This window comes from Rhamphochromis sp. 'chilingali' (assembly GCF_963969265.1).
Source record: "Rhamphochromis sp. 'chilingali' genome assembly, chromosome: 2".
Taxonomy (NCBI): domain Eukaryota; kingdom Metazoa; phylum Chordata; class Actinopteri; order Cichliformes; family Cichlidae; genus Rhamphochromis; species Rhamphochromis sp. 'chilingali'.
Window position 1 is genome coordinate 66,895,381 of NC_137930.1, and position 114,994 is coordinate 67,010,374.

At 41.2% G+C, this 114,994-nt stretch overlaps 1 protein-coding gene across 1 annotated transcript; it reads left to right on the plus strand.

The window, feature by feature from the left end:
- The first annotated feature begins 824 nt into the window (after window positions 1-824).
- On the plus strand, window positions 825-84,167 carry tmtc2b (transmembrane O-mannosyltransferase targeting cadherins 2b). The gene is made up of 12 exons (XM_080871115.1): window positions 825-1,291; window positions 38,954-39,530; window positions 57,727-58,573; window positions 60,079-60,193; window positions 60,664-60,749; window positions 62,318-62,502; window positions 63,533-63,611; window positions 66,296-66,417; window positions 71,502-71,583; window positions 73,870-73,984; window positions 77,415-77,478; window positions 81,805-84,167. The coding sequence occupies exons 1-12, from the start codon at window positions 1,209-1,211 to the stop codon at window positions 81,982-81,984; spliced, it is 2,535 nt and encodes an 844-aa protein (XP_080727241.1). The 5' UTR covers window positions 825-1,208; the 3' UTR covers window positions 81,985-84,167.
- The last annotated feature ends 30,827 nt before the right edge of the window (window positions 84,168-114,994 follow it).

Below are 114,994 nucleotides of genomic sequence, written 5' to 3' on the forward strand. Positions count from 1 at the left end.
AGAGGGAAATATTTCTTACAGCCAAGCAAGCCTGTGTTTCTTTAATTATTAATTCTCCTACGTAAGCAATAATAGCTGTAGCCAGCAAATATATTATATGTTATTGTCTTTTGTAGATATTAGATGAGCGCCACAGATTACAGTGACAGGTTTTATGAAATTTAATATGATATTCGTTCATGAAGCATACCCTCGAACTCCACTCTAAGGACCACCTTGACATTATGGACTACTCTTAGCGGTATTAAGTGACCCCTACCAGCGGTTCTCAGCCCCACCTAGTGTGATTTATCCCCTTTCTAGAGGAGGGGAGGTGCGCATGCGCTCGGGTTCTCTCAAACCACATGTGTTAGGAGCATAGCTGCGTCAAGTTTGCAGAAATGCGAAGGTTTGGAGCGGAAGGAAAGTAGATTAATCGTCCATATTAAATCTTAAGGTTTGACAGAAATGAAGTTATATTAGAAAACTAAATATTAATTATTAAAAGAGTAGGCTATATATAAAAATCCTATATGGGGGAGCTCACTGAATAATATAAAGCTTTGTTAAAATGAACCTCATGTGTGGTCAAAAAGCAGTTATGTGTCTTTTACGCCTTGTTTTATCTGCTCATCTACATCCTCACACTACATCGCAGGACTTTCATTAAATAAGGCTACCGTGTTCTTTTGTCAACCTTTAGATGCACTTGGACACCTGTTTTTGTTCGCGCTGCTCACTGGAAAGTTTATTTTGAAAGTCTACTCGGATGTTGGACAATTCCAGACTGTCTGACTTGACCTCTGTCTCAATCGCGACGTTTAGCCAGCAGCGGCCGCTGAGCATCAGAGGCTGATCCTCCTCTGTGTCAGGGAGGCGTGCTGCGTGTGTTGTCACAGATCCACGAAACGCTGCTCGTGTTTTATTTCCTGCCCAACTCTCAGCGGGATAAAAAGCTCTCGGGCTCAGACCCAACATGGGTTAGAAAGAAAGCCACCTATGGATTATCCACTTTGCGCACTTCAGCGAGGATGATGGGGGGGAGAGAATGGACTTGTTTTCGCAGAGACATCCTGACAAAGACGGGGACTGAGAGGGACTAGAAACCGGGACTCGCTGCTTCTCTGTGTCTCGCTTTGCAGCTTTTTAATTTTCTTTATTTTTTCTCATTTCCCAGTTTGTTTAGTTTTGTTTTTGTTAGTATTTCCCCGCGCGCGTGCGAGGCAGAAATGTTTGCAGAATTGCTGTGCGGCGCCGTGGCTCTGGTCCTGTATGTCAACACTCTGGGCGCCGATTTCTGCTACGATGACAGGTACTTGAGTGAATGAATGACATCCAAACGCACGGTGCTGTATCCACTAGCAGGAAACCTCATCAGTTCTGTAGAGAAGCGATGATTTACAACTTGGAGGAAGGAGGCATTTCATTGCGTCAGCATCAAAACAGAGCGTTGTGTCTATCACTACAAACAGTCCGCTTGAAGGCAGGTATCACGTATCGGTAGTTTGTGCTCTGAGGAGAAGCTGAGTGATGGAAATGTCTCACTGCTTTGAAAGTCACTGTCAGAGTCCACAGTCCAGACACGTGCTTGTTTGTGACATGTGTGGCAGCTGCCTTGAAAGATAATTCCTTTGGGCGAATATTTCAACATTCCCGTGTTACAGCTGATCTGTCTTGGATCACAGCTTGTTGTTTTTCCGTAAGTTGAAAAGTGTAGTCAGGCAGCGCGCCCGTACGCCTCAGAAATAACTTCTTCAAAGTCTCAAAGTCTTGAGATGTGCTGGGGAATCAATTGATCCCAACAGGAAAAAAAAACGTGCCTCATATCTCTGCAGCAGTTCCACACATGCACGAGTGTGCAGAGCGTTTTCTTATTCATTTACTTAAAAGAGGCAACGTTGTAACCCATTTCATTGGTTTGTGGGCTCAGTCGCTGTTATGCAGGGAAATGCATTACTCATAGCTGGCCTTTTGATATTTGATGGCTGAATGGTTGTCAGTGCCTTCGGCTCCTTACTCTCCATCCATTGCCTTGATGTAGGTCAGCTGCATGCACATTTTATGCTCCTATCACTGTATCAACATCCTATCAATATTACTACAGCCAGTATTCATAGTTGTCAGTCTGGGATGCTTTTTCTCTGAACAGAATATTGTGCAGTGCTGTGCATTTATTATATGTGTCTTAAAGAGTAAAGCACGCACAGAGAATACAGCTTAGTGTACAAACACTGAACGTGGTGTATTTCCTGCACATCTCTGCTCACTGCTCTGGATATAGAACATTTCCTGCTGAGCACATCCCCCCTGGTCTTTTTCTTTCTTTCTTTTTTTGCTGAAAGTGTGACACTTTTTCTTTTACAGTTGTGTGTTGCTGTGCGTTTTGCACTTGGTGCTTAGGTCGGGTGATTCACACACTTACATGATAGGAAGGTGGAGAGGTGAGAGCCGGCTGTTGGATAGCCCCTCCAAGTTTGAATGTAATACAGACGCCAAACCTTGATAATTCTATGAGGAGATGTTAACATAATTGTAAAATAATTATTTATTACCGCAGGAGTTTGGCTCCAAATTTTTTCTGGCTTTTTTGGTGAAACAGATGAGTGACCGAATTCGCCCATCCCAGCCGGGGTTTTGCTCTGACGTACAGTATTCTGTCTCTGACATCTTGTTCTATTGCAGGCTATCTGTCACATCCAGCGTTATCTGTTTTTAACACCGTGTGTTCCAGGCTTGCAATTAGCAGCCGTCTCCTGTCCCCCCCTGGGCTCCACCGAGAGCGAGGAGGGAGGAGAGAGGAAGGGTGTGTGCGGCGGTGCTGTATCATTTTAAGTACAACAGTCCTGGGCATACAAACTGATCTGACTTGCTAATGCTGGGTTAGGTTTGAAAAAAGATGATGTCTTTATGCTGTCATTATGGAAAATACTAAATTTGTAATGGCAATAAATCAGACTTCGAGCTTGCCATTACTAAACACCCTGCAGCCTTTAGAGTGGATTTATTTAAACTGTGACACTAATTTATGCATCATTCAGATATTGTTTTTCATAAACTAAAAGGACACCAGAGTTACAGAATATAACGACGGCATGCCCCAAAATAAAGATTTATAGCTTCGATTGAACTTTTTATGGTAAACAGCTGAGGAGAAAAAAATAAATATAGCTGTTTTTCACAAGGCGGCATTGATTCCTGTCGGTGAAAAGATAGATTGTGTTTCTCCTTTGCTGCTGGCTGTGAAACTAATGCCCAGACTTAAATCAGTTTGTGATTTTAAATCAAAATTCAAGATTGCAGTGTGCATAAAATGCCTGGGAGGCACAAAGATGCCATAGAAGAGACACCTGAGGATTCATAGTCGCTTTGTAGCAGTGCTTTTTTTTTTTTCTTCAAATTCATTCTTCTCATGGTATCAGGAGTGCCTCGGTCACATGCGTCTTATCATATGTGTGTTCAGTGGTTACACATTAATAACTTTATGCCTGGTAACCAAGGCGGTAACCAAGGAAGTTCACATTTAAAAGGAGAGGGGAAAATTTTGTTTACACATGTTTAATTATTTTTGTCCAGAGTCTAAATAAAATAATTCCATGCAAGTCAGTTTTCTGACCCTGCAGCCGGTAATGCCCCTCATTTGATACGAATGACAGCGTGGAGAAGCGACCTGCTCGCCACGGCCAAATTCCCGCGGGGAGGGGGCTTTTCCTTTCCCTCCCTGGGACACAGTCATCATTAGCACATACACAGCTTTGACACCTGCACTGGAAAATGGGAATCATACGTCATGTAGTTCATATCAGCACTGCTGCAATCTACAGTTAGGGCTGAGCGAAGGAATGGGAGAGCTCAGATAAACGTCAGACGAGAAATACTGGTGCAATATTCTGCGGCTCCCTGTAAGCCGTGTGCACCAGGAACTCGCGTGATAATGAAAAGACCTCCGTGGTTTGATTGCAGGATTCTTTTATTCGGTTATAAAAACCTGTTGAGCGCAGGTTAATCAAGGTGACGGTGTTTTTAATGAAGCTTAAAAAGCTGCCAACTTCTCCATTTAGTAGCTGTAAACACTGGACTGTTTTTAAGATATATTTCACCCCCCAAACACACACACACACACACTGGCTTTATGGATTATTGTTCACTGTCAGGAGTTTGATGGATGTGATGAACTGCACCCACCTCATTTTTCCAGCCTCGTGTTATGGTGTACAATTTGACTGTGTGAGGATGTGTGAAGGTTGTGGGTCACGCTGAAGGACGCAGCCTCCCTGGGCATGGCCAGTGATTTATAATGGTCAGACAGTTGGTAACGGCGAGTCATCGTACAGCTCCACGCACTGAAAGTTTTATTAGAGAAGTTGGGATTGAGGGCAGAACCAAAAGCTGCTTTGCTGAGGCAGTTTATGTGAGGTTTGGGTGGTGACTTATGTTGACACCACCCAAATGTTATAGTAAATATGGTGAAGGAAAAAGAAACTATTAAATATTTGTTTTTAGTTCAGATTAATTCAAGTTTTCTTCAAGTTTAACTTCAGAGACGTGTAGACAACCTTAATCTGGCCTCTGAGGTGGAGACCAGAATACTTTGACCTACCTGCCCCAGTATAGGCTTGTCCATAGCTGTCTCTTCTTTGGCACAGTGTCACTGCAGTGATCTTGAACCCTACTCTCATAGCCTATACTGTAGGATTGCTGCTTAGCATTGTGGTTATCTTGAGGGCCCAAGGGCGGCAACCCAGCAGCCTGAATATCTCTTCTTTTTTTCCCAGTCAGGGTTTCTTAGCCTGCGCCCTGTAATTATCGTCCTGCCTGCAGAGAGGGACTCACGACATGGTTTCGTAGATGTAGCTACGCTGCTGTTTCTCTCTGCATCTTTTTTTCCCTCCGTCTCTCTTCCTTTCAGCTACCCCCCCCAAAAACCTTTAGGCCCCCGGCTTCTATCATCCAGCGTCTCCAGATGGTCTCGTTCGATAAGCAGTTTAGGGTTTTTCTCCCATCACCAGTTTCAGGGGGAGCATTTGAAGTGGATTCAAATGTAGGTTGTTTGTTGCTTGTAGTTGCCAGGATGGAGACATCAGAGTTCATGCTGACAGTCAGTGAAGATAGACAAAATAATATAATGCATTAAAACTCATGTATTTAGTTTTTCAAAGGGGCCATAATCACTGTTTAGAATAGATCGAATCTGTGTAATGCAACCAAAATGACAAACGTGCACATAATTATCACCTGACTCTGTGATACACAGAGCTTTCCAGCATTTTTCAACTCATCATTTATGTTACGGCCTTCAGATTAGCTGCTTTGATTCATTCTCACCGCTCTTATATGGTTTTCCATCACAACAGATTCATATTCCTCGATTGCTTTTCCCAGCACCAAGTATCAGACTGAAAAAGTGAGGCAGAAATAATATTGGAGTCAGGTTTCCTCTATTCCCGAACAATTCAGTTGAAGAAAATTAAAGCTCTTCTGTGTAAATGTGAAGAACTCTTTAATCTGTTAGTTTTAGGTTGCAGTGCTGTTCTGTTAAATTCAGTTAAATAAAACTTTACATATTAAGTCTTTTTAACTTAATGTCCTTTAACGGGAAAGAGTTCTCCACTCAGCCAGGGCTTTTCTAACATGTGGTAAACATTTACACGTGTTAGAAAGCATTAAAATAGACCCAAAAAATCATAGGTCTGTTTTTACCAAAGCTGTGATCTTTTCCTAAAACTAACCTAATCCTAACCCAGCAGTCATAGATGCAAACAAACATGAACCCCAATCTCCTGGGTCAAAGTCCTTCACGTTTGACTTGAAAGACTCTGTGATCTTGAAATTTTATGGACATTAACATATGTAATGATTCTTATCTTCAAAGTTATCGCAAATATATTAGAACAAAAATTTAAAAAAGGTATATTGCAAATTTAAATCAAGTTAAGAATGCAAAGAATTCGTTTTAAAAAAGCACAGATGAAAGAGCTGTAATGGTTTTCTTCAGTGCGACTCTGTTGTCAACGGTAAGAACCTTGGGTCCTGCATTTCCTTCCTTCGACTGCCAGACTGTATAATCTGCTGGCAGGATAGGAAGGAGACATGTGGGAGGTATCCTACTCACTCCTGGTGGCTCCACACTTTCTCTAATAAATATTCTAGCAGGAATGTTTCTGATTATCAGTTACAGATTTTTAGCTCCAGTGTGAGTCTGTTGACATTCCACGTGTGAGCGCTGCCAGTGTGCGGTGAATGTGACAACTTTTTGAAATCTTCATTACAGTATCTCTCAGATTTCCCTTCAAATGTACCAGAAAGAGAAAAGGAAGAAAGAAGATTCTTCTTTTAAAACATGACTCCTTTACACCAGCGCGGAAAGATCGGCTCACTTTCAACCACAGAAAGATTGGATCTCAATTTTCCCAAGTTCTCGTTTTCCAACAGATAGCCAGTGAGGGTAGAAATTGTTATTTTCTCTCTCACCACAATTGCAAGATAAGCTAGCCTGGCAGAAATTCGTTTGTTTCTAAAAATACCATTAATGAGGGGTTCTGATATGTTTCTTTTCTTTCCAACAAAACCCCACAGAATTGCTCGAAGCATGCGTCTTGGATGGAGTGAGTTCATATTCAGGGTAATAGGAATCAGCTGAGTAGAAACGATGCTACTCTCACTCCTACACACTGTCATTGGGCCCAGAATATGGCCACGCTGCATCTTTGTTACTGCACCGAAACTCCTGAAGTTCATTTAAAAAATGTTGGCTCTTATGTTGCATTCACTGTGGTGAGGACAGAAAGGGGGGAATAAGACAGAAAGACCTGCATATCTGTAAACATGCAATGGAGACTAAACTTGAGAAAGCGTTTCATTGGTGGATGTCCTAACATGTAAAAATGCACACAAAGAATATTCTGGTGGTTGAACCAGTAAAAAACATTCAGCAAACGGTCGTGTGGTTGTGGCACGGCAGGACCTGCTGATGCACTGAATGCTTCAGCCACAACTTCCTGTACAGCGTTTGCGGTCTGAGGAAGTTTGGGATTTTTTGGAAACTTTTTTTTCCCCACAATGCTTTGTGTGACTTCTTGTAAACCACTAACTGTTAATTAAATACAAAGCAGATTTCAGCAAGATGGATTAAGAATCAATTTGAATTTAATGCTGTGAAATTTGGTTTTCGTATTCATGGTCTTTAGAGGATAAATTCTCAATTTTGCCAAGACTTGTGTATTCTCCCCGTACCTGCACGGGCGCTCTCTTGGTACTCTGCCTTCCTCCCACAGTCCAAAGATGTGCATGTTAGGTTAATTGTTTATCCTAAATTGGTCACGGGTGTGAATGAGAGCATGAAAGGTTTTCTGTCTCTCGCTGACAGACTGGTGACCTGTCCAGGGTGGACCCTGCCAGCTGGGATAAACTCCAGCCCAGCATTTAGTTCATAGCATTGTTGTTCTGTGAGTATAGCCTCAGAAAACAATGACAACAAAGTGGCCTTGAATTTCTCTTACAACTATTAAAATATCCAGTAGAGCAGGGCGATATGACCAAAAATATTTATCACGATATACATTTGAAAATTGGCGATAACGATATAACTGACGATATAATTGATACGAAATACTTTACAACTCCACAACTTTATTAGTGCAAAAAAACCCCATCAATGTATTTTCACTTAAACAAGCAAATTCCTCGCTGACAGTTTAACCAAAAGGCATTTCCAGTGGAAACTGGCCGACATATCCTCAGCATAACCATGTATAATATCCACAAAACCTAAAAAGAGGTTATACACACACAATACGGTAATATTATGTTGAAGCACAGTGCGTATCACTCCGCGAGGCTCCTGACTACGACAGCCGTAACGCTCCGACAATCCATCAAGCGGTGCGGCTTCGTAGCTTAGCAAAGTCGTACTAAAACATTTGACAGATTTTCGAGCGCCGTGCACATAAAATCGTTTCGAGGTCAGTAAACACAACCAGAGTTCATACATAAGGCACACGGGATTATAAGGGGCTCTGTCGACTTTCAGAAAAATCAAAGGATTGATTTTAAGTGTGCCGTATTTTCCAAACAACACGGTAATAACGACGGCCCGCTAGCATGCGCTACCAAAAATAGTGCTTTGTTGTGTATCTGACGCACGAAAGCCAAACCAGTTCCACACCACTGAAGCTGCAGCATTTTTACAAACCAATTCTGGTTCATCCATTTCATTCAACGATCCTCTTTCGCTCTTCTCATTCTGCGTCGCCGTCATGTGTGTATGAAAACAAAGGCACTGCGCATGTGCGGCAAGTTTATCGCCGCTCGTCATCCACGCCTCCCGCTGAACGCGTAGCGCTACTTTGAAGTTTGTTTTTCGCGCTACTTGTACGGCACTATTGCCTGGCGGATGGACATGTGACCAACATACCACTCTTCAACCCCGATACTGTGTGTCTGATCACATGCCCTTCCGCCAGGCAACGTAGTGCCGTACAACAGCGGAACAAACAAAACAAATCGTCTTACGATATGACAAAAATCATGCACAATCCATAGAAAAGCCGCACCTGACTAAAAGCCGCAGGGTTCAAAGCTTGTGCAAAAAGTAGCGGCTTATAGCCCGACAATTACGGTAAATGCACTTAAAAAAGCTGCTTGTTTAAGTGGAAATACATTGATGTTTTGGGGGGGGGGGTTGCACTAATAAAGTTGTGGAGGTGTAAAGTATTTTGTCTCGTGTCAATTATATCACCAGTTATATCGTTATTAGGGCTGAACGATTATGGAAAATAATCTAATTGCGATTTTTTGCCCCAATATTGCGATTGCGATGCGATATGCGATTATTTTTTAAGGTCTTTGTCTTCTGTATTATTAAACAAAGACAAGCAATACATCATATAGTATGGCCAATACTATATTACATTAATTTTAAACTGTTCTTTCCTGGAAGACAGACCTCTGTTATGATGACATGAGGTGATGCATGAATTGATGACTGACATTTTTATTTAACTTCTTCAATCACAACAGTATATTTGAACATACACAATAGTTTATTTTTAGCTTACAAACATCTGAGCATAAAGTGCTGACAAGGAACCCTGGTGTAAACATTAAAATGAAAGTCAGTACAATGTGCAGATTGCAGAAATATACATAAACAAAATCAGTGGCTTTACCACACTCAGTTTTTCGACATCTGTGAACTACTAGACAGTCATTCAATTAAAAAATAATATTAAATAAATAAAACTAATAAATAAAAAATACACACATCTTACTGATCTCTGCAGTCAGTAACATTACACATAAAGTGCAAACATAATAGCAATTGTATAAACACACACACAAACACGCCTTTAAAATTTAAAGGCGTGAAATTGGACGGTCTAGTTCTGATTAGCGTCACCGCTGTCTCGGTGGAGTTTAATAAACTCGGCCGTCTGCTTCTTGCTATCTAAAATATAACCAGACACTGGTGTAAATTCTCGACTGTCTCATACTTCTGTTTAATAAGTTTTCTGTTTGACGTTTAGTCAGCTGTGTGAAAACCAAGGAGGAACCCACCCGGGGGATTAATAAAGTTTTATTTTATCTAATCTAATAACTTTAATCTCAGCCAAACCGATTTACTCACGAACAAACAAAACACTGAAAAAAGCCCAACAATAACATTTTTAGGTTGTCTAAGTGACTTATATATTACGTTTAACCCGAGCAGCGAAACTCCGCGGTGATCTGAAAATGATGTGCCGGGAGTTGTGCCGTTCTCGGCCGCATCAGTAACCCTCGAGCTCCCGGCTAGCTGTCGAGCTGGTGGGTAGCAGATGCCTCTGAAAACGTCGAAGCACTTTTGCAAATATGGGATATCTTGATAAACCGAGCAGATATTTGATGTTTACACAACTACTTTCTCGCCTGAAAATATGTTAAAAGTTTATTTTGTGACCCAGAAAGATTAGTATGAGTAATTTTAAAACTTAGTAGCGGCCGCCATTGCTGGAAACTGGAGTTTGGCTGGGCCGCGCTATGAATTCTGGGATATGGTAGTAATTTGGACAGCCTTCGGCGCGTCGCTGTGACATAATCGGTCTACAAATGCGGCCTCAGGAGGATGCAGCCCATGAATTTGGACATGTCCAGAGTATAATCGCAGCCTTTGCGGTTAGAAAATTGCACTTGATCATGTCGCGATATTATCGCAAATGCGATATATCGATCAGCCCTAATCGTTATCGCAAATTTTCAAATGTATATCATGATAAATATTTTTGGTCATATCGCCCTGCTCTAATTGTTACTAAATCTGATTAGGTTGTGCACACCAACAAGGCTGTAATGCTAAACCAGGTTTTTTTAAACCTAATATGTAATCCATCTTACACAGGGAGCATGCTCCTTCCTCGCTTCTGGACACACACAGGTCCAGATGGTGTCTAGACGTTGGAGAAACACGATACATACATGAGTCTTAAATACCTCTAATAGTTGATATGCTCCTAATCAAATGGCACGCTGTGATATCTGCATGCTAAAATGAAGGGAATACATTGTCTCATTGTAAGATTGAAGCTGATAATGAATATATAGCATGCCCACGAGTCCTTGAAAGCCACCTCTGTGCTCTCACCAGGCCAGATCGAGATACTTTATAGCTACTTTAAAATAATCAGGCTCTGAAGCAGGGTAATCACCCAACTGCCATGCAGTGGGATAAAAAATGGTCCATATGTAGCTGTCGGGTGTGCTGCCTGGTGGTGGATTGAGGCATTAGAGATCAGTTTTTAGAATACAACACAAGATGATGACCATAGTCCACTTTGAGTATTCTCATTGTCTCGGCTGGCTGTTTAATTAAAGTTGACAGACTGTCTTGCTTAATAGATCTTGCACGCACAGTGTACTGCAGACAGAACCACACACACACACACACACACACACACACACACACACACTAATTGCCTTAAACAATGTGTAATACCAGTCTAAATCCCACCCACGGTCAGTTTTGTGTGGCAGACATTCACGACCACAGTTCAGTGATGTGAGAAAGGCATTAACGCTGCCAAGAATCAGCGCATCGATTGGTAAAGGGCAGCTATAGGTTTTGCTGCCGTCGTTGTAAATATGTCTCAGATGATTAAACTCTGTTGGGCTAAGTTGGCAATGGGTCTAGACAAGGGTTTGGATTTCCAGGGCTAATGCTGGCTGATGGCTCTTAAGCCACGGCCACTCTCAGGCTCTTGGCTCTCTTCATATTAATGGGATTAACAGCACTATGGATGAGGGCGTGTAAGCAGAGAACCCCGAGCTATTAGAAACAAAAACTTCCCTGTCCCCCATATCCAACAGGGATGCTATAGTTTGGCCTTTTCATCAATGAAGAGGAAAAGGCTTCTTTTCACTGTGCCTCACCATCTCTGTGGCAAGAAGCACTGGCTCATTTCGATAAGGTTATGACACAAGTTGGCCGGTTCAGAGCCAGCACCTTTGTTCGTTGTAAAAAGAAAGCTTTGTGTGCTCCCTCTGTTCTCCCTGGACCCAGTGAAGGCGACCATTTGTCGCCAAATAGAGGGGAATTAATCCCCGTTTGTGTTGTCCTGTTGTTTATGAAGGACAAAGAATCAAGACCCCAGAGGTCACTGTTTGAACAGAGCAGAAAACTGCTGCAGCATTGTGCACCAAACCTGTCAGAACCAATTGGGCAATCCCATTACGGCTGTACGTGCTCTGTTACATGCTCTCAAAGTTCTGGCTGTTCTCAAGTGGTAAGAAGACAGAGGAATGAGGTCAGAGGATTCACGGTTGGTGATCCCAAAGAAGCCCGACTGTTATGAATATGCCAGCTAAATTATCCAGTGTCTTGGTTGTATTGCTGGAAAATCACGTCTGTCAGTGCACTCGTGACTTCCAAACTGAATACGAGTCACCTGCTTAAACAAAGCTGCCAGATACAGTAGGTTCATTTATTTGTTTAAATTGATCATCATAGCAGTTACAGTGTTTGTCATTTTCGAACCATGTTTTAATAATGAACAAAGTTCATTAGTTCAAAGTAAGAAAAGTTCATAGTCTAAGGGTTTTTTCACACCTATAGTTCTTTTCAGTTGATGAGTTAGTAAACTTGTAGCTTTTCTCTGTGGTTTGTTTTCACACAGAGAAAAATCCAAGTGAATTCCACTAAAAATTACAGTGTGTGAGAATATTTAGAAAACACAGAATTTATGTTCATTTCATGGCTGCTAGCCTGTACAGAGCGTGACACATCTATAGTACTTGTAATGTACACCTGGTAGTCGCTTCACATCGAGGTCGGATCACGTTCAAACGAAGCGCACCGGAGTTCGAGCTGAGCCGTACCATCACCACGTCCTGTAAAGGGTCTGGGGCAGTTGTTTTGGTCCACACCTGAGTGCTCAGGGACGAAAACCAACCCGAGTTCAATTTAAATGCACTAAACACGGGTAATGTAGATGCCAGTGCTCTAACTACATTATTGCTAAAAAAGCAACATGGTATTAAGCATTGTTTTCAATAAATTGCATGCTCAAAAAAGTCTTTTGTCTCACTCCCCTTCCTTCTTGGTGCGTGTTGAAGCTCAACTTGGAACCTTGTTAAGATCCAACCATGCGAAATATGATGATTTTTTTTGCCATTTTTCAAGTTGTCTTAAACCTTTGATCGGGACTGTATTTTGGTTCCGATGTTTGTGAATCAACCTTTGCTGCATTTAGATGGTGTGTTCGAGCAATGCTCCGTTGCTTCAGTTATTTTAACATTGCAGGGTTGAGGATTTCTGTCTGCTTTTCGTCAGGTTCAGGTTCATTCCTTTAAGGGAAACAAGTGTTAGAAATCCTCTGACTTCTGTTATTATTGTGGTTTAAGTGGTTTTCACATATGATTACAGTATCTGGTGTTTCCTAAGTGTAGTGAGTGAGTCAGATGCAGTGCAGTAGAGCCTGTGGTCTGGCCGGTTGAGCTACTGTGGGTAACCTGCTGCAGCTGCTGTTCCCCCTGGACCTTTAACACTGGGACTTAACAGAAGCCTTTTGTGGCACATATTCTGAAGTTGTGTGCTGTTTGCCATTGAGCTGAGGTTGTACGGAGGGCAGATTATTGCACAGTTCAGATGAGAAAAAGGAAAATGAGAAGGACTGCTTGTTTATGAGTTGTTGCACTCCTTTTCTATATATGTGGATGGAGAAGCTGACAGAGCAAATTGGAGACTGAATTCTTGCGGACCCGGACAGTCCCAGCAGTACGAGTTGCCTCCTCCCTCTCTCTTCCCTCACTTCCTACCTCTTACCAGACCACAGCAACGGAGGAAGCACATCTTTTCACAAGCTGCCTCTAATTGATACTGTTGAGCCCTGGGAACCCAGAGTGTGGTTTTAGCGCTCTGAAAAAATGCGTGCAAAGCACAACAGCCTGCAGCATGCCACCCTCTGGGACACCACAGGTTATTTACAACCACACGACCAGTCTGGTCCAGGACCTCATATAATTTAAGTGAATTAAAAAAGGGGGGAAGAAAACTCCACCACACTTGGATGTGGCCTTTGCCAAGCCTTTCATCAAATAGCTTCACTGGGAGAGGGCAAGAGTTGAATCCAATCCAGAGCTGTAATCTTAGCCTTGGGGGGCTGCGCTCTAAATAGTTGTGTGCGATACGAAACTCCATACAAGATAAAGAAGTAGGTTCCTACTTTTTTTCCTGTTGGTACATGTGCTTTCCCCGGCAGCTACACCTGCAAAGTATTCAGGTTATTTTCTTTATTTTTTTAAATAAATGATTTTCTGTATTTTGAATACAGAAATATGATGAATTAGAAGTAAAGTTAGATGAGTTAGAAGTATGATGAATACATCAGGGGCATTTTTTTTTTTAATTTTCTTTTTTGTGTTTGGACATGTAAAGGTGGAATTACCAAATCCAATCGAATGTGGTGTGAAATGACTGCTTCTAATGTAGCTTGTCATGGCTCGGTGAGGCAGACGAGTCTGACATCTCTCCAGATGGAGAACAGCTTGTGTTGTATAGTATTTCACACGCGGGGCCAAGTCTGTAGTTCACTGTTTCTCTGTCGTTGTGAACACAATCAACCCGGTGACTGATTGATGGGATCGTGATTGTTTACAGGGTTGATTTTGGCGGTTTATTTTGGCTCGCGGCGCTGACCCTCGGCATTTGCGGCTGAGGTGTTTCTCTTCAACTTTGACCTTTTACGTGTGCGACTTTCGTTTTTCAGCCGTTCTGCCGAGTAAGGTCTTCATCTTCACCACGAGGTGGACTCGCACAGTTGGCACAGGTTTATTCCTGGTCAGCAGAGAAACATTTAGTTTAGCAAAGGTGTCCAAGACAGCTTTTCCCCCCTTTCTCCAACCACAGAGAAAGAAAACCACCATATCAAGCTCTCAATACTAAGGCAGTAAATTGAAGTCTGACTCTGGATTGTGAAAGTGTGGTGGTAAGTCTACATTTTTTTGCTGTGTGCAGGTCTTTTTCTGATTTAACTATGCAGTGCCTTATAATACTTACCTGATGAAATGTCAAGTGTGCCCCAAACCAAACCCCTTAGTGGCTTCTCCAAAAGAGTCCAGCATTTACAGAAGACCCACTTCTTGCCACCACATGAAGCTTACTGCGCCGTCTCGCAAAAAGACAAATGAGAAGAATGACAATTTTAATAAGAAATGTCTTGAGGCAAGTCAATAAGTGAGAAATCTTATCCTTTTGGCAGATTTCCTTCACTTGTGTAAAGAAAAATGCATTATCAGAACTGAACATGAGCACTTTCACTGCTTCCACCGTTTATTTGATGTAACGCCTAAACATTTCCTAATTAATTATACCCGTCGCTCTACTTTAACTGATAAGATTGGTGACTCTTAAACAATGCGAGTAAAGTAGAGCGAAAGTAAAGCAGGCAGGTAACCTACCTTCCTGTGCGCTCCATTGAGACGTGGCCCCTTTTCTTTGAGGAGAATAGACCTTGATTGGTGCTTCTGTTTTCTAATTGGCTAAACAACACATTCTGAAGTGCTGATTGTCCACAGGAACCCACCAGTTCATTGAGAGGTTATTGATTCTTAGCGAAGAGAAAAAGAAAAATCCTCCCATAGTTTCCCTGCGAGTGCCACAGACGGATGGTGCTTATTACATGAATAAGGATGTCGTTTGTTTCTTCCTCCAGCCGGTGCAAATCGTATTCATTCATTCAGCGAAGTGTAACCCTGCAAGGTAAAAATTACCTACTTATATTTCTGTTGCCTGCAGCGTCACAGTAGCCTACGTCTCCATTTAACACGTGTGGTCATTCCCCCTGTTTTTTTATGGCTTGATCCAAATAGATGCACTAACATGAGAATGTAAAATAATCTCTTTTGTGTTTTGCGTGTGATCTGTTGCATGTAGCCAACAATTATAGGTCAGATTTATAAAGGGGATTACTGTGTATCTGATACTTTACTGTTGGAGACGTTTGGCGGTAAATCCTGTGGATGAATGATGGATGCCAGTTGTCACTATGAACAGATGAGTTGGCAGGAACACACGCTGGCATGTTTTCCTGCTCAATGAGTTTTTAATTTGCGGTAACGACTTGACATCGGCAAATTATGGGTATTTGGAAATCAGAAAATCAGACCTCTGTGAAGGAGCGAAACAACTGTTTCATATACCTGATAGAAGAGTGCCGATAAATTGCTTGTTTTACTTTCATGCAGCTTTGTTTTTCTTCTTCATCTTTTTTGGGGCTTATTAAAATATATTATTTAGGTCCAGCTTTCCTTAAACAGGCCGACTTTTATAAGTACACAAAATACATAAAAGAAGGTGTCAGGGTAAGAAAAAGAGACATGAAGCATTAGTCAGTACAGCTTCCACTTTTTCTACTGAGCCGCAGTTATTAGACACAATTTGCCTTCATGGCTAGTTTATAGTATTTATTTGTTTAACACATATAATTATCCCTGATTCTCAGTTTGGCTATTGTTGCACATTTGTATTGTTTTCAGTGTAATTGGCTGTTGTTTTCATAGGCACTTTGTGTTTTACACTAAATTACAAACTTGGCTCTCACTCAGTGCAATTATAATTTCCCCTTTGAGAGCCGTGATTAAGCTATGCTTGGGCTCCAGACAAGGCAAGCTTTCTTATTGCAATAATCCAAAAAAAATCTAGATTTTACATGGAAATAGAAATTATTTAGAGTAGAAATATGAATGAAAAAAAAAGCACTTTCTGAACAAATTACTCAAATTCCTGTCATCTCATGCTCAGTGTTGCCAAAGTCTAATAGTTTTTAAATATGCTGTCTGAGTATTGTTGGAAGGGACGCATGGTTAGCCCTGCCATCATCACATAATTATCATTATGAATGATCTCATGGCATTTAATAAGAAGACCTCTGGTTTTCTTCAAAAAGTAGCCTGTTTAACATAACATCCACGGTGTGATTGATAGAGAAAATGACAATTCAAAAAAATATTGCCTTTTTATTCAAGCAAGCCATCAGAACCTATTTTTAATCTCAACGTTGTCTTTTAAAAGTAAACAAACAACTGAAGGAACAATGGGCTGGGAGGTCGGTTCCTTCATCATTAATATGCAGATTCTCATGACCATTGACCAACAACCGCTGCAATGTACTGGTCATAAGATGAACCTGGAGTCAGCTGAGACTGAAGAAGTCACCTGGATGAGTGAAAACGCTACGTCCAGATGAACAGAATCAACTTTTGGGGATATTTAAACATGATCACAGGCGGGTCATTAGCTTCTCCTGAAAGGACACTAAAAGTGGATCAAATCAAATACAAAAACCAACTAATAGGAAACGTAAATGTAGAAATAAGATGATTCTAAATTTGAAATAACAGTATTTCACAAGAAAAAAAAATACAAGAAAAACGTGCTCCATGGTCTACTAGGTAAAGTGTCGCACCATCACCACACAGTCCCAGCTCCTGAGTATGGACTGTCTCCCTAAGAAGCTTGGCTTTCTCTTGTAATAAAACAGACCAGTGCAGAAAAGAAATCAATATCTAAGCGTTTCACAATTTTACATCTTTTGTGGTAGAAAGAATTGTTATATATGTGTGTGTGTGTGTGTGTGTATATAAAAATGTTATTTTTACAAAGGAGCCCATTCTCAGACTTTGGTTTACTGTAAGGATGATTCAGCTGCAGCCACAGTGTAAAGTGGATTATTGTTTAATCTTTCAGTCTGTGGTTAATTGCCTGCTTTACTTCTCTTACTTTATTAAATCCATATCCTTTTGCGAGGGATTTCTTATGCCGGTGCATGTGCTATAGTCTGAATAGTTCTCCCATACAAATAAAAAAATAAAATCAACATCAGGCTTTTCTATATTCATGATTCTTAGAGTTGAAACAGAAAGCCTTGAAGGTAAGGTGCATTTGATCTCCAACACAGGTTTCATCACAGCATTGATGAGTGAGATGAAAGAATATCAGAACTGGTCAAACATCGTGTTCTTATTTAAAACATTGATCAAAGCATCGACGTGTTCCGTCCCAGTACGGGATGAAAACCCAGTTCTCCTCTGTGGGCATGCACAGCGTTATGGCCACAGCACAGTTACTCCCTCTGACAGCTCTAAACCTTCAAGCAGAGGTCACTCGCATATTCATAAACCTCAGCACAGATGACGTGGATGCCGAGTTCTAAATATTTTCACATGTGCATAGATATTGTGGTTTGTTGAGAATAAACAGCAACACAAATGATTTCAGAGTCAGCTGTTTCCTATATAAATAGCTCGTGGCAGATTTTGTATGATCCCAACGCAGAACTCGCTGCAGCATGACAAGACGATGTAAAATCTGGAGCAGCTGAGAGCGTTCACCTTGTCAACGTAATAAAAACCACAATGATGCAAGTTTAGCCGTGTGTGGTGCAACCGCTGTCTGATCTGAATCCGTCTCCTGCCATCTTTGTGCAGTAGCCAGCATTAGTTTTACTGGAAAATTCGCCTTAAGTCTCCTCGGGATAAACTGTGTTCCTAATATGCTACAGTTTTCTGCTTTTTCCCCTTTTTTAAAGAAATAGAGGATATTCTAAACTCCCCTCATTCACTAATGCTTAACAGGTCAGCCACACTTTCTAAGTAGAGAAGATCGTGTTGCATGTTTGGAAAAATGTGAAATAACAGGCGATGCCTCGTGGTGATTGTTAAGCTGATGCAGGTGAATAAGTCGTTCCAGCAATGCAGAAACACTTGCCTCAATCTTTCAGCAAAGATGACTAAATCTCATTTACGTCGTTCATAACTAGATGCACTGCTGTGGAAACATTTCCTGGCATAGCACCAGCATCAGTATTTTCTCTGGTATGCCTGCAGTGTTTGAGCTCATATTTACTGCGTTGTTTTCAGCAGCGCTGGTCTGTATTATGGGCTCAGGGCGATGTGTTTATGGCTGTTGGGACTGTGTTTATTTGTTCAGGATTTAGAGTTGTTTATTTGGGACCAGCAGCTTACAGTACGTCTATTCAGGCAATTTAGACATTTATGAGCTGGATATATATAAAAAAGAGCTTCATGTTCAGCAGACTTTACCTCGAGAGTTTTGGTATAGCTAAAACTTCTTTTGGTTTTAAGAAACTCGTGAAATTTCTGAGTTTGACTCAGAAGCAAGTAAAGGCATCCATTTTTGCTTCTAAATTAGAGTTCAGTGATTTGCTTAAAAATGTTACTAATCCAGGGTTAGTTTTAATTCACTAATTTGCTGCTCTAATGGGTACGTTTGCAGATATACTATCACTAAAGCACTTCTGGATGGATGCAAACTGCATTTCGTTGCCCTGTACCTGTGCATGTGCAATGACAATAAAGTTGAATTCTATTCTATTCTATTCTATTCTATTCTATACTGTATATTAGGGGTGGGGGAAAAAATCGATACTGTGTAGTATCGTGATATTTTGTTTGCTAATAATGTATCGATACAGGGACAGCAGAAATTGATATTTTGTTACAAAAAAAGTTTTTGTGCTCTGACTTCAAAGCATGTTGATCCTTTTTCTGAGCAAGAATCCTGACATTCCTTCACTGTCCAAATGTGTTTAACTTGTTTTTGGCAGCAATAAACATGACAGTTTACTTATTTTAATTTAAGACATGTTTTATTTTAATTAAGTTTAAAACTTTTTTATTTAAAGTAAAATTATATTTTGTTTTAATTTACTTTCAAATTCTTCAGTTGCTGAATGGGCTGCATAGTTTTCATATTGCATAGTTCAGAATAGCTATAATTGTACCAGATGGTTGCATTCAGTTAAGTTGGACTAGACTGTAATACAAACCGTTCAGTTTGTCAACAATAAAACTGACTGAAATGAGAGAAAGACTGAGTGCGAGACTTTGATATTAGATAAAATCAATATTGATAAAGTTTACCTTTATGTACAGAATCTGAATATCGCAAAATATTTTTAAAAATTGCAATAATATCGTATCGTGCGTTAAGTATTGTGATAATATCGTATCGTGGGATGTTTGGTGATTCCCACCTCTACTGTATATTGTGTATTTGGGATTACTTAACAATTTTAACTCTGCAGATTTCAACTGAAAGAATGCTTTGTGCTACTTGTGGTTATTTGCATTCAGCACATGGTTAATTAACGTACCATTAAACATGCAGGTTACCAAGTTCTGTCTCAGCTTTCATAGAATTTAATTAATCGAAGCAAAATGATCTTAAAATGGGCTGGTTAATCAGACATTGTAAGTCATTGTGTTGGCTCCCTACATCAAGGATAACTGGTTGCCTATAACCAGCTATCCAGTACGGCTGGTACTACATGTGGCAGGATCCCTCCTGGCTTTGTGAAATGAAATGCCAACTACAGCCCTGAGGCATAGCTGACTGGAAGAGGGGAAAAGGAAAACCCATGACCCAACAGGAAGATCAATACTACACGATAAAGCTGTGGAAATGTTGCTGCAGCCCTTTGTTCTCATTCAGCCTTTGCTATCAACCAGCCTTTTTACCACATTACAGCTGGAATCTAATTGCCAAAAAAGACAAACTTATATCAGTGACATAGGCCATTTGTTTTCACTGGCCATGTGGTTTTTCCATTCCAAGGCCGAGAATAATTCTTTTAACTGCTCACCATTGTAAGTGATATCAAGGATATAAAATACAACGTGGATGCCCAAAATAGCCTTTTAATATCCAGCACCATGACATGGAATCACCACAAATAAAGGGAGACATCACACAGAAATCCCACATTAAAAGTTGCTGAAAAGATTCAAACTCAAGCCCGTCTTTACTATTAGAGATCGTTGAGCTCACATGTTTGGATCGTAGACTCATGTGGAGCAACGTGGTGTCCGTCCATTTTCCACCGTATACTGACATTTGCCTTCAGGCAAAGTCTGAATAATTTGTTGGTATAACATGAATAATACAAACAAAGGACACTGAGGCAGCGATGTTGTGGGCATGTTTTTTAAGTTTGGGTTCACCTTCATTTTGTCTTTGATCTATTTGTGGGTGCAGTGCACAGTCGAACCATGCAGTGTGGAATTTGGCATCATCTTCACAGTCAGCATTTCTCAGCCAAGAGAGGGGATAGGTCAATTGCAAGTGCACTTTTCAAGTCATAAAAATCCATATACAAGTATTTTTCTTTGGGGTTTTGAGAGAATTTTTCAGCCTCTGGAATGGCAGCTGAAGGTTTGGAGGGATAATAGCTCACTTTGCACCTCATAAAGTCCGTGAGCACACCTCAAGTGCTGCTGCTGAAGACCTTATGCTGAAGGTCTCTCAACTGACAGCCTCAGAGCAATCCTTGTAAGCTTTCAGAGGTGGAGAGGAGTGGTGTGCATCCTGTCTGCCTCCACACAACTGATACATGTGTTTAACGTACTTCACCTTAAAACACACTTATAAGAATGATGAGACACTTCCATAAATTTAGAAAGTCATAGTTTAGCAGTCTTTTCCTTCTGGATGTCCACAGCTGCCAGTTGACTCTAAAAAGTCCCAGAAGGGTATTTCTTTGCCACAAATGCAGAAGTCTGGCTTAAACCCTCGGCTACTGAGCTGAACAAAATGTGTGTGCTGTGTGGCATTTTAACCCAGTTTGCATGACTTGAATTTTTAATATCTGCTGAGCTCCAGGAATGTACTCTGTTTCACTGAAATAACAGGGTTGGGAGACTGCAGAGTCTCATTGCATTTACTGCACTTGATTTTGTGGTTTGCAGAGCTTCGCTAACACCCACCAACATGTTTAGCACCGAGCTGGAATTGAACTTCGCTGAATGAATTATGACGAGATACACGGGCAAATGACCATTTGTTTGGTGCTTACTCTCACAGATGTGTACAGATTGGTGCTGTGTGAGTCTTTTGTTAAACTGCTCAAACGATTGGCAATACTGATTGATCATCTAAGCTGTAGGAAACACCAGAGACCAGCATTGGCTCTGATTAATGACCTTGATGTCACTTGCTTTGGTTTCATTGTTGCAAAGAACCGAGCTTTTCATCACAAAACGTGAAAATCATACTTAACAAGAATAAGAGTTTCTCGCCACGCTAGCAACTCTACGACAGTGCATGATTTAAAGCTAATCGAGTTCTTAACACACCCTTAGTTCATAATGAACCTCTGCTGAATACATTTCACGTTTGCCATTTGCAGTGTAAATGCCCATATTAAAAAATGCTTGTAGTAACACAGCAACCACAGGACACTTAGATCCATTTATAAATTCACACTTGCATTCACAAAGTTCATATAGTTGGCTAGCATAATTCAGCCCTCACCCCACTGAAAGCAGCTGTAAGCATCCCAGTTTACCCAACTGGGAGAGGAATTTTTGGAAGCAGAACATGAACAACTTGTTAGCCACCGACTCCGCCCTTGGTGGAAAAGGGGAAAAGTTGAAACTGGCACAAGCTACCACAGAACTAGCATTGGTGGAAAGGTGGGACGGAGGGTGTGAACTTTTGCCCAGTGGTGCTTTGGACAAGAACCAATATAAAGAAGCTAATATGCTCATGAATAGCAGGTACAATGCAGATAGATTAAGAAAGTGAAAACATGTAGGGCAGGGGTGTCCATCTCTGGGCCTCGAGGGCCGGTGTCCTGCAGGTTTTAGATGTGTCCTTGATCCAACACAGCTGATTTAAATGGCTAAATGACCTCCTCAACATGAGGCCTGGTAATGAACCAATCATTTGATTCAAGTGTTTTGACGCAGGGTGAGATCTAAAACCTGCAGGGCACCGGCCCTCGAGGCCTGGACCCCTGATGTAGGGAGACGTGCTCCAAACTTTGTGTTATGTTCTAGTTTTTGTTGCATTTCAATCTAAAGTGAATTTGCTAAAGAGGCTCCCGAGAAACATTTCATAGATTTTTTTTTTTTATGTTTGGACGAAATGTTGTGCAGGTTGATTAAAACATCACGCACCATGACAACACCTGTAACATTATTCTAAAAAGAAAAATGTATTTGTCTGCTCTTGGGTCATAAGTTAAGATATAAAAGGGAGGTGATATAGAGAATGTAGTATGCAGCCAAAAATGTTTGACTTAATCATAATTCTGGATTATATATGACTTACTAGGTAGGAGGCTGAAATGAATCCATCCTCCCATTTTTAATTCACTGACTTGTTTTAGGTCAAAACGGGCATAAAACCCTGCAGGTTCATATAACTGAATCCCACTGTTTTGTTTACATCTTCTTACCATTTTCCAGACCCTGAGGCAGCTTTTGGGTGGTTTGGGACACTTTGTTTGGACGACTAAAGCTCTCTAACTTAAAATATCTTAAAGTCAGTCACTTCACAACTTAAAAAAACACAATAGCTTGTGAGTATGGATACATGTTAGTCATACAATAGGCTTGAATATTTCATCACTACTTGCTCTTGTGAGAGCATCACAAACAGAGCCAGTGCAATTTCTCAGCACCTCGCCGTTTTGGTCAATACCACGCGTTAAACGCGCACTTTCTGTCAACATGGTATTTTTGAGATTCCGGCTTTCCCGCTCCTTCACAAGGAAATTGAGTTGACACAGTGAATTTCTTTCCATTTAAGCAACCTTAATACTTAATGCTGTTTTGTCTGCCCCTGGGGCCCGCTGAGTGCGCTTTGCACTTTTTCCGAGCTGGCACAGATTCTCATTACCTCTGGAAAAACTTCCCGTGCTCATGTAAAACAGTGTAACCTGAAGCTTGAAATATTTTGTGGGAGACTTAACATCGTCCGCAATCTGGTGTAGGTGCTCCCGCTTCCCAAGGCGAGTTGGATAGAAACAGTCCAGCAGAGGACGTAAAAAGAAACGGCATCTGTTACCTTTTAACACCTTTAAAATCTGGACAGATTAGCATCTTTGTTTTCTCAAAATACCTTTTGTTAAAATAAACATTGCAGTTACTTTGGCCTCTATCGCCTCACATGTAGCAGATATCAGGAAATGTGTAACTACTGTAAGCACTCTTTGCAGAGGTGAGGTTACCTGGGGAGGGCACAGGACTATCAGCTGCGCTGTTCTCGCCCATTCCACAGATTTTCTACTTCGACGCTTTATTTATGAACATCTTTAAGGATCGAGTCGTCTCCAAATAAACGCTGATGACACGGACCCATCAAAAGAACGGAATCGCAATATGTTTACAAGAAATCATCTGTTGTGTGCTGAAGGAAGTTATTTCTTACTCCCTGGTGAGAGAATCTATTTCCACCAGCAACTTGTCACGCCGGAGCCACCCGAACAGAAAATCTAATCCCAGCCTGCTGGATAATGGGCCTTTGAATCCTCGAGGACCAGCGATAGCAATTGCCTCTGAGTTCATTGGAAAGCAGTTAGAATTTAAAAATGTGTGTTTGTTTGGGTGTACTGTTGCTGTGTGTGTGTGTGTGAGAGAGAAATGGAGCTTATGTGAGTAGATGCTTGTGTGTGTGGTTTTTTTTTATGAGCTCTTTTGAGTGATTTCCCAGCGAGGGTGCGTTTTACAGCTGGATTCCTCCAGGATGAGTCTGACTTTTTGATTGAACAGCCCCACGGCGGCCTCTCAGTCCCCAGTCTAATGAGGATCACGTCTAACAGGTGGTCCCTCAGAGCACGGCGAAAAGAGGAATTAGCGGGTAATGCTTGTTTGCTGTGTGTGCGTAGAGACGGTTATTTATGTTCCAGTAGCAAAACGTTTTTTCTGCATCCAGTACGAAAATGAAATCATCAATACGATATTTCTTGGACCGTCTGTCTGTCCAAGTTCTATACTATAAACGCTCAAGAAAACCTGAAAGGTGCTCTGTGTGTTGGCTGATGCTATTGACCACTGTGTGAGCAGGGCCGTGAAAACGCTGCCTTTTTCCCCGCCTCCAATTTGGTCGCATTACAAACAGCAAATTTTATACAGGCGCAATTAAAAGTGTTGCTGGAAATGTGGTACAAGTGTTAATTGTTTGCAGTTGCAATTCCAGTTTATTCGCTTGTACACAACGTTCGTTTGACTTCACAATAAGTGTAAAGTGTTTGCGTGATATTAAGCAGTAATTGTGTCACACTAAGCAGCTACAAATTACTAACATACAGTACATAAAGCTGTTTCTATAAATTTCACAGTAGAGAGTACAAATGTTGTTGTTTCTCCACATTAATGCGATAGAAAAAGAAAAATGCCACACACGTAGCTCGCTGTTGTTTTTTAGGCGTTTGCTTTTACAGATTCATGTAGTCACCGACCGCAGCCGTTTAATCATGACTCGAGTATGCAGGGAATCAGAAACAAAAGCATATGTTTAGCAGGCCTTTTGTGAGATCATGAAATGATGGTGTGTTAGAATGCGCTCGGGGTGGGGTAGAGTTACATGCCCCCCTCTCTCTGGTGTTGCTGCTGCAGAGGACTTTTAATGCTATCTGATTTGAAAGCTTGTGCATAATTCCCATGGGGTTGTGGTTTGTAGGTCATTGTGCCATTATGGTTTGTTCCTGGTCTGTCTGAGGCAGGATGTATGCATGCGCCTGACTGTGTGTCTGGATGTGTGCGGGTGGGGGGAGGGGGAATGGGCACGGATGCTTCATCTCCTTGTCTGGTTAAAGCATCGTAGCTTCTCCATACGTGGAAACATCCAACCCACCCACCCGCCGCCGCCACGGGCTTGACCCACAAATCCCTCCTTCTAGGCAACAAAGGGATTATGGGGGGAATGGACTAATCTACTTCTGCGAATTTACGTATTTTGATGTTTACCGCACAAACCTGGCATAGGCTTAATGTTAGAGTGGGAATAAATTGTTGCAAAAGTTGTTTGTATTTACAGTTTTTATTCTTTTTATTACCCAAACCTACAATTTCTGTGTTTTGTGCTTCCTGTGCAGGCGAAGGTAAAAAGCCCACTGCAGTTCTAATCTGAGAGCCTTTGTTTTCTTTATTTGGGATACTTGAGAAGGAACACTGGGCTTGTAAGGGGCCACCTGCAATAACAAATTACTCCCCAGTGTCTAAGAAACATCCAAAAGCAGCACTCTGGATGATTTTTGTCTTGATTTATTAATATTCTGCATATGCCCGAGTGTACTCCATGAATTATAGCTAGAGGTGCTGCAAGATGAAAATATACTTTTGCGAACAGCTTCCCAGCCAATTATATTCAGTAGCACATACCAGAAATGACAGTTTGTTACTCGGACGTATACTTGGAGAGCACCTTTCACCTCAGAATGGTATTTCTGGCCTGCTAACCTCAAGCATCTTTGATCTCCTCTTTCGGTTTATATCTGGATGTCGTGCCTTTATCTGACGGCGAGGTGGGAGTGAAATGATAGCGAGTGAGGGAGGCTGAATAAGGATGAACGTGTCACCTCGTCTTAGGCCAGACAGATTGCGCAGAGGCTTTCGAGGTAGCTGGCTCTGCAGTGTTGTTTAAATGTTCCTGTCTTGATGGTGTGATACAGCATCTCCCAGGCTAATTCAGACAGTCCAGAGAGAAATAAGCCATGCAGCAAAGGTTAGCACGCTGGAGTGACTGGAAGCAGATACAGTGAAGTCTTCTTGGCTGGGGTGACTTTATTGTTCTTCCCCAGAAATTCCCAGACGGTTGGAAATTAGCCTGTATGTTGTTTGCACAAACTCTAAAATGATTGTTTCCCCTCCACATTTGGCCTTGTGATGAAAGATGTGTGTGATACTCTGCTGGATGATATTAATCTTGGAGGGAAGAGCTTTGATTCTGCACCACAGGAAGAACATGTGGGCAGTTTTTCTTTTTATGTTGCACACAGCCGGATAGCGTTTGACTCATTTCCAAACTTAATCCCAGATGCCGGACATGGGTGGTCACACCCTTGGTAATGTTTCACAATGGCCATTTAATGCCTGTTTTTTGTAAACCAGATATTGTTTTTGTGTTTGTTTATTTAACTGGCTGCCCACAGAAGTTAGCACTAAACTCTCATATAGGTGTTTCCTTTCCAAAGGATGCGACCCCAGAGATGCTCCCGTCCTTTATGCCTTCCATGATGAAAGCCAGACGGTGGGGGTGGAGCAAAACAATGTGGATCATGATCACATACTGTAAATACATGAAGACAATCCATTTGACCAAATCTGTTGTTTAAAATAGGCATTACTCTTCGTTACTTTTAGTTAAAGAAGATGATCTCTGTAAGATCAGAGCCTTCTTCTGTAGATGTGGGCGACTTTCTTAAGCTGACCGCCTTTTTGAGGTCTTCATCATAATATTCTGTAACAATATTTCTTGCCCACTTCATGATAAAATCACCTCATGGAGATCTTCGTGTCCATGAACCTGGGACTTTTACAAAACACTGGAAAAACAGACAGAAAATAGCTTTAAAGATAAAATGAACAAATTTACTCCTGTGTTGTTTTTCTGTTTAAAAAACTGTCTCAAAATATCCAGTTGAGTCGTTTTTTCATTAAAAAAGTATCTTAACAGAATTTCCAGTTTTTGTTTTGTCTGACTTAAACGTCAGTTCTGACATATCTGCAGATATCATCTGACACACAGCCGTGGCCTGTTCGTGAGCCGATGGCCCTGAAAGATGCAGATATGGTGGCCTTTTAATAACTCCGAGGCCTCTCGCACAAGCGTGAGCCTCCCTGCTCCCTCAGCTCCTCTTTGCGCTCCGTATGAAATGAAAGGCCCTCTGGTGACTTGTTGATCTTGTTACTCAGAGTGTGAACGCACGGTTAGAATGACTTGTTCACTTCTTTTTTTCACTCAAATGCAATTATGAGTAGCACAGACTTTAAAACTGGAGCTTTTACAGCTGCGTAACATTAAATATCATATTTTACAGCACTGAGACACACGACCTTATCTGAGTTGAATTCAGATGGCTGGCTGCATGGAAACAGGAGTACTGCTGAGCTTCCTGAGCACATCCAGGCTACACTGAGGCATCCATCACTCTGTGTAATAAGCCGTTGAGTGCTGCTTGAAGTGTGCGTGTGTATTTGCAACACAGTGCTCAGTGCTGATGGATACCCAGTGACACTTGTAAGATACGGCCTAAGCATCCAGGACGAGGACTGCGGGATCTCATGAGCAGCATCACCAGCCCTCTGCTCTGTGAACTGTTAGCAGCGGATAATGCGGCTCTAAAGCCTCTTGTGTAAGTGACCTGATCACCAAAGGCAGGGCAGGAGGGGACAGCGAATGACGTAAGTGTCCTCCCATTCTTCCTTCCAATTCTGCTCCGTTTTCTGATCCCGAGCACTCGAGAGGTCAGCTGCTCCTTGCCGTTGACCCTAATTCCTTAAGGAAAGGTTTCCTGGGAAGAGACACTTCTTGCTCCCTTCCCCCTTTTTGGCAGATGACCTGGAAACGGTACGAAGAGCAGCTGACGCAGACGGAGACTGCAGACGAGGCACTTAAGTGCCTGAACTGCGTCGCTGGTTTTATGGTGTGATGAGGGACATTGTTCCATCTGTTTCCTGCTCCTGAAGGCTGCAGCATTTGCAGGCAGATCAGGATGAAGACAAATGAATAAACGGAAGGATGAGTCATCGCTTTATTGTCATGTTATGACAAGTGTTTCTGCTTGAGCGTGTGAGGCTGGAAATATTGACAAGGCCGTTAAATAACGTTGAACATGTTTGTTTGTCAAGGATTTCTATAAACGAATGGGACAAACAATGGGCAGCGTCGCTGACGACGTGTCTTCCTATAACTCGGTTTCCGTTGTTGGCTTCATGCTAATTGTTGTTCTCCCTTCCGAAAGCCATTTGCTTATTAGGTAGGTCTTCTTCTTTCAGCTCGTCGTCTACCTCTGCACTCAAACCCATCTGTCTCTTTCTCTCACCGCGTTCTCTCGTCTTTCTTCCTCCAGCACCTGTCAAATCTATTGTCCTCCTCGGGAGAAGAGTAAACCCAGAGAGGTATGCTCCTGCGACCTGTTGAATGGCCCTCTCCCAACAGGGCAGGTTCCTTTGTTCCTTGAGCCTTTCTTACCAGGTCTTGAAGCAATCAGGAAGGGGGCATCCGTCTTTCCATTGAGGGAGGCGTGGTCCTTGCTGCTTGCTGGGTGTGATTACGGACCACACATGGTCGTGCTCCAGTAACTCACCAAGACCGGGGGCCTCGGTTTGTGGGCACAGACCCCGACTCTGCCTCCTCTCCTTCCAGCCAGCTTCATAAAGCACTCTTCTTCTCAGCCTTTTGTTAGGACCCTTTCACATAGCTGGAGCTATGCGGGATCCTTTGTCCTCCTATCTGGGGGCCCGGTGCCCCAGCGTCCACTCCCTCAGCTTTGTTCGATCCACCTACAATATGTCACCAACAAGTATTTCAGAAATGCAGTGAATACATGTCTTTCTGTCACAGTGAACAGAGCCTAAGTAAAGAAGAGGGGAAAAAGGTTTTTAGTTTCATGTTGCTCTGCTGATGATTGGGGCTGTTTATTGAGATGAGCTGATAGCATTGATGTAATAAAAGGACTAAACTACCATCTCCTTCGTTGTTTTTATGATGCTAGTGAATAAGGAAATTCAAATCTCATGTACAATTGCACTTCAGACAACGTCGCAGCCCGCATCAGTACGTAACTCCCATCACAGCTTTTTTGATCAAACCTGTAGACATATTTATCGTACTTGGGTGAATTAAAAAGCCAAAAAAACAGGCATCAGTCTTGCGTCTGCGTCCTTTATATCTGTCCCTCATGTCTCCACGTTTACTGCGGTGTCTGACTTTGCAAGCATAAATCTTTATGTGCAAAGTGCAAACCTTATTAAGTTTCCTTTTTTTCCTTGTATCTGCAGACTGGAGCCTTTTGATGTTTGACACAAATGTCAGTCAGGTTTTTTTCAGTATATTGCTAATTTAGAAAACTTCTGTCAAGGCCTGCAGCTAGCACCGGTTATTAACACGAGGCATACGGGATGTTAATTTATGTCACTTTATTTATAACCTTATTCTTATTTTAGAAGGATTTCTCTGTAGATATTTTAAAACTGTCATTTTATGGATCTCATTGAGTCATTTACCGGTTTGCTCTGGTTTACCATACGAATGGTTATGACTTATTGGTGCTGCCAGTCTGGCTGAAGAATAAAGCACAGCATACAGTTGTTCATTTCATCAGACCTCTGCACCACATGGTCCTTTATTGTTTCGCGGCTAACCAGAATTACACTACAGAGAAACCTCAAAGAGAACTTGGGTAGAAGAGACCTTGAAAAAAAGGATTTCTTGTTTAACCCGTTCAGGTCACTGTGCTGTCGGCAGCATTCAACGCAGTTTAAAACATACATTTTTAGCGTGTAAAATGTTAAACTCGCTTTACTGACCAACATTTCATTGCCAGACACGGTCTGTGACATCACACCATCTTTTACAAACTTTTGTAAATCTGTAACATTTATCTTTTATTTATTTTAAAATATGAGCTTACCACAGGGAAAATGATCCAATCGAGCAACTCCCCCTGTGGAGTCACATGGCTGATTATTTACGCAGCCTCTTTAGCAACCAGATCCGCCCTTAGGACAGAGACTATAGATTGATGTTGTGTGATACCTGCTCTCAGACACCCACCCAAACACATCGATTTCTGCTCACGTTAGTTCAAAGCCCGCTGACCTAAAGCTAACGATTAAAGCTAACGATTAAAGCTAGTGATACAGCCTCATCAACTGTTACTTTATTGATATTATTTCAGTGTTTTGTATTTTGTAACCCGGGAGTGTCTGTGTTCAACAGCTGGCTTTGGAAAGCCTGGTAGTGCTGACTGTTGCAGAGCAGCTCAGCATCTTAGTTTGGGATTCAATTTAGCTCGACAAAGGGAACTGAAGAAAATTGCCTCTGAATGTTATTGACTTGGAGAAAAAGATTAGCTGTGGAAAGTCTTTTGTGGAGCAGTGACAGCAGCAACAATACAATACAGAGAAGACATGAAGAAGACATGGCAGGAAACAGTGCTGTTAATAGAGGAAGTTTCCCATTTTTTGCTATTTCAAAGCACAAAGATTAGATTAGATTGTTATGCTTAATTTTATGGGTCTTTCTCTGTTTGCTCTGGTAATTGTATCAGTGTAGCAGTATTCTTTCTTTTGTGATTAAAAAAGAAAAAAAAAAGATTCATTCATCCATTTTCTTACCACCCGTCTAATTCAGGGCCATGCTGGGGGGCCGGAGCTCATGCTACACGAGAATGGAGCAAGAGGTGGGGTATACTGAGAAAGACCCACAGTCCATCACAGGGCTCACACAGAAAAGCAAGCAAACATACTCTCACACCTTTGGACTACTTAGAATGACATGCATATATTTAGACTGTACAAAGAAGCTGGTGTGCCCAGGCACAGGGAGATGATGCAAGAGTTCATTGTGCTAACCGCTGCCACCCAGGAGAAAACAGGACTGTCCAATAAAATCAAGGTGAGATAAGTGAATTTGAAATTATTCACCGTGTCAGTTGAGTGGGGTGAACGTTTTGTACGAAAATCTTCTGTGACACTGGAAAACAAAAAAGGAACTGTGTGTGGACAAGCTCCTCAGTAATAATTGAAGGTATGGCTTAACTGTGCCCCATCAGATTGTTTACTTGTGTTGATTTTTGCACTTTCGAAGTGGAAAAGTAAATGAGGAAATTCAGGGTCTGTAAAAAGCACAGTCCTCGGTTAAGGAGTCAGTGCGGTTTGTGCAATTTAGTGGCTGTAAAAATTCAAATGCGTAAATGAGCCTCTCACAAAAATCCAAATTGACACCATGTGGAAGACAAAGCATTTAAAAACACATAAGAGGCTATTTGGGTTTTTTCGTGGTTATGTTTATGAGTTTACGATGTAAAGCAGTCTCACGCAACGCTGGAGATATTTATGGTAAATGGTAAATGGCCTGTATTTATATAGCGCTTTTCTAGTCCCTAAGGACCCCAAAGCGCTTTACACAACCTGTCATCCACCCATTCACACACACATTCACACACTGGTGATGGCAAGCTACAATGTAGCCACAGCCACCCTGGGGCGCACTGACAGAGGCGAGGCTGCCGGACACTGGCGCCACCGGGCCCTCTGACCACCACCAGTAGGCAACGGGTGAAGTGTCTTGCCCAAGGACACAACGACCGAGACTGTCCAAGCCGGGGCTCGAACCGGCAACCTTCCGATTACAAGGCAAACTCCCAACTCTTGAGCCACGATCGCCCCTTATTTACAGTGAGCTCCATTTGTATTAACAGACAACTTCAGGCCACGGAGATGAGCCTCGTTTTATTTCAGTCATTTTTTCCCATCTTCCATATTCATGGACAAACCTCGTTTATCAAGCAGAAGCTGAGACTGTTGTTGATCTTCAAAGTATTAACTTCAGCAAACTAATCTTTCGTTTCCAGTTTCAGTTGAAATTAATAACAGATTACTCTTCATCACTGTGCACAGCCTTACACTCACACTGGTTATCTAAAGGGAAGCAAACACTAATGCAGTCCAGTCTGTCATAGACAGATCTGTGCTGAGTCCTGACGGAGCACCGGAGGCCCATCCCTCCACATTAACACCGACAGCAGCCTCATTACTATCACGTGGCTGTTGATTTGGGCTCTCTGTGAATCTGCTACATGTGCATTCAATTAGCACTGGAGTCCAAATGGGAGCACTAAGAAAGGCTGGGTTGAGAGCAGTGTGAGAACACTGGCCTGTTGTCATAGTATCTAATCAATTAGTCAGCGCTGCATCCTTGAATGCTGCCATTCATTAATGCAGTGATTCTTTATATATTTAAATTGTTGACTGCAGCATGTTTACTACATATAAGGCCCCGCCCTCTGCAGCTTTGTCATATTTGTTCGCATTTGATTGATCGCAAGACTTCTTGAAAATAGCCACTAACCGCTATGCCCAGAGAAGACGGGCTCTGTGAGCACGGCTGCATTAAAGGAGCTTCTTCATATTTAAACAGACATAGCCGTGAGATCTGAGACGAGGCGCAGCTGGTTCTAATACTGAAGATATAAGATGCTAGGGGTACTAAAGATGTCTTCTCCTTTCTGCTCTGTTGGCATTCTCAAAGGCCCTTCCTGCTATTAAGCTCCCCTGCCATAAACATCACTGAACAGAGGTCTCTGCAGTGATGCTCCGTGATTCATGCTCAACCTTCGGGGCTGCTGAGTCTCGTAAAATGCCTTCGTGTAAAAAGGGAAATATGATGGCAAAACGCTAGATAGATGAGCAAATGCACTCATGTGTTGCTTTTCTGCATACATGAACTCTTCCACAGGATTTTTCCATCTTGCTGTGGTTGTTCCATCCATCTGATGTGGGCTGGAATGAAAAGCTCCATGCTTCATCATACTCCCAACCCGAGCGAGAATGCCTAAATAGCCCAATAATGGCTGAAGGGGTCGTATACGCAAACTGAGGAAGAGTAGGTTCTCTGCTGCTTCGCAGTGTGAAAGATGCACCCTGAACACGAGAGAAGGAACAAGTCAAACTAATTTATTACCGTGTGCCCAAGAAGGTCAGAGCACGACAAAAGCCCCCTGTTGTGAGGAAGAGTGCTGTGAAGTGGCCCCCTCCAAGCAGGGCCTGTGTGACTACCACGGCATTAGACATGGGTCAGCGTTGGGGGAAAATGCAGTTGGAATAGTCTGAGGATAACAATTTTAGTCTTGTTGGGCTGTGACATTTATTTTAAAACACTCAGTGGAACTAAACTTAATGGAAACATTTCCAGATTTTGTCTTAATTTGGTAAAAAGCCCAAAAAGACGCCGCGCGATTGAATGTTTCAGATTAGCACTGACACTTTAAACATGTTAACATGCTAAAGCGAGCAGTTCCTTACAGAACAGTCGACACAAAAGAGAAGAGTTAGTGCTTGAGAAAGAGAGGCATGTGTGTGAGAGAGGGGAGTACAGGGGTGACCCAGCAGCTCTTTGCTGTCTCTCTCAGCCCTGCACATGCTGACAGATTTATTAGATGCAATAATCAGAGTTTATATCACTCAGCTCTGCACGGGCAGCTCCTCATAATTGTCTCTTGCACCTGGAATAAACCATAAACATCACACAACTTTACACTTGGCCCGAAAATGTGACATTTAGATGATTTACTCAGAATTCTGTGGCTTTGGACAGTGATTGAGGGTCCGTGTTGTCTTTTGAAGATCGCCAACATCATTCTTTAAAACGGAAAGACAATATTTTATCCTTGTGATGCATTTTTTCCCTGAACCGAAGCTATTCGGGGAAAATTTTACTTCTGTTTTTAAATGCACAGGTTAGTAAGCACACCCTTGGGATGCAGTACTAGATTGGCCGGATTCTTATTTTGTCAGTTCTGTTTTGGCCAAATAGAAGTGTGATTCACTGGTTGGTTCGATGGTTTGCTGAGCTGATCAGTATTCAGCTCACACCCTGCTGTGGCCATCCTGTACCCCACTGAAAGGCTGATCAGGGATGCTAGGCAGCAGGCAGGGGTATTCAGTGAGCTCTCTGCAAGCTCACTGGACGAGCCTGGCCCACTTCAGACTCAGTGTCCCAGTGTTTGCTTGTCTACTGTGCCATGAAATGGAGTAAGGGTCCATGACTGTGCCAGTGAAGCAATGCAAATACACTGCTCGGGGGGAAGACCTGGGGAGGCTTAGGAGTGCTGCTGGGTGATTTGGACACAGTGTTACTTGCTACACTCTGAAGACCACTTAGATCCTTTTGAATGAGTTTGTCTTTATTTTTTTATTGTGTGTGCATATTAAACATAGTTTTTAAACTTTAAGCGCAGATTAGAGCAAACTATCCACAGTACTGGAGTGCATGTCCATTAGAAGAAAGTAAGAATATAGATCAAAGGAAACGGGCAATATAAACTTGGGTGCACCACCAGTAATTAAACTCTTCAACATACATAGGAGACTGTAGAGCTAGGCTCAAATTATATCCACGTAATTGGCAGGAACCACGATTTCCCTCATCTCTAGCCGCCACTTTGCCTACAAAGCCACCGGCTCATCCACCCTTACCCTCATCAATTAAAGTGACTGAACGGGATCCACAGTAAGGAGTGACAGTGCTCTTAATTTTCTTTTAATATTTATTGAACTTGTTTCCAATTTTCAATTCTTATCAATTACATTAAAATGAAGAAGACTGAAATATCCGTAATGTTCACTCGGGCCGTTTTAAGAAATGGTGTTATAAACATGCTAATCACATGTGTCAAGTGGAAGAAAGAAGCTATTCATTCATGACAATGGGGATTTTATGGTGGGCCCCAGCAGTGTGTTGGCTTCAGCAGATACCCCACAATGGCACTGGCTCTGTTTGTCTTCTTGAACTGTCGTCTCTTTTTCATGCATAATCTATGAAATCAGTCACTGGCTCTTTTAAACTGCAGTGATAATGAAATTTGGTTTAAGATGCAGAATGTGTGGGGATGTAAAAGCAAGCCAAATCAAATAACTTGTTTTTGCTCAGCTGAAATTACACTTACACGTTCTTGTTAATATTGTTTATAGATTTATTGTAGATCCCTGTTGTTGATGCTTGATTTGGCAACGATTTTACGCCAGATGCCCCTCCAGATGCAACCGTCCCCATTTATCTGGGGTCGTAACCAGCTCTATTTATTTCTTTATTTATCCTTCTAGTCAATTAAAAAGTAGAAAACGCACTCATGCATATACGAAGTGTAACCTAGTGGGAGAATGACCGGGTAGCGTGCTCATGAGAAGGAAAACTGGAAAGAACGCTTGGGGAACAGAGAGTGGGCTACCACTGCGTCTGAGTGGGGAGACCGAAAATACCAGTGAGCTTCGTTTAGATATCGAATCTCCACGATGACATAAAATTGGCAGATCTTCACCAAACTCTCTTCTTTTTACATGCTGAAATCTTAATAAGTATTTTATTCTGAAAGGGTAACTTTGTCTCCAGTGTACCGGCGTCCAGGCTGAGAGTTCTTTAGTCTGATCTTCATCACCTGATTGAATTAGAATCCGATGAGAACGCCTGACTCGTACAAAGATTCCTCTTACTAGTAAAATTCAAGTGTTCCACTTTGTAAAATTGGTTATTGAAATGCTTCCTATTTGCTTCTTGAGTGCTGCTGAATATTTTTTCTTCATAGGCATACGAGGCACTTGGTACTTTACAAAAACCTTTACTCTTGTGTAATTTATTTCTGGTCACATGCCCAGCCTGGATGCATTCTGTGGGGAGAATGGTTTGCCTATTTTTATGTCATTTTCCTTCAGGCTTTGGAGGATTTAAAAAAGGAGGGGGTGGTTAGTTTGGTCATACAGCTGTGTTTCCCTTATGGCTTCATCTCAAATTCATTGAGTACTTGTCATCAGGATTTTCCCTTTACATGTCCTTGGATTTCAATCTCCTTTTTAATATCCAGGCTTGTCTCCTATGTGCTGCTTAGTCTCAACCATAAAGAGCCAATCAATCTTGAATGTTCGATGGCCTTACGTGGAATCCTGCAGTCATTAGATGTGGATATTTTTCTCCACCCTGCTCCTTCTGCATTCTTATTATACATGAAATTGTTCCAGTAGCTCTTCTCTCTTGATCTGCCTAAGAGAGTAAGGAGATGGGGAGATTTCTCATGGATGTGCTGCTTTTATTCTGGGTTTATAATTGCATTGTGTGGTCATAGCAGACCTCTTCCAAGGCCGGTAGTCCACTCATCTTTAATATGTAATTTGTAACCAAACCCATGATAATAATCTTTGCTTCCAAAACACAGCATCAAAATGGGATTTTTCCCTGGCTCGTGACCCCTCGACCATATCTCACAAAATTCAGCCTTGTAGGTTCTCGCAAACAGGTAGACACAAAGAAAAGTAGGGATTTTTTTTCTTTCTTTCCAAGTCAACCATGAACAAAGAGTCTTTGACAAACCAGAAGGACTGACTGATGTATACGAGAATCGGTCCGTGCCCCGGCAGCTTTCAGAAGTGGTGTGAGAATGGAAATGATAATTTTTGTAAAGCGACGAGGAGGAGTTAGTCAGGCATGTGATATAAACAGACTCCATGCTGTCTTTATTTTCTCAGTTCAGCGGGGTCACACACACATTCTTGTTTTGGTGACCTTACACTTTTCTAAAAATATTGAGTTTAGGAAATGTTTTTAACATCTCTCAGGTTTCTAGTTTCACCACAATTATTCCAATTGGTCGCAGCATGCGTAGTAGAACACACACTCCAGGCTCACGAGCCTTAACAGCCTTTTTCTTCTTGTTAAATATTTCATGCTGTGTAAGTAAACACGCCGTTTCGTAAATAATCAAAAACTTTGCTCATATAAAAAAACAAATCTCAACAGGGATAAAAGCGCAGTTTCTGACACGACCCTGTTTCAGTCCACATTCTGACAAGAAAACAAATGTGACCGATTAAAGCACGTGAATGAGATCCAGACAACTTGTGGAGGAACTGAGGATGGTAGCCAGAAGCAGATGATTGAGAAAGAGTAATGGGAGGTAGAAAAGTTTTTCTGAGGCTTCTCTTGTTAGTGGCCACATGATCCGTCTGTTCCTTCGGGAGTCGGAGTACAGGCTGGCGGTTGGAGGAGGAATGTGCTCTCGCCTGGAAAAGGCTCGCAGTGCACAGAGAGGTCCTTCCTGCTGCCAGCTCTACCGAGGAATGGGCCCAGCCAACAACAGAAACTGAACCTTCCTCTCCAGCTGGCCTCTTAGCTGGTGCAGCAATGGGATTTTGCTTGTTGCAAAGTGGATTGTGATGTCACACCTCCTCTTTCTCTGTATTCCTCGATTCCCTGCTTGTTGAGTGTGTTAGGTGCTCACTTGCCTCTGTGACATATAAGAAAGAGACAATCTCAGAAGTGAGCCCTGGCACGGTGGCTCAGTGGGTCTTTGCCTGCCTCACATCGGCTTCTGTCTGTGCTTTGCTGCCAGAAAAATCTGGTGTGGTTTTGAGGCGATATATATTCTATCTGGCCTCTTTGGCTCCACCGCACTATGCAATGGAAAAAGAGTACACTCTATCCAGAATGGCTTTGAGATGTAATTGAACCATAATGCCTCTTATGTGAGGATTTTGCAGAGGAATGAAGATCTCGCTTGACAAATGGGCCAGAGAAAACGAACTGGCGTATCTGAGGGGTGAAGTGTAGAGTTGGGCTACTGACTCGTGAGCCTGCTTCTTCAGTGTGACTGGAGAAGATTGGGAAAAAATCCAGTCATTTGTCTGCTGACATTCAAGGCATTTCTATTATATCCCTGTTGATTATTTCCATGCCCTTTCCAACATCCTGCAGCCTGTAGTTTCCTTAGATCCATCATAGGTGGAGCTATTTCTGCTCACCAGTTTCACAGAGACTGGGTGATGGATCATTTTGTGATTTGATGAATGCTGAAGTGCACCTCACCAAACTTCTCATGAGCTTTCTGCTATTGAGAGCTGGGCTTGTGCCAAGGTGTTCTGCTTAAAGTCTCAGAGTGGCCGAGGAAGCAGTTCATTACCTTTGAGACAACTGGGTTTTTATACATAATTTCTTCTCAAATTTGTGTTTATTTTAATCATATATTTAAAAAAACTGCTCATCATGAGGTGTTGAACACTCCGTCTCACCTTCTCCCATCTGTCTCCAGACTAATCGTGTGTTAACCGTGAGGAGAGATTACAATGGGGTGCACTTGGCTTGTTATCACCTGTCATGCACCACCTATCACATTTGCAATTACACCGCTACGCTTTTTTTGATGTCTTTGTTTGATTTGAAGAGTCGATAAATCATCAGCAGATAAAAAGCAGCAGAGGTTTGACGAGCTGTCGGACACTTTGTAGTGTGACAGAAGAGATAGGAAATCAGTTTACATCTATGTAAGGACTCCCGTAGGGAGAAATGTGCCTTCCTTTGCCCCTTACTTGACCCCTGTCGGCCGTGCCCACAACCACTGACACACAGCTTGTGGCTAATGTAGCAGCATTAGGATAGGTCATGTAGCTTCAACCCTGTCAGGGGATGTCTAACTGGTCTTTTATTTGGTGGCCACGGCTGCCAGCAGAGGCCAAAATTACACATTAAATGTTTTAATTTGTACTTACTCATGGACACTTACCTCGATTTTTCTAAAAATCTGTTCCTTCGGTCTCTGCAGCAGAAATCAAACTGGTGTCGTCTCAGTCTACCGTATTTCTTAACTTCAGAAAATTACACACCGGATGTCTGTATTTGTGGGTTTGGGTGTGGTTCTCTTGCTTAAATCCCAAAGTGGTGGTGGCAAAGATGCCCAGTACTTAAAGTTCGCCGTTTGATTTTCTGTGTGAATGCCACATGACCACACGTTCAGGCATTGCCTGTAGAAACCCACAGCAGCAAATAATGTCTTCAGTTGTCACACGTTTGTTGAATGTCAGAGACCAGTAGTCTTTGTAGTACTCAACGCAACATTCAGATCAAATACTGATTGATCTGTCCGTGTAGATAACTATTTTCTTGTTTTGTTGCAATCAGAAGTTCTTGTCTGACCATTTTTTCTCTCTCTCTTTACAGCCGTGCAATTAAGACCAATCAGGACCTGCTTCCAGAGACGCCCTGGACAAACATCTTCTACGATGATTTCTGGGGCACCTTACTCACACACAGCGGCAGCCATAAGTCTTACCGACCCCTGTGTACCCTCTCCTTCCGCCTTAATCATGCTGTGGGTGGGCTGGAGCCTTGGGGTTACCACCTGGTTAATGTGGTCCTCCATGGGGCTGTGACAGGCCTGTTTACCTCACTCGCTCGCCTGCTGCTCGGAGGAGGACTGTGGAGCCTACTGGCTGGCTTGCTCTTCGCCTCTCACCCAATTCACACCGAGGCAGTGGCAGGTGTAGTCGGCCGAGCCGATGAAGGTGCCGCCCTTTTCTTCTTGCTGTCCCTGCTGTGTTACATACGTCACTGTAGGCTGCGGGGGTGTGCTGGGTCCTGGCGGCTCGTGGCCTGGTTCCTTGGTAGCTTGGGTTGCGCCGCCTGCAGCATGCTCTGGAAGGAGCTCGGAGTAACCGTTCTGGCTGTATCAGCGCTGTATGACGTCTGCGTTTTCCACAGGCTCAAACTGCGACAGATCATTGTGCTCCTTTACAAGGTAAACTGTTTGTTCTGTTGGAGTTTTTTGGCCATTCATGTTTGCAAAACAAGGTAAGCCTTTTAAAAGTGAAGTCCATGTTTAATCTGAACTGGGCTGCCCCCTTCCATATCGTCTCTTTGTGCAGCGATTCAGAAGGATCACTCAGTGCTCCTCTTATGTTTAAATTGCAAATTACTAATCCTCTCACAAGTGGGCTGTTTTTATGCAATGGACATTGGAGGTTTTCTCCATTTTTCTGTGTGTGTGTGTGTGTGTGTGTTTGTGTATTCAGATGACGTGCAGCGATAAAAAGAGATGGAAATGAAAATATTTTTCAGGAGAAACAGCTAAGATAACAAAAAGCGATGGTCATTTTATATTTTCTTGTCGCCTTTGAAGCATCCAGCCATTAAGAAGCCCTTTTCCCCCAACAGCTCCTGTCAGAAGTATTTACTATTTGCTGTCTACTTCCTGTGACATCCCTGAATCCCTACCCATCATCACAAATTCAATGAGACATGTGCACAGATGTGACAAAAGTGTTCCAGAGGAGCCAATGAAAGGGGATCTTTCTTTTGGAAATGCTGTGTGGTAAGGAGGGACTGTGGTCAGCAAGGCCGTATGTAAAACATAAGACAGACAGATGAAACGATAAAAAGCAACGAAGAAAATGAGAAGCCTCTCCTTTTTAGTGTGCAGCATAGTCTAAAAATGATGGTTGCGGGACTCTAGCTTCATGTCCAAGCTGTCCTCTCATGATTTAAGCCTTATCAGACTCCCGGTGTTGTCTGGAATATTGCCCATCCATTGCGGCAGGCGGACAGACCTGCTAATGGCTTGTCAGGCATGGCTAGACCAGAAAGGAAACGGGGCCAAAAGGGCTGCAGGAGATGATGCCTCAAAGCTGACAGTTTTTCTACTTTTGATTGAAAGTCCAAAAACCCTGCTGATCCAATTGTCTTTGCAGGAAAACAAAATCCACTGGAACATAGTTACAGTTCTGGCACAGTGCAGGCCCTATAGATGTCTTTCATGGTTTGCCATCATGGCAGCTAAATTGGCAAACATCACCGGGGTCAGATATGCTCTGCTGCTGCGCTGCTCATCCAGCGTAGCTTCTGTAGCTCGGTGTGTTGCCAAAGTGCTTTACATAAAAATGTTTTAAGCTTTTTACAGATATTAAAATAGAATAAGAGTCATGTATTTCTTTGAAGTAAACAAGGTTGCAAAATTAAAAAGAGAAGTGTTAAGATTTGTCTGCAGCATGTTTCTTTGTTTTTGCAGGAAATGACAAATAAAGGCCGTCCGTCCCATTGCTGTTACTTTGTCTTATTGGTGCTGAGCCAGTCAGAGACGTGTAAAATCGAAATACAAGGTTTTTTATCAGCTCTATAAAAGAGGACACGCCTGTGTAATGCTGCTACAATGGGTGTGGTGTGGTGTGTCAGCTTTTCTCAGTACTAAAGTGTTTATTTCTACTGTAGCTGTCATAACAGAATACAAGTCACATCTGTCATTTGCTTCAAAGATTGTCTTGCAGTTGTTTTTCAAGAATTGCAAAGCCACTTAAAAGTATGCAATTTATTAACAGTAAACTTTGCCCGAGTATCCTCGTGGTGTTTGCATCAATCAGATCACCTTTCTTTAAAGCAGTGTCACGGGTGCTCAGTCACTCAAAGTCAAAACAGCTTAAAACTGGTATGAAAAAATAACAGATCTTTGCAAGACAAAGAGAAGTCAGGTCGCAGTGGGTTATTGTGCATTGAGGAGACAAATAAGGAGCTGTGGGCTGTCAGGCACACGGGGAAAACAAAGTTTTTTTGAGGCAAGACTGTAAAAAAAAGCATATTTTTTGGAAGTGAGTTTGCTTGATTTTCCTAACTTTAGCTGACAACCATCATTATCGTAGCATATCATTTAGTCACACCACAGACAACATAAAAGCAAGAACAGCCAGAGACCTGTCATCATCACTTCAATCATGTTAACTCGAGACGTTTCCTTCTTATATGAACGTCTGTGATGAAATGCTGCAGTACTGTATTCTCGTGAGTACGTATGTATGCGAGTCTCGTGACCCAATCGCTTACCCAAATGGCAAACAGTTCATTACTGCACCGTGTACATTTGTCTCTCTCTCCGTGGAGCGAGGCAGTCACTTTGAGTAATGGTACGCGAGGGGGACTTATTCCTCAGGGCGAGTTGAGCCTTCAGCCGCCCATATGAAATTTAAATTGTATACAGCGTTGCAAATGACGATCGCAGTGAAAATAAATACAGTTTGCGCTTTAAATTGCGGGTTGAGATTTATCAGGTGCTGAAAATCTGGCTGCTAAGTACCCACAGTGGCACATTAATATTCTGTGATAAGAGGGAAACTAGGCATAAAATGCAAGAGAGAGGATCTGTCAGCCTGTCCTGGCTTTTTCCACGTTTGATTTCAAGGAACTATTCTTCATTCAGGTTAAAGAGGCGGGCTCGGTGAATGACTGACACGCCGTAATGGGCACTATATATTTTATCGCCAAGCTCCACTCAGCTGGAGTCATTTGACATTTAGTGTTGCTTATCTGATTGTGGCGCACAGTCAATTACATTAGAGTTTTATATCTGCTGCAAATCTCCCTTTGTGTCGTTGCGGCTTCTGTGTGCAGTTTAAAGAGTGCAGGCAGTCGAAACTCGGCGTCACTGTAATTCCATGTAGGTTCATAACTCATCTCATCGAGACTTTGACTGCAGACTCTCTGCATACAAATCAGAGGCAGGAGCTAATGCATGGGTATTATCTTGACTGATTTTTTTTTTCTCGTAATGTGTTGAAATTTGCATAACAGATCTGGGTGCATGAGAATTATGTGCATATGATGCAATATGTAAAACTAGAGCTACTAGTGTCTTTTTCTCTGAGCCTCATAATATACTTCCTTTCTGATCGTGCATGTTCACAGATCGTCTCCTCCTGTACTTTTGTCCCCCAAATAAAACAGTTCTTTCTCCCAGGCTTTTTGTATAGAAGCTGTTCCAGTGACTTTAGTTTGGAACTAAAATGAAATTCAGGACATATTAACTGCTGTAAAACTCTGGATGTGGAAAAAGGGGGTATGCATATTTGTAATTCAACTAGAAAAATTTGCATTTCCTGCGAAAATGCTGTGTGGATGCCGTAACGCTGAAGCTGTCAGCTGAAAATAGCTGAAAAAGATGAAAAGTTGCAAAAAATTGTATGGCGGTGAAGAACTGAAAATTCTGCTGAAAACAAGTGAAGAAGCAGAAATTTTTGCTGAAAAGTGGTGAAAAGCCAAAAATTCTACTGAAAGGGGTAAAGACGGAGAAATTTTTTCTGAAAAGTGATGAAAAGTTTTGCCGTGAGCAGGATTCAAACCTGGCCCTCCTGGTCTCAAGGAAGCTACTCATCTCACTGAGCCAAACTCATTCTCACAAAGAAGAGGTGCTGAAATGAGCAGAAGCTGCTGAGAATTGTGCTGATAAGAGGTGAAAAGGCTGAAAATTTTGCAGAAGAGGTGAATGAGCAGAATTTCTGCAGAAAAGTTTTTTTTCTGAAAACAGCAGAAAAAACTGAAAATTTTGCTGAAAAGAGTTAAAAAAGTTTAACTGTTAACTGAATGAAATGCTGCCATAAGCGGGATTTGAACCCGGGCCTCCCAGTCTGAGGACGGCTGTTCATCTCACTGAGCTAAAACCTAGGTCAACCCAACAAGGAAAATCAGTGACCCCACTGATAATGTGGAAGAAATGGGCAAAAAATATTGCAAAAAAAATTCAACATCTCAAAAAGTATAGAAGTTATGAGCACCAAAAGTCATAGCAAGAAAGAGCAGAATTTTTTAAGATTTGAACGCCGAAAAACGTACGGAAGCAACTTGAAGATCAAGAATAAAGAGAAACAGGAACTCAATAGTGTGGATGCCCTTTGAGGCATCCACACAATTACTATTGGTTACCCACTTTCATACAAGAAAATAGGCTATTGCTGCTAAAGCTGGAAGTTGCAAGGGTTGATAAGCATATTTTTGCAATGTGCATAAAAAAAATCTGTAAAGAGAGAAAACCTAATGTTTAAATTCAATTATTGTTCATGAATTTGATTTATTTGCATTGTGAACATTGAATGTTTCACACATGTTGCATTTGGAATGAAATCAAAGTGTAGGACTCTTTCTGCTTATATTGCTCGCTGCTCTGAAAGAAAGACAATGAAAGAGATTAGAGGGAAACAATAGGTGCAGACGGTAATAAAAAAACAACAACAACAGGTGTTGCATGAGCGTTGATGCCAGATTCATGGTATCTGCAGGCGTACCCCTCGTCCCATCGCCCTCACCTCCAGAATGTAACATTGGATAAGCGGTTGTGAAAATGTCGAACTTACAGTTTGACATGTTTCTTTGAAGAATCTCGCCTTCCCCCACTTACTTTTCCTCCGTGCAGTCATTAGCCTGTGTGCGATTACTGTTGACTGTACCAACACTTACTGTGTTAATATCTGTCACTACTGCCTTGTGCCTACCTTGGCTGCTAATTAGTTCTTTCTAAGACGTGTGATGTCTCCTAATACTAGAAAAAAAAAAGAAAAACCGTCATTAAATTGTTTACTCATGTTGACCTTTACAGTGTTGATACACACCAGTTGCTTTGTGCCTGATTAAAGCTTTTATGGCCATGTGTTGCTATGTGTCCTGCTACTCCAAAGGCAATGAGTTTATAGCATTCAAATGTAGCATAGTTGGCAGTGGCGCATGTTTGGTGTAACCACAGTTTATGTGGAAAAACGTGCTTTTTATGAGACTATTTCCTGCACAGTGTTAGCTAATAGGCTCATTTTCAATAAGAGATACTGAAACGCAATTAAGTGTCCTAATTTAGCTGAGGAAGGAATGCTTTTTAATGTGATCTGACGAATTTATTCCATAGAATAATGCAATAAAGTGTTTGTTCTTGGGACCTGGTGCTCTTTCTTTGTTAGCTCACCAATAAAATACATGTTTAGACAATTGAAGACAGTGAAACTGGCCTGTTTGCAAGTTCTAACAGTGGAGAAAAACAGGACCTGTTAGGACATATACTTCTCCTTCATGAAATGCCTTTCTTTTTATTTAAGGGCCCATTTTTCTTCTCTTTGAATCATGGCCATATTAAACATGTCCTTATTTAACCAAAAACACAGTCTTGATGTTTTTTCACCTTCCTGAAAGTATGCTGTATGAGCATTTTATGCGCCTGAGTTCTTAAGGCCCCGACACCACTGATACGACTGTGTCAAGAGCAATCCTTTGAAGCTACGGTGTCGGAATCTGATGCTTTAAGAGTGTAAAATGGATAAAGAGGAATTGTCTTGGTGATGTCATGTCAATATTGCACAAGCCATAGCAACTCCCAAGTGCACAAGAGTTCAGCTACATCTTTAAAAGAAACATGAGACAGTCCTCTGCAGTCACTTTCAATATCTGACAACGAGACCACTGGAAAGTCATTTCTAAATCTAGGATGAGACCCAGCTGGCCCTTAGCGATTGTCAAAATCACAAGCATCATTTTTTCCTCACCTCTTTGTTTTCTGTTCACGCTTGTATGGTAAGTGCACAAGCATAAGGCGTGTGTGCATGGATGGAACATGTCTGAAGGGTGAAAGTTTTCTTGGACTGAGTGCTCAGGTGTTGTGCAGGTGGTGGGTTCAGCGAGACTTGACCTCATGAGACTGGAGGCGCATGTGGGAGATGTGAGGTCCGTGCACACATACAGCATGTACACGTGTAGTGCGTGTCTACATGCCAGTTTGTGTATGAAACTTATAGAGCCTGTATACAAATGTGACATCCATACATACCCTTGCTGTGCATTAGAAACACAGCCCACCCCACACATTTTAACTGAGGCTCCACAGATGCTCCTCCATGCTCTAATGGCTCCTGTCACAGTGTGATAGATGGAGCCTGGTGGGCTCAGCTAGTGCCCCCTGCCCTCACCCACCTGCTTCTCACGTGGGGAAATACATCCCCACTTCTGGTCTTGATTGGGAGACGGTTAATCGGAAGCATAGATAATGTAAACACATTCATAGAAAACCAGGATTAGTGCTTAGGCTGCATAATTTATGATGTTAGTTGGACATTTGGGGGAAATAGTATTTAATTAAAGACATGAACTGCTTTTATAAGATTGTTGTTGTTATTATACACCTGCAATTATATTAGCTTAGCTCAGCATAAGGACTAAAATAAAGAAATGGTTAGCTTAAATGTTAACCAGGAGAGAGTAATACATTGGGAAAAACATCATTTGATCTCAAACAGTAAGAAAATTAAAAACAAACAAAATGTTACCAGCTGAGCTTTAGAAGGGCTAACTGTGTTAGCTTTGACTTGAACCTTGACATCTTATTCCAAGTTAACCACTTGCTGAAATTTCATTTTGGTTTTGTTAACATTCTCATAGATGTTCTCATCCAACTCAGTGATGCCAACACATTTAATCAAAAGTCAGAATTCTTATTTTAAAAAAAAATGCTGGAAGTGTTTGCTGATACCTTGTCTAACGCCAAAAAACAGCTCACATGCTAGCAGTGCAATATGAGATAAATTCCACACACGTACTACTGAGGCGGGCTTTCAGCCCTTGAATATCTTTCACTTCAGGCTAAAACAGTGCAAGTGCTACCACAGTGATGGAACCTGACTTTGGCTGGCTTTGGCTCAGCGTACCGATCATTAAACATAAGTGAACCTGACAGGCTCGTTGCCAGCGACAGCCAATATCGTGGCCCTGACTATGCTGACAAAAACAAAAAAGCAAAAGATTCATGCTGGTATAAAAACAGATGTGAAACAGTGCATGGGGCTTGAAATATTTCACACTGTCCCTTTCCTCGCTTCTTGCTGAAAACCATTTGTTCTTTTTGTAGCCGGCACGTCTCCGAATCGATAGCGGTTGTTATGTAAGACCTCGGCTCTAAAAAGGAACGTCCCACAGCACCAGTGTCCTACTCTATCCTTCAGTCTTGATGGAGATGTGTATGGATTTACTGTTCCTTCTGTTTCCCCAAAATCATTAAGCTTTCACAAGGAATAATTTATTCAGCCAGACGTATTACAGGGAGTCGCAGTGATGTAATTAACTTCAGTGTATTTGTTTGTTTGTTTTTAATGTTTAGTCAGCATTTAAAGTGAGCTGGCTCCTTCTTTAGATACAGTACAGTAAGGCTGACTGAGACTTTAAAGTTTTGCAAACTATAGTTTCAGTACTGCTTGTTTCAGTTTTTATCCGTGGCTCCTATTTAAGGATCCTTTTATGGTCTCAGCAAATCAACTGGCATATAAAATGAGTCAGTCAGAATTACATTTCATCTAGACTTCCAGCTAACGTGCCGATATAAATGGACTAGCGCAGCCCTGTCATCTCATGTATATTCTTGTTTTTGCCTCTCTTTGAAACGCTTGACTCAGTGTCGTTTAATTTAATTAGGGAAATTGAAAATGGTCACCAAAAATTACACCCCTCAGTTTTACATATAATATAGTTGTTTACAAAAGCGCTTTGTTTTCAGAGGTTTTGTGAGGTATGGTTATGCAAAACAATCAAATCACAGTCAAAATATAAAATGTGGAATGGCTCAGAGTGATGTGGCAGGTTTACAGTACTCCTGGGAAATTTTCTCAAGTGAGTTGTTTGTATTCTTAGTACAGTAAATACAGCTTTTAGGAAGTCTAATCAAAACAAGTGTAATCAGATATCCAGGAAACTTTAAACTGCTGCCATAAATAAAATCATTCACATGCATAACCTGGGCAGCTTGCCACTGTACACAAACTGAAGCAGGAGAAACAAATGACATGAGGTCCAAATTTAGGATTATCAGCGTGGGCGTTCCAAGTAAGATGGACAAGAACTGATGAGAAACTGTGCATCTGCAAAAGAGGAAGAGGGCTGGAATGTGTTAGAAGTGTTAAAGAAGAGCGATGGTAATGGATGCAACAGCCAAGGGACAAAGACAAAGACCCCGGGTCTACTGAAGATAATTTAGGATGTAGAGTCTGTGTGAGATACTTCTGCTGGATGGCCTGTCGCTACCCATGAGACTTCAATCACTGGATGCTATTTAGGAATACACCAAGCTGGTGATGTTGAACTCATCAAATCAGTCAGTCATGAAGGATCCCTCTGGGCATTTTCAAACCATGCAAATCATGTTTTCTTTTAGGGTTTGGGGGTTTTCCTCATCCTCAAAGTCATGTTGCATTAAAAGTCACACACCTGCATATAAGACCAAATTAATAGTGTTTTATCTGCACTAACGTTATAAGATAAAACTATAGGTGAAATTCATCCATAAAGATGACATTTTGGAGTCTGAAGAACTGATTGTTTCAGCTTTTCACTCCCAAACTACTCCAGTAAACTTTTCTCTCTTTTTTGATCTAATTATGTCCGTTTAGAGCTGCTGTTCTCCTCTCAGATTATATGCTCAGCTAGTATTGAAACAAAGAGTTTCATGTGGAGCCAGGAAATTTTCTTCCAGTGTGCTGAACTTGTGATTAAGCACATGCAGCTTGTTGGGCATGCTAACGCAGCCAAGTGTTGCTCTTCAGCTGTTTGCCCCTCATTTCTGGCTGTTCTCTCTAATAATCTCCCGTTCCTTCTTGTTTAGCTGCTGAGTTGCAGGTTTTTTTTGTCCTTAAACATTCAGTCCTCCGTTTGGTGTGGATGGAATCTGGCCCACACCCAGTTCTAGTTTCTCTGTAATGACACACTGGATTGATTGTTGCAGTGGTAAAGCCAAGCCACATTGAACAATCCATCAGTTGTAAACATGGGTTCAGATTGTGAGACGAAGCCTCTTCAACGATGTGATTTGTATTGAGGCTTCAATGGATTAAAGATACCTTTAGAACGTGTTAACTTAGCTGTAAAATATGTAATATCTTAAATCCTTTTATTGCAAAAGAGATGTCAGACCTGCCTGGTTTCTGTGCCAGCACATCTGTGAATTTTTCTGTCACTCCCCGACTCATTGGTAATCTCACCAGATGACGCATTCTGTGAATTGTGTGAAACAATGAGCTGAATCACTCAGTTAAGGTCTGGTGACTGTACTCATCACAACCCCAGTCTTTCCCTTTGAACGGTGTCCTGCTCTCCTGCTTCTTAAAAAAGTCGTTACTTGTGAGTGTCATAGTTAATCTGCCCTTCACTGAATATGTCTTTCACTGTGATAGAGTTCACTATCGTAGTGAACGCAACATAAACGGTGATTTTTGGAGCCGTCTTTGTGTACTCAGGCCAATGAGGTGTGTGTCTGTTGTGCACTCTTTGATGTCTGTAGATTATTGTTGGTGCCGACATGTTTGAAATGGGTCGATTTTCTTTTTTTGTGCTTGTTTGTTCGTTGCTTTTTGTCTTTTCTCAAAGAGCATTTTGAAGTGTTTCTGTGGCCGACTGAGAGCAGGAGTCTCACTCCAAGATTTTCCTTTTTCTAATGTGTAGAAATGTTTGTACTCAATGAAACAAATAAGTGCACACACAAAATTACTGTTGTGTTCAAGAAATGTGCACATGAGCATATTTACTGTGGTATGTCAGTGAATAAAAATTATTCTAAATCAACGCAAACAGTTTCACCTTTGGGTAGAGTGCAGACAGTGCTGAGAGAAGAATGAACCCTGCACTGCTAAAAAGAAGGAGAAGGTCTGACTGTAACACCTGAAACAGTGCCTGAGGAGGAAAATGGGCAAAGCACACCCTCCCATAGTGTCTCCACGGCAGTGAGGATAGTTTAAATTAAATAATACATTTACATTTAATAAATTAAAAAAAATTCTAACATATTGAATTTCCCCTAAGACTCACTGTAAAAACACGACATTAAAAAAGGCTAAAAAACACTGGAAAACTATGACAAAGCATTTGTAGTAGTAGTAATATAAACAGAGCTCCATAGTGCAGTGGTTTACACATTTGCCTAACAAGCTAAAAATGCCCAGTTCAATGTCAATCACTGATGTGTGCTCATACATACATTTATACATATTTTATAAATATATACATATTTCTGTACATTGTTATCTGTATATGCAAATTTCAGTTGCTTATGTATATAGCACCACTTTGTTCCTTCATTTTATATTTGATGTACCCCTTGCTATAAGAGCTGTATAACACCCACATTTCTCATCTATGGGATAATAAAGGTTTATTCTATTCTATTCTATTCTATTCTAAACAGACGTAGTTTTGTGCCCTTCCCATTTAAGAAAACGGCGTGCACTTTTGTTTAAAATGATGATATGTGAGTGTAGCAGTGCAATATGAGGGTTTCAGTCAGGAGCAAGGTGCTCATTCAGACATAAAGCTGATTCAAATACTGTCAGATTAATGGAAATGTGTGAAAGGAGCGAGACTCACAAACAGCCGTCAAAACCAACTGATGATTCAGCTCAGATTCATTTTTAATTGCTTTTTATTTTGTGTCAACTCTTCATCATTATTACACAACAAGTCATCTTTTTGTTTTTTTACTTTACTCGGCTTCTCTCATGCTTATTACTGGCCAGTATTCACAGTAACAAATGACATGCTGTCACTATTTCTGTGGGCAACTGTAACAGGACACACCAGACAGAGTGGTTCAGAAAGTGGTTGACAGAAGGAAGAATGCAATTTCTACAACCAGCATGTGACATTCCTCCGACAGTCTATCTGCTTAGATTTGGACCCTGCTCTGGCTTTGAGTCATTCATTCATGCACCGTAGGAGCTTACTGCCGCTCTAAACCCAACAACACAATGGCTCTGATCTCCCAAATGCATAGTAATGAGAGAGAATCCAAGCATGTACAGAATAAATCTAGTCTGGACACAACTGGCAACATTTTTACTTTTTTTTCATTTATCTTTAAAGTTTCGAACTTGTACTGTAAGCAGCGCGGGGCACACACACGTCTCCCTCCAGCAACAAAAAAATTCCCCCCCTTCAAGCTTGAATCAGCATCTTGTCGCAGCGAATCTGCAGTAGCGGTCACATAGTCTGGTTGGCCCTTGCAGTACAAATAAATATGGGAAACGAAAGCCCAGAAATCGGGAACAGTCGGTTTATTTTTCAAACCATTTCTTTGGTTTCACTCAATAAATATTGTCTGTGAAACGTTAAGGCTTTGAGTCCACTTTGGTTTTCCATTGTCATTATGTTCTTATTGTTTGGGCAGCCTGACCATTTTGCCTTTTCCAGTGTGTATACAGAGTATAGAAGGTGATTTTAGAGTCGTTTCATTCTTTGTTTCTCAGATGTGACCCAGCAAATAAACTGGGAAAAACTTCACAAACTTCACAAATGCAAAATGGCAGAAGTTAGTGAATGAAATGAAATTTTGTTTCTTCATTCAGCAAGTTTGTCATCCTCCTCGTGGATACAAACAGTACCTTCCTCCCTTTACGTGTAGATTTCATCCTCTCAGCTGCTCCCTCTGATTGTACAGAATAAGGTTCACCTTCTCTGTGCCATTACAAATCTATAGATGTCTGATTGCAGTTGATGACAGAATAAATGGGAGAGAGTGACTCTGTCTGACCTCTGATTGCAGCATGAAAGCATGACATGTTTTAGCCTTTTACAGTAAGGGCCTTTAAAGCGGCTCAGTTAGAAACAGAGTGAGCGAGGCTGGAATGTTCACTTAATGGTTTTGAGAGAAATGGATCCCATGTTGCTGCAGTGATTATGGTTAATAAAGGCTGACCGAGAGAGCGTGAACTGGCATATTTTGTCATGTATTAGTTGGAAATATTCTTGCTCACATTTGCTTGCTTTCATCATATAAATTCCAGGTTTTTCCACAGCAGGTGATACCACAGAACTTACAAATGAAAATGTTATTTTCACATTTAACATGTCAGTGTCTTTGATCAGTAGTGTGGTGGGATTCCCCTCCTGTAGGCCTCCTTCCCACTTTGTCTTACCTCCTTCTTCATTACAAACATATCTCTCTCACTGCAATGTACTCCACGTGTTTTGAATAATACTAATCATCATCTTAGTACTGACCAGTATTACAGTGATTATCAGGCAGCCATAAAACAGAGTCTCCGTTTTACAGGTAAATTGATGCATGGAGTATTTCTTCTTCAGTCACCTTTCTCACTCACTATGTGTTAATAGACGTCGCAGCAGATGGCCCCGCCCCTCCCTGAGCCTGGTTCTGCTGGAGGTTTCTTCCTGTTAAAAGGGAGTTTTTCCTTCCCACTGTTGTTCATGTGCTTGTGCTTGTTCATAGGGGGTCATATGATTGTTGGGTTTTTCTCTGTATGTATTATTGTAGGGTCTACCTTACAATATAAAGCACCTTGAGGCGGCTGTTGTTGTGATTTGACGCTGCATAAATAGAATAGAATTGCATTGAAATTACTGTTCATGCTACACAGTTGCACTTGTCTTTCTCAGATCAAGTCCGCAGCTTGATCCAACTAACTTGTTATATCTTACAATACATTTCAATGTACATTGCCCCTAAGTAATTTAACAGTCACCAAAAATTTGTAGTTGTGGAGGAGTTTGAAAATGAGCCACGGATGTAACTTTAAACGTAAAAGCCAAAGAGCATAAAAAACAAACATTTATTATATTTCTTTACTATAGAATAAAATAAAAGGGTTAAATAAATAATAAAATAAAACAGTTGGTGCACATGTGAGAGAAAATTGCGAGCCGCTAATTGAGCTTTATCATCAGCCATCTGTTGGTGATCCATAACACACTGTTAGGAAATGGACAGGCTCGTATCTTGTCTTACTTGCTAACTATCATGTTTTACACCCAAAGTCTGTCTAACAAAGGGAGAGCACAGCAGCTGCAGCAGCAGAGAGATAGATGGTAAATTTGTGGTCCATCAACCACAAGCTTGATTAGTTGATCCAGCAGTTAAAGATCAAAGGCACGAGCACAGGATGTATCCATCAAGCCTGCAGAAAGGTTTATGCAGACTTTTTAGGGACTCGTACTAAATTCGAGCTTTCTGGGAGTGTGTGTGTGCACATGCGTGTGACAGAGGTAATACTCACTGATTGGTACCCTGAGCTCATTTTTTCTTTCATTATAAGTCTATCAATGTGAGGCAGGATCTTGATGAAAGGCCTTCTGCAGACAATTGATCTCAGTAATGATGAAGAGGTGGGGATAGGTCAGACATGCCACTTCTTTCACTGGATTTTCAGTTAGGTGCTCGCTGAAGTGAAAGCCAGTCACAGCGCTGCATTTTGATGGGCTACCTATATGTGTTGTGTGATTGATTTTTTTTTCTTTTATTCTCTTGCGCGATAGAATAATGCCCATTTACCAAATGCAAAAAAAGGCTTGTGTGTACCTTGAGAAAAGAGCGTTTTTCTCCAAACAAATTAATTAAATTTCTCCCTGAGGTCTTTCCACTTTTTTGCCACAAACCTTCATTCACAAAACTAAATGGATGTTTAAAAGAAAAAACCTGATTGAGTTTTCTTCTCAGTCAAATGAACCTAATCAAAGTGGAGACATGGAAAAAGGCAAGCACAAACAGGGATTCTGTAATTGGCCTGTTTTGCATTTTATCTCCAAGGATATTTTATTCACACGCATGCCTTATAAAGCCTAAATTGTTTCAGTTCTCAGCTGATTGCTGCTAAAACACAAAAGAGAAGAAAAAAACACTGCCCCATGCCTCCTACAGGGTTGTGCTCAACCACCTATTTCAGACTAAACTGGATTATTGACAAAAGACACAAAGCGGGAACGCCTTGGTTTTCCTGCATAATAGAGCCGTAGCGCCCTGGGAGCCGTTGCCTGGTAGTAATTGAACTTATGCCTTTGAACAGTAGATGTTTTTAACTGGAGGCATAGTATAGAGGATGCACATGTTTGTTTATTCCAGAGATTATAGCGACGGGGTTCATGTCCCAGAATATATACATTTTCACATTTTTTTCTTTTGCCACTTATATATTTTTTTAAAGGTCAGTGCATTTGGTGAAGTATGCCAGGAGGAGTAATGGAGTTACAAATGTGTACTGAAGCAAAATCAAAGGGCTGTTTTATGTTTTGGGTGCTGCCCGAAGACTTCGATATGCATAGAAAAAGTTGAACCTCAGTGCAGCACAAGAATTTGCATGAAACACCGCCTCAGTCTGCAGCACTGGCATATGGACGTGGTTAAGGAGGAGGTGTCTGAGTGTTAGCTGCTCTCTGGGAAGAGTCGAGGCATATCTGTTTGTCACATTTCCAGGTACGAATGATTAGAATTTAGGGCTGTCACAGGTGAATATGGACTGAACTGAAACATAGTTGCCACTTCATTGTCCAGTAGACAGCGATCTGCATCACGCCAAGAACAAAAATTATTTGCAGAAAAGTACACTGTAAAAAAAATCGTGATATAAAAGTATTTTACAGTTTTGTACTGTTCTTCTAGAATATCATTAAATTCACATAAATAGACTGATTCTATATTTCAAATGTAAATTAACGTTAAATCACTCTAAATGTAATAAAGTATAATTTTCTTGTTTTGTAAATGTATCTGTCTGTACATGAGCATATTTAGATAAAATACATTCACAAATGCATCATAATTTCACAAATATTTGTCCGTTATTTGAAAGATTGAACTGTTAAATGTAATTCTATGGAAAAATATATAAAATGATTCGTATAAACTTTTTTTTACATCAAATAATAATTATTATTATTGTTATTTAGGGCGATTGTGGCTCAAGAGTTGGGAGTTCGTCTTGTAATCAGAAGGTTGCCGGTTCGAGCCCCGGCTCGGACACTCTCGGTCGTTGTGTCCTCGGGCAAGACACTTCACCTACCGCCTACTGGTGATGACCAGAGGGGAATTATAAAGTGGAATTGTAAAGCGCTTTGAGGGTCTCATAAAGCGCTATATGAATGCAATCCATTGTTATTTAAACCAACTGTGTATTTCTGTACATTTACGTATTATTATTCATATTGCTGCATTCATTGACCTTGTTTATAGGTAATTTCATTGTTTAATCACATTAAATTGTTCCTAATTTAATGTTTAAAAGCACTTGAAAAAGGCAAAATCCCATGCAAAATTAGGGCAACAAACTGTATTGTCATTACTGAAAATAACCGTATTTTCATGGGAAAGTTATTTTCTGTTATTTTCTGGTATTATTTTGGCGCCCCAGCTGCCGGAATATTACCGTTTTTATAGGATTTTTTTTTTTTTACAGCATAATTCATTAACAGCACTGAAACCACCTCAGAGGACATTCGATTGTTGTACGAATCGGGCGCCGTGACCGAGGACTCTCAGATTTGAACGATCTGTCAAAAACAGACGGAGCTTTTCTTCCTGTTTCTCCTGCAGTGCTTTAAGTTTGCAGCTTGGTAGCGTCTTGTTAAGATTTGCTTAAACCAGAGTCATCTAAAGAGTCTGTCAAAGATCCTCATAAATCCCAGCTGGATCTCCCTGAAGCAGTCATTGAGATGTATTAACACTGCTCAGCAAGCCTCTCTGTTAAAGTCTGCTCAAAGTACAGCCGCTGGGCCTCAAAGACCATTTCAGTCCACTTCATTTCTTTGCAGGGTTCCTGCTCACCTGCTTAGATTCAAAACTGGACACAGCTTCTGTGATTTTAGAGATGATTAAAAGTGCCGGGGAAAAGAAGAGTTCATACGAAGTTCAGATGACAGCTTTTAAATCTGGGCTGTGGGGCAATCATTTTAAAGGACTGCTATATGTATAAGTGCATCTGATTTTCAGTGCTACCCAAAGCCAAAAAGCATGTAATTCATTCACATGTGCAGTGTGCAGCTCGCTAAGAACTTATCATGAGACAGACAGGTTATTCTGACTGGTATCGACATGTTCATTTTTGGGACTTCTTGCAGAGGTAATGATACCATGTATCATGTCTTTGCAGCAAATATGAACTAATGGCACAATGACTGACAAAGTAAAAGCCTTTGGTTCTGTGCAAAGGTGATACATCTCATGCTGACTCTAAAGCTCCCCAGTTAACACTTCTCACTTGTTTGATTTGTTTAAAATAAAATTTAAAAAGCTGTTTTATTTTTTAGGTTTAATTTAGGCCAATCAGCTGCTAGCTGTAGCTTCATATTTGCATATTTGAGGATCTGTCTCATTTCATTGTTTTATGTTTTATTTTGACCAGTTCTGTGCTTCGTCCAGCAGCGAGCAGATCATAGATAGTTTCTTTTTTTCTTTACTAGACCTTCTAACCTTTATTTTGACCTTACCACAGACAGGTGGTTAGGTCAAAATAATTGTCATTGCTTTTTATGAATTTGTCTAGCCTTTCAACATAAAATCTAAACTAGATTGATTTTTGTTTCACTTGAGTGGTTCATCTATTAGGATCCTGCACAGCGACTTATTGTTTCATTTCCCTAATTTGATGTCATTTAATAGCATCTAATGAAAATTTGTCTTCATCCTACCGTCTGCCCTGGATTTCCACAGGGAGCTGACCATAACGCTTTCAACAGTTGCTCAGATTAATGAGAAACTGTGGTCTGGATCTGACCTTTTGTTGCCAAGCGCCTAAACGACTTATCCAACAGTGGCATATCCTGGCACATCCCCACAAAATACTGAATCGCTGGGGGTTGATGTCAGGCCTCCGGTGAAGGGTTTGACAGAGCTGACCTTATGTGAGATCTTTTTTTTCATTCTTGTGATATTTCCCCAAACTGTTTTGAATAATATATCCAATATTCAGCTGCGAGTGTGTGTTGTTGTTGTTGTTGTTGCATAAGGTGAAAGAAGCCATTTGGGAGTTGATTTATTTAACTCTTCACTGTATCACACCAGTGGGAGTTGTTACAAAGTACTTCTGTTGGTTTGCTTTTTATGTACGAGTCTTTTATATTCACCCTCTCCATCTCGATGCGCTGAATGTGATATTTTTCGTCTGTAGATCATTTCCATGGTGTCGCCTGCTGTGTTTTAAGCCTAATTTCCTGCTGCCTTTGTGTGGCAGCGACAGCTCTTTGTATTTGCAGTGATCATTAGCAGACAACAGCTGTCCCCAGAGGTTACTGAAGCCTTTCTTCACAGATACAATCTGAAATGACAACGGACAGGCGAGAAAATCAATAGTACAACCCCTAAGCAGTGGTGGCATGATGTCTATGATCACAGATGAGACATCATCATCCCCTTTGGCATGTGGAGATGGAGAAAGATCACATTCACTGTGGGTTCAGGATTGCCTTGGGTTTCAGCTTAAATAATTGGATTACAGCATCAATGATGCCCTGGTGATTTATATGCAGGTGGCTGAGACTCTTTGGGTGAGCTATCAGCCAATAGATCATATTTTGATGATCTATATTATGTGCGTTTGGGGCGTGAAATAATATTTTCAGTTTTTCATTCATTTTATTTCGAGGCCGTGTACAGGTTTCTGCTGTAGGACACAAACATGTTTTTTTTAAGTTAGACTTTCCAACATTAGCACATTAAAAAAGGTCGGTTGGTCCTAACTTTGGAACAGGCTCGTGGAGAAACAGAGCCAGTAATTCTTCAACGCTGTGCCAGCAAATGATTAAACAACCAAACACGCTATAAATATTGCATCGGCATTTCCACACAACATTTGGGAAAGTGTTTAATATTAAGCCTGTAACACGATGAATGGAGTTTATGTAGTTGTGTTTATTTTGTTATGTCTGCAGAGGCCATAAATAGAACATTAGGATGCAAGGTCACCTTTATTTTGAAAAATTCCCAAACTGACACAGTGTTAATGTTCTGGCTTTAATAAAACTTTATGTGGTGTTCCTCCTCTTGGAAGGCATGAAGTTCAAAGAAGGGAAAAAGGTGTCACAAAACGTAATTGCTTTTATTTCACAGCTTTCTGTGGAAGCACACACTGGGCACAACTGAAGATTTTGATGAAACACATTTCAAAGCTGCTCCGTTTAGTCAACGCTTTAGGAATGGTTATTGAATCATTCACTTTCCGATGACTCGCTGCGTCTGTAGTCGAAGCAGCGATTCTGTTCTTCCACTCGTTGGTCTGGGTCAAAGTGAAAGTAAAGGTCCGAGAGTCGCAAATGTACAGTCACTGAGAAAACAGTTGCAGTGTGAGCCTTTAATGTTTGCAGTATATTTTGTAACATTTCCTGCTTTCCTTTCCTGCAGATTGACGGTATAATCTCTGCTTTTGGTTTTCTTTGTCTTTCAGAGAAAGAACGCCCACCTGCTGCTGAACGTGTTTCTGCTGGCAGCGTGGGGATTCTTCCTATTGGCCTGTCGCTTCTACTGGATGGGTAACAAACCTCCAAACTTCTCCAACTCTGACAACCCAGCGGCTGACTCGCCCTCGCTCATCACCAGGACCCTGACCTTCTTCTACCTTCCTGCTGTTAACTTCTGGCTCCTCCTCTGCCCAGACACACTAAGTTTCGATTGGTCGATGGATGCCGTGCCTCTGATCAGGAGCCTTGCTGACTGGAGGAACTTTCATACAGTTGTCTTCTATTCTGGTCTGTTGTTGCTAGCTTGGTTCGGCTTGTGGACACATCGTGCACCGAGGGGAAAGGACACTAATGGCAAAGTGCATCATTACACCAATGGCAGAAATGGGAGCAGTAATGGGCACAGTTACAGTTATAATGATTATGAGCACGTGAACAATTCCAATACGGATGCTCACATAAATAATACGCAAAATGGGACCAAAAAGCACTATGAGAGCAGGACTCTGCTACCTACCACTGAAAATGTTGTGGTGTTCTCACTGGGCCTCTTGGCTATCCCTTTCCTACCTGCCACAAACTTGTTTTTCTATGTGGGATTTGTGATAGCCGAGCGAGTACTGTACATCCCGAGTATGGGCTTTTGCCTGCTGGTTGCAGTGGGGATCAGGTCCCTCTACATCCGACTACGCCGCAGATCATCCAGAACAATGTTGGTGTACTCCAGCGCAGCCCTGGTTCTATTTTTTGGTGTCAAAACAGTTTTGAGGAACCAGGACTGGCAAAATGAAGAAATGCTCTACAAGTCAGGGATTTATGTCAATCCTGCTAAAGGTAAGATGTGTGCCTTTATTCGTATATGTGTAAACATGTAAAATCACACACACTTTATATGCAACCATTATATTTATTTGTCTGAATAATTCAAAGCAAATATTTAGGTGAGGTTTGATTATGTGCACCGTCCATTAGTTTGCTATCATCCTGAATAACTCAAATAACACATTTTAACTCTCAATATTCTTACGAGTCTAGTATTATTCTAAGGAATACAACAGAGCTGTACTTTTTGATCTGACACTTTTCTTATACTCGGCATGCAATCTGTTTAATTGGAAAGGCACCATCTGTGACTGGCACCTTTAGTAAAAGATCAAATATTCTAAAGCTTCATATTAAAGGTCATCAAACAATGATTCTTATCCAAACCGAAGCTCTTGGAGCTGCTGAACGGAGAAGCAGGACAGGGCCCCACAAAGCAGCAGAAGGGCATGTTGTGTTAGCTAATTTCCCTTTCAGATTCTGCAGCGGCGCTGAGGCATGACAGCTGTTTGTTTTGGCAGGCCATCAGCCGAACCAAGGAGCAGAAATGTCCACGACTCACATTCAATAAAGTTAATATGAGATGAGAAAAGAGCCCAGTCTCATACACAAACACACACACACACACACACACACACACACACACACACACACACACACACACACACACACACACACACACAAAGTGTGAAATTGTGAATACACAGAATGTTTACGACACTTTTTTCACTGAGCATTCAGAGCAGGTGAATGAAGAAAGCTTTTATTTTTTTCCTGTTATCCTAGACACTTGTGTGTTTTAAACGCTGCACATTACAGCAGTGTAACCACCCGTTAATGGATTTTATCTTCCTATTGAATGAGTATTAGAGAGGGGAGATGGAATAATACCTCAAGGTTAAAAAGTACTACTCTTACACATTTAGAGCAGCGTGCACCTCATTAGGCGCATCTCTTGAGTCATAATAGTCTTTTATTTTTAATACTGTACACTTTATAAATCATTCCAAAGCAAATTGAAGAGATGCTAATGTTGCACGCTGCCATTAAGCATTAAATCCCATTATTGTACCTTTTTCTCTTCGTATTTATTACTTAGTTCATGTTTTCTGGATGTATTTCCACACTGCAGAGTATCTGCACAATATGTACAAAACATCTTGGCAGCCTTACATCTCCTGTCAGTTACTGCTCTTTGCTATTTAATGCCGTTAGCTATTCAATGGCGCTGTGGTGGTCTTCTTTTCATACACACTGGAAAAACTGGTGGTTTATACACAAAGCTCCCCCGGTGTGCCATCTCTCTTCAGCAGTACTGTCTTGGTATGCCAGCTGCAGCAGAACAACGTCCTCCTCAGAGGTTAAAAGGCACTGAAGCCACGGCAGCATGAGGCTGTGAATAACAAAAGAAAATGATTACTTGCCATAGAAATGTTCCTCCTGCTGTTATAATTCACCGACTTTTTTCTTTTTCTTTTGATTAACCTTTTCTTTTGTGACCCTGCGTGACCCGTCAGCATGGGGCAACCTTGGAAATGTCTTGAAGAGCCAGGGAAAGATGGAGGGGGCGGAGCAGGCTTACAGAAATGCCCTGTATTACCGCAGCAACATGGCTGACATGCTCTATAACCTGTGAGTGTTTTTAATCACACTTATTGTTGCATTCAATATTTTCGTCAAACATTGGGCCCAAATTTTTTATTTGTTTGTTTGTTTTTAATCTGTTGATGCTACTGTGCATTTATAACCATCTCATTGTCTTAAAACGTGAATGAATGATTGGAAAAACTCTCCTTTCTCATGTGTACATTGATCAGAGCTCCTCTGAGAGGAAGTGCCGTCTTGTTTTCAATTCCCCGGGGCGCTGTCCGCCTGACAGCGTTATTAATGATGCTGTTTTAGTCTGAGGGGAAAACACAAAACACCGGCCAGTACTCAGTGTGATCAAATGTCTGTGGTTTGCGAAACTGTTCCCTTCACATTTATCAGCTGGCTGATGTTGGTGTTTAATCATAACAGAGGCTTTAAACTGAAACGATCTCCTCTTTAGAGTTTTTAAAGCTCTAAATTGTCAGAACTGTCTTTTCCTTTGTCTGCTCCAGTGGTTTGCTGCTACAGGAGAGCAACAAGTTCTCAGAGGCACTTCACTACTATAAGCTGGCCATTGGGAGCCGGCCAACTCTGGCTTGTAAGTACAGCTCTCCTTTTTTTATTGACAATCTGCAGCACTTGTGGTCGTGGTTGTGCTGTGTCCAGGCAACAGCGAACACTGGCTGTGGTTATGTGAAGGGAAGGGAAGAGGTGGCAAAGGCCAGTGTGTGTACAGCTGAATTAAACCTTCGGTGCAGCTGTGCGACTGCTTTCAAAGCCTGATATGTCCACAGATAAAGCATAAACATTAAGTGATTTATTATGATTGAAGCCATGGTGCTTCTGTTTATTTTATTCTTGCTTTGTACATTTACTTATTTTTCTCTCCATTGTCCTGTCCTCCTCTGCTTTGTCTCTTCTTCTCACCACGAGTTCCTTGCAGTTTTATCCATTTCTTTTGTTATATTTTCACCTCTTTTCTTTTTGCTCCCTGATTAGTGTAAATCACATTCTTACCTGATCATGAAATAAATTAGCTCCCCGTTGTTCTGCGCATCAATCAATGACAGATAAACAGACAATCCTGAAAGTTTCTTCCTTTATTCCCCAGATTAATTATACACCTAATCAAGATCACAGTTAGACTAGAAAATTTCCATTCAGCGTGCAATTATCCAATCTGTTAACGCTGATAACAAGGTTAATTAATTACCCTAAGCAGCACACGTTTTGAAGGCGGATGAGAATGTGACAGCTAATGTGTGTTTTTTCAAGGTTACACTATTACTCACTGGCTAATTGGGAGCTAACTGGGCCAAACTGTTAGCTCCCAATAGTGCCTTTGATGAGGCACTATTGATTTGTGTCACTTTTTTGAGTGAAAGAATCAGTTGTTAGAAGGCTGACGAAATTGGAAAAGTTTTCCTTTGTCTCTGTTTTTCTTATCTGCCGTCCATCGTCTGCACAGCCTGTCGTTGGGAAAAGGGTTCAGATATTTACCATCAAATGCACAACAATAAGCAGAATGGGTAAAATTGTTGTAAGGTGGAAGAGTGAAGAGTAGAACATAAGCATCAGGATAACGATTTTCAAGGACGTTGGAGGGAAAAACAAAAACAAAAAGGAGTTGTTTTTTCTAGCTATTTGTTTTTGATTTGATATGTCCTGATTGATCTTCTGTTTCAAGTTAATTTATTCCAGCAGCCAGACTTGATAGGGAGTTGTTTAGAGAGGAAGGCCTACAGAGACTAATTACCCTTCAGCTGCGTATTGATCATTACTGTAGATGCCGTCTTTGACCGTTCAAGAGAAAGTTTAACGTACATTCAAAGTATCCCGCGGGACGTGTGCAAATATCAAACATACAGTAAAGCTGGAAAAGCATCAACAGTAGTTTAATGAAATTCATATGAAAATGATTTTTTTAGCTGTTGCTTCAAATCAACAGAGGCAAAAACAAGGACTTTGTTGGGAGAAGGAATCCTGGATCCCAGATAAATGAGCCACGCTACAATATTATGTGCTTTATCACTTTATATCACTGTGACTGGAGCGTCTGATGCCAGTTTATCATTGTAAGCACAATTATCACTGAGCTTTTATCGATCGAGTGAAGCGACAGGAACAGTCTAAGCTTTCTGTTTGTGTTTCGTTTGATCCCAACAGCAGCCTACTTGAACACAGGCATCATCCTGATGAATCAGGGTCGCCTAGATGAGGCCAAACGCACTTTCCTGACCTGTGCTGATATCCCAGATGAGAATTTGAAGGACCCTCACGCCCACAAGAGCTCAGTCACAAGCTGCCTGTACAACCTGGGCAAGCTGCTCCACGAACAGGGACACCAGGAGGTAATGACAGATTGCAGATCTCGTATGCTAAGAACATATTTAAGGCAATAATAACCTTATAGCATGTCATAATAAAGGTTAAGGATACAATAAAATACACCAAGTGGAGGCAAGAATACTGTTTTTTATTTATGTGAATTCCCCCCAAAACCCGCCCTTGAAACAGGAAAAGGAAATGTCTCAATTGCATTTGCAGTAATATAAATCTTTTTTTTGTCTCATCTTTGTTTTTTATATTTGTCTAACAAACAGATCCATTGCTACCATGGGAGTTGAAACAGTACTCCTCTGCATATGTAAATGTTGGAACCGAACTCAGTGAACTGAGATGAAATGCAGGCAGTTACCCAAGCAGCCTTTTGGGGAAACAAAAAAAAAAGCTTACTTTTATATGGACATGTTACAAAATGGTCTCAGTCATAGGGGACAAAGCGTATGTGCAGATACTCCTCAGGCTGTTTCTTTTTTTTTTTTTTTTTTTTTTTTTCATGCCCCAAAAGACCTCCAGCGCTGGCTAAAGTAACTGGTTTTCCACTTGCTGTACATTTATATTGAAAATACGCGCCGATGCTGCTGATTCAATCAGGAATGAAGCGGTCCTACGGCCGATTCAATAAAGGCCTTTCTAAATTGTTGGCATCCTTGAGGAACAGAGCATTCCCACTTCCTCTGACCTCTAACCGCAACATTTGCTTCAGCAATAAAATACTTTCAGGTCCTTCTGCCATTTAAACTCTGAGCGAGTCTGAGGTGACTTGCCGGACCAACACATTATACATGCTAAAGTCAACAAGCGACACGGCTCTAGTTGTCTTAACAGCCGTGACACTGAGGATAGAGCCTTTGTGCTCAGCTCTGTATGAAGCAGCCTTCTGGCGACCCCCAATTCCACGCTGTGTATTCATATTGTCATGGCCCCGGCTGCATGGGAGGAATGACGAGTTACCCCAGAGCCGGCTTCTCTAGCGGGGTCTCTGTGCTCTCTAATGCAAACGTCCCAAACCTTCTTTTTTGTGTGTTTCATTCACAGGAGGCCCTCTCTGTGTTTAAAGAAGCGATACAGAAAATGCCGCGACAGTTTGCACCGCAGAGCCTCTACAACATGATGGGTAAGAGCTGCTCGTGTTTCAGGACCATGAGCGTAATAGATACTGTTTTTACTGTGGAAGAAAAAAGTCTGTGGAGGTCTTGGAGGTATTATCAGCTGGTCATCACACATTTATGCTTCACAAAACACAAGAAAAGTACAAAGGCCGTGTACTTCCTGCATATTGTGTATTATTTTGGACTATATTTCTTTATTCCTTGCATAAACATTAAAGATCTGAGATTTCCAGAGCAGGCTACTATAAAAGGCAGTAAAACATGAAAACTTCAAAAAATCACTATTCAGGTCCATAATATCCTGTAAAAAGAAAGAAAGAAAAAATATTTGTAAGGCACGGTGTCATAAAAATTAGTAATACGAGCCAAAAGCAGGATTTCTGTTGGTGTTGCTGAGATTTTTTGGGGGGTCAAAAACAAAAGTTAGATAAATACACGTATAGCAAACTGTGCTAATTTAAAGGAACGAAGGCAGTGTGTGATCTGATTCATACAGTTAGACAGAGGTAGACAATCGGAAGCTTTACAATGTCATGTTAAACAGATGCTTTTCACTGCAAGAGCAACCCAGCTTGTTGCATTACAGCTGTAGAACAGCTGCTTTCAGCCTCATTATATCTGTGCACTCCATTGCTTTTTCTTTTTTCTCTGCCCTTCCTGCTTGTTTTTCTCTCTCTCTCTCACACACACACACACACACACACACACACACACACACACACACACACACACACACACACACAAACACATATGAGGCTACTTATACACACACACAGAAAACCTGGAACAATAAGTAATCCAGACTAGGCAGTGCCACAGGTTTGCTTATGTGTTGGCAAAATGCAATGCGACGGAGCTCCTGAGATTATGTCAAAATGTTGATGAAAGCTTCAGGCCCCATTAAGGAGCAGCGTTGCGCCTGTAATGGAGGCACCGAGCCACAGATCTGTGATTTCTGCAGCTTAGCGTTGTTTCCTCGCTGAGCTGATTTGCACATTTGGCACACCTGCTCATATCTATTTTCAGTTTCACTCACTGCGCTGCTCTCATGCTGTTTGTCAGACGCCAAGGAGCAGAAGCTTTCATCAGAGGCGGACCTGGGTGGTAATCTGTACCCTGCTGGTCTCGCTCCAGCTCTTTCTGGTTGGCTGAGGAATGTTCCACTCCGAGGAGCTGGTTTTCAGCTCCTTGGATTCGATGTCACTTCTAATTGCACGTTAATGTTTGTGCTAATCTCAGAGGTACAGAGGTCTGCTGCCAGGAAATGGAGTCAAGTAATTTGGCTGCTTTTAAGCCAATCAATATAGGAAGAGGTCGTGTCAAAATGGACCAATATGTGCATTTTTAAACAGCTCAGCACCTTGGATTAGCTATAAGTCACTGCAGGTTAGATAAGCCTCTATATAAACATGATGATTATTTATTAACCTTCGAACTAATAATTCAGTATATACATTTAAAATAACCACCGGTGTAGGACTTTTACACACAGAGGTTTTCATTATGACCCAATGGAAATGGAAAGCTTGGTGTAATGCTGCCTAATCCACTCTGCTGTTGATGGGAGTTTTGTTATTATGTAGCTACAATCTGATGGAAACATGCAGCATGAGGCTGTAATGGTAGAGCAATAATAGCTACACACGGGATTGCTGCAGCAGGTAGCGCTGCATGTTGGATTTTTACACCTGACACAACCCCAAAGGGATTTTTGGCTCCTCTCATCATCAGAACAGGGATCTTTCACTAGTTAACCAAATGTGTAAACCACTACACTCTATAACTGGAGAAAAAATAACATATTAACATGTTTTGGAATAAAATTAATATGTATTTGCATTATTTACATGCATGCATGCATGCGTCTGTGTGAAAGAGGTATCTCTATGTTATCACTTATATGAGGAGGTGTGTTTTCATGAGACTAAAAGGCTGTGGGCAGGCGTATGTCACCTGTTGCTTATCGCTGTCTTTTCAGTAAAGCGATTAATCTGAATCCCCACTGAATTCAAACCTCAGTCTCCTCTTGTCTAAACAACTCTTTCAGTCATTTGGCAGTTCATAAGACTTGGTGTAGATTGAAATATAAACCATATTACAAGTCATATTTTAACAAGTGGGCTTTATTCACACTTTCCCCCTAAATACATCATGATGTTGATTTTTACTGTGTTGCGTTACCAGCCAGTCAGTTTTTTCCAACCATGCGAGGGTTGCTGGATAGCTTTGTTATTTCAGGTGTTGCTTTAGCAGGCAGAGGGTCAGATGTGGTGGTGGGGGAGGTATCGGATGATGTCTGACAGGTCAGGAAGAGTGAAGGAGGACAACGGGAGAAATCTTGTCCTATTGTTCTGTAAGCATTACGGTGAATTTCTGCTATAATCAAGCACACTTAGCTGAAATGAATTACTTCAGGAAAAACCCTGAAATAAGAGCATAAATAATTTCTTCAGTATGAATCTAACATGTTTAAGCAATTGCAACATCCTCCAAAGCCTCTTATTACTCCATGTGTTTAAAATATGATGAAAGTTCTGGAAGAAAAATCATTAAGTTTGATGACTGGATTATAGTCTGAATTTGTTGCCTCCCTGTAATAAAAATCAAAAGAATAAAAGACAGCTGTGTGATGTTTTAACCTCTGACACTTGAATTGATCCCTCATGTGACGCTGTCTTTGCCATCACAGGAGAGGCCTACATTAGACTGAATAAGCTGACTGAGGCTGAGTTTTGGTACAGAGAATCGCTGCGAGCCAAGCCAGACCACATTCCTGCACATCTCACTTATGGGAAACTTCTCGCAATGACGGTAACGTTGTTTTTGTTTTGATCCTCCCTTATCTGTGTTTCCATTCAGTTTGCTATCATACGTTCTAGTGAGTGTTCTGATTAAACACTACCCTGCGACCAACTTTATTATTTAAAGGTGTATCCCACATTTAGTGTTTGGTTTATGAGATTAATTTAAAGTTAATTTCTACTTTTGCTGTTTTATAGCATCTTTCTTTGCTTTGGAGCAAATACATCAAGTTTCAGGGCAAAACAAACACACTGATGTCCTCGGGGTCATTTTAGCTTCTCTGTAAAGTTTAATCAAACGAAATGACTTCCTGATTTTGTCGTGCCTCCACATTTGCATCTTTAATGTGTTACTAGAAGCTACTAAAACAGTATTCTTAATCAACTGCCTAGAGAGCGCTCGAATCTCTACACTAAATGGAAAGAAAGCTAACACTGCCCGGCATCTTCCAGGTCAGCAAGTGAAAGTGAAACCTGTCTTGTGTTTTACTAATGAAAAAAATGGAGGCGTCTCCAGTATAGGAGCAGTTTCCAGAGTCCTTGAGTTTATGAGGAGCTGGTCGTGCAGTCGTTCGGTGATCGACTGCAGCAAGACGTACATACTCGGAAAAGAGCTGAGAAAAAAAGTAGTCTGATCTGAAAAGGACTGTCAGAAGACAAATAAACAAGTCAGACAGAGGCTTGCTTAGAAGGTCAAAAAAAGGGTGGAGGCCTTGTGTTCAGCAGACACCCCTTTCATCCACTGCCTGGGCCCTAATGAGAGGAGCCGGCAGCAGTGATATCTGGATTTCCAGCAAACGGCTGCACTCTTCCTGCCCCTTTTTTATTTCCTCCATGGAAACAGAATTCTTTTCAAGTTTGTTTCATTTATAGTTTTTCCTCAATCATCATTTTGTGAATATCCTCACTGATAGGTGGAGGAATTTAACAGGCAAACCAATTTTTCCACAGTTTTTAGACATAATGTTACCCTTTTTTGTGTCAACACATATAAAACCAAAAGCCTTGGAAATAAACTTGAAGTCAGTTACCACTTATATATCTGCATGGCACTGGCTACTGCCAGTAGCTAGTGAGCATAGCATAGCACATGAATTGGAAATAAAAAGCTTGGCTTCGGGGATCACTAATTAACACGTTATTTTTGGGCTGTTTAATCCATACAAAAACTGAGGTGTAAAAACCACACTTTGTGGTGTTATAACATTTTTATGTGCCAAAAGTTACTGAACCCAGCCAGGAAATAGTTTGGCATATACCCCTAAAGAAAAAAACAAAGAATGTGTCTTTTTTTTTCGTGTGTTTTGTATAGACTGTAGGCTTGGACGGGCCGACTGCTTCTGCATTTTTTGAGTCTTCAGAAAAACCACAAACTGTCTTTCATCTGAGTTGCTGAAGTGCTGTACAGTTGTGGATCATTGTTATTAGTCCTCTGCACACTGGCGGTGGATTGATTTGCCGTTCTGTCCGCTGACCGGTTGCCAGCTGAAAGAATAGATCAACTGGCAACGCAGATAAAACTCACTTATTAAGTTGACATGATCCCTGTGAAAAATTCAATGGAACCAAAACCCATCAGCAAGGATGGTTTCAGGGAATAACTCAATACTTTAAAGGAGAGTATTAAGACTTGGTAAAGTTGATTCAGAGAAGAAGTCTGTGAGCTGTGAGGAGAAACTTAGGAAAGTGTTATTGATTTGGGGGAAAGTAGAGTTCAAACCTTCGGGGATAAATCTCTGTAGCTCTCTGACCATGATGGATGGTTTAGGGGTCTTGAACCCCTGTGATCCCTTGAGTGCAAATGAAAGTGCGATCAAAGACGGGATCTAACTTACTTGGATAGGCTTACAGTGACTCTATTCTTTAAAGGAATTTCTGAAAGATTTTATTGAAATGTGTCAGACAAATGTTACCTGTGAACACAGGCTGTTGTTTAATATGTACCGACTCCGGCGTTTAATGTGATCCAAAGCAGTGCAGGAAGAGCAGCCGTCTGTCACCTCCCACCTCTGCCCTCCCTGTGCAACAACTGTGAGCGATGAAGACACTTCAGATGCTGTCAGGGACTTTGAGGTTCAGATCCCTCTGGGAGAGGCTGCAATATAAGGTTTAGCAGCAGGGTCAGAGAAGGGTGAGTGGTGGGTGGCGGAGCGAGCCTTTCTGTGGCTGCTGAGGCGCAGAGAGCAAAGAGACGGCGTGGATGGTGAGAAGAACAAACAGGGGAAGAAAGGGAGAGTTAATCACACAGATCAGTATTGCATGCTCAGCCCTGCTGACCCCCCTGCACCTTCACCGACACCCTAAAGAAGCAGGATGTGTTGTTGGTTGTGCATAATTATAATTATAATGCTCACAATATTGGATTCAGTCATTCACTTGTCATTTCCACAACTAATACAGTACAGGTTTCATTCATAATAACCTCGACACTCACAGAGCCAGGGATGCATCTGCAGTTTGCCCAATGTTATCAGGAGATTTGAGGTGTGAGGCGTGCGCAACTGAGCTCAGCGAGTGTGCGACAAACAGGAGAATATTGCACAATAAGTCACCTTGCTTAATAAGTAGATATCTGACAAAGCTGTATTCCCATGTACTCAGCAGATGTTTGTATGTTTGCATGCTAAACTAGTGTTGGACAATGACAAACAGACTTTAAACAGATTCTACTTACCATTAAACCTAAACAGCCACATCAAACTATCTTTTAGTTTGCTGAGAAAGCCAAGATACGATATCTCCACATGGTAGCGACTTGGTTACACCTTTAGCTCATGTCCTAAAGCACATCCTGCTTTATTAACTGTTTTACAATGACCAATGAAGTGATATGTTTACTGGAGTAATAAACAGAGTACAGTCATCATTTATAGACGAGGTTCCTTCCATCCCTTTTTTTTTTTTTTTTTTTTTTTTTTTGCCTGTCCCGTTTGGCTCTTTTGCATCAGAATTGTTGTCTAAAGGCAAAGAAAGATGCCCAACGGATTTACTTTACCAAACTGACCATCCCAGCCTTGCCGTAATGGTCCATTTGATTCACCTTTTATTGTTTATTTTATTTTCACTTACTGAATACGGGACAGACTTGACTGGGGGAAAGAAGGGGAGAAAGAAAGAGGGAAAGAGAAACAGCTGAGAAGAGGGACGGGGGAGAAGGGCAAAAGACAAAAACCAACAGAACGGGCAGAGAAAAAAAAATGCATATATCAATCACCTGGGTCACCTGCTGAGAAAGAAAAAAGAAAGCAAGCAGAAGAGAACAAGAGTAATAGAATAAACAACATCACAATGATATATGGGAATATGACAGTAAATACTAAATGTTAAACATTATTGTGCAGCACATAAGATCAACAGAACACAGTGTGCTTTGAGGTAGGAGCCAAAAAGGGTGTAGTTTGTGTGTGTGATCACCCGTGTGTACACCTGTGAGCATGGACGCGCTTGTTTTTTAAAAGGTTCCTTCATGTAATGATCTGCTAGAGGGTGTGGGGGGGCCACAGCCCCGTCCTCCAGGGCGTGAAGCAGGTGTGGAGGAGATCAAAACTCCAGACATCCAGAGGCCCCCAGAACACAAGAGACCAAGGAAGACCAACAGAGGTTCCTTCCATCCCTTTCTCGTGCTGCATTGGTCGTACCTTAGATGAAAGCTATTCCTATTTATTGCCACTCATAATCATAATCATAATCATTTCGTCTGATTAAGGGGATTCGGTGAAATTAAAAAGGGTAGCACAGTTATTAATTTTGACCTATAATAAATGATTTTTTAACAAGTAATAAAAAAAGAAAAAAGTTGTTACATTTTTGAGGTCCTACCAACATCTCGCTTATTCTGTGTATGGTCTCTGTTAATATTCTTAATGTGTCACAGCCCACATCTTTCATGCACTTAGACCTAAAACCCATTTCAGTCTGTCAAAGTTTAAGCTGTAGAGGTTTAATAACTGTAGGTCTTTGTTGAAAAAAGCAGCTGGCGGTAAAATGTCTGCATTCCCCCATCTGTGAATATAAGTATAAAAATACACAAAAGTGATGCTTTTCAGAATAAAACTTCAATCAGCTCTGTTAAACGTGTCCTTGGCACAGGCTTCATTTTCTGCAGCATCAATGGAAACTACACTCAGATGTTTACATTAGAAATTTCTGTATTTATTGAATCTACTGCTCACTGAAAATGAAGTCTGCAGTCATTAATACGATATAGGGCCCATTCCTTCTGTATGACTGAACTGAAGTTCTGCGCTAAGTGTCCCACTCATTCACGTTGTTTTTACTGGCTTTGCATAATCCAGTAATGCCTTAGTATATTAGTCTTCATGAGAAGGCTTTATCTCTCTCTCAAATGCATACTGATGGCTGCATTATTAATGCATCAGCTTTTATCGATGAGTGCACATGGTTAATTGTTGATCAGATGACATCTGGTGCCCAACTGAGATCAGCGATGTGTCAGAGTCCCAGTTGGCACTTCTATTGGCCAGCTGCTCGGTTCTGTTAGAGCTGTGATTGGTTACATGTGACAGTGTAAAGGGCCTGAGGAAGCTTTTGCGGTCTGCAGGGCTTCAGTGTGTCTTCTTCACATCATATTATGCTCGCCCCCCCCTCCGGTATGGATTCTTTCTGGAACATAAAAACAAAAATAAAAATCATATGTGTTTGTGTGCAGTACACCTGTACTTGGGGCATTATAGACACAAGCCTTTCTGTTTTCTCCTCTTCGCTACTCACTGTCTTGTTTAATAGCAGTTAGGCCACACACACTGACAATCTGCAGCTATGCTCTGGAAGTGCTCTTTGCAAAGATAATATGTTTAATGAATGAGACTTTACCCTGTCTGGTCTGCTGTGCTAAACGTGACAGCGTCTGCTTTTGTGGGACGACACATGAGCCTGACAGAGTAACAGTAGCGATCCGTGTGTTTCGTGTCTATTTGTTAAGATTTATTGTTAGAGTACGTCTGTGGTTGGAAGAGGGACATTAGGTATACACAGAGGTATTTTGGCTGTTGAGTCGAGTGTGGTGTTTTTAGACTGAGTAGCTTTGAGGAGCAGTTGAAACAATAATGACTGTGTTTAATCCATCTCTCTCAGGGGCAGAAAACAGAAGCGGAGAGGTACTTCCTCAAGGCCATCCAACTCGATCCCACAAAAGGCAACTGCTACATGCATTATGGTAAGCACGGATATATATTTCCCTTCCAGTCTGACTCACACCAGATTTCTTTTTACATTTCAAATATTTGATTTGGAAATTTCACGCATACATGCTGCACTTGTGCAAGACGAGCACTTGTGCACCTTAGCCGGTTGTTTGTACAACAGAGTTGGCTGACCCTTCTGCCATTTCTGTTTTTATTCTTTTTGATTAGTCGAGAGTCACAGGAAGCAGGGTTGATTTCCTTAGATTGTTCACTGATTTGATGGGTGTACAGAACGTGACAATTTTAGCATATGCCTCTTCTCAAGCTTTCCATTAATCAGCAGTATTACCTCCTGGATTTAATTTCTTTCATAGTACCTTTGAGTTTGTAAAAGCATTTAAAGCCTTGTCTTTGTGATCACCAGGTCGCAAGTGACATTTAAGGAAATTGGTTAATGGTGGATTTTTGCATTTTGTTGAGTACTGTGTGTGTAGGTTAATTATCCAGCCAATCAGGATATGGATTGCATTGATCCGAGCACAGAGACGGTGTTATTTCAAGAAATTACTAAACGGTACTAATAATAAAGGAGATATAATATCCATATGGAACATCCATATAACATCATTTATCTTATTTCTGTTGGCCCAAGTAAAAATATGCAGCAATTAATTTCTATTTCTTGTTCAGATCACAGCTATGGTTTAATTTACAAATATATCTATTCACAGCTAAACACATCAGATCTGCCATATACTGCTGGGTTTTCATTACTTTAGATTGACTAAGTTGTTTGTTTTTCAAAATGTTTTTTGTTTCTGAGACCGAGTGTCCTCAGGCCTGAAGAAGACTCTTCAAAAAAGGTCTTAGAGTGCACTAAAAATCATGAATTTAATTTAGCTGTGTTTATTTGATCATTTTCACTTGCCTGCCTTAGGCAGCAATGCTAGTGATGTGTTTTTTCCTATGTATTAAAAAAGGCATACACTATCCTGCTACAAATGGAGTTTCAGTCAGCATTATTAGAAGTGTACTGCCTCATTTGGGGCTTTTGAATTTTAGTTAAAAAAAATATGTAATAAGTAAAGAAGTTAGCTGATTATTGCTTTCATCCATCTATTCTGCTGGTTACTAAGGTAAATGAATTACTTCCATTGAAGAATTGAGTCATATATGCCTGGGAATAGTATTAATAGGTGATACTTTTATGTTTAGACTTGCATTTCCAACTACTTAGTAAATTAAAGGGTCAAGTAAATTAATTACGCATGCATTTATTTATTTCTTGTCCAGCCTAATTGTCACATGAAAACCTCGCGTGGCGTTCCCCAGGGGTCAGGTCTTGGTCCCATTTAATTCTCTTTCTATACACTGTGTAACATAATCTGTAAATAATATAGTGTTAATGTTAGTTTTAACTGTTAGGATACTCAACATAAATAACATAAGTTTTTTTACTTAGCCCGAGTTCTTTTTCGTGTTGCTCGAAGGAAAGAAAAAACCCCAAAACGTAGAAATCTGTCCTCCAGCATTAGCTAGCCCGCTCACAATCTGGGTATGAGCTTAAACTGACAAAGTCGTACAGCCGTACTTTCTCCAATTAAGAAATAATGCAAAAGATAAAAATTATTATATTTTAAGTAAAAGCATATTATTTTTGCTGTTGTGTATCAAAGTCGGGTCCGTTTTATTAGTTGATGTGTTTGTCTCTGACAGATTTGATTTCATTTATCAAAAACAGTGCAAAACTGCAGATCTGGAGGTTTTTAGTGCACAGTTGCAGCCTAAAAACTCACTTAAAATACAGCTCTTGCCTTGTCCTGCACTAAAGGCTCCAGTTTCATCCACAGTTATTAAAAAAATGCGCTTGGGTTCACTTGGTGGTTTAGCATCCTGGCACAGCTTACCAAAATCAACAGTGTATTAATTCCCCCTAAACCTGGCTCTTACCGAGGGGTCCGCCCCGCACTCGGCCTTGTCAGGCTTCTATAATCCCCTCTCATTAGGCTGGTCCACAGAGGTTAACTGCAAGGAAGGCGCACCCGTAATAAGACATAACCCTCCTGCTGAAAACATTTTTATCCAAAGGGAACAGATCTATCAAGGCTGATAATCTGAACAAATGAGTCTGAAAGATGGCCAAGGAGAGATTTTATGCTGCACTTATATTTAATGTTTCATCATATTGTCACAAGTGCAGACTAGTCTGTCCCTCTGCCCAGGCCAAAAGAAACACTGCGAGGCCGTGTATCCCTACGTGCCCCTGTGGGGATCCCAAAGTGTTTTAATAATGGTGCTGTTCCCTTCTGCCCTGCCAGGTCAGTTTTTGTTGGAAGAGTCACGGCTGCTTGAAGCAGCAGAGATGGCAAAGACAGCTGCACGCCTTGACAGTGGGGAATTTGATGTGGTCTTCAATGCAGCCCACATGCTCAGGTATGTTTTTGATTGGCGTGATTTTTTTCTCTTTCTTCAGGTTTGATGATTTCCTTAGTGCAAGAGCATGCATAAAGACACTGGATGTATTTTATTCTGCCTAGATGAGATGGGTGGGCCACAGTTTTCTGTGGCTGAGTAGAAAGAAAGCTGTGTATGAGAGAGGGAGGTCTACTGTCTGCACGTTTTATCCAGGGGCTTACACCATTCCTCAGCCTCTGTGATTTACTTGGCTATACTTTGTAATCCTCTTCGCTTGCTGCAGTGCCAGCTCTAGAACTCCTGGTTTATCTTAGTGCGTAGTGTAGCTATATATCTCAGAGGGCTGTCTCTCAAATTACATATACCACTCTGTCTCAGTCTTCCATCACTGGCCAGTGCTCATATTTGAGCGCATAATTACAAATTAGTGCAAAGTTCAGCTGTTGAGGCTAAGCAGGAAAGCCCACAAACTGTTGTTTGTGAATGAGAGCCATGTGTGGGATTGTATAAATACAGCTATGTGCCAACTTACTGAATGCTTCCCCCCTCCCCCTGAATAAACCTCCAACTTTATATTAGCCAGTGTAGCGATTTCCTTGTTTAATTAGTCACCGTGGGCAACTCTCTGCATATTTGTCAAAACTACGACTGCCAGCTGTAAAGAAAGATAACTCGTGGACAAGTGCTTCGCTGGACTCACCAGAGATCTGCAAAGTTACTGTGCTTAAGAGTACATCAGTGCACTCCCACTCAGCTTTGTTCAGCGTACCTCTGCTGATCGTGTAGTATCTTCACCACCAACGGTTTCAGGCGTAGAGAGCCTCTCCTAGAGTCCAAACTCCTGGCAGCTAAGTGAGCATCAAGCAGCGCTCGGGTTGAACTCATCTCCGCCTGCTTGGCATGGGGTCTCACTCCCTCCACAGCTCGTGTTCTTTATGTGTTTGTCTTGGACGTAGATGTGGAAAGCCCATCGGTTGGTGGGGACACAAGTGAATCTGCACAGGAGAGGGGAAGAGATTAAAAGGGGGAGCAGTAGCTCTCAAATTTGCAAATGTCGTTTATTACCCCTTTGGGCTTTTGGTTTTGACTATTTTTCTTTCAAACTAATAATTTTCATCTGCTTCGTTTTAAGAGTTCTTTTATTTTTTTCACTACGAATGTAGGACAGGAAAAGTTGGGCAATAGTAAGGCCAAGAGGTACATGCTTGTACTTCCCATGAGTATGTCAAATGCCAGTGAAAGTGAAAAATTACACTGTGAAGTCGTAGAGTAAAGTACAATCTGTAGATTTCCAAAGGCAGCCCTGGGAAAAGCAAACATTATAAAACACACAAGCACTTTATCCACACGCAGTTTACCTCATACCATAACCCCTTAGTACTGTACGCTGCTATCGTGCCATAATCTTAAACCGACTATGAGACCAAATGTAAATTTTGTGAAATATTTGATGACTGCAACTAAGTGTTGAAATTGCAGCCCAATGTCAGGCTTAAAAGCAGAATTTGTCTTTGTTGTGATCTCCTTTTTTTAGGTGGCATTATTAGACAACAAGATCACTGGTTTTTAATTATGGACAAGAACTTTTTATTATTTTTTTATTTCATTAATGCCTGTTTTTGTCATCAGCCTCTCTCGCAGTTCCTGTGCTGGTATAGACTTACAATAGCTCCTATTCCAATGGTCGGCCTTCACTGTCTACAGTGCTCTCACAACCCACAGTCAGACGGCTCTAGGAGGTCCTGTAGCTCTGCTGGTTACAGTGTGGCAGCTTTCCAGTTCTCCTCTCTTAATGTGTTTATAAATGTGATAATGATATTATGGAATTAGATTTGTGCATTTTTCATCTCTGAAGGATCTGCTTTCTAAATATTATGCTGGCAAACAAACATATGGTTGTGGTTGGATGTGAAAGCCACATTTATAATCTCAGGACAAATTCAGCAACTCGAGTTGGTGTTTGGATCCCTGTTGGAATGTAAAATGCTTCTTTCTGAAACAAAAAAGGGAGAAACCCAGCCATAGCGTATTCTTCTGTATATCTGAATATGTAAGCAAACACAACGTATAACTTATTTAAGATCCATTTACAACACTTTGGCAGTGTCAGTTGACCCACTGTGGTCACAGACTTGAATATATCAACAACTACCATAAAGTTTTGTACAAACAGTCTTGAGAGGAAGAACGACGACTGACTGGGGGGATTTTTTTCTATAGCACCACAATGATCTTCTTATTCACGGCGTAAGCTGAAGTGAACTGGAATGGACTGACACCAAATGATCACTAAACGTGGACACCCGTCAGAACATTAGCATTTAGCTAACACCAGTATGTAGCTAACATTAGCCTCAGAGAGCTACAAGCTATTTGCATCGCATTGTTTTTCTGGAGGCTCTTTTCCTGCTATATAAAATATAAGGTATAGGTATTTTTTTCTAACTCTGAATTATAAATCATCTCCTTCATCTGTTAAAATTAAAGGATTAAGATTTCACAAAACCAAACATAGATGTATACGCAGGTCCAGACTTTTCTCTGGAACTACGCAGATGACGATCTCATAATAAAGCACGACAGCCTAAATGAAAGCATGGCTATAAAAGCTTCGCTTCCTTTGATCATTCTGACTTAAGGGGCTCCACAGCCGGCCGCTGTTGACTCCGTCCTTGACTATGTCAGTGTTAAATTGTTTTTAATTGGGCAATTGTTACCATAAGGGCACAGCCTGAAGCTGTGTGTCATAAAGGTGATTTCTGATATGCCAGAAAGTTAACAACAGGAAGTGTTTTGTGACCGAGGAGCCACCGGCTTATGTGCAGTAGTACAGTGGGTTATGAAAGAAGATGATGCAGCCGTGTTGTAACTGTAGTTTTCGTGTCAGGAACAGTGTGTTTCTGGTTCCAGGGACTCATGCCGACAAGCCATCTGCTCAAAAATCCTTTTTGTCACAATTTGGCATATGCAGCATATTTTGGAGCATTCAGTTTGTACGCTCTGCTGTTCTGTTTTGGTTTTGGGGTTTTTATTGATGGTATGATTACGTTTCTCTTTTAATGGTGTTTGCACAGTTTAACTATCGCAATATCTATCAAGTGTTGCAACCCACATTTTTCCAGACTAAATGTAAACAGATATGTACAGTGAATATTCCAGATGAGCCTCGGTTTCTTGGTATGCAATGAACTAGATGTCCTGACCTCAAGGTTCAATTAGAACAGAAAGTGCTTGCAGTGCACTGCTCAGCACAGATGTTATCGAAAGATGCTATCGAACGAGAAGCCTACGGGCGATTGGATTGGCTTTTCTCATCCCTCATGCTGTTCCTCTGTGTTACTTTCTCACTGACCCTCGAGCGCTAGTAAACACGAGGGGTTCAAGGCCTCATCCGAAGCCAGCAGCAATAAAAATGAGTAATGACCGCCTCTCTGTTTTCCTTTTGCAGACAAGCCAGCCTAAATGAGGCAGCCGAGAAGTATTACGGACAAGCAGCGAGCCTGAGACCCAACGTGAGTAAAACCACAGCTAGCTAATCTTCCCCCGTTACTATTTACTCTGATGGACAATGCGCAATCGCAGTCTGGGTGGCTTTCCAGTATTATTACTCTCTGATCTGCTTTTGCACAACACCATGCATTGTCAATGGAGCTCAGACAGATGAATGCTAGGTTTTTACTATGCCCAGAGATTTGCTTGTCCAACATCCATCACCAACTTCAAAGGACAGGCCAGGGTAAGCAGAATGAAAAGAATAATGATAATAACACTGAGTCAGGGGACTGTGACGTCTTGAAAATGAATGGGATCCAGTCTTTGAGAGCTCTGACAGGGAGGGTCAAGTTGTTTAAGTGAGGGTCACAGAAGGAGCAAAGTATGTTTGGCATGTGGTCACCCTGTTTATTCCTGCGTCTTGATTAAAAGAAATCAGTTTGGGATTAATGATCAACTATATCTGAACAATGATATACAGACAAAGCAAAGTCTAGTGTTAGGACCACATAAACCCTGGGATAACACAAACAAATACTGACAAATGGAGCAACCAAAACTTGAGTATAACAGAGGAATTCGATGTTTTTTCCATACATGACGAAATTCAAAGAGCGTAACTGTTCAGATCCCTGACCGTTCCCACTGATACTTTTTCTGATGTCTAAATAATTACTGTTAACTGCCTCCACCCAAAATGCACAGCCAGCGTTGATTAGATGTTTATAGGCCGCTTATTGTGCTCCACATTGCCGACAATAGACCGAGGTAGAGCTGCTGTGTTTTCCGTGTGCCCAGCTAAGTGAGGAACGAGATGTGAAATACTGTTCTTTAAATAACAATAATAATAATTATACATTTTTTGCTTTTAATGAAACCCGTCGGTATTGTACATCAAATATTGCAGTTTTGATATATGACAGGATGATTTATGAGCATGTTTAAAGCATAACTGGGTTCTGAAAGGTTTAAAGAGTACAAACTCATTATCGATAACACATCGATTTTGTGGAGTCTCACATCAGGTTCTTGTCATTAATCCATAACAGACTCTTACATACACAACTACAGCCAGTTTGGAGTTAACAAGTTGGCTTCAAACTGTTTGGAGAGTGTATGAAATACACACAACACCATTTCTGTGTCAGTGTTGTTCAGTTTGTCTGTAAATTAAAGTCTCGAGATGTTTGTGTACTCCGTAGTCCTCGTCCACATGCAGTTGCATCGTTTTGCCCCTGTCGGGTCCACTTTTTGGGAAACTTTTTGTTATTTGTGTTACTTTACAGCTGAGGCATTATTATAATTTAGCATCTTCATCCATCTTCCTTACCTGTATCCTTTGTTCTTTCCAATGTGATTTGACTTAAGCCACGTACGCTGTCTATCTTCATTTGTCATTTCATGCTTTACTGCGACTTGACTCTTTGCTCTCCAAAGGCCCTGGTGTTTTATATTAGGCACATATGTCTGCTTGCTTTCAGGGAGAGAGGACACTTCCTTCCATTCAAAGGATTTAACAGTCCTACAGTTCCCTCAATCTAGATAAACTAAATCGGGTTGGATGCTTGCTTAGCATCAGTTGCTCTCTATAACCTATGACATCTGCCCTTTCAAAGTTTCCAACTTTATATGGATAGTCTTTGCTTAAATGGCTATTTAAAGTCATTGCAGCCAGGTCATTCAACACCTGGTTTTACACTGAACATTCACAACCTCTATAGCATATGTTGCTTTACAGTCTAGGCTAATATGCTCTGCATCTGGACATGCCTCTGCTCCTGCATGCCTATTTCAGCGAGGGTGGGGAGGCAGAGAGGTTACAGAGCAGCAGGAAATGAGAAAAAAATAAAAGCTTTTGACAAGCCAGTGTTCTGCAGTGTGTTGCAAGGGCTAGGAAGAATGCAGAAACGGGGGTATAAATCACAAACGGCTTAGATATATGAAGAAGGGGGAGAAGCAAAGGCTTTTAGTAGTCTTTAGCTTTGAGTCTGCAGGGTAGACTTAGGAGGGAAACAAAATTCAGGGATTGCTAAGTTATGCATGGGTGAAAAGAGCAATCTTTGAAGCTATGCTGCAGCTGTGCTAAGAAGAAAACCAGCACTCTGTGGATTTTCTACCCAGGAGTCACTGCACAGTGTTTCACGTGTTACACCACTCATCAGCAAGTGTCCTGGGGAGCGGTAAAAAGTGTGAATACAAGCTTTGTTAGCTTTCTGGAAAACATTTACTTCTATTCTCCAGGATCCATCCATTCAAACCCTGACTTTGACTGGACAGAGTTTGTTTGTTAAAGTCTTACTGCCCACCTGCTTCAGTGAACTCACACATGTATTAGAGACTGGGGCAATGACATTTTTTGTTTTTTGTTAACACACAATACATCAATACATTGTGGCTCCGTTTATGTGTCGTCACTGTCACTGTCAACTGTGTCCATCTGTATAAGAAAAAATACTTTGGCTCACAATTTTCAGACTTTTAAAATGCACCAACTTGTAAACTGAAGCCTGGCGGTTATTCTATGATTTAAACATCCAATGATGGGTCAAAAAGAAGGTAATTTAGAGTGCCTCAGAACTACCCCAGCCATTAAATTCAAGAACCCTGGCTGCTAGCAGAACAAATTTAGTTTTGCCAGGATGCTTTAAATTAAAAGAAAGACCCTCTCCAACGAGCTACAGTAGAGGTCTTGGTCGTGTCAGTCCTTCCTTTGGGCCATGCATGTGTTCTATGTTTTACATTTTATGTATGTCTTTTATCCTGTCTTCCTTCTCTCACCCCAACCAATCACAGCAGATGGCCCCGCCCCTCCCTGAGCCTGGCTCTGCCGGAGGTTTCTTCCTGTTAAAAGGGAGTTTTTCCTTCCCACTGTCGCCAAAGTGCTTGCTCATAGGGGGTCATATGATTGTTGGGTTTTTCTCTGTATCTATGAAGCGCCTTGAGGCTACTTGTTGTGATTTGGCGCTATATAAATAAAATTGAATTGAATTGAATTGAATTGAATGTGTTTACAGCAGAAAATGGTTTTCTCTCAAGGGGACTGTGGTATAGTTGGGCTATACTGGTTGAATTCTGCCAAAGAGAAAAGCACTCTCCTTCTCATTAAAATGGAGATCATGCATGGAGCATCACTCATCCTACTCTGGCACTGGAAAAACTGTGAAATGTTTTGTAAGCGAACAGTCCAGCAAACGGCATCGTTCACACAATTCCTCGTAGTTGGGAATATATGAGACAAAGGCTAACACTCTTAGGAGAGCTTCTGTGCTTAAAAGTGTGACACTTAAACTCCAGATTCACATTAATATAAGAATGTAAACTGTCCAGTTATTCATCTGGGGTTGTTTATTTGGAGAGTTACTTAAATGTTGATATAGATTCAGTGTCATCTATTCAGTCTTCATCTATTATGATTTCTCCGTTCGCTCTTTCAACAAGAGAAATACTTTGGGTTACCTAATGGACCAAAAGAAATTGTTCACCTCTTTAAATATCATAATCATGCATGTTTTAAGTCAGACGTGCATGTGATGATCGTTATAGTAAAAAAGTCTTTCTTTTTTTTTTTTTTTTAACATCCTCGTATTCTAGGAATTACAATTATAGAAATCACAATAGTCCGAAGCAGTAGCCTCACTACACGATTAGACATGTTTTTCACATTTCAAACTGAAATAGTGATCAGATGTGGCCCTTCCCTAGCCCTGGATATCCTTCTGACATGATTGCACCCCAGACACATTTCCTGTAGTTTGGTCCTCATGACTCACTCATTGCACCGCTGATGATTTTGCCCCTCGGCACTAACGGGAATAAACAGTATATTCATCTCAACCCACTTCAAAGTCGCGGTCGCTCCCTCTGACATCTACGGCCACAGACAAGACACAGAGACACGCAAAGCAGCATGGTTACCAAACTCCAAACAGGGTCTGGGTGATCAGACGAACAGAAACCACTGTGTTAAAAAATTTCTTTCTTTATTTAAGCCTCACCTCTGGCATTTTCTCTTGCTTTTGTCATAAGAGACAAGTTACTGTTACTAATTTTTTCCATTTCCATTAAATTATGTACATCCCAAAGTGTGAACAGATGGACTTTATGTGCATTATTTATCAGCCCGTGGATGTAGTAAAATTTGAATTTTTTATTAAAACATATCTCTAGTTAAAACACTGTCCTTATGTGTATGTTAGCTCCCGTTTGCTATGTCCCAGGCAGCTGTGTTTGTACCAACTACACTAGTTTATAAACTGTTGCATTGTCTTTTGAGCTTAATCTCTGAATCCAATTGGTCTTACCCTAAAATAACTAAGATCGCTCTCTTTTTTCTTCTTAAATTTCAGTACCCTGCAGCTTTGATGAATCTTGGGGCAATCCTCCACCTCAATGGGAAGCTGCAAGAAGCTGAAGCCAATTACCTCCGAGCACTTCAACTAAAACCAGATGATGCCATCACACAGTCCAATTTGCGTAAGCTGTGGAACATCATGGAGAAACAGGGCTTGAGGACCACGAGCCCCTGAGCTCAAGAGATCCCGCCTACTCGCCATCTGCACACCAGACCCGGGAAAAGGACAGCCTACACGCTCCTCATTTGCTCCTGTCATCCAGAAAGGATGGAAGAGACTCAGGGAGAATGTTTGCTCAAAGAGGCCGTGACTGTACCACACAGCTCTCCTAGTGACTCCTGAGCTTCGCATACACCTCAGGCCAGCAGCTTTCCTCACAATCATTGCTCACAGTTTGGCAGACGTTATGTGGTATTTGGACTTTTAAGTACTTTTTTCAAAATTAAGGCTTTTTTTCCTTTATAACTAAAGCACTTGAAGTAAGACCAGGTACATCCTTTAACATTTGAGATGAGTTATACTTAAACTAAGCAATTCTGCTGAAAGGTTTCTCAAAAAGAATTGTTGAACTGGGTAAAATTTAATATTAGAGATAAAAGAGAGGAAAGGATCTCATAACGCTGCACTGGGGGGGGAGCGGGTAGTTTCCAACACCATTAAATGAAGTTCTTGGTTTGACCAAATACTCCACTTTGATCATGAAGACAGTACATGAAGAACTAACAACATTCAAAATCACAACTTAAATTTATATCTCAACTCTCCAGCTTGTGTACTGATTCATAGTCTCGGTGATGAAATTTGTTCATTAGAATATACACACTTTGCTATTATTGCAAACCATTTGTAGCACTCTCCTAATATTCGGTGACAACTTGAAAAAGGGAATTGAATTTGTTAGCCATTGCAGCACAACGGTAGCCTCTGCAAATGTTCCGCTTTGCAAAACCCAGCATATTTTGGCAGTTAAGCTCAAAAAGTGAAGAAAAATTTGCATTGTAATGACTTAAAAGGTGTAATATCTTTTTCATGAGTGTAGCAGGAAGTGTTTTTATCATTACAGATCTTCTCTGCATTGGTTAAGAAGTCACCATGGCAGTTAAGAAACTATACATAGAAATGTTAAGCTACCTTCCTGTGGAAGTAACAGACAAAAAATAGGTAGGTACTGTAGATTCAGGTACACCGCCTTGCTACATGCCCGAAGCTTTTATAGAAAAGTGTGTAAGGACCTTAAGCAGATGAAGGAGTTCTTCTAACCAAATACAAAAACTATGCTGATGCACACCTTTTAACCACAGAACAGTGCACAGTCATGGTGCATTTGAGGGAAATATTTTAATGCCTTTATGTTGATATAAGTAAGTTTAGTGTGTGTGTGTGTGCGCGTGTGTGTATAAATTAATTCTAATATATACCTACATAGTGTATAGTATCAAAAAAATCATCGAAAGCAGCAAAAAAGTAGCCAGACACGAATTTGACTGCGTTACTGAGCAAGTTTGGCTTTTTACATTATTACAGTATTTCTCACATTGTCAGTCTTTCAGTCTCATTTGTACATATTCTGTGTAATTTGTTTGTTTTATTGTCAGCAAGTGAAACAGCACCTTCCCAGAGGTATCAGCATGTACCATATTTAGAATAATTTGTTTGTTATTGGTTCACAAACCTCTCAGCTATCCGTGTCCTTTGTTTATTTCATTTTAAGTTATTGCTCTGTGTTAACTAGCAGCAGAACCAGCTGGTACTGTGTTTTTAGATGTAAAAAGAAGGAAACGACAGCTGTTATGTTTACTCCTGTGGTCATTATGGAGTAAATACCCAGTTATGTGGCCCGTCGTGGGTAAATACAGAGCAGCGTCTACAACGAATGGTAACGTTTTTTGAGTTTATGTCATTTGTTACAGTCACAATGCTATAACACCGTTCTGTTTTTAGCTATGATGAAGATTCACAGTTCACATTAATTCCTAGCACCGTATGTCACACACATCAGACATATCGTGTAATTATCACATGTATATATAAAGTGTTTATGAAGAAACACTGTCAGCTTGTTTTAATGAAGGTGTTTGAGAAAAAAAATGTTTCACTCTGTGTCTCTGCTCAGGGATCTCAAGCGGTGGGCTATTGCAGAAACTTGTTCACGGAGCGTTTACTAAATTAAAATTTATTTTTGAAAGTTGTTGTATTTGTATAAATTATCGAGCTTTGTAGCCCCATTTTTTCTCCTTTTTGTATTATAAAATGAACAATGTGCCAGAGTAGACCTTTCTTCCCAGTGGTGTTTCTCTTTGTTTTGTTTGTCTGCTTATCTGTTTGTTTGTTTTTCCACAATAAATTGATGGTGTTCTGCTTTGACGAGTGCCTGTGCAGCCATTATTGCTGATTAGGGATGGGTATCGTTTAGGTTTTATCCGATACCGGTGCCAAATCGGTACTTTTGAAACGGTGCCGATGCTCAAACGGTGCTCAAACCGGTGCTTAAAGGATGGAGAACACAAAATTGGTCCAAAAACCTCTCATGTTCAGCTGGTTTTTTGTAAAAAGATAACAATGTTAGCCTTTTCTGCAGCTATGGGGCATATATGGTATCACTCTTGGCTGGAAGCAGTGCTTAAACAATGGAAAAAACACAAACTTTATCCAAAAACCTCTCATGTTTAACTGTTTTCCACTTTTTCTTTGGTCATTTTAGCCTTTTTGTCCAGGGTGAAGGGAGTATCTGCCATCAAACAAGAAGACAGCCGCATGTAACTACGACGGCGTTTGCTAGTTCACCTTACTGCATTAATGTAATAACGTGGTTAGCCTACTCAACGTAAATTACACACGGACAACATTAAGCGACTCACGCAGAGAAGAACGGCTGCTGCTGCATCATCATCCTCATCATTTCTGCTACACTGGCAGGGCTAGGGGCCAGGACTCTCCCCTTCGGGTTTTCGGGGGATGTTGCTAACTCCGGGTCAGATAACAGGCAACCCACGCACAGTAGATGCGCTCGGTGTGAGGTCTCGCAGCAAGCTATCATACGGCGCATTTCTCGGCTTTAAAAAAAACGCTATGCGTCGCCAGGTGTTTCATCGGATTTGAGGTGTTACCTCCTTTGACAGTATCACAGTATCAGCTTAAAGCACTTGTTGCAGGCTGCTGAGTTTGCATATTTTGCTGTGAAGTACAGCCAGACTTCTGACCGCTTCGCCTTGGGCATTTTTAATCTGTAGCTCTGCTCTAGAAGAACGTACGTACCTGGCCCCGCCTACTATCCTCGGAAACGTAAAATGATTGGCTAGAATCTAAAGTGTATCACAGCTCAGGAAAAAAAAAGCACCGAAATAAAGCACCGAAATGTGCGCTGCTTTTCGGTCTGGTTACTACCGTTTATGTCAGAACCGGTGCCATCATAGCACCGGACACCGGTACCCATCCCTATTGCTGATAGTGTAGGTCACAGATTGATATTAAGGTTTTGCCAGTCACACTTTGGAGCAACAGCTTGAGTTTTACATCAAATTTCCGTTGTATTAAGCGTTAATGGGGTGATCTTCCATGCTGTGGAACAGCTTTTACAGGGTATATAAAGTTGCCCCCTGTAAATTTGCTAAAATGTGTCATAAAATCAACTCAAATGAATTTCCTCTGCTTTGATCTTTGTACAACAAAGGAGACATGTAAATATTGCCATATGGAAGGGGTAGCAGTGTGGAGCCACATATGGTCGGTGTGTTTCGATTCCACCCGTCCCACAATTCAGACCCCGTTGACAAGTAAAGGGCCTTTCCCTGTGAACGAAGCAGTCTGCCTTGTGATGTTTCTCACATGTTCTGCTTGGAAGGTCTGCGTCCATGAACCGAGCTCACCATGGTGCCCAGATTTCCTTATCGAGCTGGAATGCATGGGCGCTGCTTGCACTCACAGTCCAGTTTGGCTCTTCTTCTCATAACACTGGTGCGCTTCACTTAATCTCTGCATCAAATAGCGAAAGTTGACAGTTTGTTGGGTTGTGGAGTCACGCCGCAAATGCGACGTAGTTTTATTTATTGCTATATGAAACAGTAGGCATTTGACTGTCTTCCCATAGCTTGCTAACTGTGAAATTACACGTCAGCTCACATAGTTACCATTCCCTAAAATAGGGAATGTCATGTTTCCAGTGGAGTCTGCAACCAGACAAGTAGATTTTTATGCAGTTATTAAAACAAGGCAAACATGAACTTCTGATCATAGCACTGGTAATAAGGAAAGGGAATAATAATAAAAAAAGGGAGACATGGTGGCGCGGTGATTAGCACTGTCGCCTCACACCTGGCCAGGGTGTGTACACGTTCTCCCCCGTGTTTGCGTGGGTTCTCTCCGAGACGTGCACTTAGTGTGGTTAGGTTAATTGGTAATTCTATATTGTCCATAGGTGTGAATGTGGGTCTGTCTCTATGTTTTAGCCCTGTGACAGACTGGCGACCTGTCCAGGGTGTAGCTGTGGTAGCTGGGAAAGGCTCCACCCCCCACGATCCTGACAAGAATAAGCAGATGGAAAGAAGGGAAATGGACAGATTATGACAAGGCACTGAATTTTCAGGAGGTTTGAACAAGTGAGCTGACTAAAATAAATAATGTTTAATAATTGTTTAAATCTGCTTATTAATTATTTCATCCCATTTTTTTAGTCATAGTTGTTTTTGTCTCAAAATACTTAAGAGTAAACCCGTGCACATGTAGGAAAGATGTAAAAGTCTAGAGTTAAAGCAGGTTAACACATGTTCACTGCAGTAATGCACCTGAATCCAGGTTGTGCACCTGCACTGTACAATACTCTCCTCGCTTGTCTGTTAGTGTTGCCAAAACACTTAAGCTAGTGTTCCTAAAATGAGGTAAGAAGACACACAGTGAGCACATAACTTTGGATTTCTGTGTCAGTGGCCTTTAAGCAAACAGTAGTGTTTCTGGGTTCTCATCTGCCTTTAAAGCTCTCAACACGTGGGTGTTTATGCAAGCACATAATACTGCGAGTTCTCATTAGTACTTCGCAGCTTGGATGACTGTGGCACCAACAAGGCCAAATCACTGACAATGTCATTATGCGGTGCAGAAACCCTGCAAATTGATTTCAATTAAGAGTTTTAGACTGATATAAAGTGACATGGCCGTACCATAAATTATACAGAACTGATTTATATTTCATGCTAAAAGCGACATTTCTTTAACAATGTATGTCAGAATTGCTTTTATATTTAATTAGATGTAAAAATGGTTTCCCTGCTTCTTTTATACGCTCCACATTTCTCTCATTGTAAGAGATAAAGGATTGTCTGAAGCCAGGCCCCAAGGAAATCAGAGTCATATGACTTCTGCTCTTATGACTTTAGTGCGCTTCATTGCTTGATATGACCTCTCGCACTCTCCAACTGTTCAAACTGGGAGAAAGGAATTCATTTTATTATGCTGTGATCTGGCAAATCTGCCTGCTGTTATCAAGCAAACATTTCGTGGTATGTACCGATGGACTATCGCTACTTTGATCTCAAGCACCTGAGCCAGGCGCTCACAGCACCCGACCAAGCTTGTTTGGAGTGGTTCACTGTGCGTGATGCAGAGAAGTCTTCCCCTCTGGACCCAATACCCACTGTTATTATTTGATAAAAGAGGCATTAGGATGAAGCTCCTCCATGAGATCTAGATTTTGCCTCATATTATTGAAGCGTTTTGATGTCCAGAAAGGAAATTGTCTTTCTTTGGCATTTTACAGCACATGTTGTACTGCAGCTGTTTATACAGGAGCTACTGTTCCTAAATGCAAAGAGGTAAAATGAGATATGGTAAAGTATGCAGATTCCTTTTAAAAACTTCTTTACCTGAGTTTTTATAATTTGTAGAACAAAAAGAGTTAATAAAGGCTAATTGGCACTAAAACCACAATTTTTCTGGTTTTTGCATTCTGCTGATATATTGATTACAGCATATGCACAGCCATACAGAGAACCCAGCATGTCTGTAGACTCTGTCGGCTGTAGTTTTATTTACCGTATTTTTCAGACCATAAGGTGCACCCAATTATAAGGCACATTAAGCGAAACAAAACAGTCAGATAAGTCAAACTTTACTCAACTCATTCTTCTTGCTTCCTCCACTTCCGTACCATTGATTCGTTAATGCTGAATTCTCAGTCAGCTGGACTATTCCCATGTTGTTGCAGTATATGAATGACTAACCTCGTATTGTGGATGAATTATCTCAGTTGTTCTCCTGACTGAAGTTTGGTCCATTTACAGCATCCTGCCATGCAATTACATTTGTCCCTAACCATCGGGAACCCTCACGTTAACTTTTATCGAGTGTAAAAAAGTTGGCGTTCATCCTCCAACTTTTCTGTGTTTATGCTATGCTAACATAGCTGTGTAGCTAGCTACCACGTAGCACATCATTATATACCAGCTAGCTCAACTTCAGTAACCCTACAAACGTCACTGCTGTTTAGTTTTCTGTCTTCATTTATGTTGGAAGTGAGAGCAGAGCTGTACGTTTGAATTTTTCAGAAATCTCTCAGTCAGAACATGCTATATCATGTTTAGGTGGAAACTAGCAAGCTAACTTCCTGCTAACTTCTAACTCTGTTAAATTTAATAAATTCTGTTTTCATCGATGCCTGAATGTTAAACTTTGTTACACCTGGTAAAGCAGCAACACTGATCATTTTATTAAAGATGAAAGAATTTAGACAGTTTTTCACTCTCAGTGATGCTGCAGTGTAGTGATGTGTCGGTCGCGAACGAAATGGCTCTTAGATGTGAACGACGCGAGCCGGCTCCTTATCGCCAGCTGCGTTTTTTTTTTTTCTTTCTCTCAACAGAGCGGGAGGGAGAGAGAGAGAAAGAGAGCCAGGGACAACAACATCACATTAGAAAGGTATAGTAATCATCCACAACTATTTTCAGTTGCGGATGATAAAGGATTATTCATGCAGGCCCATATGACAGAGAATATGCATCTTCTTTTTGTTTTCATATTTTAATTTATATTTAATTGTGTTGTGGTTTGTAGTGTTTTGTGTTGTTTCGTTTTTTCAAGGAAAAAGCTGAAAATTTAAATAGTTAAAAGTTGAACTGTGACTAGTTGGTTTTTGTATTATATGATTTATTTATTACATTTTATGTGGAGTGAATAAATAAAAGTATATTTACGGTGGCCCCTAGAGACAAAGGACGTACAAACTCCAAAACACGTAAAAACTCAGAAGCATGTAAAAACTCCAAAACACGCACAAAAGACAACAGAAGTGCTCCAGGATGCTAGGCCCAGTGTTGAGCTTTTGTTACTTAGTGGCTACACAAGTCAGCAAGTACCAACGACCGGATTTGGCGTGTGGTAGTAACAGGTAAATGAACTTTTTTTATTTTATTATTTGAATATATATGAGTGCTTGTGTATAAATACACAAACAACACACATATGCTTTCAATTGTTTAATTTAAGTGATCTAGTAGCTCTGTTTTGAAGTTCAGTTAACTCTAGGAATGTGTTTTGGAGTTTGTACATGCTTTGTCTCTAGGGGCCACCACATATATTTATATATAAACATATATAAATAAAACCACTTTTTTTACATTAATAATTCCTTTTGTGCATAATTTTATATTATTGTTAATAATTAATTAATTAAAGCAACAAAACAACCTGAAGAGCCGGTTCGGAGCCGAAAGAGCCGGCTCTTTTTAGTGAGCCGAGCCGAAAGAGCCTGTTCTCTAAAAAGAGCCGGAAATCCCATCACTACAGCAGTGTTCGTTTGACTTTGGGACCTGAAAGGGTCAGAGTTTAGGACCCAGATTACTCCGCGAGGCCCCTGACTATGTTCCAACAATCCATCAAGCGGTAGCTTACCAAAGTCGTACCAAAACATTTTTGACAGAGTTTTGAGCGGCGTGTACCACATAAAATCGGTTTGAGGTCAGTAAGCACAACCAGTAGCGGTTTTAGATACGGGCGACACGGGCGGTTGCCCGGGGCGGCATCGTGGTGGGGGGTGGCATCACGGGCATCGGCAAAAAGAATAAAAATAAAAATGCTCGTACTCATGCTGCTCCGACGTCAGCGAGGGAATGGCACAGGCACCGATCGGTTTTCTATCGCCCATTTGCTGGGAGTAAGGGCGCCCTCCTGCTGCTTCCGGCAGGGGGAGGAGAGGGCGGGGCGGCGGGGGATTCTCTGGCTGGAGCAGCATCTAATAATAATCAACTCGCAAAATAAAACAAAATAAAAACAAACCAACAAACACGAAAACACCAGACATTATAATACAGACTTATAATTTGCACCGATGTTTTTTCGAAATTCTGTACACAAAAAGTGAGCGCGAGAACCCTCGGTGCGCCTGCTCGCTGCTGAAGTCAAAGTAAACTTTATTGTCCACTACATACAGTCCAGTATATAGAGACGAGACGACGAGGTTCCAGTTACAGCAGTGCAAGTAAACAAACAATATATATAAGAAGAGTAAGAAAATAAATATACACTTTAGGACTCGGGGTAAAGGGATCAATAACAATTTAAAATTTACAGTTTGATGATTTAAAGTCTCACACACAACCCGTCAAAAGGGGAGGGAGACCTGCTACTTCCAAATAGAGCGCATTTCATTTATAATGTTGTAAATCCAAGCCCGTTATGTATTCATGATTTGAACCTTGGGTTGTGTGAAATCCCAGAAATAAACCTTAGACAAAGTGAATCTGTGAACTAAGGTGTAGGTCTGTTAGATCATGTTGTGGTGATCCTCGGGTTGAGGGATGGGTGTTCATACTGGAGTGCAAAATTAAAACCAATGGAAGATGGACAAGAAAAGTTCAAAGCCATCAGGTCCTCAGTTTAGAAAAAATAGAAGAGGAGGAGAAACGAGCAAAAGATACAGGTAAGCAGATGTGTCATTGGATAATGGCAGGTCATCCTGAAACAATCAGAATCAGAATACTTTATTAATCCCTAAGGAAGTTATGTGGGTTACAGTTGCTCCGAGAAGAAATGGTAAAAATAGCAACAGTAACAGACTAAACTCCAAAGAAAACATTATATTACAGATTTTAATATTAACTAGAAAGCGAAAATTTCTGAAGAAATTTTAAGTGTGCCTATGCCGCCGCTAATCAGTATAGTTTGCCATTCAAACGGCTACAGAGAGCAAAACTCACCAGAGCAGCCATTCTCCACCATGAACTATGGTAAAACCAAACACCGCTCGCGCCTCACAGATGACAGCTTACAGTTTTGTGTAAAGATGAGGTGACTTCGTACAGCCCCAATTTGTAGACGCTGTGCGCAGAGGTTCATAAGCAGACCCGACAATGTTTGCATGAACACACTTTGAAGCATTACGTTATGGACCACTTTTCACACATAGTTGCTGTACCCACACAGCCGGCTGTAGCTTTTCATCTCATAGCCCGACACATACACAAAAAAAAAAAAAAAAAAAAAGCAGAGAGAGCACAGACTTTACACCTGAGAGGCGTGATTGCAGATGCCGCTGAGGTGGGTCCACCTCCCCTGCAGCGGCACTGCAGACCACGCCCTGCCACACACATCAAACACGTAAAATAAATATTTATGCACTTTTCATTCACTTTTTGTTTTTTGTTATTTTTACACAGTGTTCTGAATGATTAACAATGGTCTACAGCCAATCTTGTGTATTATTATACAAACTTTGGTTGTAAGATTCAGATAACTATTTAATAAAAGCTAAATATTTTATATGAGAGTAAGAAAGAAAAGTATATCTTTGTCTCATACTCTCATCAGACAATACATGAACCTCTCAATAAACAAAATATTTGCTCGGCTTAAATGACAAACCGCTATTTTACACAGTGGAACACTTATTTTTAAACAAAACCAATGCAGTTCGCCACTGACAGTGCTTACCTTTGCACATCACAGTAAACACTGAACCAAGATGGCGCCCACGCGAACGCGAAATCTGAACTACGGTGTCCTGCAGAGGACAAATGGTCAAAATTGCTAAAATTTACAACATATATGCAGCTCAACAGCGACACCTTGTGACTTATTCCAGTCACTACCTTACATATACATAACGTCTTACCTGACATTCAGTTCACCGGACACTCATACTGAATCACCAGCCCATATAAATGAAAAATAACACGACAGCGTGAGCGGGCCTGGGTGTCAGCCAGCCCAGCCTGGGTGTCAGCCAGCCCGACCTGGGTGACAGCCAAGCCGCGCTAGCCAGCTAGCCGGCTAGCTGCCATGCGGCGGTGAAACGTGAGCGTGAGCCGGCCTGGGTATCAGTCAGCCCGGCCTAGGTGTCAGCCAAGCCGCCCTAGCCAGCTAGCTGCCATGCGGCGCTAGCAGTAACATCGTGAGAGATATGGGACTTCTTGATAAAATATGGGACTTCTTGATAAAACGAGCAGATATTTGAAGTTTACACCCCTACATTCTCGCCTGAAAATAGGGGAGGCTGTCATAAAGTTCAACATCAGTAACTTAGCGCGCACAGCTGTATAGAAACTCCGTCGTGCTAGCTAGCACGCAGTACAGTTATTGTAACTGTCAGCACAACGAAAATAAACTACACCTAAAGTCGGTTTATATCTGACCCAAATAGAGTGCAGTTAATAACGTCTTACCTGAAATTCAGTTCACCAGCCGCCTGCTTCTCCTGCATTGGGTTTCCCTTATCCACGATTGAGCTCCGCGTTAGCCACCACCGGTCGATCGGTGTTTCTTTCCCCGCATACGAGGGGAAGAGACATATACCGGTGGCTAACGCGGAGCTAGCTAGCCACCGGTATATGAACAACTCAGTTATTTTTTCCACATCGACCAGCATCATCGGCCCATATAAACGAAAAATAAGTCCAGCTAAGACAAAGACTGTTTGCGGAGCGATCGGAGGTGAAAGGAGTTAGAGACGCCTCACTGAAAGCCAAGCCTGGGTGCTTTTGAGCGAAGCGGCGCTAGCTAGCCGGCCGAACTAGCTAGCCGGCTAGCAGCAACATCGTGAGAAATCTGTTGCTAATATGGGATGTTTTGACAAAACGAGCAGATATTTGACGTTTACACACCTACATTCTCACCTGAAAATATCTTAAAAGTTTACTTTGTGACCTAGAAACACAAATAAGAGGAATATATTAAACCAAGTGGCAGCCGCCATTGTTTGACTGGTAGAGGCGTGCTTTGAATTGTGGGATATGCAGTTTTCCACCAAGCGTACACCATTGCCGTTACCGTAACTATTCAATGCTTCGTGCAACCTTAAGAATTCCAATGGTTCCTGAAAGCACCAACGCTGTGCGCGCCGTTCGTATTGTTGTCATTATGGTAATCCAAATACGGGGACATACCACTAGAGTGAGCCAACACACCACAAATTAAGTGAGTGAGCAAACACACCACAAAGTAAGTAAAGTTTCACTTTCGTTCGTTCCCATTCATTTGAATGGGCAAAAACTTGCATTAAAATATTCATATTTAAAAAACTATAGAAGTAATAAACACCAAAAGTCATAGCAACTCATTCCAGCTCCAGCCGCACACAATGATATATCATATGTGAACCTTGTCTCAAAACTGTGGGGCGAGTTAAGGTCCAAAATTTCAGGCGGAAAAAGAATAATAATAACTAGAAAGCGAAAATTTCTGAAGAAATTTTAAGTGTGCCTATGCCGCCGCTAATCAGTATAGTTTGCCATTCAAACAGCTACAGAGAGCAAAACTCAGCAGAGCAGCCATTCTCCACCATGAACTATGGTAAAACCAAACACCGCTTGCGCCTCACAGATGACAGCTTACAGTTTTGTGTAAAGATGAGGTGACTTCGTACAGCCCCAATTTGTAGACGCTGTGCGCAGAGGTTCATAAGCAGACCCAACAATGTTTGCATGAACACACTTTGAAGCATTACGTTATGGACCACTTTTCACACATAGTTGCTGTACCTACACAGCCGGCTGTAGCTTTTCATCTCATAGCCCGACACATACACCAAAAAAAAAAAAAAAAAAAAGCAGAGAGAGCACAGACTTTACACCTGAGAGGCGTGATTGCAGATGCCGCTGAGGTGGGTCCACCTCCCCTGCAGCGGCACTGCAGACCACGCCCTGCCACACACATCAAACACGTAAAATAAATATTTATGCACTTTTCATTCACTTTGTTTTTTGTTATTTTTACAGAGTGTTCTGAATGATTAACAATGGTCTACAGCCAATCTTGTGTATTATTATACAAACTTTGGTTGTAAGATTCAGATAACTATTTAATAAAAGCTAAATATTTTATATGAGAGTAAGAAAGAAAAGTATATCTTTGTCTCATACTCTCATCAGACAATATATGAACCTCTCAATAAACAAAATATATGCTCAGCTTAAATGACAAACCGCTATTTTACACAGTGGAACACTTATTTTTAAACAAAACCAATGCAGTTCGCCACTGACAGTGCTTACCTTTGCACATCACAGTAAACACTGAACTACGGTGTCCTGCAGAGGACAAATGGTCAAAATTGCTAAAATTTACAACATATATGCAGCTCAACAGCGACACCTTGTGACTTATTCCAGTCACTACCTTACATATACATAACGTCTTACCTGACATTCAGTTCACCGGACACTCATACTGAATCACCAGCCCATATAAATGAAAAATAAGTCCAGCAGCCAACCAAGAGTCATCACGAAAGACTAGGGGTGACACGACAGCGTGAGCGGGCCTGGGTGTCAGCCAGCCCAGCCTGGGTGGCAGCCAAGCCGCCCTAGCCAGCTAGCCGCCATGCGGCGGTGAAACGAGAGCGTGAGCCGGCCTGGGTATCAGTCAGCCCGGCCTAGGTGTCAGCCAAGCCGCCCTAGCCAGCTAGCTGCCATGCGGCGCTAGCAGTAACATCGTGAGAGATATGGGACTTCTTGATAAAATATGGGACTTCTTGATAAAACGAGCAGATATTTGAAGTTTACACCCCTACATTCTCGCCTGAAAATAGGGGAGGCTGTCATAAAGTTCAAAATCAGTAACTTAGCGCGCACAGCTGTATAGAAACTCCGTCGTGCTAGCTAGCACGCAGTACAGTTATTGTAACTGTCAGCACAACGAAAATAAACTACACCTAAACTCGGTTTATATCTGACCCAAATAGAGTGCAGTTAATAACGTCTTACCTGAAATTCAGTTCACCAGCCGCCTGCTTCTCCTGCATTGGGTTTCCCTTATCCACGATTGAGCTCCGCGTTAGCCACCACCGGTCGATCGGTGTTTCTTTCCCGCATACGAGGGGAAGAGACATATACCGGTGGCTAACGCGGAGCTAGCTAGCCACCGGTATATGAACAACTCAGTTATTTTTTCCACATCGACCAGCATCATCGGCCCATATAAACGAAAAATAAGTCCAGCTAAGACAAAGACTGTTTGCGGAGCGATCGGGGGTGAAAGGAGTTAGAGACGCCTCACTGAAAGCCAAGCCTGGGTGCTTTTGAGCGAAGCGGCGCTAGCTAGCCGAGCTAGCTAGCCGGCCGGCCAAACTAGCTAGCCGGCTAGCAGCAACATCGTGAGAAATCTGTTGCTAATATGGGATGTTTTGACAAAACGAGCAGATATTTGACGTTTACACACCTACATTCTCACCTGAAAACCGGTCGATCGGCGGCCGCCTCACATGTTTCTTTCCCCACATATGAGGGGAAAGAGACACATACCGGTGGCTAGCTAGCTCCGCGTTAGCCACCACCAAACAACTCAGTTAGTTTTTCCTCATCGACCAGCATCATCGGCCCATATAAACGAAAAATAAGTCCAGTGTGAAACAGTCGCTTGGCGAGCGATCGGGTGGTTTAGCGAGTGTCAGCCTCTTAAGTTTAAGACAAGCCCGGCTGCTTTTTAAGCGACGCGGCGCTAGCTACCCAGCTAGCGTCAGTACACAGGAACTACTTCCGGTAGTTATACAAAATAAAAGCGTCCACAGGGACACAGCGGCCGCCTCGCATTACTCCCGACATACCACTAGAGTGAGCCAGCACACCACAAATGAAGTTTTCTTGTTCTCCATTCATTTCAATGGGAAAAAACTTGCATTAAAATATTCATATTTAAAAAACTATAGAAGTAATAAACACCAAAAGTCATAGCAACTCATTCCAGCTCCAGCCGCACACAATGATATATCATATGTGAACCTTGTCTCAAAACTGTGGGGCGAGTTAAGGTCCAAAATTTCAGGCGGAAAAAGAATAATAATAATAATAATAATAATAATAATAATAAATCCGAGCAATAGTAATAAGTGTGCCTTCGCATAGGCACACTTAATAATAAATCCGAGCAATAGTAATAAGTGTGCCTTCGCATAGGCACACTTAATTAGTCATTGTTAATTGTTGATTTGCCCTGTTCTAATTGTATGACGAATTATGATGGCTGTTTGGTGGCCATTTGCATACTATGCATACTCTCTCTCTCTTCACATGTGTGTGTGTGTACAACAGTTTTTTGTTAATGTACAATCCTTAATATGTTTTGTGTGTGGGAGGGGAGGGGGGGGGGGGGGGGGGGCAGAGGGAGTGTTCGCCCAGGGCGCCAAACAGGCTAGGACCGCCACTGAGCACAACCAGGATTCACACATAAGGCGCACTCTCGATTTTTGAGAAAATTTAAGGATTTTAAGTGCTCCTTATAGTGCAGAAAATACGATACTTGGTTTTTCTCTAATGTGTCCAGAAAGCACCAAGTGAGCAGACCATGAGTGCACCGCATGCTCGAAGACGTATATTATTCAGCGATGATTTGTTCTTTTCTCTTTGCCACATAAGAACATAATTCTATAAAACAATCAATTAATATTCTCCTCACACAACATTGCAAGTTTGTCCCCAAACTATTCTTTCTCATGAATCCCGACTACATTCATTTAGTATTAAATGAGAAAACATTCATCAAAGTGACACTGTCAAATCCTTCACTTTTAGGATTTCATGCATGTTTGCGTGCAGTGTAATAATACCCAAGTGGAATGAGTTTTTGATGTTATCATTGAAATTAGCGTACAGAGTGCTCTGGCACACCGCAGGAAATGAGCACATCGGGTGGCTCTCTGTCGTCCACGCCATAAATCTTCTTTTCAACACTTACAGCGCTTGACATTCGGCTTTAGCTTTCACACAAGCAAACTGACAAGGCACTATGACACTATGTGTTATTAAAAGTTTAAAACTGAAGTTGCTGATGCGTGTGATTCCCACAAATCAGATTTAAATTTTCAGTGCCACGTCTCACACAATCCTCCAAAACCCTAAGGAGTTGTAACTAATAACTGATAGTTGTTGATCCACTCCAACAGGGCATACACTTTATCCCTGTAGATACCAGCTACTGCAGCGAACACACATTCATGCCTGCGTGTACACGATCTTGCATGGCTAGTTATGTGTGCTTGTGCAGGTGGACATGGTTTGCAGAAAAAAGGAGTCTGAGACACAACCCAGATCCCCATGTCCCGCAAATGGCCACCCCTGAAGACATACAGAGAGCTATTAACAAAGAAATCCCAGAGGCTTTCTAAACTCACACATCTCAGGAAACGGTATCGTTTTTTATTTCTACACTGACACAATGTACTTTGTCTTACTTCTTCCCCAAATGCTCAAGCTGGAATAATACCATTTTTTTGTAGAGCTATGACCGCACAAATGTGTGCGTATGTTGTCTGTGTTGAGGCGAAGGAGGAAGCAGGTGCGGTCTGTGCATATCGAGATGTCAGGATTGATTAGTTCCAGAGAAAGAGACAAGATGGGAAGATCCAGTAGTGTATTGTCAAAACAACAGGCTCTTCCCCACACAGCTGGATTTCCACTCAGACCGTCACATGTACGGCTCACAGGCTTAGAGGATCCGTGGGATAATATTTATCGGTGAATGGTGTGCGAGCCAGTGTGGGCTCTAAACTCATTGCTGTGCAGCAGCATGATAAAAAGAAATTACTCATCTGACCCGGGTGATTCCAGGTGATTTAACACATGCTGATAGCTATAGCGGCGGTCCTCGGTCGCTTAAACCAACAGCGCTACTAATCCACTGCAGCGCTCGTGAGATAGGAGATCAATAGGTTAACAAAACTGGGAGGATTCTGTTTTATTGACTGTTTTCTTTTCTGTATTGCATTACAAAACACTTTCAATACTTGATTCTTGGCACAAGTTTAATTTAGAGTCAATTACAAAAGGGTCCACTGTTGATACTGTACCTTTGAAGAAAAGGCTGCAGATCCAAATGTGCAAGCTTGCCTTATCATCTATTTTCTTTTTGGGTACTTTTGTCACAGTTATGTCATACATGTAACTTCCCTTTCTGCTCTTCCATAGTTGAATAAGGATGCTGTATGGAGGCAGTACTATTTTTAGTGACGGATGAGATTCTGTTCAGAAGGGTGTAACAGGACACGGTAACCACACAGTGACTCGCTCTTAATAACTATTGTGATTTTTTTCTGGAAGGATATTCAGAGTCACGCGTCTTTCTGCTGTATTAACTGTCAGCCAGTTCACCACAAACATCACATTTAATTGCAGTGATTTGGAAGCCAGTTTGACGTCTTTATGCTCACATCCAATCTGAATGCAGATGTGTTTCTTATTTATGCCACTGCTGCTGCTGCCAGAAGCTCTTTACCTGGAATGGCTTTTGCTTATATGCACCCTAGACTTTGTTTATTCTACCTAATATCAACTGAGAGGTGATTTGCAAGTTATTCTTTTTTTTACATTCTGCTGCACATTCTGCAGGATAAGTCCAAATGTATTGTATCTTAATTTGCCATCATTTGCGTTTGTGCCAAAACACATTGTAGTAATTTGCACTGACAGGTGATAGTTTTGTGTATTCATAGATAAAAAGTGGTGTCTTTCCTCCGGCTCAGCAGCGCATCAGAACAAACTAAGTAATATTAATAGAGTTTCAGAATGCAGCTTGAGTCTTAATTTAGTGATTTTCTTGCACTCAGTCATTCTGCTATGCCTTTGTCTTTTCACTTCATTACTTCATTGTTATTTCCAACCCTGCCAATACCCTTGAGCTGCTTTCCTTCCAGTAAGATCAACTGATCTTAATTACTTTCCATCTCACCTGTTTCCACCTAATCAGCCTCAATATATTTACAAGCTCCTCTTAACTAATGTTTTGCCAGATTGGCTTTATTCTTCTGTCATTGTTTTTTCTTGTTCTAAGTCTCTTTATTTGTGCATATTTTATTTAAATCTGCCTGCCAACCTGCAACCAGTCTTATGCGTCATCCTTTTGTATCTGACTGCCTTAGCATCGTGCATTTCTGTCCAGTATCTGAGTCATGAAACAGAAGTTCTTTCACCGAGTGATTCATGACGCAAATGGCTAAGCCTCTACAACTGGGCAGGTCTCCCATCTGTCAGCGTAGTGTAGCCTTGTCACTGGAGTACAGCCACCTCACTTAAACAAAGGCTCCACTGATCTCCTGATTTCTCCTTCCTCCATTACATAATGTGGTCCTAATGAATCAAACATTACAAGGTAATCACAGTATATAAACACCAATAAACACCCACTTGGTAACTGTCAATGGAGAATCTGTAACTTTCAGTCACAGCTATGTTTTTTTACGTTTTAAGCTGTTGGTGGCAAGCTAGTTTGAGATTGGGTGCAAAAGATGTTCACTGGAGCTGGAGCATCACGACATGCAGGATGACTGCTGACAGTTCAAATAGAAAGTGACATATATGCACATGTATGCTTTGGTGAAGGCTGTAGAACTAGAGAGCATGAAGACACATAACTGATGATCAATGTTTGACTTGACTAGAGCATATAAGAAACTAAAGTTAAATAAGCCACAGTCTCAGAAAAAGAAATATTGTTATGCTTTGTCCACCAATTTTTTTCCACATCTATTACATAATGAGATATGGCCCTGGAGCTCACCTCTCCCTGGCCTTAAATACTTCTAATTGCTGATGGGAGTCAGCTGTACAAAAAAAAAGGTGGCACTTGAGGCAGGAGAGACAGCAGGACACACCCACACAAGGGCAACTACAGGAGGAGGCCCTGCTAGGGCTGTAACAGTCTTAGACGAAGTGTACCTTGTTATCTGAAAAGCAAAAACATAGTTTTCTTATGCTGAACAACAAATCATAAAGCACATTTTCATCCCCTGAAGTTTGGGTATTTATAATAATCGCTGTTGACGGGACACTTACAATTATATGTCGCAATTTATCTCCAGAAGCTTCTGCCAACATGACGTGTGCTTGTGAGACAGGCTCTGGGATGAAGTGGAGCGTTACCAGATGACTGGGAAATGAAATGAAATGGTGAGGGATGCTGCCAAGAAGGTGTTTGGTGTATTCTCTGGCCAAAGCAAAGATGACAGGTGGACGTAGCGATGGAATGACAAAATACAGGAAAGCACTCAAAGGAAGAGGATGATAAAGAAAAAGTTTGATAGTCAGGGAGATGAAGAAAGTAGACAGGAGTACTGGAAGCTGGACATACAGCAAAGAGAGAGGTGGCAAAGGAAAAGGCTCATAATGAGTTGTATGCAAGACCACTAAGGAAGGAGAAACGGGCTTGAATTAATTGGCTAGGAGAGATCGCAATGGAAAGGATGAGCAGCAGGATAGGGTGATTAAGGATAGAGATGGAAATGTAATCATGAGTGAAGAGAATGTGTTCAGAACATGGAAAGAGTATGTTAGAGAAGAGAACAGAACAGATGGAGGAAAATTAGTGAGTTAGTAAGTGCAGAGGCAGAGAATTAGTAAGAAAGAAGTGAGGCCAACCACGAAGAACGTGAAGAGTGGAAAGGTGACCGGTTTGTCTGTGAGAGAGGGCAATGAACTTTTTAGACTGTTTCATGCACTCATCAAAAGTGAGAGGATGCCTAAGAAAGAAAAGTTTTCAAGAACAAGGGTCCTGTGAGAAGCTGTAGTAACTGTTACTGCTGGTATGACTTCATGCCAAGAAAGTGCACTACAGATGAAATGTTTGGTTTGAGAGTGTTGATGGAGATGCACGGAGAAGGTCGGAAGAAGCTTTAGTAGAAGGGGTCTGCAGCCATAGAGCTTTGACCTCAGACCTCAATGAGCTAACAAAAAGCTTTAATAGTTTTTTTTTCAGTTGTGCTGTTTCTCATTTTATTAGCTCATATTGTAGATATACTTGACAAGTGAATTAATTAGATATGTTGGGCAGTAGAAACTGGCTTCCTTCCTCTGCAGTTTACTGCAGCCATACTTTAAGCAACACAGCACAGCATTCTCTCACTTAAATAATTACCCTCATGATTCTGTCTTCCCTTCTGCTGAAGTCTATTTCTGTGCTTGCAAATCCATGCATGTGTACTCTAAAATGTTGACTTGCAAACTGAATTGAGGTCTTTGTTTCTGTGCTCTCTCTCTCTATATATATATATATATATATTTATTTTTTTTTATCGATGTAATTCTTTAGTGTTCTTAGTATTTTTTGCAAAAGTGCCATCAGTCAGCTGTTTCGTGGCTGGACCCCCTTAGAGTAGAGTTGCCCAGCTTATTTATCCTTAGTGCAGTGGAAATGGCTGATTAGGTTCCTCAGAGACCCATTATAGCAGGCAACCTGTCACACTCAGCCACTGCCACCATTCATCATGCAAATTTAGAACACGGACACTACACTCAAGTCTGCTATGGTCTGCTTTATTATACCCGGATGTCAAAAACCAGTAAAAAAGCGTATACTGCTAACAACTCTGGACACTTCCTTCAAAAAACACCCATAATAAGAGAAATGGGACACCAATGGGTGAATGTCAAAGCAGCAACAGGTTTCATATCAATAGGGTTTGGTTAGGCAGCTTTGACACCCTCCTTAGTCCTGCCCTGTATCCCTCCTCTTTGCAGTAGCTGACCCAGGGAGCTTGGTCTTGGACAGATGGCTGGCTGCTATGTGTTATTCTACACTCGACTGGTGAAGGAGGTAATTTGCAAATAGGCTTCAGGATGCTAAGCACTGGGGTTCCAGTCTAGAGGCCTCCTGACAGATCTGATATGAATTCCAATGGAAAATCTCTCAAAGTTGCGGTTTGGACATCTACCAGTGGGCCTGCCTGAGCTCCAGAAAAATCCAGGGGTCTGTTAATTCTGATACAAACAATATGTTTCCCTTTTCTGATACACTTTTAACATGAAATTCTCACGTGTTGATGATTATGACTATTTACCACTGGAACTTAAAATCAGTGACATGACCACCAACTTAGACGTTAAAACATTTGAGAAGAAAATACTACAAATACCTTTCCTGCAGCAGATTCGCTTGTGTAATTGTTTTGACCATCATTGTTTCTCTTGAAAACTTGGAATCTGCTTATCACAGAGTCTCCATGAAGCATTTGGACCTTTAAACGTTTGAGCATGAAGAAACCATTACAGTTCATATTTGAGCCAATGAAGAGTAACCCGATTTACATGCAAAACCACATTTCACTTCCCTGTTTGCTGAGATTACACCTGATTCACATCAGTTAGCTTCACACACATGCAGCCTCTTTTCTCACATGGAAAGATCAAAAAAACTGAACATCGGCTCTTTTTTGACTGATTGTAATTGTTGCCTTTGATTGTGTGACATTTACCATTCACAGCCATGCAAGTAGTTTGATGCTAATCACGAGAGTGCTACTGCATCTGTTGTCAAACCAGTCAAACACAAGATACCAAATGCAAAAGCTGTAGATTGTGGTCATTTACAGCATGAGCGCAAGACTAATGAGGCGGTGCCTTGTAAACACAGTCCACGTTTTGTGAAAAATGCCTGTTGTATATTGAATGGGGTTGAAATAATAAGATCCAATGTGGGGTCCAGCTGTCTGCTGTCATGAGACACCAGAAAAACACTTTTTCTTCTTTTGAGTAATGTCATATTTTCCTCTCCTAAAGTCAGATGTTGTGTACAGTAACAATTATTCATTTATAGTATCAGTCATGACATGAATGGATTTGATGTGTTATTCCATGCTGGAGGAAAGACTTGCCGTGGAAGCAATCAGAAGATGTTTGGTAAAATAATATTTGCTTATTTGTTTTGGAACTGAGACAACTGGTGGTTCACTTCTTACCATCATTGACATTAAGGCTGTCAGCAGCTTTACAGGCACTTGAATTCAACAAAAAGTCTCAAGCCTAGATTACACTCAGATAACCGAGTACCGTAGTTATTGCTGTTATGTTTCCTTGATGTCTGCTTGTCCACTGCCAAGGTAGCTGCATAGTTGGTGCATTGTAATGTAAATTTACCACAGACCAGGAAGGTATGTACACATCCACACAAACCTTCACACTAACAGTCTCGTGATGACATTTACATCACTGAGACCCAAGTAGAACCTACTGGAATCATGGACATGAAAAGTATCATCCCTGTTTTATATGAACAAACTTTAAGACTGTATAACAATATCTTACATGTTGCATATTATAGAAATGCAATGATTTAATACACAGGCAATTAAACTGTTCTTGGTTAGAAGTCACCTTTATAATATTCTTATTTGTGGTGCAACATACACTACAAGAGGTAATTACAATCTTTTCTGGTAAAATTATTTCTAAAGAATTAACTGCATGGATTTAGATTAAGTCGGTTTACCAGGAACCTTAAAAAGCACATTTCTATGCCTACACATTTGTAAAGGGATTACATCCATGTGTCCTAGGAAATGCCTGTATCTGTCAAAACTGCTGATGGCCAGTACCAAAACCGATCCCAAGAGCAGAGAACCCAGAGTGGAGGCAGCAGAGAGTTTCAACAACCTTTATTTTACTAGATGCAAACACAATGATAACATGAACTGACACAATGTGGCATTGGACGTGATGATAACTTGGCGTGGGCCAGGAAGGGGCACAGGAGCGAATCAGGTAATGTCTAGTGGTCACACTGAATTCAGTTTTGTGTTTTAAACCAGTTAATAGGATTTTAAAATTGAATCCTGCTTTAATAGGATTTTCTAGGGGAACATACTGCTGGCCCTAAATTGAAAACTGATTTATGTTTTACAACTTTGGAGTTTTTATTCTCTGTTAGTTAGAAACATACAGTAACTCTTTTTTTTTTAATCTTAGCAATGTTTTAAAGATGGTTCTTTGATTTCTTTACATACAGAATACACTTTGTCATCGCAGAGTGCACTCATCAACGTATTTGATGTAAAACATTTTGCTCTGTGTGCTTCTGCAAAATGTGGTTTAACCTATGAAAGATACTGTGGACAGCGAGCTCTGTGACCAAGAGAAGAACCAAGTATTGCAGCAAACACACAGTTTAGAAGTTGCAGCCACCCTGTGCACTACTATCACTGTTATGTTGCTAATTGTCTTTTTTCTCCACGTGAAACTGACACACCCCAATGAATTTATGAGCATTGAATTTAAGTGTGATCTATTCTTCATTAATTTCAAACTTCTTTGAATACATCAAAACCTACACCATCCGCACAAAGAGGTTCATTGTGCAAGCGCTGCTGTGTAATTATCCCAGGTACGGTCAGCTTCACAGAGCAGCTCTTTGTATGATGGACACCTGGTGGAAATATAAATAGGGAGGATGGAGGTGGTGGAGAGGCAGAGCTGCTCTGCGCTCTGAGGTTTCTTTTTTTCTCTGTGTGATTTACTGTTGGATTTAGGGCTCTGCTTAGACTGAATACATTAGTAGACAGCATGTAAGTAGGTGTGGCTTCACTAGAATCCAACAACCCTTTTGATCCAAGTGCCATTTGGTTTGCCAGACCTATGACCCGACAATGATGTCCAGTGACCTGAGAGGTGCTAAAAATGTTCCCAAGCAATTACATGTTCACCACAATTTCCTGGAATTCCCAGAAGATCATAAATCACTGCTGGGTCAGTCAACTAAAACGCTTGTGTTAATAGAACCTCAATAGCAAATGACCCTTCAAATCAACATCTGTGGACCATGTTGGACAGACTTTCCAAGCTCTTAGTGCTAGACACCATATGTGAAAGGTGATGGTGATTCACAAATGACTAAACAAAGATTTAATGTGCAGGTGAAATGAAAACAAAATTATATTCTGCCACCGTGGGAGCTGCCTCGAGGGTGTTGTTATATTTTGTTCTTGCTGGCCTTTTCCTCAGCGGCTACACAGGCTCATGCAATGACAGTTGTTGAGACACCAGATTAGCCACCACAATTACAGCAGTTTAGCTAATCAGATAATGTGGAAATCAATCTGTTTTAATTTTATTTACAGTGCTGTCCAAAGGTCTGTGTGGGAGCCACCTTTAGATTTTGCTACCAAGGAGTCAGACTTTCTTTTGCTTTTCTAAAGTGACCTTGAGCACTGGTCTGCTTTTTCACTCTTCTTCAGTTTAGTCCTTGTACCAGACAGTTTTTAGAGAAATGTTTTGGTTGTTTGTTAAGTCATTTAACACTGAGGCACAACTTAGCAAAGAACCAATTTTGAATTGTGTCTTTAGGCACATTTTGTTCCCAATTCTTTAGTTGAACCCAAAAAAAAAAAGAGGCTTAAAAATAACAGGATTAAAACTGCATCATTAGCACCAATGAGGCAATAGCGAAAGAGCTATTAGGTTGAAAGCCTCATCAGAAATAGTCTCAGTGGAAGGGCAACTGTCAGGAAACAGGAAGAAAAGGCTGGGATATGTCAGATTACACAAGAAATGAAAATCAGTCTAATGGAGCGATAAATCAAACTTTGGCTTAAATCGGCATAGTTAAGCACAACAGTGAGTGTCTGTAACAATCAGTAAAACACGGTGGAGGCATGGTTTGAGCCTGCATTTTAGCCAAAGTGTGGTGTCCTTTTACACCATGACAGTGCACCCTAACAAACGGCCACTCCACCGCTATCAGTCATGGATCGGCCTCTCCGGATCCCGGACCTCAACATTACGGAAGCAGTGTTGGATCATCTTGAGAGAGAACACAACAAAGAGTAGCTTTGGGATGTCCTTTAATGACAGTCCAAACTTTGCACGATACTATCCACAGCCCCACTTCATATCTCTCATAATCACATTAGGGCAGCGGTCCCCAACCCCCGGGCCTCGGACCGGTATCGGTCCGTGAGTCGTTTGGTACCGGGCCGCGAGAGTAGAGGCTCAGGTGTGAAATGTATGGTTTTCAGGGTTTTTATCGGTTTTCAGCGTTATTTTGTTATCGTTTTTATCGTTAACTCTGTTTTCCTGGGTCTTTTCACGTGTGTTATGAATAAATCTTCTTTTTTTCGGTACCGGTACTAGTTTTATTTTGTTGTATTTATCCGCGACACCTTAAAGGCCGGTCCGTGAAAATATTGTCGGGCATAAACCGATCCGTGGCACAAAAAAGGTTGGAGACCGCTGTATTAGGGCACTTTCAATTGTAGAGTGTCAACAATAATTTAAAGGAAATCCTAACTCCTCATCCGGTCAGGCTGTGTCAGAGTCACCTTAAACCCATTTGTTCAGATTCTTCATTCACTAAAGTGAGTTACTGTGCCCATCATCATTGCTGAACATGTAACCATGGTGACCACGAAAGACTGTGTGTGTGTGGCAGCAAAGAAAATGCTGAGAAAGGCAAATGGAAGAAGATGTTTTTAACATTTCCACCCAAACAATAGCCTTTTGTCTACACTCACCCAAGCAGTTCTAGCGCCTTAACCTAACGGAGCATCATTATTGCAAGTTGAATTCTGCAATCCAAACTAATAACAACAGAAAAAGAAGTCAAAAATAAAAGGAAAAAGAGCTGCAAACAAGTAGCCAGAGACAGGCCCCGGACTCTTCTGAGGGTTGTGTAATTGTGTCTTGTATCTTGAAAAATCCACAGTATTTTCCATTTACACTAATAGGGTGCCCTTTGTGTTAAAATCCGTATCTCAGAAAATGTTGTTCATATTAAAATACGAGAAAATAGTCTCTGACCAAGACTGAGAAATAATGCTTAGAACCGATGATGTGTTTCACCAAGCATTAGGTGTCAGTGTGGAGAACAAACTGGTCATCTGTGAGGCTGAAGCACCGTCAACAACGTGACTGGTTTGTGTTGAAGAACGGTTTCGGTATTTGTGCCGTTGTACTGGCACGTGATGCTGAAGAGAACAATAGCGGAATCGTTTTCCCACACCCAAACTTTCACTCTTCCATTCTGTGGTTTTGGAAGTTTGATCTTCTTGTTTGGAGATATAGCATAAGATTATGTTATATGAGAGTAGCAAAAGCCTTGAAATGACGGCCTGAACCAGCTCACAGGCTTTGTTTCATAAACACCGGTGCTGTGGGGGAATGATGTGTGTCTCTGTTGTTTGCTTTCATGGAAATAAACTATTGCAATCAGTAAAAGATTCAAACCATTTTCTGTTCCCGGTCCAACTGAAATTGTTAGAACTTTGTAGGAAAGATGATTGTATAAATCTGTAAGGTAAACACAAACATTCAACAGTGCCTGCTGCCTCACATGAGTACATAATATCTTCGTGGGGGGATAATTTGTATGATCATTTTGTATAGCAGATGAAAAAGAGCCAACATGCAAACAAGTTTTTTTTTTTTTTTAGCATTTTGCCATCACGTCAACTTCCTCTGCCAGATCTTTACATGTGCCTGATGTTATCAGTGAACAAACAACCAGTCAAAGGAAGATAATCTAACAAAGCGAGCTTAGCATCAGAGATCCGAGAAGCTTTGCCCGGATTAACCAACAAAGATCGAGTTTCTTATCACATTCTACACTAAACCAAAGTGGATCCCAGCTGCTATGCTGCGATTGTCCATACTGTAGAACAGCGGTCCCCAACTCCCGGACCGGTACCAGTCCGTAAGTCGTTTGGTACCAGGCCGGGACAGTTGAGGCTCGGGTGTGAAATTTATGGTTGTCAGGGGTTTTATTGATTTTTTTAAAATAATTTTTTTAGCGTTTTTATCATTAACTTGATTTCCCGAGGTCTTTTTCCCGTGTGTTATGAATAAATCTTCTTTTTTTTGGTACTGGTTTTATTTTGTTGTATTTATCCGCCACACCTTAAAGGCCGGTCCATGAAAAAAGGTTGGAGCCTGCTACTGTAGAACCATGTACACCTCTACTTTTGAAAGCGTGCTTCTTTTCTGGTCAAATGTTAATCCTTCATAGTTTGTTTAGACACTCAAAATGTGAGCTTAGCTTTCGTTAGCATACTGCAGAGGCATTTCAACGAGGGCTGGGTATCGTCGCTGATTTCTAGAATCGATTCGATCCACGATTCGATTCAATTCGATTTTAATCTGGGAAATTTTGCCTCAGACAGTCAGAAATATTATAATTCAGATCAGTACATTTATATATTATTGTATCTATAAAAAGGAAGCTGACACTCGCAAGACTTTATCAAAGGTGTGAGCATCACAGCAGAGGCCTTTGTGTCAAAGTAGCTGAAGATAAAACACAGAAAAACATGAAGGTGATTTTCCTGGCCTGGATTTTATAAAAATATTCTGCAGTACATCAAAAACCAAAGAAAACCATTAATCAACTTATGAACATTACCTCTGAAGTTACAGCGGTTTTGTTAGAGACACGGCTAAGCGTTTTGCCTTTTGCATAATTTTAAAACGTTTAAATTTGTTCAGAAGCCTGTTGAACGGCAGAAATTAGGTTTTATTTTCGGAAGTAAGTAAAAGGGAAAAAAAACATCGGCCGACAGCCTGTAAACAACGGTAGACTTGTGCGTGACAAGCAAGCGAATAATGCAGAAAACAGATTTCGGGGATAGACGGGAAACTGTTCTTGAAGAGAGAGAGAGAGAGAGAGCTGTGCATGAAGTGTGATTTTTTTGTGGTGAAAGCAAAACAGCAAAAGTCAGAGTGAGTCCATGACGATGTTTATGTGAAGCGTAGTTTGGATCTTCTTTTGCTGCTGTTCGGTCAATATTGTTTGGAGGGAGATCAAACTAACAGCTTTAGAATCAGCGCAAAAAGGGCGTGAACACAAAGCGCGGACCCGCCGAAACATCAGAATCAGCGAGCTGTCGGCTTTCAGCCCCGACCGTGTCCCTGCCGTCGGGTGAGAAAGGCGACATCTCACTGATTCTGATCCGCGGGGTCTGCGCTTTGTGTTTACGTCTTTGTGCAGAATCTGTGTACCTGCTCTCATCTACTGTCTTAAATGTTTGGTGGTTGTCAAAATTTTGTGACGTTTCACCTGAGATTCTGGAATTTGGGGCAAAATACATTTATATAAAAAAATTGATTCAGGAGTTTAATGAATCAATATCACGTTATCCAAGCCAGAATCGATTTTAATCGATGAAACGATTATTAAAACCCACCCCTAATTTCAACAGTTTGCCACATGCAAAAGCTTAATTTAGGGTAGGAAGGAAAATATTACAGGAAGGTGATTGTGCTTTTAGAGTCTGTCGTGTTTTAGAAGGATCGTGGCAAAAGAAAAACACGTTCTACTCATTTGGTAGAAAGAAAAGGTACAGTGGAGGAGAGAAATTATTAACTGCATTAAAAAATGGATGCAAACAAGGACAGAAATGGCATTAACCATTCTTTTTTTGCATGACTCTGCCTCTCAGATGGATGGATGGATTTTGCATGGCTGAATATAAGAGGCAACTATATTTTGTGTCTACTTCAAGTAGTTTGAGGTTTTGTGTTAGCATTTACTATCATTATCACACTTTTTGACAAAAGGCATATGTCTTTGCAGCAGTAAGAGCGTAAAACAAATTGTCTTAACCTTCAGAGCTGATGGTATCAAGCATGACTTACAGTTGCACCCAGATTCAAGGCTGTGGCATGCACCTCTGCACATGAATCAAATATATTAGTTTCCAGTTGCTCTCCTGACTTACTAAACACACTTGTCTGCACGATCATCAAGAAGAATTTGACGCTTCACCATCTGTGTTTTATCATCGGCATCCTTTCCCATCACTGCTCGCAGTTTTTTGGATAAACAATCCCAAAGGTTAACACGGGGGAGAAAAGCACAAATGCATGAACAAGGTCTGGTTCAGTAATCAGCTTTAACAGATGTCCACGGCTTCCAAGAAAAAAAAATCATTTGGGAAATAAATACAGCTTATTTCTTAAAAGGTTCCCAGTAGGCATGACGCTCCATTTGTAGGAACATGAAAGAATATCACCGGTTTTCCGAGAGGCGAAGATCTACACCGTAGAATAGCGAGACGTGTTTGAAAGGCTCCTTTTCACCCACACCTGAGTGCTTACAAACTGGCAAAAATCACAGATTGCCTAGTGTTTCATCACAGCCTTCATCCAACACAAGCACAGACAAACCTATAGTGTGCTTGGTTTTCCAAGACTTGGAGACCACATTCTCATGCAGACATGGTTCATTATGAATAGGTTTGTGTATTTAAAATTAAATCACGAGCCTCTTGTTTCTCTCTTATGTTTGATAGTTTGCAGAAGCCTAATTCCACACGGAACACAAAAGTACTGTTCTTAAATGCATACTGTTCCAATCTCAAGTCGATGTGCAGCTGACCCGGTCTGACACTTGTTGCATTATTTGTTATTCGTGAATAATGAACCAAACATCACAGCAGTCTTGTGTAACCCTTTGACACAGCAGATACAAAAATGTGCACAGTTCATTTTAGGGAGCCAGAGGATTATTCATTTCTCTCTGTGTGACTCTTCTTCAAGTGAAAAACTGCAGCCAATACATGGATGCTTTCAATGAAAGGTTAAAAAAATTCACCATTAACATCTCGTAAACGCTTCTTGTGAAAGTAAATAATATTTCATTTAACATTTTAATGATGAACGTGTGTGAAATGCCCTGAGGAGCAAGAGAAAGTTTCTATTTGTGCCAAAACTAAACAATTGTCTATTTTTTAAATTCTTGAACTGCGTTTCTTTTGTGACAAAAGTATTTTAACAAAACACGTTTGTGTTCATCTCGCTCCCAATAGACCGTATTCGTGTGTGCACACTTCACTAGCTCAGAATATTGGGAAGTGAAATAGACCAAAAAGTCCTTTTGGGAATGCTGCTTTGCCATTTTGCTTCATTGTACTAGTATGCAAACTTGAATATTTGCAGCATTGGGAAGGTTACCTTAAAAGTGTATTCCACTACAGATTACAGATTGCATGCCCCAAAATATTTTGTAATATATTCTGTTAAGTTACTCAATGTGAGTAACGTATTCTGAATACTTTGGATTATTTGATATATTGTCATGCTCTTTACAACTACATGAATGTACTATTGCTGTGGGATTTATTACTATTACTGAAGGCTACTCGCCACTGAGCTAACATTGTTAGTTAGCGTTAGCTGAGGTTAGTTCATAGACTGCAGGCTGTCAGACTTGATGGATAGCATTAACAACTTGCTAGCTGCAAATAATCATGTGCAGCTTTGAAAGCAATAGCAACTAGATTTTTGAATCTTAATATAAAATGAGTAACAGTAGGGTGCACATTAGGTAAGGCTGCACTTTTTGCAGTGATCTCGTATGAAAATCTATTTTTCTATCAGTAATATGTTTCATTTCTGTCTGCTTTCAGAATTGCACATGATTATTTACAGCTAGCAGGTGTTAATGCAGCCTTCAGTAATAGTAATAAATCACACAGCAACAGTACGTTGAAGACACTGAAGTGACATATAAGCCAGGTAGCTACCACAACTAAAACAAGGTAATTGCAGCACCGTAATGTTAGTTTTATTTTATTTTTTAAAACATACTTCCAAGATGTAAGAGAGTTTGCATTGAACGGTCAGATTTCGCCCATCACTTTCTTTTTTAAATGTAAAGTGGTGTCAGAATTCCTTTAAAAAGACAGGGAAACAGCCTTACTCTAACTATGCTGGTTTAATTATGTCTGTCTAATAAAAAATATAACTTTGCATTGCTTGCTGCCTTTGTGTGCGATTAGTAGGTTTGTAACCTGTGCTAACTCTCAGCAAGGGACTAAATATTTTGCTAAAGCATCGTAGCGATGTGAACAACCTTTAATTGTGGGGTAATTTTACACATTCTTCTTTGTTTGCCTGAATGAAGCTGATGCTGCCCGCTGTGAATCGTGTTCTGCCCACTCACTAAGTTTCTCTCTGTGTTAAAATAAAGAGCTGGCTTTCACACTTGTCATTCCTTTGCTAATTCAAGATCAGCCTTACACTCCTAATTACTCACTCATTCATCCTCTTCACACAGTCTTTCTTCCATTCTGTTTCGCTGCAAAAGCAGCCAGGAATGCTGGGAGAGTGTCCTCATTATAGTGGAGACAGCAGTTTGGGAATACTTCTTCAAACAAAGGTTTGGTAGCTGCTTTACTTGGAGAGATACAATCAACCTTGGAGTGTCCCTGTGGGGGAAACACTAAAGCTGAGTTATGCGGCTGAGTGTGGGAAGAAAAGTGTAATAACTTTCACCTGAATGCTTCCACTCTACCAAACACCACGGGTTTGTCATTCACAGGCATCAGACCCCCCCCCCCTGTATTCAGAAAAGGAGGCCTGCAGGGATCTAGCACTAATGAGGCAGCAGGCATTTCTTTGGCTCGCTACAAACCGCTGTGTGTGGACCCTTTCGCTTGACTACAAGCTACACCCGGTACCAGCTACTATTTCTCACAGTGAAAAGGATTCACAATTAATGATGCAATTATGCTAATGATGTTGCCAAGCTACTAGTTTGCTTCTCCTCCTACTAAGTATCAACGCTATGAAAGAATAGCACAGCGCAAGCATATAGACCTTATATTAGACTATATATGAGTTTATTGAGAGATGGGGTGTAGTGCAATGCTGATAATAAATTGCTTAGTTCACACGAACATAGATGGTCCGCCAGGTAGGTGTACTGAAATTTATTTCGAACGATTTCTATATTCCATATTTGCTCTGTGACATTGTTCTATATTGCTATAGCCATAGCAAATATTCTTGCATGATACTGCATTTTCCTTTTATTAAGCAAGGCCCAAACTTTTCCAGCCACCTTTAATTTGCATTCACGTCTGGAGAATGTCTGATTTACTTTTTCTTGTCATTCATGGAAAAACTGTGCTTTTCATCAGACCATATGTGTCCACCTTGGCCATAAAGGCAAGTGAAAAGGCTTCATAAAAGGCATGCGCCATTATGCATAATTTCCTATTCAATGACAAATGACCAATTAATGAAAAGAGGCCAGCAACTGTTTGTGATGTCGCCATTACGGTGGTCATGATGGAAAGCCAAGGGAGTAAACCATGTTTTCACTGGCACCTCTACTATCACGTAATTATAATCAGTTTATTTCTTCTATTTCGACTCAAAACCAACGCTTAATTTTGTTCACAGTTGAGTTAACCTTCCAAATAGCACCATAAAAATGTGCCAGTATCAACAGCAGACAAGTCAGCAAACTGTTTCAAGCATTTAGGAAATACAGTTTCAAGGGAAACTGTTATTAAAAGCATTTTTTTTCAAAGAGTAATCCCGCTTGTCATTGTACACTTTGAAAAGCGTAGAAACTGTCTCAAGAAAAACATCTAAACTTAACATCTCTTGGATTTTATTCACACATTTGGTAAAAGTACATTAATTTAGAGCAATGCTGAAAGTGCTTCAGATGTGTTTTCTTCAGAAAGGAGCTCCTTTGGTTTTAAGCATCGCTATATGTAGTATAGCTTAATTAAAAAAGTTATGTAAAGACTTGGATGGATCCAGAAGGAGCTGTGTTAACCCTGTTAAGTGTTTTAAGTAGCATCATTTGAGTCAGCATTGCAGCTAATTTAGGAAGTGATCAAATTTCCACACTTACTATTAATTCAGGGCTACATAGCAGCTAATTTAGTCAAACAAATTGTAGGTAGCTGAGTTTCATTGTGACTGGCATATGTACCAAGTTTGAATCCACGAGTCTGGCATTTTGGTTCTTTCTTTTTGGTGTAATCTTATCCTGTTCCAAAGGGTAGGCTAAGCCTAGCACTGACATGTTAGCAAGGTGCATCAGTAAGTCACCTAGCAAACCAAAAGTTAGCATTTAGTAAACTCCACTCTAACGCAAAACGGCACTCCTTTGCTGTTAGAAAGCTCCCTGTTTACATGTTGTTTACTTGGCTAGAGTGTTATGGTTCATTTATTGATAGTATTTGTGCCATAGACATTGATATGTCCAAATCAGCGGTCCCCAACCTTTTTTGCACCACGGACCGGTTTAATGTCAGACAATATTTTTAGGGCCGTCCTTTAAGGTGTCTCGGATAAACACAATAAAATTAACTGATCTGACCAAGACAAAAACTGTGGTATTTTGTAAATATAATAATAAACGCGAATTCACTGTGTAACTGTGTAACTTTATTAGCAGCGTCCTCCTGAAATGCACCTACAACATTGAGAGTAACATCCTCCTCTGTGCCCCTTAATGCAGCGGTCCCCAACCCCCGGGCCTCGGACCGGTACCGGTCCGTGACTCGTTTGGTACCGGGCTGCAAGAGTTGAGGCTCAGGTGTGAAATGTATGGTTTTCAGGGTTTTTATCGGTTTTCAGCGTTATTTTTTTATCGTTTTTATCGTTATCGTTTTCACGTGTGTTATGAATAAATCTTCTTTTTTTCTGTACCGGTACTAGTTTTATTTTGTTGTATTTATCAGCGACACCTTAAAGGCTAGTCCGTGAAAATATTGTCGGGCATAAACTGGTCCGGACCGCTGCCTTAATGCTTTCTGGTTGCTATGGTAACATGTAAATACACGGAAAAAAAGACGCAGGGAAACCGAGTTAACAATAAAAATCCTGAAAACCATAAATTTCACACCCGAGCCTCAAACGACCAAACGACTTCAGTCCGTGGCCCGGCGGTTGGGGACCGCTGTCCTCCATCATTGAACTCACCATTCTATTCTATTCTATTCTATTCTATTCTATTCTATTCTATTCTATGCTAATGCTGACGCTCCTTGAACACAATACATAGGGACTCGATGGCTGCCGGTCTGCCTTCTCACTGATAGCCAGTATATTCCCCTTTGTCCTCTCACCAGCAACCCGTGTTTTCTTGGTTTATTGCTGTGTGTGAATGCGAGAAGGTGGGTTCTGCTTACATTATGTTGTGTAGGTTGAATGATATTGTGTGTATTTGTTAACTTGTGAGTATGCTAATGCTATCTTATGCTAATGCGCTATGC

Bases quoted from the DNA above. Each gene is read 5' to 3' on its own strand.
- tmtc2b (XM_080871115.1), top strand. From the start codon at position 1,209: ATGTTTGCAGAATTGCTGTGCGGCGCCGTGGCTCTGGTCCTGTATGTC. The intron at 1,292-38,953 runs GTACTTGAGTGA...CTCTCTTTACAG, and splicing joins GATTTCTGCTACGATGACAG to CCGTGCAATTAAGACCAATC. The intron at 63,612-66,295 runs GTAAGAGCTGCT...TTGCCATCACAG, and splicing joins GAGCCTCTACAACATGATGG to GAGAGGCCTACATTAGACTG.